The 144,179-nt window shown below is 40.0% G+C and overlaps 3 protein-coding genes across 9 annotated transcripts in view; 1 reads left to right on the top strand and 2 right to left on the bottom strand.

The window, feature by feature from the left end:
* Positions 1-2,994, bottom strand: part of MERTK (MER proto-oncogene, tyrosine kinase) — a 106,580-nt gene extending 103,586 nt beyond the window's left edge. Inside the window, exon 1 of the mRNA XM_032410468.1 lies at positions 2,799-2,994. Coding sequence (XP_032266359.1) covers positions 2,799-2,859 — 61 coding nt within the window. The 5' untranslated portion in view covers positions 2,860-2,994. The remainder of the gene's footprint in view (positions 1-2,798) is intronic.
* A 20,025-nt stretch (positions 2,995-23,019) lies between these two features.
* Positions 23,020-118,543, top strand: ANAPC1 (anaphase promoting complex subunit 1). Of its 7 annotated transcripts, none has more exons than XR_004300280.1 (48): positions 23,020-25,230; positions 26,454-26,615; positions 28,433-28,484; positions 28,716-28,816; positions 29,446-29,528; positions 30,623-30,696; positions 32,398-32,543; positions 32,766-32,986; positions 33,696-33,905; positions 36,420-36,515; positions 38,168-38,258; positions 38,350-38,415; positions 42,478-42,612; positions 45,291-45,431; positions 46,193-46,253; positions 48,192-48,379; positions 53,520-53,594; positions 55,566-55,834; positions 57,068-57,159; positions 58,086-58,234; positions 61,149-61,227; positions 61,657-61,693; positions 61,786-61,856; positions 64,173-64,351; positions 66,855-67,069; positions 69,390-69,508; positions 74,109-74,380; positions 76,482-76,716; positions 79,046-79,137; positions 80,892-81,026; positions 81,202-81,284; positions 82,199-82,277; positions 82,973-83,047; positions 87,020-87,096; positions 87,624-87,714; positions 87,804-87,857; positions 88,706-88,899; positions 93,146-93,232; positions 95,723-95,840; positions 96,753-96,830; positions 97,195-97,262; positions 98,699-98,837; positions 100,734-100,820; positions 102,040-102,135; positions 104,242-104,440; positions 110,356-110,490; positions 112,571-114,498; positions 116,636-117,216. XR_004300280.1 is itself a non-coding variant. In XM_032410464.1 (48 exons), the coding sequence occupies exons 2-48, from the start codon at positions 25,018-25,020 to the stop codon at positions 112,684-112,686; spliced, it is 5,835 nt and encodes a 1,944-aa protein (XP_032266355.1). In that variant the 5' UTR covers positions 23,020-23,270; positions 24,994-25,017; the 3' UTR covers positions 112,687-118,542. The 7 variants fall into 7 exon arrangements, 6 of the variants coding, with proteins under 6 accessions (XP_032266355.1, XP_032266356.1, XP_032266353.1 ...); XM_032410464.1 differs by having other exon boundaries at positions 23,020-23,270; positions 24,994-25,230; positions 112,571-118,542; XM_032410465.1 differs by having other exon boundaries at positions 23,020-23,694; positions 24,994-25,230; positions 112,571-118,542.
* On the bottom strand, positions 108,144-108,680 carry LOC116636073 (protein S100-A10-like). The gene has a single exon (XM_032410467.1). It carries the CDS (start codon positions 108,632-108,634, stop codon positions 108,335-108,337), a length of 300 nt encoding a protein of 99 aa, XP_032266358.1. The 5' UTR covers positions 108,635-108,680; the 3' UTR covers positions 108,144-108,334.
* Positions 118,544-144,179: the final 25,636 nt, after the last annotated feature.

The raw sequence follows: 144,179 nt of genomic DNA, 5'->3' as shown, positions 1-144,179 counted from the left end.
CAAGTTCTCTCGGGGAAAATATTTACAATATATTGTAACATGCGTTCTGGCATTCCATAAGCTTGGGAGGGAAACACTAACATTGAAGGGTTTTAAAAGCCCAATTTGGGGGCGCCTGGGTGGCTCAGTTGTTAAGTGTCTGCCTTCGGCTCAGGTCATGATCCCAGGGTCCTGGGAAGGAGCCCCGCATCGGGCTCTCTGCTGGGCAGGAAGCCTACTTCTCCCTCTCCCACTCCCTCTGCTTGTGTTCCCTCTCTCGCTGTGTCTCTCTCTGTCAAATAAATAAAATCTTAAAAAAAAAAAAAAAGCCCAATTTGTTCTAAGGATCGAGTTCGGCTACACATACTGTTTCATGATGGACTAAGTCCTTCACTTTTATATTTCTCCTCCTCTGTCCTCTCCCTGGCCCTCTAGAGAGCCACCCTTTGCCTGGTTTCACTGCTCACTGGCTCCCCCATCCAGAGACTGAGCAGAAAAGGACAGACTGTAAAGTCTGATGACATTGGTTCAGCAGTTTCAGTTCTGTGTGTGTGTGTGTTTCTTTGTGGGATGGTGTTTGTGTGTATGCATCTGTGTGTGTGTGTTTGGGGTTCTGGGTTAAAGTGAGATGTAAATTTTAATTAGGTTTATCCATTCCTCTCCATTGTATACAAACACATCCCTCACGTTGACCCTCTTTCTCTCTCCCTCTCTCTCTAAAATCTTAAAACCGGACAAAGGGTCTAATTTCCATTTTTAGTCTCTACCCATAACATTCTTACTTCTGTTCTAATTCTGCCAGTGAGAATCCCATCCTTTAAGCTTTCACAAGGTAAGATGTAACACTGTCAGACATCTCACTGGCGAATTCAAGATAAAAGGCAAAAGGTAAGGTGCCTGGGTGGCTCATTCGATTAAGGGTCGGACTCTTGATTTTGGCTCAGGTCATGATCTCAGGGTCATGAGATGGGGCCCCGCATTGGGGTGGGCATGGAGCCTACTTAAGATTCTCTCTCTTGGGGCACCTGAGTGGCTCAGTCAGTTAAGTGTCTGCCTTCAGGTCAGGCCATGATCCTGGGAGTCCCAGGATCAAGCCCCCATCAGGCTCTTCGCTCAGTGGTGAGTATGCTTCTCCCTCTGCCTCTCTCACTCTTTCTCTCAAATAAATAAATAAAATCTTAAAAAAAAATTCTCTCCCCTCCCTCTGCCCCACCCCCCAGCTCTCTCTCTCTTTTTCTTGAAAAAAAAAAGGCAAAACGTCGAAGAAAAAGTGGAGAAATTTTTCATTCTTCCTGCTGGGTGGGTTTTAGCGAACTTTTATGATTATCTGACTAAAGCTAATTGCTACAAAAGGTTTTTGATAATGGTTTTTTAAAAATTTAGAGAAACACACCATTTTTAAATATCTTATAAGCACCAAAACAATCGTTTCGGTTGCTTTTCTCCTAATTTTCACCACATTCACTACCTCCAAGACTATTTATGGTCAGTCCTCAGTAGTAGCAAAATAGAATGGGTTTGCAGCAGATTATGAAAAAACGGGATCTGGCAGAAATGCTGAAGAATTTTTTAGGGTTTGGTGGGGGTGGAGAATGGAACTGTCAGTTCTTTGATTGGTTTTGGCTTTTGATGTTTGCTTCAAATTGCTATGTGGCCCCAAATTATAAATTGCTATGTAATTTAATGTGTAACAAGAGGGTTCACTGCTTAAGAATTTTTTGAGCAACTGAGCTTTCAAAGGAAAACCTCAAAGGAAAACATTTTAAGTAAATTGCTTAACTATAAATTGAACTTTCCAGGTATTCTTAAAAAATATCTTTGACTGTAATTAGGTAAAAGCTATTCAGCCATGTTCACCGTCAAGAGACAAAAACCACATGCTGAATGGAAATAGAAAACTTTTAACTAAGAAAAAATGCCAGGGATGTGTTTATTCAAAATACCCCCCCTCCATTTCTTTTTCTTTTTGGCAAAGCCTGGTTAAGTTTCTCCCAGCTTCCTCAAGAAATGCATCAGCGATCAAACTTAAAACTTGTTAAGCCTCCGAACAGGCTGTTGACGCAGAATGGAACCCGCCTTACCTTGCCTCCACTTATCAATCTAGAACCTTATATTGGAATGTGACCGAATCGGGACAAACCTAGATGCTGTCCAAGCACATTAGATTCTGTTCAGCAATAACAGGGGTTAAAAGAATGCTTCCCCTGTGTCCAGGGTCCCCACACTCACAGGGTGTCCGTGCAAAGAGGTACTAACATTACCTATAAGAGTCCAGTGGGAGCAGACTGGACGGCTGTCCCTCCCTGGCGGACTCCCGTCCTTGGTCGATCGCAGCACCAGGAATGTGACCCCAACTCCCCAGCCTGTTCGTCTCCCGGCACCGGTCCCTCGGGAGATGGGGCCCGCGGCTCCCAGAACTACTTGCCAGAGCCGGGGTCCAACCACGCAACGATGTCTAGAGGGAGGTTTTCAGCGCATTCCGGACCAGACCTGCGACCTACATTCCTCTGGAGCGAAAACTTCGGAACCTGCAGCGGGCCGGGCGGAGCTCGATTTCCTCCTCTGAGGTAAGGGGGAGCCCTCGGTGCCCACCCCTACCCGACTCCACCGGGACGCGCATCCACGACCCATACTGGGTGCTCTGTCAGTGGACTGGTGGGGGCCCCTGCGCTCCACTTGCTGGCATGCCTGGGGCGTGCGGAGGTGTTTGCAAACTTGCCCAGCAGCCAGGCGCGCCCCCGTTGGCGCGCCGCCTCCCGCGAACTCCGAGGCGCGAGCCCCCGGCCCCCAGCGCCTGGCCCTGGGCCCCGCGCCCTCACCTCCGCTCCAGAACGCTGGGAGGAAGAACCACAGCAGTAGCCGCAGCAGGGCCCGCCCCATCCCGGGGCCGCGCGTCTGGAAATTTTCTCCCGATCGACGGACAGACGGACGTCCCAAACCTGGCCAGTCCTGGGTCAAGCGCGCTAGCAAAGCTGCCTAGTGCCGGCGGCCGGGCAGCTAGCGCCGAAGTGCCGGGCCGACTCGGGGGCAGGAGGCGCCTAGGGCCGAAAGGGGCGGGTCGGGGGCCGAGTCCGAGCTGACCCGAGCCAGTTGGGGTGGGGAGGGGGCGGGAAGGAGGGCGGAGAGGCGCGCAGCTAAGGGGAAGGAACCCGGGCTGGACAGCAGGGGCGGGGAGGGGCGGGCCATGGGCTGAGCTTGGGCGGCCCGGGATGGGGGCGGGGGGGTGGAGAGAAAGGGAGGGGACTGAAAAAGAGGGGAGGGGCGGGCGGAGGTGAGGAGGAGAAAGAGCCTTGGCCTCTGGGCGGGCCCGGAGTCCAACACGTGTAGGAGAGAGAGAGAGAGAGAGAGAGAGAGAGAAATGTAGGAGGGGAGTGGAGGGCTCCCGAGGCCTCAGCCAGACCCAAGAGGAGGGTCCAGCACCTTGCGGCCGCGGCAGTCCAGACGTGCAAGACACAGAAAACCCTGGCGACAACGTTCCCAGAGGCGAAGGCCACTGTCGCACCGCTTCCCACTGAGGGCCCCCTGGGTACCTGGCCAAAGGTGTGAGACCCGGCCCTGGCGTCGAGGAGCGCACTGCCTCCGGGATGAACCCTTTACTGCGCCCCCGTGAGGAGTCAAAGAGAGATGAGGCTCAGGGAGGGAGGTGAACATCAAGGAAAAAGTGCACAGCAGGAGTGGAAAAGCAGCTGGAAGCTATAAAGTGTGGAGGGGCCAAAGGGGCAGCAGCAGAGAAAGCTCATTATAAAAGAAATCAAGCCACTTTTACTAATAATTGCAACAGGAGCTTACACTTGTATGTTTTCTTAAAGGAATCATTTTTAGGATTATTTTATCTTTAAAGATTTACTTATTTATTTGAGAGAGGGGGAGGGGCAGCAGGAGAGGGAGGAGAGAATCTTTTTTTTTTAAAGATTTTATTTATTTATTTGAGAGAGAGAGAGCATGAGAGGGAGGAGAGTCAGAGGGAGAAGCAGACTCCCTGCCGAACACGGAGCCTGATGCGGGACTCGATCCCGGGACTCCAGGATCATGACCTGAGCCAAAGGCAGTCGCTTAACCAACTGAGCCACCCAGGCGCCCGGGAGGAGAGAATCTTAAGCAGACTGCGTGCTGAGCCCCCCAGCCTGATGGCTCGATCCCATGGCCCTGAGATCACGATCTGAGCTGAAACCAAGAATGGGAGGCTTAACTGACTGTGCCACCCTGGTGCCCCAAGATTATTTTAATGTGATTCTTTTTGACAACATGAGCCAGATCATTGTCATTTCTCTGCTCAAAACTCTACAGTGTTTCCTTTTTTTTTTATTTAAAGATTTTTTTTTATTCATTTGACAGAGAGAGACACAGCGAGAGAGGGAACACAAGCAGGGGGAGTGGGAGAGGGAGAAACAGGCTTCCCGCGGAGCAAGGAGCCTGATGCGGGGCTTGATCCCATGACCCTGGGATCACTACCGAAGGCAGATGCTCAAGTACTGAGCTACCTAGGCGCCCCAGTGTTTCCGTTCTTGCTGCATAAAGGCCAAAGGCCTACAAAGTCCTATGGGACCTGGGCCCCTATCCTCTCTGACCTCATCTCCTTGCTCCATTTCCATTTATGCTGGTTTCCTGTCAGTCATTGAACCTTAGGCTGGCTGGCCTCTTTGGGTAGATTTGGTTATAAAGAGACAACCAACCCAAATGGATTTAGACAGGTTATTATTTATACTGACAGCAAAAGCAAAATCAGCATGGTGTCGGCTCCTTGTGTCCCCAGCCCCAGAGGAGGACGCCAGATCAGAGGGGCCAGATGTACACACTTGAGCAGTGGGGTACTCTGCTGCTGAGCAGCCAACGCTCATCTATTGCCAAGCATTTTTATGGACTTACACTGGAGCCTGCAGTTGTACCTTCAGGGGAGGGGGAGGCATGGAGCGAAGGAGATGGAAAGTCCTGTGCTCAACTAGAACTATGGAGAAGGAAGAAAAACGGGCTTGCTGCAATCGCCCGCAAGATAGGGATGGGAAACTGCTCACCAGGCTTACCTTCTCTTGTTCTGGGAGGAATCATACAGCAATCTGTCAAGACTTGGGTAAGACTACAATCAAGCCCTGCCTACATGCCTACATGGAGATGTGCAAGGTCACCAGGGCATCTCAGCAGGGTCGTTCTAGAATTTTCTTGCTGTGGCTCATATATACTAGACACTCTGCCACTGCAGGGTATTACACCAACTGTTTGCTTGGAATGCTCTTCCCCCAGACTCACACCCTCTTGGTTAACTCTACTCCTTCAAGTTTGCTCAAACCTCTCTTTCTTGATGAGGCCTACCTTGCATAAAACAGTTCAGTTCCAATGATCTATTTCTATGTGACATATCACCCCAAACGTAGTGGAGATAAAACAACAACCATTATATTAGAGTCATGGATTCTGTGGGTCAGAGATTTGGACAGAATGCAGGGGAGACAGTTTATCTTTGCTCTCCCATCTCTGCTGGGATCTTAGCCTCAAATGGCTGGGGACTAGAATCATCTAGAACAGGGGTCAGCAAACTACAGCCTGCCAACCTATCACCTGTTTTTGCAAATAAGGGTTATTGGAATAGAGCCATTTGTGGTGCTTTTGTGCTATGACAGCAGAGTTGAGTAGCTGTGACAGAGATCATATGACCTTGTGATCTGGCCCTTTAAGAAAAACTTGGCCAGGGGCGCCTGCGTGGCTCAGTCGTTAAGCGTCTGCCTTCGGCTCAGGTCATGGTCCCAGGGTCCTGGGATTGCCCCACATCGGGCTCCCTGCTCCGCGGGAAGCCTGCTTCTCCCTCCCCCACCCCCCCCTGCTTGTGTTCCCTCTCTCGCTGTGTCTCTTTCTGTCAAATAAATAAATAAAATCTTTAAAAAAAAGAAAAAGAAAAAGAAAAACTTGGCCAACCTCTGATCTAAAGGCTTGTGCTGGGATTTGCACTGGGATGACCTGAAGACTAGGGCTGCAGACCAGAGCACTTAATGAGGCTTCTCCATGGTGGCCTCAGTGCAGTTGGAAGTCTTGCATGGTGGTTTGGGCCTCCAAGAGCAGGCATTCATTCTGGTGAACAAGGCAGAAGTTGTAGGGCCTTTTAAGACCTATAGCCTCAGAGGTCACCTAGCTCTACTTCACCAGACTCTCTTGGTGTAAGTAGTTACAACCCCACTCTTACAGGGACGAGCCATAGACCCCCACCTTCACCTCTCGATGATGGAAGTGTCAAAGAATTTGCAGCTATGTTTTATTACTTCCACAAATAGGAAAACATAGCTAAAATGTGGGATATCAGCTCTACTGTATTAATTTCACACATATCATGCATCTAAATGACATTGGAATTTATTTTTTTTATATATTTGGGTTTTTTAACTTAAATTCAATTAGTTAACATAGAGTATATTATTAGTTTCAGAGGTGGAGTTCAGTGATTCATCAGTATTATATAACACCCAGTGCTCATTACATCACATGCCCTCCTTAATGTCCATCACCCAGTTACCCCATCCCCCTACCCGGCTTCCCTCCAGCAACCCTCAGTTTGTTTCCTATGTTTAAGAGTCTTTTATGGGGGTGCCTGAGTGGCTCAGTCAGTTAAACATCTTCCTTTGGCTCAGGTCATGATCCCAGTGTCCTGGGATCGAGCCCCACCTTGGGCTCCCTGCTCAGCGGGGAGCCTGCTTCTCCCTCTCCCTCTGCCTGCCACTCCCCCTGCTTGTGCTCTCTCTCTCTCTCTCTGTCAAATAAATAAATAAAATCTTAAAAAAAAAAATAGAGAGTCTCTTTTGGTTTGTCTCCCTCCCTGATTTCATCTTGTTATATTTTTCCCTCTCTTCCCCTGTTTTGTTTCTTAAATTCCACATATGAGTGAGATCATATAATTGTCTTTCCCTGATTGACTTATTTCACTTAGCATGATACCCTCTAGTTCCATCCATGTCATTGCAAATGGCAAGATTTCATTTTTTTTTTTTAAAGATTTTATTTATTTGACAGACAGACACAGCGAGAGAGGGAACACAAGCAGGGGGAGTGGGAGAGGGAGAAGCAGGCTTCCCACTGAGCAGGGAGCCCGACGTGGGGCTCGACCCCAGGACCCTGGGATCATGACCTGAGCCGAAGGCAGACGCTTAACGACTGAGCCACCCAGGCGCCCCAAGATTTCATTTCTTTTGATGGCTGAGTAGTATTCCATTGTATATATACCACATCTTATTTATCCATTCATCTGTCCATGGACATATGGGCTCTTTCCATAGTTTGGCTATTGTGGACATTGCTGCTATAAACATTGGGGTGCAGGTGCCCCTTTAAATCAATATGTTTGTATCCTTTGGATAACTACCTAGTAGTGCAATTGCTGGGTCGTAGGGTAGCTCTATGTTCAACTTTTTGAGGAACCTCCATACTGTTTTCCAGAGTGGCTGCACCAGCTTGCATTCCCACCAACAGTGTAAGAAGGTTCCCCTTTCTCCGTATCCTCACCAACATCTGTTGTTTCCTGACTTGTTGATTTTAGCCATTCTGACTGGTGTGAGGTGGTATCTCATTGTGGTTTTGATTTGTATTTCCCTGATGCCGAGTGATGTTGAGCATTTTTTCATGTGTCTGTCGGCCATTTGGATGTCTTCTTTGCAGAAATGTCTGTTCATGTCTTCTGCCCATTTCTTGATTGGATTATTTGTTCTTTGGGTGTTGAGTCTGATAAGTTCTTTATAGATTTTGGATACTAGCTCTTTATCTGATAAGACATTGGCAAATATCTTCTCCCATTCTGTAGGTTGTCTGTTGGTTTTGTCGACTGTTTCCTTTGCTGTGCAAAAGCTTTTTATCTTGATGAAGTCCAAATAGTTCATTTTTGCCCTTGCTTCCCATGCCTTTGGAGATGTTTCTAGGAAGAAGTTGCTGCAGCCGAGGTCACAGAGGTGGCTGCCTGTGTTCTCATCTAGGATTTTGATGGATTCCTGACTCACATTTAGGTCTTTCATCCACTTTGAGTCTATTTTTGTGTATGATATAAGAAAATGGTAACCAGTTTCATTCTTTTGCATGTGGCTATCCAATTTTCCCAACACCATTTGTTGAAGAGACTGCCTTTTTTTCCATTGGATATTCTTTCTTGCTTTGTTGAAGATTAGTTGACCATAGATTTGAGGGTCCATTTCTGGGTTCTCTGTTCTGTTCCATTGATCTGTGTGTCTGTTTTTGTGCCGGTACCATACTGTCTTGATGATTACAGCTTTGTAATAGAGCTTGAAGTCTGGAATTGTGATGCCACCAGCTTTGGTTTTCTTTTTCGACATTCCTTTGGCTATTCAGGGTCTTTTCTGGTTCCATACAAATTTTAGGATTATTTGTTCCAGCTCTGTGAAAAAAGTTGATGGTATTTTGATAGGGATTGCTTTGAATGTGTAGATTGCTCTAGGTAGCATCGACATTTAACAATATTTGTTCTTCGATTCCAGGAGCATGGAACATTTTTCCATTTCTTTGTGTCTTCCTCAATTTCTTTCATGAGTATTCTATGGCTTTTCTGGGTACAGAGCCTTTGCCTCTTTGTTTAGGTTTATTCCTAGGTATCTTGTGGGTTTTGGTGCAATTGTAAATGGGATTGATTCCTTAATTTCTCTTTCCTCTGTCTCATTGTTAGTGTATAGAAATGCAACTAATTTCTTTGCATTGGTTTTATATCCTGCCACATTGCTGAATTCCTGTATGAGTTCTAGCAATTATGCGGTGGAGTCTTACGGGTTTTCCACATAAAGTATCATGCCATCTGTGAAGAGTGAGAGTTTGACTTCTTCTTTGCCAATTTGAATGTCTTTTATTTCTTTCTTTTGTCCAGTTGCTGAGGCTAGGACTTCTAGTACTATGTAGGCCACCTAATATAGTATTTACACACCTGGCGTGGCCTTAGGATACTCTGAATGAGGGTGTGCTGAGAAATGGCTTCAGCCCTCTTTCAGTGCCAGAGAGCCATTCATTCATTCACCATTCCACAGACATTGACTGAGCATGTGCTCAATTCCAAGTATAATATCAACACCTGGGACATATGCACAGCACCTCCCTCAGGAAGCCTGTCCCATGGACCCTCATGCTAGTCATAGCCTGGACTCACTCACTCAGCAGCCATTCACGGTCTTTCAGTCATGGCACCCTGGATTTCCTTAGCAAAACCATGGCTCCCACACTCACATTCCCTCCTGTCTCTGAGCCCTGAGGTGGGGTTCTCCTTCCTGCCTTAAGACCATTCCCTGTCCCTCCTCTCTAAAGTCTGTGGCTTTGATCGTTATGTTACCAGCCCTGCTTGCTGCAGTTATCTACAGACCCCTGGGGCTCTCTCTCTCATTCTTTGAGGATTTCAGTACTTGGACCACAGTCATTCCTTCACAGTACCCTTATAGTAATTCTTGGTGGTTTCAATACCATATAATGACATTCCAACACTACATATTCTAAGCTCCTTGACTTCTCGTCCTCCATTCAGTGTGCTGAGCAACATGTTGTATATGTAAGTGCTAAGTTCTTGAAATTTGCTGGGGAACTGGATGGTGCCAATAAAAGAGTCAACTCAGAATGCCCCATATCTTTTTTTTTTTTTAGAGAGAGAGAGTGAGAGCACAAGTGCCCAGGAGTAGTGGGGGGAGGGGCAGAGGGAGAGAGACAATCTCAAGTAGACTCCATGCTGAGCACGGCACACAATGTGGGGCTTGATCTCATGACCATGAGATCAGGACCTGAGTTGAAAGCAAGGGTCGGATGCTTAACTGACTAAGCCACCCAGGCGACCCAATGCCCCATATCTTAAGGAAAGCACCAGCATCAGGGCACCTCGGTGGCTCAGTCGATTAAGCATCTGCCTTTGGCTCAGGTCATGATCCCGGGGTCCTGGGATCGAGTCTTGTATCAGGCTCCCTGCTCAGTGGAGAGCCCGCTTCCCTCTCCCTCTGCTGCTCCCCCTGCTTGTGCTCTCTCTGTCAAATAAATAAATAAAATCTTTTAAAAAAAGAAAGAAAGAAAGAAAAGAAAGAAAGCACAGCATCTTGTAGTTTCTTGGGCAACAAAGATGTTGCATGGAAGGGTCTCCATTCAGTGAGCTGAACAACATACCGGGAGTACAATGCATAGCTCTTAGGGGACTATGTTATAGGGAAGGTAATCCACTAGGAATCTAACACAAGTGTGCCATTGCACTTGTATAACTGCTAAGTGGCAGTTACACAGAAACCCATTGCTAAAGAAGACTCACCAGATCCAAATCCTACAGTTTGTTACAAAAAGAGAATATGGATAGAAACAACAATAAAATAAGAATATGCATCATAGTTAAAGGTTATTTCATGGTAAGGGGGCCAGAGTGGTCAGGTACAGGATCCTCTGTCCTCCCTTCTGTAAGGCATGTGGCCAGATGCACTTTCTCTTTTGGATCAGGAACCACCTGGAACACCTTGGAAACAGGGAGCCCCAAATAGAGGCTCAGCTGGGAATTCTTATATTTTTGCTGGTTATCTAGACATATTTCCAAGGCATAACCAGCTTCAACAGCAGAGCCCTTTGGGTGTCTCGCTGAGACCAGGTGCAAATCATCTGTCTCACTGTTTTCAATAAACAAGGCTGAGAAGCTGGTACAAATCTCCTTGAACCTCTACAAACCCATGATTACAAAGCAACATTATTAATCAGTATGCTTCATGCCCTGACCAGGAATCAGTGCCATGCAGGAACTTTAGCAAAATAGGTCAAGCTAATTCCAGGCCCTCATGGTACAATAGCTTTTGTAGTCGTTGCAAAATGAAATGGTACAAGTAAAAGTTTACATTCAGCACAGTGATTATTATAGTGAAATAAAGGCATTTCCTTTCGTGGTTTTGGGAACTCTTTTGCGAGAAAATCCATTCACTAGACTGAAAAACTTACTGAAAGTAAAATTGTCTAGCTCAGAAAAGGGATAGTACTATTTAAAGATGCCCCTCAGTGTATTGAACAATTGTATAAAACAATTGTTGGGCTTTCATAGTTTGTTGCGGAAGTGATGTTGTGCATGTCAGAGGATCCATTGGGTGTCCTGGAAAGAGTGGAAGTACAAGTATTCACGTGTTCCAATTTGTTATAAAAATGAGATGTGTATGTTTTCACCATGGTGAGAAAAAGTGGAAGTACTTTTGTCTGGCATTTGTAATTTGTTATGGGGCCGAGAGAATTCTGGAATGACACTTCATTCAGCCAGCAGGCTGAATTACATAGTAGAAAGCCAAGTGCCCAGTTCTTGAATTTTTTTGGGTATGATAATGGGGCATTTAAGATACCTCATTCTACGTGCTGAACAACAGATTGGAAATTGTCCAGCTCGTGTATCTGCACGTGTTTGCATGGCTGTGGTGGGGGTGGGGAGGGCAAATTCGGATTGTGTGTTTAAAAGGCTCAAATCACAGTCAGCAACATACAGGAAGTACAAGTATTGGAGTCAACAACAGTCAACAACATATGGGAAGTACAAGTATTGGAGCATATAAATGACTGCATTTGGAGGGGTAAATGACAAACTGGAAGGACCAGTGTCCAACTTGCAGCTTTTGGAAACCTGAGATGGTATTGATAAGATATTCCTTCACCATGCTGAACAACATCTGGGATGTGCAAATATCTAGATGTTAGGATTCACCAAGGCACTGAGATGGTGCTTAGCAGAGTCTCAGATCAGCATAAAACCATTCTGGATGTACAAGTGTCCAACACTTGAAGACTGGGGGACATTGAGATGGTGGATGTAGGGGATTATTCAGCATGCTACAGAACATAGCAGAAGCACAGAAATTTAGATTTTGTAGTTTAATGGGAAACTGAACTGATGCTTGTAAGCAACTCCATTTAGCTTCTTGAACAAAAATACTAGTAGCCGAAGTGTTTTGCCTTTGTAGTTGTAGGGGAATTGAGATAGTTCATGTAAAAGACTCCATTTTGCTTGCCAAAACCATTCTTTAAATAAGAAGTTTCTAAGTCTTTTAGTTTGTTGGCGGAATGGGGACAGTAAGGATATGAGATTGCATTTGCTGAACCACATACTGAAATTACAGGGGTCTTGTTTTGGTGGTTTCTCAGGAAAGGCTGCTGTCTGGTGATCTGCCAGGTAGCAGACAATAGAAAATCTGATTGGTAATAGTTTTTGATTGTCTGTTTGGAGACTTGTATTTCTGTCATCTCCTTGCATTCTCTGTGCTCTTTGATGTGTTTGCTTGCCACTAAGAGTGCAAAGATTGTGTGTATGTGCACGCGTGTGTGTGCTGGAGCTGCTGAACTGGTGTTTTTATTTTTATTTTATTTTTTTTTAAAGATTTTATTTATTTATTTGACAGAGAGAGAGACAGCGAGAGCAGGAACACAAGCAGGGGGAGTAGGAGAGGGAGAAGCAGGCCTCCTGCCGAACAGGGAGCCCAATGTGGGACTCGATCCCAGGACCCTGGGATCATGACCTGAGCCGAAGGCAGACGCTTAACGACTGAGCCACCCAGGCGCCCTGGACTGGTGTTTTTAAATTTAATATTTCCTTTTGACCCTTGGTTGATGTTGTAAAACCTAAGCTTGTAGTTCTTTTTGTGTGGGTGAACATTTTAAAAGGGAGTACAAAAGGGGCACCTCGGTGGTTCAGTCAGTTAAACGTCCGACTCTTGGTTTTGGCTCAGGTCGTGGACTCAAACCCTATGTTGGGCTCCATGCTCAGCGTGGAGTCTGTTTGAGGTTCTCTCTCCCTCTCCCTCTGCCCCTGCTGATCCTTCTCTCTTTCTCTCTCTCTGAAATAAGTAAATGAATCTTTAAAAGGTAGTACAAGAGAGAAAAAAGACTTCCTCACAAAAGATAATCATCTTTTACAAAGGCTTCTTTGTCAACAACCCTTTCTGTATCTCTTTCTTTCAATTTGAGGGGAAAGCTCCATGTGCAACAATAAAGGGTTATTAAATCTTAAAAGCTACACCCCTTACTTCAGCCACAATCTGCCCAGACAAGCTTTACAGCTAAGGACATGTAACAAAATAGTTAGAGTTAATCCAGCTATTAACTCCTCTTTAGGGTCCCCTCTTGCCTGAGAACCTTGCCAGGTCTTCTGGAAGGAACATCAAAAGAACCACAGTCGAGGACTGTCCCATAGATACAGAATAGACTGACATTGACAACATAAACTGCTGTCAACCTGTACTAAAGGACTGGGGTAGGATTTGCAGAGTCTTTAGTCTAGAAGCAGACAAATGCTGCAAAACCTACTTTAGATTTAATTATGGGTAATATTCTACTTTTAGTGAGCATATCGAAAATCTTTTTCCTTCATCTCTAACCATCAATTTTACTGCCATACTTGTTCAAACTGGAATGAGACGTCCTTTAAATAGTATCTTGTACTAACTGACCCCTTGGAATTTAGAATAAGCAATCCCATAGAGTATAAAGTAGGTTATAAGCTAACAATGAAAACATATAATAAAGATTATGTTATGATTAAAGATATATCTTGGTTAGTCTTATCTACAAAACTGCTCAGAATAATGGTAACATTGGTTAAATATTAAAAGTGTGTTTACCCAGTTCTCTTCTTTCATAACTATAATTTTTTTCCCCATAGCTTCAATAAGAATCTGTCTTCTTTTTTACCAGGTTATAATTGGATAAATCAATTTGCAACCATGATCATGATGAAGATGTCATTTAAGTATGATAAGAGCTTTATCAAAGAACAAGGTGGTATGTTTCTTTCTTTTTTTTTTTTTTTTGAGTTTTGAGACTTCTTTATATATTCTGGTTAAAAACTATCTGTCAATAATGTGACTTACAAAATTATTTTCCAATCTATGGCTTGGCTTTTCTTTATCTTAACAATGTCTTCAGCAGAGCAAAAAGTGTTAATTTTGATGAGGTTTAGTTCACTATTTTTTTTTCTTTTTTGGATTGTGCTTTTGGTGTCTTATCTAAGAACTTTTAAAAAAAAACAGCTTTATATTTCAAAACACAGATATATTTCACATAGCATAACATTCTCCCTTTTAAACTACATAATTCAGCAGTTCTTAGTATATTTACAGACTTGTGCAACCATCACTGTTTTAGAGCATTTCATCACTCCAAAAAGAAACCCCATACCTATTAGCAGTCATTTTCTGCATCCCCATCCCCACCCTCTGTCCCAACCTCCAGCCCCTGGCAACCACTAATTTACTTCTGTCTCTGTAGCTCTGCCTATTCCAGGCCTTTTGTATAAATGGAATTATACAATATGTGGCCATTAGTGACTGGATTCTTTTATTAAGCATCATATTTTCAAGATTCATTCATGTTGTAGCATGTATCAATACTTCATTCCCTTTTGTAGCTGAATAATATTCCATTGCATGCATATGCCACATTTTGTTTGTCCAGTCATCAGCTGATGGCCATTTGGGTTACTTCCACTTCCCGGCTATCAGGAATAATGCTGTTACGGACATTCATGTAGAAGTGTTTGTGTGAGCATATGTTTCCAGTTCTCTTGGGTATATACCTGGGAGAATTGCTGGGTCATATGGTAACTCTAGGTTTAAATTTTTTGAAGATCTGTCAAACTGTCTTACCAAGTGGCTGCACCATTTTGCATTCCCATCAGTAATGTAGGAGGGTTCCAATATTTCCACATTCTTTTCAACATTTGTTATTGTACAATTTTGGGTTACAGCCATCCTACTGGGTGTGAAGTGGTAACTCACTGTGGTTTTGATTTGCATTTCCTTGATGACTAATGATATTGATCATCTTTTCATGTCCATTTTTTGGGTCCATTTGTTTATCTTCTTTGGAGAAATGTCTATTCAAATCCTTTGCCCATTTTTAAATTGGGTTGTCTTTTTATGTTGAGTTATAAGAGTTCTTTCCATATTCTAGATAATAAATGCTGATGTATGACTTGCAAACATTTCCTCCCATTCTGTGGCTTGTCTTTATACTTTCTTGATAGTATCCTTTGATACAAAAAATCATAAAAATTTTTATGAAGTCAAACTTATTAATTTTTTTTCATTCCTTGAGCTTTTGGTGCCATATCTAAGAAATCATTGTCTAATCCAAGGTCACAAAAATATACACCTATGTTGTGTTCTTCTGAGTGTCTTATAGTTTTACTCTTACATTTAAGTTTTTGATCCATTTTGAAAAACTAGTATAAAGTACAAATCAAGTTTCTCTCTCTCTCTCTCTCTTTTTTTTTTTAAAGATTTTTTATTTATTTATTTGAGAGAGAGAGAATGAGAGAGAGCAAGCACATGAGAGGGGGGAGGGTCAGAGGGAGAAGCAGACTCCCTGCCGAGCAGGGAGCCCGATGCGGGACTCGATCCAGGGACTCCAGGATCATGACCTGAGCCGAAGGCAGTCGCTTAACCAACTGAGCCACCCAGGCGCCCTCTCTCTCTCTTTTTTTTTTTTGTATATGGATATCTAATTCTTCCGGCACTAATTGGCAAAAAGACTATCTTTCCTCCATTGAATTGTTTTGCAACTTCGTAAAAAAAAAAAAAAAAAATCAATTGGCTCCACTCCTTAAATGAAGACTGCACATATTGTCTTCCTTCCAAAGAGTACAATATGGAAAGGGGAACAGTAATTTTAAAGTATATAAAGTAATAAGTTACAAATAGTACTTTGGCCAGGGGGCCACAGTTAAAATCAACACTAAGTCATGTGGTTGGTGTACATATGATGGGATGATATGGCACTTTATCTCTATAATCTTCCTTCCCCCAATCCATATCCCCAGTCTAATCAGAAGAAATACATCAGACAAATTCCAGTTGAAGAATATTATACAAGATACCTGACCAGCATTCCTCAGAACTGTCAAGGTTGTTATAAACAAGAGCAGGCTAAGGAAACACAGCGACTTAAATGTAATGTTGTATCCTGAATGGGATTCTGGAACAGAAAACGGACTTTAGGTAATAACTAATGAAATCTGAATAAAGCATGGTTTTAAATTAATAATGTATTGATATTGGTTCATTAATTTTCATAAATGTACCCACCTTACATTTAATAAATGTAAAATATTAATCATAGAGGAAACTGAGTGTGGAATCTATGGGAAATCTCTGAACTATCTTTGTAATTTTTCTGATAAACTGTTTGAACAAATAAAATTGATTTAAAAATATCAATTGCCTCGATTTGTGTGTATCTGTTTCTCAACTCTACCTGTCCCATGGATCTGTGTACCTAAATTTTCCCGTATAACCCACTCTCTTTTTTTCAGCTTTATTGAGAGGCATAGTTGACAACTACAATTGTAATATATTTAAAGTGTATGACATGATGATTTGATATATATATTGTGAGAGGATTCTCTCCACCAAGTTAATTAACACATCTATCACCTCACTGATTTCCTTTTTTTTTTTTTTAAGTGCTCTCTCCACTACTGTCCTTTTGACCAATGTAAGTCATATGGCCAAGGCCATTGTCAGAGTAGAAAGGGACTACAAAGTTACATGGCAAAGCTTATGGATATAGGGAGGCCATTAATTAGGGCCCTTAATGCAGTCAGTCTACCCATTGAATTAAAAGACACAGAATCTAATTGAATCTGAAGCCATTCTGACTCCTAACACTTTGTGTAGAAGATCTGTTTTATTTCTTCAAAAATGTATCTAAAATTCAGAGATAAGAGTTGGTGTACATCTTTTCTCATTCACCGTTGGGCACTTGGTGGGTCCTTTCAATAAGTAAATCATGTCTTATAGTTCTGGACAATTTTGCTGGTTTTATTGATTCTGTGCCCTCTCTTTTTTCTATTCTCTCTTTTTGGAACTCCTGTTTGAGTTTTGATTTCTTGGACCATTCTTCTTATTTTCTTATATTTTTTTACCTATTTTCCATTTCTCTGACTTTTTGTCCTACTTTCTGGGAGATCTTCATTTTGTAACTGTTCTAGTGAATATTTTTCTTTCTATATTTTTAACTTCTTAGAATTCTTTTTTGCTCTGATTATTCCTTTTTATGGTATACGTTTCCTAGTTCACATTGCAATATCATTAAACTTCTCTTATCTATTTGAAAACCTTACTTTTCTTCCTGAGAAGCTGTCTTCTCTATGTTTATTCTCCCTTTACTCCAAGTTGCTTTTATTGTTTTTTGTTGTTGTTGTTCTAAAGATTTTATTTATTTATTAGAGAGAAAGGATTAGAGAGATCACAAGCAGGGGAGAAGGGTAGAGGGAGAAGCAGACTCCCCACTCAGCAGGGAGCCTGACACGGGGCTCCATCCCAGGACTCCGGGATCATGACCTGAGCTGAAGGCAGATGCTTAACCGATTGAGCCGCCCAGGTGCCCCATTGTTTTTGTTTTTAATGTTAGAAGCTGTATTCATTTTTTAGGGCTGCTGTAACAAATTACCATAAACTGAGTGGCTTAAAACAACAGAAATTTATTCTCTCACAGTTCAGGAGGTCAGAAGTCCAAAATCAAAATGTCGACATGGTTGGTTCCTTCTGGAGATTCTGAAGGAGAAGCTATCCCATGTTTCTCTCCCAGCTTCTGGTGGTTGCCAGGAATCCTTGGTGTTTCTTGGCTTTTGGCAGCATGACTCCAACCTCTTCCTCCTTCACATGGCCATCTTCCTTCTGTATGAGTCTATGTCTTTGTGTCCAAAGTTTCTTTTTCTTGTAAGGATCCTAGTCACTGGATTAGGTTTAACTGTAGTCTGGCATAAACTCACTTTAACTTGACTATATTAGCAAAGACCCTATTTCCAAATAAGGTCACATTCTGAGGTTCCAGGTGGAATTTGTAGGGGAGGGTGGCTGTAGAAGCCACTAGTCAACATAGTACAGAAGTTTCCTTACATGTGTGTTAATTCTTCATTGTCTCTCTGTTCCAGATGTCTACTGCTGTGTAAAAAGTGACCCCAAATTTAGTGGTATAAAACAACAAACATGTTATTTTAATATTCTACAGAAATTGTGAGATAATAATAAATGTGGATTGCCACTAGGTTTGTGGTAATGTTACACAGCAAGAAATGACTAATACATAACCATTGTGAAATTAGATTCTGTGTCTTTTAATTTAATTGTATGGAAGAAACTTTGATATTGGAGAGAGTTATACTTCGTCATGCTGGGAGACAGTTCTGCTTGCCTTTCAAGGGGGCAGTCTGCCCTTGTTCCTTTGGTAGGAAACCTTAGAAGATAGAAATAGTGTCTGTCTCTGGAGTAAAGGGCAGGTTTGTTTATAGCCTTTGAAGACAGAGATTGTGTCTCCTTTTGAGCAAAGGGCAGACGTTCTTACTGCTCATTACTAAAGGTTTTTCTAACCTCACTGTTCCTTTCCTGTGATGTAACCCAATGTGTATGCAGATGTCATGTGGCCTTCTTCACATCACTCTGTGGGAACTGGGGCTCAGGGTACTGGTACAATAACGCTGCTACTGCTGTAAGTAATACATTATCCTTCATCTCTGACCCAGGGGTTTTCTGGCTTCTACTGGCATTCATGGACCTGTGGCAGGCAGATACAGTAAAATTTCAAACCCCTCAGAGTTCTTGAAAAGCTATAGAGAATGATGTACAGCACATTTTACCTGTGGGAATTGGAAAGCATTTTTTTTTTTTTTTGCAGAGGCGGAAATGTAAAGACTATACAAAAATTACCTCCGAACCTATTAACGAGGCAAGTGAGAATTCAAGCTGCGTAGTTCTTCTTTCTCAGCATGTGGTGTTACTGCTTCTCAACCAACCTCAACTACTCACCCTTACTTGGTAAAGTCTCTATACCTGGGATTGGTTAGGCATGAATGATGGCTAAGAATACCTTGATCGTGGAGGGATTTTAGAAGGCACTACCTTAATTGTTGCTTGTTACGTTACGGGAACTGTCATCCCATCCACAGAATGACTGCTTGCTGCCATTTGTACCTAAGGTCCCCATTCTGTACCATACAATAACATATTCACTGTACTATGAAGTAGTCCATTACCGTCACCATTTCAAGTCTTGTGGCCTACTAATTTAGCAATTATAGTAATAGCAAAGAGAACCAGAGGCCTAAAATAGTAAAGGATTGCTGGTTAAAATCAGAATTGGGGAGCAAGAACTTGATATAAAATGTACTAACCAAACTAACCTGAGTTGCCTTTGAAAAAAAAAAGATGGTTGAACACAATCTTTTATTTAGTTTCCATATGCCACCTACTCTCAATTTAATCTCTAATTATAGTTTTCTAAGATTGTTGTGTTTTTCTTGGGGGAAATGAGTTATTATTTGAAAAGGTAGCATTTAAATTGTGTAATCAAAAAATTGTAAATCTTGTGTTTGATAAAGAAAAATTTTAGATCAGAAATATGAACTCTGTCTTTAAGATGGGACAAGCTTTGATTAAATGAATAAAACCCCTAATTTCCTAGGTTTTTAGGCTTCCTGTTTGCTCAGTGCAATTCGAAAATTGTTCCAGATCTTGCAACTGTTTTTTGCAAATACATTGTGAGACATAAAGTTGGACCAGCGGGGCTAGTCATATGTTTGAAATGGAGAAGGCATTGTGTTTTATATGCTGTGGGGTTCACTTCCCTGAACTGTCCCAATACCCAAGGTCCAAGAAGGTAAGGGTTTGCTCAGCTGTGTATAAAGCCTGCCTTTTGTCATTTCAAATATGACCAGTAGTCTCAAAACTGAATACATTCAGAAAACATTATGTGATAGCTCATTAATTGTACCTCTTGTTATTCACTTACCATGTAAATGAACTGGTAACTGTCCCTGACTTTTTGGGTCCTTTTTCTTCAACCCTATAAAAATCAAGTATGATTTCAGGCATTTGAGAAGCAGCTTGTTTTCCCTGTCTCTCCTCTGCAGTAGTTAAAATACAGAAAACTTGGCTTTAACCAAAGTTCTTTTGTAGTTTCTGAGACTATGAAGTTGTCAAGTACTGGAGGTGGGATGGGGTCAGCTGTGGGCCCAGTGCAGGCCTGGTAGAGACTCAGATATAGAGCTCTGGGTAGGCCCAGAGAGGAAAGGGAGAGGGGAGGGAGCAGCAAGGGCTCAGAAGAGAGGAAGAACCTGGCATACATTTCACTCTCAGCTAAAATGGGTAGTCTAAGGCCTTATACTTATTAGATATTAGAGACAGTAGTGGGCTGCTTCTGAGAAGGCCCCCAATGCTCCCTGCTTCTTTATATAATCCTCTCTCACCCCTGAATGTGACTTCCTTCTAACCCCCAAAGGTGGTGAGATGCCACTTTTGTGGGTAGACTATCTAAGATTGTGACTGACTTCCTGCGAGTAAACGCTATTGCCTTCTCGGCTTGCATGCTTTGATGATATTGGGGAACCCCATGTGGCAAGGAACCATGGGTGGCCTCTAGTGCTGAGGACAGCCTCTTGCTGACAGCCAGTAAAATGCTGAAGCCTTAGTCCTATAACCACAAGAAATTGAATTCTGAGTGAGCCTGAGAACGGAACTTTCCCCAACAGAGCCTTGGATGAGACCATACTCCAAATAACGCCTTTATTGCAGCCTTGTGAGACCCTAAGCAGAAGACCCAGCTAGGCCGGTCCTCCTGACCCACAAAAATTGTGACATAATAAATATATGTTATTCTAACCCACACATTTTGTGGTAATATTGTGATGTAGCAATAGCTACTAAGGCAGAGACTTGTATATTTTGTCACAAATAGATTAAAAGTGACAAATAGGGATTTTATTCAAGTTTTTTGGCACACCAATTATATATGGAGAATTTTGCTAATTACTGGATAAGTACACCAACAGAAGAGGTCTACTTTATAATACTGGATATATGTGTATCTGTAGCCAAAATGCAATCTCAGGAGGCCTACAGGTAATCCATGCTTGCTTGGAGGACATGGCAGAAACGCAGTGAGTCGGTTGCCTGTAGGAGTCTATACCAGGGCTTCTGTGTTCTGAGCCAAGGGAGGCCTCAAATGCTAGCAGAAGAGAACGGGAGGATGATGGAGAGAACAGGAGATGCCTGTTCTCTGAAACCCTTGGATTTGTGGTCTGGACCCCCCTGAGCAGAGGTTAGTGGCAGAAGCTAGAAGATTTGCTTTCTTAAGAGACTTTGTCAGACCATGAAAGCAAGCAGTGCTGTTATTGACACTGGAGTGCTGCAGGGGGAGAGAATGATGTGTTTGGCCACTCTGCAGGGAACACAGCCCTGCTCTGGTACCTGAGGCCGGATGGTCTTTGGGAGTATTGGAGGGGCAATGTCAACATCGCCCTTGGTGTCCTCACAGAGGACATCGTGGGCTGAGGCCGCAGAGGAGCATCTTGAGAGAATTTTTGAGTAGCAGGGGAACACTCAGGATGGAGAGCTGAGTTGAATCCTTTCAGTGACTCTGCTTTACAGATTGAGTAACTAGCAGCATAAGAAACTCTTTATGGGTTGTGCTGCCTGTGTTCCTTAAAAGACAGAGCTGGAGGCAAGTGTGATGAGTGCTGATGTCTAAGCTGGAGACAGGGAAGGAAAGGGGAAAGGAAGCAGGAAGGATGAGAAGTACTGTACTGGTGCTGCTTCACACAGGCTGCCAAAACATCACGAGTCTGCTTGACAGCTGGCCCACTCAGCCACGCACATCTCCTGACAGGTGGTATAGAGAAACCATGCCTTTCAATAGTCCACCTGGGGCAGAAGAAAAGGGAATTTCTTTGTCTGGCTCCTTCTGGCCTTGTTCCTACCGGTCAATTTGCGTTGATCAAAATTTGTTCCCTGTATCAGGCCATGGAAGTCGGGATAGTTTGGTTTCAGGCAAATGACTATAGTGAAAGGCAGGTCCCCACAAACTTCTTAACGAGTCTCTGGCTTAGTCCATTTGGGCTGCCATAACAAAAATACCATAAACTGCCTGGCTTAAAAACAACAAACATTTATTTCTCACAGTTCTGGAGTCTGGGATGTCCAAGATCAGGGTGCTGGCAGATTGAGTGTCTGGTGACACCTGCTGTCTGCTTCATTGATAGCTGTCTTTTGCTGTGTTCTCACTTGGTGGCAGGGGCAGGGAGTTCTGTGGGGTCTCTTTTAGAAGTAGACTAATCCCATTCATGAAGGCTCCACCCTTATGATCTAAGCACCTCCTAAAGGTCCCATTTCCTAATACCATCCTGTGGGGTATTGGGTTTCCACATATGAGTTTTGGCGGGACACAAACATTCAGTCCTCAGCAGCCTCTTTCCTGTTGGAGTGAAGAATTCTGAGAAGAGGCATTTGAGCTAAACCCTGAAGCTGACATTCCAAATAAAAGGAAGAGAATGAACCAAGATACCAGGGCGACGAAGCGCAAAACGTGTTAGGGGAATCCCAGTGGACATAAAGTTTCAGCCAACTTTACATTTCTGGATAAAAGAACTTGAACTTTATTTTTTAGGCAATAGGACGCTTATCAATACTTTTAACCTAGAGATACCATGCAATGGGAGATTAGAGCTCCCTCCTAGAAAACTAGAAAGTTTTCTAGTTTCTTGTGGTATTGTACAGTTGAATCCACAGACACAGAAGGAGGGATAAAGCTGGGTTCTTAACCTGGGTCTATGAATCTTAGGGGAAGTGTCTGTAAAGCTCATAACTTGCACGCTACGTTTTTGTGGGGGCCTCCGTAACTTTCATCAACTTTTCAAAGGGCCCGGAACCCAAAAAGTTAAAGTGCCCTGCCAAAGAGAGAAAATCAGCACGTCCCTTTCTGTCCCAAGCCTGGAAGTACATACCTCCCGTTTGGGGGTCAGGAGAATGGAGTGAAACTAGCCCGAATATCTCCTAATTCAGAGTTAAGAGGCAGTTCAAGTTGTAATGACATGACCGGAGAAGATCTGGACGCCAGGGGGTAGCCATCACGGGACACACTGCAGCAGAGGCAGGCCGGCTTTGGAGTTCCGCGCTGCACTAAGAGAGGTTGACGTGCTCTGCAAATCCTGCCCCGCGCTTTCTTCCCGCAGCTGCGCAGGCGCTAGGACCGAGGTAGTGCCGCGCGCCTCCCGCGACGCCCCACCCTGCCCCGCCCCTGCGCGAGGCAGGACGGGAAAGCCAAGATGGACGCGTTCATTTGAACATCTCGCCTGAGTGGCTTCCCAGTACTCCTGCCAGTCGATCGCAGTCCAGCCAACAGCTGCTGCCCATTCTTCCTCCGGAATAGGGGAGGGAGAGGGAATGAGAAGCTGCAGCGGCAGAGGAGTCACCCTGACCGACCCCACCGCTGCCCTCGGGCCCCCTCGGCCCCACGCCTCCGGGGAGCAGCCGGGGCTCGCCGCGCCTGACGCGTCCCGAGTTACACAGGTGCGGGCCCGGGCCCGCAGCGTCCGGTGGTTCGCCGCATGTCCTGTGACCTTCGCACCCGCTCCGAGTTGACTTGCGTTCGGTGACCGGAGGGCTGGGAGCCCAGGGGTAGGCCCTGAGCGCGCGTTTGCGCCAAGTGGCCCCCGGCCTGCGGACTGGGCTTTCCGGGGTGCACCTCCCCGCGCCGCTCCTCGCCGACTTCCTTCCTGAGCTAGACGCGGTGTCCCGTGTGGGCTTCAGCTTCTATATCGGCCCCTTGTTTCTCGCACAGGATTTTTTGAGGCCCAGGCGCTTAGCTTGTTGGTTTCACCTAACCCTAAAGAGGCTGAGGAAACTCTTGCCTTTTTGCGGAGACTCTACGCAAGATGCCTTTCCTGTGCATTTGGGTCTCTTCTTAAAGCAATTTTGTGGTTAACTTGGCAGGGTAGTTTTTCTTTATCGTAAACAATGCCGATAACTTGATTTATAGCTTATCAATGTGATATAGTACTTTTATATGTAGCTTTTTATGTTGTCCTAATAAACACATAGAAATTTGGGGTACTGTAAAACTATTAAATATGTTTTAATCGTACACAAAGATACTGCACTGTTAAAATAATTATGTAATAATGTAATTTTCTCAAAGTTTTAATAGAATAACATTTCGAAATTGCACAACTGAAGTTGGATAAAGTCGCAAGTTTAATGCTGGCTATCCTGTTGACTAGGAAATAGGAAGACCAGCAGAGTTTTGTTGTTTTCTTGTAAGTTTTATAAGGCACGTTATTAGTTATGTCCTAAGTTCAACTGTTCTCAATTCTGAATTTTAGCAGGAGGGAATAAGTGCCACCATTGTGACATACAGTTGTCTCAGGAATAATGTTAATTCACAGCAAAATAGCTTTGCAACTCTGGTTGTTGCATAGGAACTACAGAGGCTTTGAGATAGTGCAGCAAGGAAAATTACTGATGCCAAAAAAACGTCAAATGAGAAATCTAAATCAAATTTAATTAAACTTTTAATTGTGAGTGCTTTTCGGATACTAAAGGTTGTCTGTAGTGCTGACATCAAATGTTTGTTTTGGTTTCTGTGTTCGAGGATTGCAGTTTAAATGTGATGTCACAAAACCTATTTCTAATGTAGATGTCTCAGAGACAGAACCGGCATCCACTTTACCACATTGCAGAGTATCAGAATTTTATTAGCTGTCAATTACTGTATATAGAAATGTTTTGGAGGTAGGTATTTTTCCACCCACAGCTCTTCTATATCTAATGAACCGTACTGTAATAGATTGTGTTAATTAAAAGCTAGCACTCTTAAATTTGCTACAAGCATGGCTTTCCATGGCCAGAGTTATTCATGCCTTGGTTCTGGTTTGACCAAAAATTGGAATTGGTTGTAGTTGTATGTTTAAATGAATTGGGGTGTCAAAACTGCTGATGACACTTGATAGTTTATTAGGTCTTTTGTGGACTGGTCAACTAAAAGCAGTACTTCAACTACTGATGAGTTAGTAATATTTTTTTTGTTACATTCCAGTATGCCAGTGATCCTTTAGGGTATGCTTTTCATGGAACTGGAATGCCCTTTGATATTATGATTACTTGTATACCTACAATATGATAGGATTTATTTGACACTCATCTAAGGATTAATGACTCTTCTGTAAACTTTTATGACATTTTTATTCTGGTTTTGACTTTAGAAGCTGACCAGAATGTGTTTGAATTCATGCAGAAATAATGTTGATATTTGGAACCCATGTCGAACTTCTATGAAGAAAGGGCAACGATGATTGCAGCCGGGGATTTGCAGGAATTTGTTCCTTTTGGTCGAGACCACTGCAAGCACCACCCTAATGCTTTGAACCTTCAACTTCGCCAGCTGCAGCCAGCCTCTGAGTTATGGTCTTCTGATGGTGCTGCTGGCTTGGTGGGATCCCTTCAGGAGGTTACAATCCACGAGAAACAGAAGGTTCCATTAAGTTTCCCATTACATTTTTGAAATATAGAGTGATGTGATCTATTTATAATTTAAGACTACTCAGATGCAACAGAAAGGAATATGATGCAACTTGTAGAGATTCAGATTTGGTAATTTCAATCAAGGCTAAAATAATGACATTATTGTATTATAGTGTCATAACTGTTTGTTTAGACATGTGTAACTCATGGTGTCATAATGATTGTGAAGTTCAGTAGTATGATTATGGTCTATTTTAAACCTCCTCTTCACTTAGTATGTAGAGACCATATTTCATGTTATTTGATGAGTAGATGGTAGAGTTAGAAATGGTCCCTACTGCAAAAGACCTGCATGTTTCTAGAGGAGAAAAGAAATGCTACACAAGTAAATAGAGTAGTAATTCTTAAATAGGGGAATGAGATGCAAGTATGTATCAGAAAATCAGTCTTTCCTGCCTTATTCCTTTTTCCTATCCCTTTGTGATACCAAAATCTCAGAGAGGGGAGGTTTATGTAGTTAGAAATCTATAACCTTTCTGGCCCCTGCATGGCTCAGTTGGTTAAGTGACTGCCTTCGGCTCAGGTCATGATCCTGCAGTCCCAGGATTGAGTCCCAGGATCGAGTCCCAAATCGGGCTCCTTGCTCAGCAGGGAATCTGCTTCTCCCTCAGACCCTCCCCCCTCTCGTGCTCTCTCTCTCATTCTCTCTCTCTCAAATAAATAAATAAAATCTTAAAAAAAACCTAAGAAATCTAAACCTTTCTTGTTCCCATTCATTACTTGTTTCCCTGTTGTAAAACAGGGAAATCTGCATTATACATAAACTCTGCCAGTGATTCCCATGTGTACCTCACTACTCCCTTTCCATCACCCCCACATATGCTTAATATACCTTTTTAGTGTCCCAAGTATGTTGGTTTCGTTCTATAGATAGGTATAATTTTTGTTTATATTTTTGGCAGAATAATGTATTATAATATAAGGCAGTTGATATATAGAGAATTTTTGAGTAAATTCTTGTACATGAAATCCTGTAAGATTTATAATACACACCCAGTCTGTTAATCAGTGGCACCAGAGATTCTTAGAGTTGGGTTTGGAGTGAATCTTACTCCATAGGCAGAGCAAGAGTAGGAGACTTGTATCTGGATGACCATTTGATTTAATTAATCTTGCTCCATACTATTGAAAAAGGGAGTGCTTTAACCTGTCTTACATTTATTAATTTTTAAGGAAAGCTGGCAGTTAAGGAAAGGCGTCAGTGAAATTGGAGAAGAAGTGGATTATGATGAGGAACTCTATGTGGCTGGAAATATGGTGATCTGGAGCAAAGGAAGTAAAAGCCAGGCATTGGCTGTTTATAAAGCGTTTACAGTTGACAGTCCTGTTCAACAGGTGAGTTGATTTGAATTTTAGCATTTAGTTGACTAACACTTTTTTAAAAAAAGCTTTTGTCTTAGAATTTAACAGAAATGATAAAAACATAGCTTAACCATCACAGCAGCTGGACGTATATTTTAAAATGTAGTGAAGATAATGGTAGGAAAATAAAAATGTCATTTGTTTTCTATATCCTCACTTTTTTTATACTGTCCTTTTGTCAGTTAAATGATGATCTTTAAACATTGTCCTTGATTAATTTGATTTATTGTCAATAAAAATTTGTAAGACATTAAGGGTACAAAAATATTTTAACACATGATGATTTTAATTGCAGAGTATTGAATAAAAAAAATTGGGCTCAGAGTAATACTTGGAAAGGAAAAACATCTACTTTACTATCATTGTAGTTGGCTATTAAACCTAACTCTGTTCTGAAATTGGTAATTAAAGGGAAAGAATTAAGCATTTACCCTGCCTTTTTGGAAGACATGAAGGAAAACCCTTATTTGTAAAAATGCTGATGAATAAATAAGAAGGGAATGGTAGGATTAGAAAACCACCATTTTTAAATTTCCAGTGTAAACTCATTGAGACAATGATTGTAAATGGACACTTAACATTGTTGGGTAAAAGGATGCGACCATGGCCCCAAGGTGTCACCCTGTGGCTTACTTGTTAACATGAAGGAACAAATATATCGCTACTTTGGAGATATCTGTTGCTCTCCACCTCAACCAAATTGATTGAGTTTATTGTCACTGGTAGTGGGGCAAAGGAGTAATACGCACCTGTGGTTGTAATGCAGCATGAAATACATGATGTCATCTACTAAGTTTTCTTCCCAGAAATACTTAACTTGAATATTTAGATCTAACTTTTAATTTTAGGAAATATGGGGACAAGAGGATCAATTTTTAAAATATCAGGAATTGAGGAGTGGGTTGGAGATATAAATGAAACAAGAATGGCCAAAGCTTGGTAATTATTGAAGCTGGCGGATGGGAATTCATTCCTATTCTGTTTACTTAATACATATTTGAAACTTCCCATAATAAAAAGTTTAAAGAAAAAACACTAAGAAAACAGTTGGGACAGTCTACATTCTGGTCTCTTTAAAAAGTCAGGGAGAAAAAAAAAGGGAGAAAGAAAAGGTGGGGACTGCTCTAGATTAAAAAAGAGTAAAGGGACATCAAATGCAATAGTTTTTGAGACTTGTTAAATGAACTTTGATTGAATCCTGGTTCTAGAATATCAGCTAAAAAAGACATTTTTTGGGAAAATTTGCAAAAGTTGCAAATGGACTGGATATAAGGTGATGTTAATTTTTCTAAAGATTTTTTCTAAAATGAGTCTAGGAGAGTCTGAGAATGATAAGATTATTGGGTAAGTCTGGAGATTATGAAATAGCTTGGCGATTTTGAACTCTTCTAACTCTTTGGCTTTCTAAAACTTACTTGCATGGGGCGCCTGGGTGGCTCCTGGGATCGAGCCCCACATCCCCACATCGGGCTCCCTGCTCGACAGGAAGCCTGCTTCTCCCTCCCCCTTTGCTGCTTCCCCTGCTTGTGTTCCCTCTCTCCCTGTCTCTCTATCAAATAAATAAAATCTTTAAAATAAAACTTATTTGCAAACATAGTTTGTCTTTCCTTATAATATTTATCATTAATCTGATTTTGTTTTATTCATTTTTGTTCCCATGGTATGTGTATTGAGCTCATAAGGAGGGACAGGTATTATGTAGGTGTCATTGTTACTAGTCAGATGCCATCAGTGAATAGGTTATTATTTAGATACAGTTTTCTCAGGTAAGCGTTTTGTTTTGATTTTAGGCACTGTGGTGTGACTTCATCATATCACAGGATAAGTCTGAGAAGGCCTACAGTAAGTTTCTTTTTGAAATTTTATTTCATCTTACTCCAGATTTTTATCTCCTTGTTTTTTTTGTTGTTGTTCAAAATAAGTAGCCACTAGTAATAGTGATTTAGCCTAAGCATTTTTTTTATGGTACATTAAGGAATTTGTGCTGTTGGGAATTGCAGTTTGTGATTGTTGAGATTTTTTTTTTTTTTTTTGAAAAAAATGCATAAATCTTGTTGTACCCTTTCTTTTCAGGTAGTGAAGAAGTAGAAAAATGCATATGTATATTGCAAAGCTCATGTATTAACATGCATAGCATAGAAGGAAAGGATTACATAGCTTCTTTACCTTTTCAGGTAAATTGAGTATTTCACTGTTTTTGTGTTTTGTTGTAGAATATTCTTGAACTAATTGGTTGCAGAAGTATTGCTGTTACGCTTTGTAGTAATCAAGAATGTCATTTTTATTCAAATAACTTTATATTTGAATAAAAATAAATTTAAAATAAAATTTGAATAAAATATACATTAAAATAAAACAAAATTTATTCAAATTTTAACAGTTTTAATCTTTACCATTTTTCCATCCTTTGTATAAAAAATAAATTATTTAATGAAATGAATTATGGAGTTTTTTCCTGAGAGATTTTTTCAGTTATAAAAAGAAATCATTTTGGAATATTAAAGCACATGAAAAAGATTAGTGTTTTTCCTGTTTCTCATCATCTTTTTTATACCTAGTGCTATTGTTAAAATTTCATCACATTGTCATTTTGGTACTGTTATTAGCCAGTGGCAGGAATTTCTGATTGAACTCTTTCTTAGATTTGATTTTGTCTTGGACTTTAAAAAAATACTGCTAACGATCACATTGTTTTGTAAAGCTTTAAGTCGGAAGAAAATCTAATGTTTTATGGTTTCCTAAGCACATGCTGTAAAGAGTAGTTTCTTTTACTTCTGTTTTTTCCTGTCCTTTTACCTGATAGGTTGCTAATGTTTGGCCCACCAAATATGGATTGTTGTTTGAACGAAGCAGTTCTACACATGAGGTACCTTCAGGTCCACCCAGGTATTCATTTTACTAGGTTCAGTTTATTATTATTTGGGCTTTTTTGGTGTTGGTTTTGAGGTAAAGATGTTTACCTAAAAGTTTGGGATGATGATCATTTCCATGCTAACAGCACAGATAAATGCCATTTTCTCTCATCTCAGTATTGTACACTTATGAGGTCTACTTCTGACTTGACAATTATCTACTGCTTCCCTCCTCTCCTCCATAGTAAAATTAAATGAACACATACTTACGGATATAAAGACTGTTCTTAGAGCTGTCATTGTTTCATTGTGTTACTTTGGGCAAGTCATTAGAGCTTTCTTGGCTTTAGTTTCCTTATCTGTTATAGAAGTACTATCATTTATCTTTTAGGATTTATGCAAAGATTAAATGAGCTGATGTATGCAATCTTTGACATAGGACTTAGTACATGTTAGATGCACAATAAATGATAGGTGCTTATTGGTAGCATGTTTACCTTGTGTCCCTAATAAATTGTGAGCTCATCGAAGGGCAGGAACATATAGTACCTGTCATAGTCTGGTGCAAGTAGTAGACACTGTTTTTAAAAAATTGCTTATAGATTTAATCTTTCTGTGTTTAGATAGAAGTCCTGTTTTTTTCTCCTTTTTTAATCACTCCTTAAAAAAATGCAGCCTTTTTATTTACTTGAAATTTTTCTTCCCTTTTTTTTTGACACTTTTTTGTAAATGGATGTAGGACACTAAATTTCTTTCTTAGCTGCTAAAGACACACTGCCACTAAGAGAGGTTTAAAAAAAAACAAAAACTGCCTTATGCTTATTACTCCATTGGCTCTGTAATGTGATGATTGCTATTTGTAGAGATTCCCTGGGCTGTATTGATTTTCCTGTGTGTGTGTGCATGCATAGAATTACCATGCACAAGAAGAGATATTTCCAGGAATGAAATAGAAGATACTGTGAAAAATAGTATGTAAAAAGTTTAGAGGCTTGCTTTATGAGATGGTAGATTTCTAGTTGCTTGTATAATGTGAAAAAGATATTTCTTTGCAAAGAAAGTGCAAAATTTACACATAAATGGAATCATTTTGTGTTGGTGATTGGCTGATTATTTGTTTATTACTAGAGAACCTTTACCCACTATGTTCAGCATGCTGCATCCACTAGATGAAATAACCCCACTTGTTTGTAAATCTGGAAGTAAGTGTATTTTTATAAATTCTTTCATATAAGCTCTTTTTTTAAGTTTGGGGGATAGGAGGAAATGAAGGAGCTTTGTGAAAATTGGGCTTGTTTTATAGAAATAATGTAGTTTAAACATTTTTATTATGAAAATTTATATTAAAGCAAGAACTTCTTGAATACCATGGTATTAACTGTTTTCATAGTTATTCTTTTATTAAAAATAGGGCCTATAATCAATCAGGAACATTGATATATTCACTAACCTATCTGTAGATGACTCTACAGATGACTACTCCTCAGTAATAAGTAAATGAACAATACTTAGATGAACTAAAATTGTTGTTTGTTGTTGTTGAAGAAAAGTGTAGGTTCTTAGGCCTGTACTGTGTAAATTTTAATAATTCATTTTCTTGTTTATAATAAAATAATTTGCTGAGATGCAGAACTTTAATATTTCCTATAGGTATTTCTAGATACTGATCTTAAAAATTTAAATGTGGCCAAACATGATAGGTGATTATAAATAATGAGGACTTGAAAACTGAAAAAAAAAATGTTTATATTTTTTGACCAATTTTACTTGTAGGACTTTATCCCAAGCACATATTCTGAAATTCCACTGAGGTTTTAATCTTCTGTATCGGGGCTTGGCAAACTACAGCCCATGGGCTAAATCCAGCCAACAGCTTGTTTTTGTATGGCTTATGAGCTAAGAATGGTTTTTATCTTTTTAAAGGGTTGTAGAAAAAAACATTATATGACAGTCATTATGTGGTCCACAAAGCCTAAGCTATTTATTCTCTGGCCTTTTACAGGAAAGTTTATTGATAATTCTGTATTATATTGGTAACAATTACAGACAACCTAAATAAACATGTTAGAGTCTATGACTGAATGGTGTGAAGCATTATTGATCACGTTTTTGAATACTATTTAATGACCTTAGGAATTGCTTATTCATAATGTTAAGTAGAATATAAAACTGAATACAGTGATTCTAATTTTGTAAAGGCATAAAAAGTGTATGTATACGTGTAGGAAAAAAACACTAGAAGGAATACTCCCTAATACATTAATTGTGGATATTTTGAGATGGTGGAATTATGAGTGATTTTTATTCATTTCTTTAGAAAATACCTTTTATTTTTGTAAGATAATTATTTAAAATTAAAAAAATATTTTAACTGAGAGGGAAGCATTTGGGAAGCTGTCAGATAAGGTTATAGAAATCAGTTCATGGTGCTATAGGAGTAAAAGCTAAACTGATTAGGAAGAACTTATTTTGCATGTATACTCAGTAAATAGTGTACTGTTCAACTCTGTTTGAATAGTTATTATAGAGGACAGATTTCATACAGAAGAAAAACAGTCAAGAGGTCAAACTTGGCAGAATAGTCGATTGCAGTTTATAGATCAGTCAGTTGTTGAGTAGTCACAGACCTCCCTGTGGCCGATGGAACAGTGAGTCAGCACACATCTTCAACATGTAATTGCATGTATGTGAAATGGAAACTGGTAATATATTCTTATCTTTATGTATTTTGAGGAAGTTGATGCCCAAAGTAAACTTAAAAATTCAGGGTAATTATATATTAGTGGATTTTGTGTCTTAATTGGCTGTGTTTCTCTTTAGGAATTATAGAAAGTCATTTCTTTAAAGAACTGTCTTGTGAAGTTCATTGTTCAATACCTGATCGTTACTATTTTATCTTTAAGGTCTTTTTGGTTCATCAAGGGTGCAATATGTTGTAGATCATGCAATGAAAATTGTTTTTCTCAACACTGACCCCTCCATTATAATGACCTATGACACCGTTCAATGTTTGCATTCTGTGTGGGCTCTCCGGAGAGTCAAAACAGAGGTAAGGATAAAGGCAAGTCACTTCTTAGTATGAAAGGATAGTTAACACTGAAAGCTTTCACATGTATTTGGAAGAATCATTTGTGAAATGCATTGAGCTTCTTAGGAAAAAAGAAATATTGTGTCTTTAATAACTGGCTTCTACCCTGAATTCTCACCCGGAAATTACCCTTTTAATCTAATTATTGCCTTTTTTTCCCCCTTCTCATCATTTTGACTTAAGGAAGAGAATGTTGTCTTAAAGTTCTCTGAACAGGGGGGAACCCCACAGAATGTGGCCAGTAGTAGCTCCCTCACAGCACACCTCAGAAGCCTCTCCAAAGGAGATTCCCCCGTGGCTTCACCTTTCCAGAATTACTCCTCCATTCACAGTCAGAGTCGCTCGACCTCCTCACCCAGTCTACACTCTCGTTCACCTTCTATTTCCAACATGGCAGCTCTAAGGTGGGAATTAAGTGTGGAAGTGTTTCCTTATTTTAAACAAGATATCCCAAGAAAGAGATACCTTCTTTTCAAACTTTCGCTCTATGTTTTGAAGGATTTAAAATCTCTGTTGACAGCTCTTGGGTATTTTTTTAGGGAAAACAGTGATTATCCCAGTTGTATTACTAAGTAAAGTTTTTTTAAATGAGTCCTATTTAGAAGCTGCCTCTGCTTGTCATAAGATTGGTTGCCTCATTTCCATCACTAAGTGGCAGCAATTTGATGAATATTAATTTCAAAAATATTTTGGTTTTTCTTTTCTTCCTTTCTTTTTTTTGGCCTTTGCATTAGCTTTTTCATTTTTATTAGTATCTGTCTGGTAATATGGGAACATAGTTTTGTTGGTATGTATATATCTGAATATATAGGAATGTAGTTTGGACCTTTTTGAATAATAAAAACAATTCATGTTCTGAGGCAGAAAATGAACTAATTTTCAGTTTTAAAATTAAAGGATGAATTCTAACAAGAATTGTAAATCTTTAGAATGTAATAAAACACATTAATGTGAACGATTTAAGTAGTTATTCCCTTTTTAAAAAATGTATTTTTGATTGGGATTATACCATGAATGCACTTGGTACATAGAGTTTTAGAAAGTATGATTGGAAAGCATGTTCCGTCAGCCTGCCTTGTTAATTGTGATGCCTTCTCTCTGTTTATTTTGCAGTCGTGCTCATTCTCCCGCCTTAGGAGTGCACTCTTTCTCAGGGGTGCAGAGGTTTAACCTTTCAAGCCATAATCAGTCTCCAAAGAGACACAGTATTTCTCATTCTCCAAATAGTAATTCTAATGGCTCCTTCCTTGCACCAGAAACAGAGCCAATTGTTCCTGAACTTTGTATTGACCATTTATGGACAGAAACGATTACTAATATAAGGTTTGGGATATATATTTTTATATTCAAAGAAAAATGTTGGTAAAAGTTTTAGAAAATACTTGGTGTTTTGCTTAGAGTTTCCTTTTAATCTTTTAATATAATCAGTTTATAAAAATACAGAGATAAATATTAAAGCTACCTGAGTTTCAATAGAGGATATTAATGATATTAAAGTGATTATAAAAGTATTCTTTTATCATTTCCTATTTCTTCTTTAGTAGTAAGAATCTCTCAGATTTGAGGTGTTTGATGTTTTAGGGAGAAACAACTAGATCAAGAAACTTGGGGTTTTATAGCATTTTTTTAAAGTTTTATCTTTACGTTAGTTGAGTGTCAGCTGTTGTTTTTGGGAAATGCAACTCAGACCTCTGTTCTGTGTGGCCTTTCTCCTTTTATGTTCTCTTTGATCATTCAGCCAGTTCCAGTGCGTGTGCTAGTGGCTGTGGGTTACAGGCACATTGGTCACTGTCCCTATCCTCAAAAAGAGACAGCTGAAGATGGTGACACAGAGGCACTGCCTACTCTGCTGGTAGGGCTTTGGAAAGATGAATAGGTATTTGCTGGGTAGGAAAGGAAAGAAGGGCACAGTAGGCAGGATGATCAGAAGTTCAGAAGTATGAGTGTGTGATATGTACAAATACTCTCACTTTGCTTATGTTGGAAGGAACGGCAAGGATTAAGAAAGGGGAGGCTTGAGAGAGAGATTGCCCTTTAGGGCTGTGCTATTTGATGAGGGCTGTTAAGGTGCTTTATATGTGGGTCATAAACTTAGGGGAAAGAGCAGAGCAATAAATGTGGGAGTTGTTGGCTTGTAAGTGGTGATTGAGGCAAGGGAGGTGGATTGGAAGTTAAGGAGTGTGTAGACGTTGGGTTCCTGGAGGGCCTGTGGATGAGCTTGCAGTTGCAGAGGTTCTAGTAACATAGCATCATGCAGTAATCATGTGCATGTTAGTTTATAAGGACTTTTCCTAAGGAGAGGGTTTTACATTCATTAGATTCTCATAGGGGGTCTGAGACCTCCAAATAATTGATCTGGCGGTGTAGAGTCGAAGAGAGCTAGGGACTGAAGTCTTAGAAACTTAAGCTTTTGGGGATAAAAAGAGAAAAGAGACAAAGCTGCTATAGGGAGACAGAGCAGGAGAGCTCAGGTGTGAGAAGCAGCAGAAGTATCATGGGACATTGGAAAAGAGAGCATTTCAAAAAGAAAGCTGCCAGTGTTGCCAGGTGCCAGTGAGGTGTGGCACTAAGCAATGAGCTCAGAAAGGAGGTACCCGGATGGCAGTGAGTTCACTGGTGACCTTGGCCAGAGCACTTGGAGAGGGGCTGTGGAGTGGAATGGGGTGGAAGACGTGAATGGGGACTGAGGAAGCGAACGTTGACATGTGGATTATTTTATGGATTGCCTTTGAATGGGGATGAGGATGCAAAATTAGAGGGAGTCTCAGGGTCAAGGGAGAGTTTTGTTACTGTTGAATTATATTAGAGAAAATTAGTCTTCGTGACTAGATACCTCAGTGCGTATCTCTAAAATGTAAGGACATCTTACCTAACCACAAGGCCATTTTTACACCCAGCCAATTAACAGTAAGTCCTTTATATCGTTTATTATTCAGTCCATCTTCATATTTGAAGATTTTTATCTTAATATGAGAGAGTAGGCTGCAAGGACTATACTCAGTGTAGGGAAAGCATCGAAAATACAGGAGAGAGGAAATGACGGAGAGAACGAGGAACCAGAAAGGAGCACAAGTGGAGAGATTAGCCTTCAGGAGAAAGACAAAAGACAGTGATGGTTATTAGATACGTAGGGCAGGAGGTTGGGCTCAAGCCTTATAGCTGTATTTTCTCTGTGACGCAGAAGGCAAATAAATACATGTTCTTAGGGGCTAGGGGATAGGTATAGTTGGAGGAAAGTAAAGCTGTGAATACAGTGTTGAAGTAGCTTCTCTGTTTTTGTTCCTCATAAATAAAATAAGAATTTCCTACATTTAAAAATCATTTGTCTTTAAATATGTCTTGGTAAATTGACTATATTACAGTTTCTCATATTATAGAATTATGGTCTTCTGTACCACTCCAGAAAGAAATCTTTGGAAATTAGAGATGGTTTCAGAAAGAGGGATGAAGTAGAGCCTAATCTGCGAGAGAGAGGATGGATAGGAGAGGTCATGTTATAAGAGGTCTGACCCCTTACATCCTTTAAGGAGTAGGAATTCAAGTTTGCAGCTTTAGCAGTACATAACTTTACTAATATGGAATTAAAAAGGTCATTGATAATGATTAAATTTATTATAATTTATCCCCTAAAAAGCTGTGGAATGGACTCAGAATCAAAGAACTGAAAGGAATCTCAGAGATCATGAAGTTCCAATCTTAGAAGTGTTGTGAGGTCTTCAGTGTTAATGCTTGGCCCAAGTAGTTTTAAGATTTCTTGCAGGATATTTTCATTAAGAGTTATCGTGGCAGATTTTGGAACTAATGCTGACAGTTATTTTATTAATGTATCTGCTACAGAGAGAAAAATTCACAGACCTCAAAAGTGTTTATTACATCTGACCTATGTGGGCAGAAGTTCTTGTGCTTTTTGGTGGAGTCTGAGCTCCAGTTGCGGTAAGTGTGCATACTTCCCTTTGATTCTGTGTCAACAAACGTAGGGCTACTTTTTCTTTTTTTCTTTTTTTGACTTAAGTAGCTTTATTGAAATAATTTACATGCCAAAAAATTGACATGTTTTAAGTGTACAATTATTTTTAGTAAAATTACAGAGTTAATGCCACCATCACTACAATCTGGTTTTATAACATTTCTGTCCCCCTGAAAAGATCCCTGTGTTTGATTGGCAGTCAGTCTCTCTTCTGATTCCCAACCTCAGGTAACCACTCTGTATATAGGCTTTCTGCCTAGGAGATTTGCCTTTTCCAGAGATGTTATAGAATCATACAAAATGTAGGTTTTGTGTGGCTAGCTTCTTTCACTTAGCATAATGTTTTTTAGGATCCACCATGTTGTAACATGTATGAGTGCTTTATTCCTCTTGCAGTGTAGTAGCCCATTATGTAGATACACCACATTATGTTTATCCATTCATCTGTTGATGGACATTTGGTTTCCACTTTTTGACCATAGTGAGTGAGTTATGGCCCTATGAACATTGGAGCAGAAGTCTTTGTGTGGACATACATGATTTCTTTTTTCTTTTCTTTTTCTTTTTTTTAAAGATTTTATTTATTTATTTGACAGAGAGAGAGACAGCGAGAGAGGGAACACAAGCAGGGGGAGTGGGAGAGGGAGAAGCAGGCTTCCCGCAGGGCAGGGAGCCCGATGCGGGGCTCGATCCCAGGACCCTGGGATCATGACCTGAGCCGAAGGCAGACACTTAACGACTGAGCCATCCAGGCGCCCCTGATTTCTTTTTTCTTGAGGAGATATCTAAGAGTGTAAAGGTTAATTGTTGGGTTGAACAGTATATTCATGTTTAAGTTTTTAAGAAGTTGCCAAACTGTTTTCCAAATAGGCTACATCCTTTTATATTCCCACTGGCAATCTATGAGGGTTCCAGTTTCTTTATCGTGTTGTCTGTCTCTTTGTAGCCATTCTAGTGGGTGTGAAGTGTTTTTAATTTGCATTTCCATAATGACTTATGATGTTGAGCATCTTCCCATGTTCTTACTGGCCAGTCATTTATCTTTTTAGGTAAAAATGTGTATTCAGATCTTTTGTCCACTTCTTTACCTTTTTATTTTGAAATAATTATAAAACACAGGCAGTTGCAAAATAGTAGGGGGATGGTCCTGTGTACCCTGCACTCTATCTCCCAGAGGTAACATCTTATATAATTATAGTACATTATCAAAACAAGAAAATTGACACCAGTACAATCCACACACCTTATTCAGATTTCATCAGTTTTACACGTCCTCATTTGTGTGTGTTTATATGATTCCATGAAGTTTTCTCATGTGTAGATTTGTGCAAACACCACAGTCAAGATATAGAACTTCTTATTACCTCAAAGATGTCCCTCATGGCTACTCCTTTATAGTCCCATACACTAAACCCACCCACCCCCATCCCTAACCCCTAGCGACCACTAATCTGTTCTCCATTTTTATAATTTTGTCATTTGAAAATGTTACAAAATGGAATCATACAATATGTAATCTTTCAAAATTGGCTTTTCCCCGTCAGCATAATACCTCTGAGATCACTATAAGTTGTTGGACATATCAGTAGTTTGTTTCTCTTTTTATTTTAATATTTAGCTGTGTAAAGTTTCAAGAGAGTAATGATAAAACTCAGCTCATCTTTGGCTCCATCACCAACATACACGCAAAGGATGCAGCGCCAGTGGAGGTAAATGCAGGCACATTTCTTGAGAAGTTGAAAATCATTATGTTTTATAATTTGCACAGATTGGCAAATAAAATTTTTGTCTTTCTCTCAGAAGATAGATACCATGCTGGTCCTTGAAGGCAGTGGAAACCTGGTGCTGTACACAGGAGTGGTTCGGGTAAGTAGTAAGTAGCATTTCATCCTTTTGTAGGACCACCTCCTTGATATTATTATTATTTTTAAACATTCTTTTTTTAAAGATTTTATTTACTTATTTGACAGAGCGTGAACACAAGCAGGGGAAGTGGCAGGCAGGGGGAGAGGCAGAAGCAGGCTCCCTACTAAGCAGAGAGCCAAACTCAGGGCTTGATGTCAGGACGCTGGGAGCATGATCTGAGCAGAAGGCAGACACTTAACCGAGCCACCCAGGCGCCCCTGATTTTTTTTTTTTTAATATGTAGTCTAATATTTAATATTAGTGACCCCCTGGCTGTAGGATTTGGCAGAAGATTTTTCTAAGAGTTGAAAATGAAGTCTCCAGTTTAGCTTGGTCCCAATTTGGAGGCCTAGGACTCACTGCCATGAGATGGATTGGTGCTATCTGGCACAGATGGGGAATCATTAATGAATATAGGTAGATTATTAAAAAAAAAAAGTTAACCTGAAGTTTTATAAAGAATGTAGTTTTGAAATTGATGTATGGGTACTTTGTTAAGTCTCAAAGTTTTTGTAAAGTTTCATTAAATGTGTAATATGTTGACCATATAATTTTTTTTTTTTAACAGTTTTGGAATTTACATACAGAATTATGTAAATTTAAAAAGTTTAAATTGTGAAATTTAAATACATAAACACAATTCAAAGACTAATGAAGTGACCTTTCCTATGACCACTGCCAGGTTAAGAACTAGAACACTGGCAGTATCTTTATAGTCTGTAGGGTGCTGTTTCCTTACTGCATCCTCATCTCCCTGTCTCCCCCTGGATAGACACTGTCCTGGCTTTTTGCAGTAAATCTTGTTTTTATTACAAGCTTTTTTGCAATTATGTACATGTCACTAAGGAGTAAATTGTTTAGTTTTCCTTAAATTTGAATTTTTATATAAAGGAAATCATACCATATGGTCTTCTCTGGACTTCATTATTTTGCTCAACATTATTACTATTTTTAGATTTATCTATGTCCATGTGTAGCTGTTGTTTATTCATTCACTGTTCTATAGTAGTCTGTTGTATGGTTATACCAAAACTTTTACCATTTTATCATCACTGGGGATGTTTATGTTGCTTCTACTGTTTCCTCTGGTAATGCTTTAAAAAATTCTTAAACACGTCTCTTAACCTTCAGAGTATATGCATATTCAACTTGGTCATGGCCGGGGAGTGGGGGTGCCAAATTGTCTTCTAAGGTGTAGGTTGTACCAGTTTACAACATCTCCCCTTACTTCTTGCCTTCAACAGTGTATGAGAGTTCCGAATGCTGCTTTATGTAAAATTCTTATGAATCCATAGTACTATTCGTTTTTTCTTCTCCCCCCATCCCCCCAAATTGGTGCCTTGTTAAAGCCAGGTGAGAATGGAAGTCTAGGCTCCCCATGTGGCCTTTGCTGACAGGACTGAGAGGTGGGACACAGTTTTTCCCATGGTGTTTGTCTGGAGTATATCGCTTATTGTCTAAAAGTTTTCGATCTTGTTAAGCTATTCCTTTCCTGATTTTTTTGGCCAAGGAGAGAGGTATTTCTGGGGCCTGTTTTTTTTGTCTGCTCTCTTAATGAGATTGTGGTCTCCCCCAACTTCTTTGCTACCCAGACGCCAGCCTGAGAACTGAATGGTGGTAGAGATCATTGTTTAGTTCTCAGATCTTTAACTGTGTCATTGTTGGTCAGTTTCACACATAGTTCACTCAGAGGCCTGGCCAGGATTTCATACACATATTTAAGAAGTCCTTTTCTTACTTCCTTTCCATTCTTCCTCTAACTCCCTAGGTGGGACAGAGAGGGGTTACTGCCTTGTTATTGCAGGGTGGAGATGGAACACAGCACTCCCTCCACTCATAATTTCTGTGGAGGACAGAAGGGAAGAGGTATGCTGCCTTATTACTGTAGAGTAAGGATGAAAGCCAGTGTTCCTCCCCCTTCATAGCTTTTGCTCACCATGGGGAGGTGCAGAGGGGCTGCCTCTTGGCAATGAAAGCAGCAACGCTCTGTTCATAGTCTCTGCACCTGCAGTGCCTGATGAAGAGGGGAGGAGATACCACCTAGTTACCACAGTGCGAAATAGGCCTGGCCCACAGTCCCTATGCTCGGGGAGGGATGCCACCTACTCCTCGTAGAGGGAATGATAGAACTCTGCCCATAGTCTCCAGGCCACAGCTCCTGATACGGAGGAAACTGAAGGCCATGGCTTTTTTCCTAGTGTTTCCTGGAGTGGGGCAGGTATGGTGAAGATGTCTCTGTCTTGCTTGGTCCCTCTTTTCCTGACACTTTGTCTAAAAAGAGCAAGGTTTCTCTTGGTTTGCACCTTGTGGCCATTTCTGGGTTGCAGGCCCCTTGAGAGCTCAAGAACTGGTTATGGAAAGAGTGAAAGAAACAAAAACGCCTAGGGAATTCATCATATGTAGGGTGCTGTTTCCTTACTGCATCCTGGTTCTCACGTCTCTAGCCAGTGTCTTCTTTTCCTCACCTTTCAGAGTCTTCCACTGCATTATAAATTTTGTGCAGATTCCATTGTAAATAGTGGGAAGAATAGCACAAAATGTGCTTACTCCATATTTTCATTAACTGGAGGTCTCTCGTAGCTTATTTTATTTCATTTTTTTTTTTTTAAAGATTTATTTATTTGAGAGAGAATGAGAGACAGAGAGCATGAGAGGGAGGAGGGTCAGAGGGAGAAGCAGACTCCCTGCTGAGCAGGGAGCCCGATGCGGGACTCGATCCCGGGACTCCAGGATCATGACCTGAGCCGAAGGCAGTCGCTTAACCAACTGAGCCACCCAGGCGCCCTTTATTTCATTTTTTAAAAGGTTTTATTTATTTGAGAGAGAGCATGAGCAGGGGAAGGAGCAGAGGCAGAGGGAGAAGCAGACTCCCCACTGAGCAGGGAGCCCCATGTGGTGATGTGGGGCTTGACGCAGGGCTCGATCCCAGGACCCTGAGATCATGACCTAAGCCAAAGGCAGACATTTGACTGACTGAGCCACCCAGGCGCCCTCTTGTAGCTTTTTAAAAACTATATATACTGGTTTTCGCCCTCATTTTGTTTTCTAATCCTGAGGATTTTATTTGGGTAACTTTGTAATTTTATTAGCTTTGGGTAGTATATGGACATAAATGTGGGTTTTGTTAGAATTTCACTTGCGTTCTGAATATTTCCTTTGAGTCTTATCAGAGTTTTCGGCCTATGTGGATCTGAACTTCTCTTGTGTTTTTCCTGAGAACCCCATGGATAGCCAAAATAAGGGGTGGCTAGCATGGATTATCCACTCACTCTTTTAATGAAGAATATGTATAAAGTGTTTTGAGGAGGGCGCCTGGGTGGCTCAGATGGTTAAGCGTCTGCCTTCGGCTCAGGTCATGATCCCAGGGTCCTGGGATCGAGTCCCGCATCGGGCTCTCTGCTCCTTGGGAGCCTGCTTCTCCCTCTGCATCTCTCTCTCTCTGTCTCTCATGAATAAATAAATAAAATCTTTAAAAAAAAAAAAAAAAAAAAAAGTGTTTTGAGGAAGTATTTGAGGGAAGAAGGCAGATTATGAGCTTAAGAGCCCAGTTTGGATTACATTGGATTTAATTTCTGGAGCGTCAGTCAGCTTCATTTTTTTAGCGCCTCGGAAGTAATTGATGTTTCTTCTCTCTGCCCGGAGATTTTGTTGACAAGATTGCTGCTTACAGTTTCTGCAAGCTTAGTGTCCCTGCTGTCTCTACCACCAATACAGTAGGAAAATGCGTAGTATATGGGATGTTGTGTTATGTTATGACTGTATTAACATTCACCCACTTTCCTGCCCAAAATAAGTGCTCCGTAATGAAGAGAAGGAATCAGACCAAGAGAAATTATACCAAGATATTTGTAGTTGGATGGTGGAATTACTGAAATTTTATTTCTTTTCATTTTTTAGATGTGTTCGGTGTGTGTAAAATGGGGAATATCGAAAGAAATTTATGCTTACATGCCATAACGTTATATTTAAGGATATGACACATTAAAGCCAGTATTTTTCCCCACATCTTTTTATTGCTTAAAGGTGGGAAAGGTTTTTATTCCTGGACTGCCAGCCCCCTCCCTGACAATGTCTGCCACGATGCCTCGGCCCAGCACTCCACTTGACAGTGTTGGTACTCCTAAGCCTCTTAGTAAACTACTTGGATCCTTGGATGAGGTGAGTAATGAATTAGGTGTTGTCAAAAATTAGAGACTCTTAATCATAGGAAACAAACTGAGGTTTGCTGGAGGAGGGGAGCGGGGTGGGGGGATGGGGTAACTGGGTCACGGGCATTAAGGAGGGCACATGATGTAATACGCACTGGGTGTTATTTAAGACTGATGATCACTGAGCTCTACTTCTGAAACTAATATTGCACCATATGTTAATTAATTGGATTTAAATTAAAAAATAAAAGTATAAAATATTTAAATAAAATTAAAAAAATAAATAGTGTTTTAAAGAAGTTTGGTTCAAATATTAGTTCTTCCCATGGTTAACTTTTTTGTTTTAAAAATGACAGAATTGGAAGTTTAGCTAATATTTGGTAGAATATACATATTTTCAAACACAAATGATTCAGTAAACATATTGACCTCCCTTGTGATGTGTAAGGTACTACAGAGATGAGAATGAGACATTCTTTTTAATCTAGGAACCTCATAATTGATTTGGGTGGAACAGATGTACTATCTGCATGAGAAATTATAATTTGAGGTAGGCTATTAAGACTTACGAATGAGGAACAGAGAGTACCACAGCAGATTCGCTGATAGGAGGATACATCCTGATGGGTTGATGTGGCAGAACCAGAGGCTCATATCTGAGGGGCATGTCTGACTTGGTTTGGACCTTGAGGATAAGTAGGATATCTGTAGATGGAAAGGGGCATTTGGGGCAAAGAGGAATCACATGGGAAATGGGTGTGGAGGCAGGTAAGTGCAGAACATTTCTTATGCATATTCATATTTCCATCGTGTAGCATATAAGACTCAAGTCTGTGGAATAAATGAATGCTTATAAAAGTACAAGTTGCCTGTTGGGTGGGGCAGGGCAGGGAATGGGTAATAATAACTTGTTTTTGAGTGTTTTCTATGTGCTAGGCACTGTTCTAAGTGTTTTATATGTATTAACTCATTTAATTCCTTAGAATGGCTTTGTTGGGAAGGTACTGCTCCCCATTTTACAAATGGGTAATAGAGGTATAAGGAGGTTACTTGTCTAAAGTCATGTAGCTAGTAAGTGTTAGAGCTGGGATTTACACTCTTACTAACATGTTCTTAAAAGCAGAAAGGATGAAAAGGTTTTTATTCTGAATGCTATCACCAGAACATTACAGGCTTTTGAGGATGGAGTTACGAATGTTAGGCTCTGTGTTTTAGATGTTTATCTTGGGACTTAGACCAAAGAGATTCCAAGTGTTGTTTTTTGTGTTAATTCAAGAGGTGCGAAGAGAATCCGAGTTACGGCAGCATATTGGAGAGGAGGGCAGTGACATGAGAGGTCTGGAGAAGTGGAAATGGCAGAGTCTGTCAGCTGACTGGTTTTGTGCTATGTTGGGGAACAAGGCTCAGAGTTCTCTGAGCAAGCTAGGTGGACACCCATGCTTACCAAGTTAGGAAGCCTGGAGAAAGGGGGTCTGTATTTGAGAGACATTTGGGTGCAGATGTTTAGGGAAAGTTGAAAGTGAAGGTTGGTGTAAGCAATTAATTGTATTGGTTAATGTCTAGGCCTTGGTTTTATTTTTTAAATATGTGCAGCATTGAGTTCTTTCCCTCAAAGCAGGACATTTGCAGAACTTTCAAAAGGGAGCTGGAGAAGTGTCAGTTTTGTGTGATTTGGAAGAATTTTTGTCTTTTATAATGTAAAATGGTTCCTAACTTTCTTAGAATTCCATTAACCCAGGAATGATTCGTGTCTTTGTGGTAGCCATGGGGTCACAAGATCATTGTATTACACATTGGCCAATGGCTTTCCACGTCTCTGGTTGATTGTGCAACTAGACATAGATTCAGGACCAGTGGAGCTCAGTTTTTGTGGCAGCTGTAGGAGTAGAAGCTTGAATATAGTAAATAATCTTATACTTGATGGGCTGTCAGTGTTGACAAGCTATTCACTTAGAGATGTCCTATAATTTGAATTATGGGAATATAAAAAGGGTCAGTGGTTAGGACTGGATCTAAAGCTGGAGCATCTGCATGTAATTAGTAACTAAGATCATTTAAGTTTTTTGTTTGCATAATTGCAATTGAGCAAGTAAATGTTCTCATATTTTCAGAACAAACATTTGGCTGTAGGGGAGATACCACTATGTACCTGTCTTGTTTCTTTGCTTTCTCATTGCTCTCCTTTCCCTCTCGGGTCTTAGATCCTCAAGTCATCTCTGCCTGGGCTGCCTCAAGTTATAGTTTATGTGTCTAGCTCTTTAAGATTGCCAGAAGTGTTGCTATCTCTTCTTCCTCTTAGCATTGGCCTTCCTTGCATACTCAGTGTATCCATACTCCCTACTTAATCCCCACCAAATATTGCACATGCCAAGACCAGGAAAAGTGGTGTAAGAATTTTGGGCCACCTCCCTGTGACTCCCTTCTTTCTCTCCTAGATCTTGGCCTCTCAGGTCTAGGTTGTCTCCATAGCTCTCCAGTGCTATTGATCAGATGTTTTACTGTTTTACTGACCTTTTCTAGTTGCTTTGGGTGAGGATCTTGGTCTGCTGTAAGGTACTTCATCATACCCAGAGCAGAATGATTTTAAGTCATTACGTACAGTTGTTAGACCATGTACAAATAGAGATTTTTTTATCCTTAATTCCTCAAAAAATATTTCATATGTGTTGTATTTATGACTTTTTATAGGTGGTTCTATTCTCCCCAGTTCCAGAACTGAGGGATTCTTCAAAACTTCATGATTCTCTCTATAATGAGGATTGTACTTTCCAGCAGCTTGGGACTTACATTCATTCTATAAGAGATCCTGTCCGTAACAGAGTAACTCTGGTAGGTATATTTATTTTTAGAAGATTAGGTAGCTCTCTAAGAAATATGACTGTTATTTCAAATTTGTCAGAATGCAGGATTTTGTCTGAATCATGAAAACAAATATTTTTTATGATTTTTAAAATCTCTTGCAATGTGTCATTTTTTGTACTATTTTACTTTAAAGTAATTCTGCTTAACTTTTCTACAGTTGCTTTATTATTTAAAAATTATGGAAAACAAATCTTGTTTAAATAGTTGAATTTTATATTGATAGGATTTTTGTCTTTTCATTAAAAGTTAATCTTTTTTAGTGATGGTGACTCTTATGTATAAAAATTAAACATTTCATTAAAACAACTTTTAGAAATGGTTTTTATTTATTTTTAAAGATTTTATTTATTTATTTATTTAAGAGCGAGAGGGAGCAGGAGCAGGGGGAAAGGCAGAGGGAGAGGGAGAAGCAGACGCCCCACTGAGCTGGGAGCCTGACGCAGGGCTCTATGTCAGACCCTGAGATCATGACCTGAGCCGAAGGCAGATGCTCAACCGGCTGAGCCACCTGGGTGCCCCTGGAAATGTTTTTTAAATAAGCACATTTACAGTTTCTGAAATTTGGAAGTATTCAGTTCCGTTTGAAAAATATTTATTTTTTATTTATTTTATTGAATTTTAATTTGACAGGCAGTCTTATAAAGCATAGCCATTTTTAAGACATTCAAAGACTTAGAATGCACAAATTCTATTTACGTGCTCCTGTTTGTTTCTGTTCTTTCCCCTAGGAATTGAGTAATGGCTCCATGGTTAGGATCACTATTCCTGAAATTGCCACCTCTGAATTAGGTATGATTGAGGTCAGACCTCACTTCCATGTATTCTCAGTTTGATAAGATTTGTAGTATTTGCTGATTTGCAAAAGTAATTGGGATTTTTAAAAATTTGCTTTTTTGAAGCCGTGGGATTGAGGTTTTTACTTTGCAGAGAAGCTGTGAAGAGCTGGGGAGCACTTTTCAGTGTCTACTCCATGTGTGCTCTAAGGCTAGGGGTATATTTGAAGGATGTGCTAGTTCTGTTTCTCTGAGATTTCTTATGTTGAAGAAGGCCATGCAGTGAGTGGACATGCCTCTTGCCAGAAAATCTGAGAAACAAGGAAGGCTAAGCAACTAAAACAGTTTTTGGCATATGTGATGGCTTTTAATCATATAATAAATATCTCAGTTGTTATGTAAATTGAGAAATTAACATAATTGCCTAAATTGAATAAAACTTAATGTTATAGTCAAAATACAGTCAGGTGTATTTTAATAAAATTCGAGTCTGCTTAAGTTATTATTGAAACACAACTTGGAAAATACTAGGAGAATATTTCTGAATAGAGAACAGTAAAACTTTAGAATTGAAAGGATTTGTCAACAATTGTAAGTTAAGGATGTATAAGAAAATTCACAACATCTATTAGTTTCAAAATCTCAGTGGCAAAGCAAAATATTGGCAGATTGTGTGATTTCTGGAATTTGGTAAGTAGGGTAGAATGACTTTTTAATTTTAGGAAATTTCTTTCATTGGTTTGGTAAAATGATACAATGAGTAGGTATAGAGATACCTTGCTTTTCTAAGAGGTATTTAGCCAATAATTTCAAGGCCATGTACCTTAGAAGTATAACCTAAACAAAATATATAAAAACAAATAATGGACTAAATAAAATAAATGAAAGGGGAGTAAAATCTTACTCTCTCATAGCCAGATAGAAGTCACATAAGTTTCTGTACTTCACTTGGAAGTTTCTGTACTTTACTTATAAACATCCCTCAGCCCCTCAGGCGGTATCTGGTTTACACTTATTTTGGATTCAACCACGACAAACTGGTTATTTGGTTTTCTAACATTTATTCTATTTGCCTCTAATCTTTGCTGTATGTGTACACACATAGCCAATTGATGAGAAAGGATATGCTGCTGAGGATGGGCCTGGTAACAGTGGCAGTGGGAAGGGAAAAGGGGAATCCTCTAAAGAGAAGATGTGAGAATACAAAAACGTTGCAGTTTGGGGCCATTTAACTAAGAAAAGCAGACCCAGGGCTCTTCCGTGCAGCGGCATGACAGTGTGGCACTGTGACTGATATTTCTACAACGGCATTGAGTCACTAAGGAAGGTATAAATTACGTAGTATTGGCTGATCCGTTACGTAAAACATTTATAAAGTGAATGGTGTCAGAAATAATTAAAAGTTACAAAGTTTTGGTTAACAGGGATGTTAACTCATTGAGAACATCTTTTAATGATAGTTAAGCATTGCTATTTGAGGTTGCGTATATTGAGTATTGCATATTTTACTGAAGTATTTCAGCAGTATTTTATATAAACTTATTCATGTAGAAATTACATGTTTTTGATAGAATGACCTTTAATTTATTGTCCAAACTAGAGTATTTTTGAGAACAAAATGGGGAGCTATTAGTCATTGCTGGGGCAGTGGGTATAAATCAGTTCTGTCTCAGGTAAGCTGGACTGTTGGTTGTCTTATTTCTGACCCAAAATCAGTGGGTTGAAAGCTGCCCTAAGACCTCTTGCAATCCCTGTTGAATTCAGTAGTTGGTTTAAGTTTTAAGTGATCGGCGGGGAATGTTTGCGTCCCGCTGGCTCTGTAATGACGGTTCTCTTTTCAGAGTAATTGGCCTTTACACAGAAGTAGTTAAAAAAAAAAAAAAAACTTTCTTATTAAAAGGGGAAAAGAAATACATATGGGAAGCATACTAAAATTAATCTTTGCTTTTAATAGTGCAAACATGTTTGCAAGCAATTAAGTTTATCCTGCCAAAGGAAATAGCTGTTCAGATGCTTGTCAAGTGGTACAGTGTCCACAGTGCTCCGGGAGGACCCAGTTATCATTCCGAGTGGAATTTATTTGTGACTTGTCTCATGAACATGATGGGTTATAACACAGACCGCTTAGCATGGACCAGAAATGTAAGTACATATAATTGTTTTTTTTTTTTTTTTCTGAGTTATTCTGTTGTTACCAATATAATGTTTGCATAATTGGTAATATAGTATTTAGAGTACGTAACAGATCAATTTACTAATAGGTAGACCTTAATCAACAAAATGGAATAATACTAAGGCTTATTGTACTATCTATCTATTTGGTAAATCACATGTCATTTAATATTTAATGATAATCTTTTACTGGTAATTATAATATTGAGTTTTATAACATGGGAAAGCATGTTTGACTATAATTTCTCATTTCATCTTTGTAAAATGACTGCAAGTTATGCTAGGATTAGTAGTAACATCTTGGTTTTTTTATTAATGAAGAAACTGAATCACAGAGAGAACACAGACTGGTGATTTGCTCAAAACAGGGCCTAGACTGTGTCTTCTGAATGATGGCTTAGTGTTCTTCTCTGTAGTCCATGCTGTTTTCATACACAAATTGCTTAGTCTTTGGGGAGGAATGTTTGATTTGAGGGCAATTTCAAGGGCTTTAGCCTAAGTATCGACTCTGTTAATGATGTGAAGCTGTATCCCTCTCTCTCCACCCCAGAAGCTTTCTTACAGGCCTTTAACAGGTTATTTACAAAACCAGCAGAGTAGTGTCTTCAGTATTGGTGATTCCTTTTGGCTCTAGAGATAACTCCCAGGACAACCTTGCCTGGGTCACTCTAAAGAAATCATTCTAGAACACACTTACCTTTGTCTGGGTAGCTCAGCTGTACATTTTAGTCTTATAATAGTAAATCCATTTAAAAAATCATTTTTTTCTTCATTATGAACGTACATTCTTACTGAGGGAAATCTGGAAAATGGAAGAATTAAGAAGAAAATAATACTGCTCAGATAACCACTCTGAATATCTTTGTATTGCCTTTTAGATAAACACGATATAAATGAAAAGTTCCAATATCATTAAAAATTCCTGGGGTGCGTGGGTGGCTCAGTTGTTGGGCATCTGTCTTCGGCTCAGGTCATGATCCCAAGGTCCTGGGATCGAGCCCCGCACCGGGGTCCCTGCTCAGTGAGCCTGCTTGTCCCTCTCCCTCTGCCTGCTGCTTCCCCTGCTTGTGCTCTCTCTCTGTCAAATAAATAAGTAAATAAATAAATAAATAAAACCTTAAAAAAAAAAATTCTTAGGCAAAACCCCCCATTTTATCATCTTCATAATAGGCTACCATGTGGTTTTATCATAATTAACCAACAACTAATAATAGAACATTGTTAAATCAGTTTCTTTTCTCATTAGGAATAATTTGCAAACACAGATCTTTACAGCTGTAGTCATTTCCTAAGAACTTAACCTTAGAAGAGCTATTACTAAGTCAAATAATTTTCAAAAAGGGTTGCCCAGTTGACATTCTCACTAGCTTCATTTAGAAGTGCCCATTTCAGCATAGTGATGATTTGTGGTGTGGTGAACCTTTGCCAACTTAGTGAGACATTTTCTCTTATTCCTGTCTAAGTAAACGGTAATGGGTTTTTCAGATTCTCATTGGTTATTTATTTATTTATGGAGGCTCCATGCCCAATGTAGGACCCTGAGATCAGGAGTTGGATGCTCCACCGACTGAGCCAGCCAGGAGTCCCTCTCATTGGTCATTTATAGTTGTTATTTTTTGACTCACATTTCATGTCCTTGACTATGTTTCATTTTCTTCTCTGCCCAACAGCCGAAGTAATCCTGTCTGACAAAGTCAGGTCATGTCACTCTGCTTAGAATCCTCCAGTACCTTCCCTTCCTACTCAGAGTAAAAGCCAGAAGCCTGCAAGGTGCCATGTGACCCATCCCTCTCTTACCTCTCTCATCTTGTCTCCTCATCCCTGCCTTGCTCACACTGTCCCCACCACACAGGCTTCCATTACTCTTCTTGGAACGTACCATGCGTGTTCCTGCCTCAGGGTCTTTGCACTTGCTGTTAACTCTAGAGAAAAAGCCTTCCCCCAGATAAGACAAGCCTAGATCTTTTTCACGTGGCACCTCAGTGCATCCTGCTCTGTCCATGTGGAATTGTTACCCCTCTCCATACTTTTTATCCCCTTTACCTGTTTTATTTTTCCCTTAGAACTAATTAAATATGCTGTATATTTTTACTTATTTATATTGCTTGTGTGTCTCTCTTCCTTCTAGAATGTGAATTTGTGTAAGCAGGGATTTTTGTTTAGTTTTGTTCACTATCTCTAGGACCTATAATAGTGTGGCATAGATGGGTGCTCAGTGAATTTGTGGAATTAATGCTCTTTTACGTCTGAATGAGATACTATATTTAAGAATTTGTGTTTGTTTTATCATATGAAAGAATTTCCCTCTGAAATTTCCTTGAGAAAAACCTTCCTGGGAAAATAGGGACAATTCTCTTATTTTAAATAGTTGCATGAAAACTACTTTATTCCACATTTTCCCATTCTTCATTAAATATGAAGAAATTGAGCCTTACTAGAAACTAAGGATTTCTGCAATGCTTCAGCTTTGTGTAGTTGTTGTGTGTTACTGTGCTGTGGAACTTGTTGATGAATACAGGCTGTTGTGCTCCATTCTCTAGCAGAGAACCAGGTACCCCTCAGGTTTCCGTGTTAGGGGGAAGACTGAGCACCTACCATTTTTTCTTTCATAAAGAAGGGCGGGGCTCTCTGACTTATTTATTGGATAATAGTCCTAAAAGGGAATAAGGAAATCAGTTCTGAGGCTGAGTTGCTTTCACATTTATTTATAATAGGACTGCATAATTAAACCCTTGCTATTCTTTTGTCCTTACATCAAAGCTCAGGATGAAATGGTCCTCAATGGCAAATGGCTTTAATTTTGCTTTGTTCAGATATATCCTTTTTTGTTTTCATTTAAATAATGGGGTGGAGAGTAGGGAGTACAGAATTTTTGCCAATGACTAGTTACATGATTTTTGGCATTTCTTTGGGCCTTCCTTAATTTACTGATGTGTTGAATGAGAGCACTGGACCATATGATGTTTCCTTCTGGTTCTCACATTCTATGAATGGTTGCATCTGGGGTTAACTTTTTGTGTCCTTCAGGATGGTCATATTTTCATTAGTTAGAAGTTGAACCTCTGCTGAAGGCCAGGCATGATGCCAGGCTTTTCAGATATTCATTAGGCAAGATAGTTCCTCTCATGGAATCGACAGTCTCAGGAGAAGGCAGGTAAGTATTTTACGTCAGTTTATGATAAAGGTCAGGGATCTACAGAAGCGTATAACAGGGTTGGGTAACCTGCAGAATATTAAAATAACGAAAATAAAATAGATCCATATATGCCACAAAGAGGTATCTGTATCAGATAATTTCTGTTGTCGTTTTTCATAATTCTAGGTCTTATAAATGTGATAACTATAGCAAGGACATTCTTTGTGATTGTGGTATTTAGAATATGTGAGAGAGAGAGAGAATGTGTGTATGTAGGTGTGCACATATGTGCTAAGTTTTGGTTGAAGGTTTAGGTAAGATAGCTAACAGAAATGCATCTGTTGCTTTGATTTTATTCTTGTCATTTTGTTTTTTGATAGTATTGTGTGTGAGTTGGACTGTTTTCTTTGAATGCTTTACGAGAAAACCTTTTCTCATGATCAGTTTTAAAAATTACTCAGTTTTATTGGGTGTTATGCACAAACAATGAATCATGGAACACTATATCTAAAACTAATGATGTAATGTTTGGGGATTAACATAACAATAAAAAATTAAAAAATAAAAAATAAAAACAAATCAACAACAAAAAAAATTACTCAGTTTTAAAAGCTACTTTATTCCATTTTATATTTAATATTTAAATGTCATATTTATTAAATATTGAAATATTGTAATATAAATATTCAGCTTTAAAAATTACTTTATTGCTGTCTATCTTTAGTTTTTATATAGAAATCAACTTTCATATGAGTGATACTGATTGACAAATATATAAGTTTTTATAATAAAGCATCGGAAAATAGCCATTGCCATTTATGGGCTTATGGTTGATGAATTGGTAGTTCAGTGCCAATGTGGAAGTAGCAGAGGTGGCAAAGGTGATGCCGGGGGAACTGAGTAAGAGTGAACTTTGAGAAAAGTGCTTTTATGTAACTGTATTAGTTAGGATAGGCTGTATATAACAAAATCCTCAAAAGATGTAATAGCTCACACAATAAAAATGTAAGTCTTGCTCCTAGAACAGTACTTAGCAGGTGAACAGGCTCCACAGTTACTAGGGACCCAGGCTGATGGAGCATCTGCCATCTTCAACATGAGGCTTCAAAGATTGCCCTGGGGTTGACTCTATCAGTCAGATACAAGGGAGAAGTGCCTGGAGGAGCATACACAGGAGTTTTTCATGAACAGGGCCTGGAAGTGATAACATCCACTTTCTTTCTTTCTTTCCTTTTTTTTTTTTTTAAGATTTTATTTATTTATTTGCCAGAGAGAGAGAGAGAGCACAAGAAGGGGGAGCGGCAGGCAGAGGGAGAGGGAGAAGCAGACTCTTCGCTGAGCAAGGAGCCCAACACGGGACTTGATCCCAGGACCCTCGGATCATGACCTGAGCTGAAGGCAGACGCTTAACCGACTGAGCCACCCAGTCATCCCTAACACCCACTTTCATTCATTGTCACACTGTCACAGGGCCATACCTAACTCTGAGGGAGGCAGGGATATGTAGCCTGGCTGTGGGTCCAGGAGAAAGAGGAGAACTCTTTGAAGAGTAGCTACCTGTCTCTGCCATAGAATTGTTAGCCTGTCCTCTATAGACAGACTCTAAACAAATGTCTGCTTGGTTCTGACATTTGGCTAACATTGGGTTATACTTAGCATATTTAGGATATGGCTAAAGGTCCTTGTTCTACTAAAGCAGTGGTGATCTGTGTCATCACAGAAGTCGGGGAGGAAAGGAAACCACCATTGCAGTGCGTGTGGGCCGAGGCACTGTACTAGATGCCTTCCATCTATGACTTCATTTCTTCTTCACAGTAAGCTGAGAGGAAAAGTATTCATACCATGTTTTTCCAGATGAAAAAATGAGTTTTGGTGACTTTCCTTAGTTTCCATAATTGGTGAAACTGATATCTGAATTCTTTGAGTTGATCAGTTAATTTATATGATTTTATCTTTTTTGGGGTTGTCTTTCAGTTTGACTTTGAAGGATCACTTTCCCCAGTCATTGCACCCAAAAAAGCAAGGCCTTCTGAGACAGGATCTGATGATGTAAGCATTCTTACTTCTTGCTACTAAAAAGTAATTTGTGGGTACTTGTACTAGAATCTACAGACGTGGTACTCTTGTTGATTTGTGTATATTTCTGACACCTTTTGCTTCATTTTAATACTGAATAGCAGTTATCTTGAAGGTTGGATATGTTAGGTTTTCTGTGGTTATTCATATACTTTTGTCTTTAATGATCATCTAAAAATTACTGAACATAGATAATACACATGATTTGAGTTTGGATTTGTAGATATTTTACTGCTAATTAATCCTCTGATTTAGGTCCTCAATCATACTTGATTCCATGGGTATATTCTTAAGTGATTAAGAAAATTTTTTTAAATTGAGGTATAATTTACATAAACGAAATGCTTAGATCTGAAGTTTACAGTTTGATAAACTTTGACAAATAAACACTCATGTAACCCATAACCCCTCTCAAAACACAAAACCTTTCCGTTATTCCATAAAGTTTTCATGTGCCATTTTTAATCATTCCCTTCCTTCCCTTCCTCTATTCTTGAAGCAACCACTGATTTGAATTCTATCACTATAAGTTAATTTTGCCTGTTCTAGAACTTGATATAAATGAAATAATGTGGTACATAATCTTTGGTATAAAGGTTTCTTTCATTAAGTGTGATGTTTTTGAGATTCATCCCAGGTGTTGCAGATATCAGCAGTTTGTGCCTTTTATTGCTGAGTAGTGTGAATATACCATAGTTTGTTTATACATTCTTCTGCTGATGGATACCTAGGCTATTTCCATTATTTGGCTATTATGAATAAGGCTGCCATCAGTATTCAGTGACAAGTATTTGTGGACATGTATTTTCATTTCTTCTGGGTAAATACCTAGCAGTGAAATTGATGGATCATTGCTGGTTCTCAAACTCATTATACTACATTAAAATCTGACCAGTGATAAATGAGAGTTCCTCTTGTTCTTCATCTTGGCCAGCATTTGCTGTTGTCAGTCTTTTTCATTTTAACTATTTGAGTGTGTAAAGTAGTTTCTCTTAGGTTTTAATTTGCCTTTTCCTCATGACTAATGACGTTAAACACTTTTTTATGTGCGTATTAGCTACTTACATATCTTTTCGTCAAGTTTCTGCTCCAGCTTTTTACAGTTTTTTAATTGGATTTTTAAAAATATTTATTGAGCTGTAGAAGTTTTTTGTATATTCTGGATATGAGTTCTTTGTTGTGTATGTTTTGGGAATATTTTCTCTCGGTATATGATGATGAACAGATTTTTAAAAATTTTAGTTACTCATCTTACCAATTTTTTACTTTTATGGTTTGTTCTTTCTGTATCTGGTCCAAGAATGTTTAAGTTAGAATAACACACTGTATTAAACCTTACAAAAACATCAGTAAATTCCAGGACCTGAAAATAGCATAAATCATATTCTCTCAACACAGTACAATAAATCAAAGTAAAAACAAAAACAGACTCAGTACTTGGAAAATGGACTACAATCAGTGTGAATACAAAATTCAGTTGGTTATTAGGTTGTAATTGCTAGCTCCAGCATCCTATAAACATAGATGAATATACTAACCAGATACAAGTAGACTTCTCCCCTTACCAAAACACAGATCAGTGTAGTGGTCACTAAACTTGCCTATCTACACTCCCACCTTTTATTCTTTACTTTTGGCTTCATAAGAAATCACCTAAGATAATCTTAATTTTCTTTCTCAATCTCTATAAATAGTGGGATTCTTCTCTCAGTCTATTTCCTAATAGGGCATGACTAAAATTTTTCAGATGGGTTTTGAAAAGTGGTTTGTCTTAATGTCTATTGCTGGCATCTGGAAATTGCTTAGCTATTTTGATGTGGGTCTAATTTTTAAGCATTGTGATTTTTTTCCAACTTAATGTGAAAATAGAACTTGAATTGTTTTAATGATAACATTACAAGGAGGCATTATTTAAAAAAATAATATCTTCTTTATTTTTCTCAGGACTGGGAGTATTTACTAAATTCAGACTACCACCAGAATGTTGAGTCTCATCTTTTGAATAGATCTTTATGTTTAAGTCCTTTGGAAGTTTCACAGATGAAGGATGAGGATTTTTCACAGAATCTCATTCTGGATTCTTCTACACTTCTGTTTACTCATATACCTGCAATTTTTTTTGTTCTTCACCTTGTGTATGAGGAGCTTAAGTTGAATACTCTAATGGGAGAAGGAATTCGTTCACTTGTTGGCCTTCTTGTTCAGTTGGCAAGGTAAATATCGTTTGTAGATTAGAAACTACCAAGAGGTCCTTAGATGACTTGATCTCAGCCCTAAATATCATATAGGAACCTTGCAAATAAATTTCTGAAATCTACCTTTTCAGAAAACCAGAGCATTTTCTATAAACCACAGAGTGTGTGAAGGTATTGGCTATGTAAAGGAGTTGTGGGCTGTTATGGGGTTCTTAGTCTTTATGCTAAGATTAGTGGGACATCATAAAAGTGTCTTAAACAATGGAGGTGACCTGTTCAGCTCTTCATTTTGACAAGCTGACTTGGCTACACTATGGTGGGCATTGTAAAACACCTGCTGTTTTACAGTAATACCTAAATTCAAGTAGGAGGTATAGTTAACACAATCATAGTTTACATATATGAATTGTAGGTATTACGATCCCTGTTTTAATGATGATGAAACTTGTCTAAATTTGTTCCTAAGAACATGAATATTGTTTGCTAGTTGAGGGTTCTTTTTGCTGTGTTTTTGTTGTCTCAGTCTGTGGTTATCCCTGTCTTTGAGGCTCTTGTAGTGTATCCACAATAAGATTGTGTTCGTCACTGAATTGTGAAGGTCATATTTAGGTGCTATTTCAGCCTTTGTGACCCTTGGTAATAAAGTTGAATTTGAATTGAAATGTCAAACTCTTGAGTTAAGATTATAGCACATTTTCTAATTTCTGTGCTCTTCCTTGAGACTCTGAAATTCTTTTCTGAAAAGTGGCAGTTTTAATTGATAGTCAGTTTCTCTTATGATGAATCATTACTAGCATGAAAATTCTTTTGTAATGAAATGACTTCCAAACTCTAATCATGGCTTTCTGAAATAAGTAACATTTTTATAATGTTTTATATTTTTAAAGCTAATTTTTACATAATATATCTTATTTAATCTTCAAAAGTGAGTGAAGGAGGATTTATCTACTTTCTGGAAGAAAATACTGAGGCTAATAGAGATAACTTGCTGAAGACAACAGAACTAACAAATAATAAAGGAGAAACTAGTTTAACCTCCATAAAATTTATCTAGCAAAAAGTTTGGGCTGCGTTTGTTATATTGGGCACTTCAAGGTCCAGAAATAGAATAAAAGGACTCTAGATTTGATTATCTTCTTTGTCATAAGTTTTTTAAATTGAAAAGTTGAACTGATGAATCCTAACTCTGTGGGGGAAAATGCTCTAATACCTTTCTTGTGATTTCTTTTTTATATGCTCTTATTGTTTTAGGGATTTAAAATTGGAGCCTTATGTAGATCATTACTATAGAGATTACCCAACACTTGTCAGAACCACTGGACAAGTGTGCACAATTGATCAAGGTAAGTGTTTGTGCCATTAAAGATTATCTAAATGGTGAGTAACGTTTTCTCGTATCTTTCTTGATGAATAGCACTGTATTTCTTACCTTACTCTCTAAGTCAGAGGTGGTATTTTTCCATCAGGTAGATTTCAGTTTGTAGTGTTTGACCTCTGACTTACAGTAAGAGATAACATTAACTTCTCCTTCGGTGTGTGGGAGAAGTTTTATCCATCCCCAAGTGCTAAGGATGCTTTGCCCTAGACCTGTCTAATCAGTAGCCAGTAACCATATGTTATTTAAATTAATTTATACTGAAAATTTAGTTCCTTAGTTGCATTAGCCCCATTTCACGTACTCAGTAGCCACATAGGATAGTGGCTGCCATATTGGATAGTACAGGTATCGGACATTTCCGTCACCATTCTATTGCCTTAGACCTTGAACTACAGCGACTCAAGATCGGGGCCCAATTGTTAGAGTGGAATCCTAGGTTTCTCTTGTTTTCTCACCTTTAGGATTAGGGTACAAAATTCTGATTAGATTCTTCATATGCCTTGAGTGTAAGAATTTGCTAAATTTCCATCCAGAATGGGATAAGATAGTAGTCATTTACATTCTACATATTATAATATAAGTCAGTCATTTTCTGTGACAGAAAACATGGAGTATTTTGGAGAAAAATGTTATTCTGATTGTTTCCAAATGGCAGATACTGATTATTTTCCCTTTAGAATAAAATTGTATTGTGGGGCACCTGGGTGGCTTAGTTGGTTGAGCATCTGACTCTTGATCTCAGCTCAGGTCCTCTTCTCACGGTTGTGAGTTCAAGCCCCATGTTGGGCTCCGCACTGGTCACGGAACCTACTTTAAAAAAAAAAAACAGAATAAAATGGTATTATCTTAATGTATTCTTGTGTCTTTATAAATGTTTATCTAATTCTAAAGGTCAAACAGGATTTATGCATCATCCATCATTTTTTACTTCTGAGCCACCAAGTATTTATCAGTGGGTGAGTTCTTGTTTGAAGGGTGAAGGAATGCTGCCCTATCCTTACCTTCCTGGAATCTGTGAAAGAAGCAGACTTGTAGTCTTGGTATGTATTACCTATCTTGTTTATCTTTTTCTTTTTAAACTTAATTTTTAAAATTACACAAAAAAACTAACTTTTTTTCATTTTGTGTACATTTCTGTGAATTTCAGCAAATGTATAGGTTCATGTAATTACCACCATAATTAGGCCACGGAACAGTTCCAACACCCCCAAAACTTCCCACAAGCTTTTGCAATTCATCCAAGTTCTTGCTTGTGTCAGCAGTTTGTTGCATTTAATTGCTGAGCGCTAGTCCTTTGTGGGATGTTTCACAGTGGTTACCCATTCACCCGTTGAAGATATTTGGGTTGGTCCCAGTTTTTTAGCAGTTATGACTACAGCTCCTATGAACATTCATGCCTAGGTTTTTGTGTAAATGTAAATTTTCATTTCTCAGGGATAGATACCCAGAGGTGGGATTGATGGTTATAAAAGTAAGTATTTTTCAAAGCAGCCATACCATTTTACATTCTCACCATCAGTTGTGAGAGTTCCAATTTTTCTACATCCTTGTCAGTTTTGGTATGGTCATGATTTCTAATTTTTGCTATTTTTGATAGATGTGTACTAGTATCTCATTGTGGTTTTAATTTGCATTTCCTTAATGGCTGATAATATTTTTAGAGTTCTAGATAGGAGGTTTTGTCAGCTATGTGGATTGTAAATATTTTCTTCTGGTTTGTAGCTGTCATGTCTCATCATTCTCTTAATGTTTCTTTTAGCAGAGCAAAAATGTTTAATTTTATTGAAGCCAGTTTATCCAGTTTTTCTTTTATGGATAGTGCTTTTGGTGTCTAAGAATTCATTGTTTAACTTCAGGTCACAATTACTGTCTCATGTGTTTTTTTGCAGAAGTTTTATAGTTTTATGCTTTATACTTAGATCTATAATCCATTCTGATAATGTTTTTTTCTTTTTAATAAGATGTGAGGTTTAGGTTAAGGTTCTTACTCCATTTGGATGTCCAATTCTTTTAACACCATTTGTTGAGAAGACTCTCCTTTCTCTATTGCTTTTGCACTTTTGTCAAAAGTTAATTTGCCACAATTTTGTCGATTTATTTCTGGGCTTTCTTTTGTTGTCCATTGATCTGTGTTGCTGTCCCCATTGTGTTGATTACTGTAGCTGTATAGTGAGTCTTAAAAATTGGTTAGTGTGATGACTCCTTTTGTTACTCTTCTTTTTCAAAATTGTTTTAGCTATTTTGTTCCTTTGCCTTTTCATTTAAATTTTACAATCAGCATGTGTATAGCTACAAAAAAAATTCTACTTGAATTTTTTTCTCCAAAGAAACGCATCTTTACTTACTTTAAAAAATTAGTTTACTTTGAATAGTTAATACATGTGCAAGATCAGACCTTCAAATCGAACCGAAGGAATTTAGTAAAGGTGAGTTCCTTCATGCTCCTGTTCCTTGGTCCCTTCTCCCTGGGGCAGCCGGCCTACAGGTCCTTTGTGTACCTTTCCAGAGATGGGGCCTTCCTAGGCTTATAGGAGAACCCCGTGCTTTTGTCTCCTCCACAGATATCACTGGACTGTAAATGTCTTTGTACCCCACATGTCTTTTCCTTATTCTGCATTCTGCTTTACTTCATGTTGAAAGAGGCTTCAGAGTCCCCTGTGGCCCTGAAACAGACATGTAAAATAGTGATTCTTCTTTTTTAAAAAAATGATGGTAAAATCTACATAACATGATGTTTTATTATTTTAAATATTTTTAAGTGTACAGTTAATTCAGTGGCATTAAATACATTTACAGAATGTTAAGAACAGGTTAATCCCAGAACTTTTGCATCCCTTGATACCTGTGTCAAAACATTTTAAGTAAAACCACCAAATATATTGGTCCTGTCCAGCTCTGCTGAATGGGGGGTTGACTTGGTGTAATCTCTAGCCACAAAGAGGAGCCAGAGAAATATGACTATACCAAGTTGGTCAGCCTCCAACTTAAATTATGTTAGTCAGCTTACAGATATTCATATTATGACTTTTTTTTTGTTAGATATGATGTCAGTTAGGTTTAGGAATATGTCACTTGCAATGCTGGTATTGGTTTAGAATATAGGATTTTTTAAAATTTTTTTTTAAAGATTTTATTTATTTGACAGAGAGAGACACAGTGAGAGAGGGAACACAAGCAGGGGGAGTGGGAGAGGGAGAAGCAGGCTTCCCGCGGAGCAGGGAGCCCGATGTGGGGCTCGATCCCAGGACCCTGGGATCATGACCTGAGCCGAAGGCAGACGCTTAACGACTGAGCCACCCAGGCGCCCTTAGAATATAGGATTTTTAAGATTCTCCAGCATTGTAGTAACATTTTAATAGAATTGTGCTACTTTCAGAAAAAAAAAAAAAGCTACTTGCAGGTGCAGCTCTTGGTGGTAGTAGCAAGTAGCAAATATTCAAATGAGAACTTTGAAGGCCAAAGTGGAGAAGGGTGTGGGTTAGGGTTCACCTAACAGAAACAATCCAGGTGTCCATTAGTTTATGAATAGAGAAAGTTTGGTAAATCTGCATAATGGAATACTACTCAACAATAAAAAGAAACAAACCACTGATGCATGCAGTAATGTGAATGAATCTCAGAGGCATGCTAAGTTAAAGAAGTAGGACACAGAAGATTACATATTCTAAGATTCCATTTATGCGACATTATAGAATAGGCAAAACTATAGGGAAAGAAAACAGGTGAGTTGTTTCCGGTGCTGGGTGTAGCAGGAGTGGATTGACTATAGAGGGTATGAGGGAGCTTTTTGGGGTGATGGAAGTGTTCTATATCATGACTGGAGTGGTGGTTATATTATTGTATAATGTTTGTCAGTACTCAGAGCTGTACACCTAAAATGGATGAATTTTCCTATAATTCCTGTAATTACACCTTGTTTGTTTAAAAAATAATGTTAATTTTCTCCTTATGCAGAGTATTGCACTCTATATACTTGGTAATGAGAGCTCTGTTTCTGAGGACTCCTCACAGTATTTATCCAGAATAATTATAGGTAAGTCAGTGTAATGTTAGGCTTCCCAAAATGAATTATTTTTTTCCAAAACAAATTTTTATAAATGTTGATATCAGAGTTGAAATTAAAAAATGAAAAATTTCCTAAGTGTTTGCTTTAGAGGGCATGTTTTGCCTCATTTTAGAGGTGACCTCTTATACTGGTCTAGCCTGCAGTCCACAGCTGATTTTCAGAGACCAGGAGTACTTCAAATTTAACAAATTTTTTGTTTTTTCAGTGTACATAAAAAGGACTATTTTGGCCTCAGGAAAATTATTACACTTCCCAGTCTGCCAAAGGACTGCTTATTTTGTTATTTTTTAGGAGTTATTTGTTAGTGAATTTTTATTTCCAAATGTCTTCTACATGTTACATGTTTTCTTTATGAGGATAACTATCAAAATAAAATTTCATTTTGTTGCCTTTTAGCCCCCCAAAAGTCACAAGCAGAACAAGAAGAAAACAGGTGACTTTTATTCAGATTGTGCTTATATATTAAAAATATAAAGCACTATTGTGTTTTACTGTTGAATAACTTCATGTTTCATTCCCTTACAGGTTTAGTTTCAAGCATTCTACATCAGTTTCTAGTCTAGCTGAACAATTAGTTGTCTGGATGACTAATGTAGGTAAGGTAGTCCTTGTTACTTTTTACATGTCTTTGAGATGCTGGTGAGAACCGCCTGCTTTCCACAGAAACCTCCTTCCTCAGTAGGCCTTGTTTCCTCCCAGTGAGCTAGAACTGGGTGGCAGGACAGGGGCTCTCACTCTGTGAAAGGGTCCTGCAGGACCAAGATTGTGGCCCATCAAGCCACACTTCCTTTCCCTGACCTTGTCACAACTTCCATATCATAATCCTGCTATACCAGCTTTTTATCTCTCAGTGGGTAAGAAATGTTTATTTGCCCTTCTAGGCCAGTCAGAGCTGTGGCTCTGTAGTCATTACACGTTCAGACTTGAAGACATTGTAATACTCACATATCAGAAGGGAGTATTTCTGGCAAAATCTAAACATAATTATACAGACATTTCAGGGTATGCTTTTGAAGAATATAGGCTAGTGACTTAGGCTCCAAGATGAGGATACAATTAGGAGGAGGGAAAGGGAGGAGAGGAGTTCCCTATTCCCTTTTCCCAAAGCCAGTGCTCTTAGGCTTTAAACCGAGGAAAATACTAAAGACATTTTTTTGCATTTAAAATGAAGAACTAAAAAAAACTTTAAATTATGGACATGAAGGTATAAAAATATGGCAGTGTTACAGAACAGTATGTTATAAAGTAATGGTGTAATGAATATTACAGGATGTCTGAATTCTTAAAGAGTATTTTAAATGACTTAGCTTTTTGCTGTTTTTTTAATATGCTCCCTTAAAAATTACAGTAGTTGTCCTATGGAATTACAATTGTCCTATGCCGAAAAATATTAGATGAGTTAGGTCTGTTTGTATATTATATATTATAATATTTAATAAAAGTGTTATTCTCATAAGGAAACATTTTTACCTCAATAATTAATCAACTTTAAATATTAATAAATAATATATAATAGTATAAAATCTAGCCTGGTGATGGGTATTAAAGAGGGTGCGTTCTGCATGGAACACTGGGTGTTATACGCAAACAATGAATCATGGAACACTACATCAAAAACTAATGATGTAATGTATGGTGATTAACATAACATAATAAAAAAATTTAGAAAATCATTACAAGAAAAATAAGTTTTACCTGAGGATTTGAAAAATTTTAAATATGAAGTGTGGTAAAATATAAAAGAATGTATAAAATGTGTAGAGAATAATAATAAGGTGAACATTGTTGTGTACTGGTCACCTACCATTAGAAATAGAACATTGCTAGTATATTAGAAGGCCCTGCATCTCTGCTCCATGTGATAATCTTCCTCTCACACACCTTCTTACTACCTGTAATCACGGCCTTACCTAAATTTTGTATTACCTCATTTTCTTCGTAGTTTTACCATCTTTATATATTGCTTGGTGTTGTATGTCTTTGAACTTCATGTAAACGGATATAGATATAAATTATTTTTTTCCGCTCACTTCATCCATGTTGACTCGTGTAGTAGTAGGTCATTCATTTTCACTGCTACATACTCCATTGTTTGACTATAGCACCATTTATTTATCCATTCTATTGATGATAGCATTTGGGCTGTTTCCTCCCTTCCCTGTTTTTGTCATAGTGATTAGTGTTGCTACTGAATATTTTAATAGTTGTGTGCTGGTGCACTTGTGTACAAGTTTCTGTATGGCTATTAATGGACCATAGAGGTGGACCTATCTGTACCTGCCTTGTGTTTTCCAAAGCGATTGTACCACCACCAGCTGTGGGTGGGAAATACTGTTGATTTACTTTAATATGTGTCTATCAAGTGAGTAAAATTATAATTTTAATAATTTTAAATTGAACTTTCCTGATCACTTTTCATATGTTTATAGCCTATATTTTTCCTCTTTGGGAAATGTCTTTTTGTCTTTCCTATCTTTCCTATTAGGTTGTTTCTCTTTTCCTTAAGGTTTTTAGTTCTTTTATTTTATTATTATTATTTTAAAGATTTTATTTATTTATTTGACAGAGAGAGTGAGTGAGAGAGCACAAGCAGGGGGAGGGGCAGAGGGAGAGGGAGAGGCAGACTCCTCACTGAGCAGGGAGCCTGATGCAGGGCTCAATCCCAGGACCCCAGGATCATGACCTGAGCTGAAGGCAGACGCTTAACTGACTGAGGCACCCAGGTGCCCCGTTTTTAATTCTTTAAAGGACCTTTTATACTAATCCTAGATGTCAAGACACTAGTCTGATAGTAAGATGAAAAAAATTGATTTCTCTTTTGTCAGGAGAGATGTTGATTAACTTGAGTCAGAGGATAATTGGGACAGTGGCAGGTCTAAATGAAAAAATTTCTCCCTTCCTTTCATCACAAGGTTTCACTTTAAGAGACTTGGAAACTCTTCCCTTTGGAATTGCTCTTCCCATCAGAGATGCAATTTACCACTGTCGTGAGCAGCCTGCTTCAGACTGGCCAGAAGCTGTCTGTCTCCTGATCGGACGTCAGGATCTTTCCAAGCAGGCCTGTGAAGGAAACTTACCCAAAGGGAAATCTGTGAGTATCAACATAGAAAGTTCAAAGTTCAGATTTAGTTTCAAAATCAAAGTAGTAATATTCTTCATTTTTTTCTTAAGTCTTTTTACAAGTGTATATATCAGTTTGTCTTTTATATTGTATGCCATATGGGGTTTATAATTGGGCAGATCTTCTTATTTATAAATTGAACATGGGAACAGGAGATTTTGTGAAGGCTCCTCTTGCCTAGACCTTTCTTTCCTTTAAGTCAGGAAAAGTGCTGAGTCAGTAGATCCACTACCATGACTCTTTCTCTGCTTGTACCATATTGGTAATTAACTACTTTGTGACTATTAGGTAGAAAAAGGGGGAACACATGTATCCTTACTTTGAATATGTAACTGTTTTCTCTTTCATACTTTTTTGATGTGTTGAATTTCTTGAATTTAACCTTTTAAACAGGTGTAAATATATCTGTTTAATCACATAAAACTGAAGCTCCAGGAAAGGGTTTTTTGGGAGCTGGGATGGGGGACACTAAAGTTCTTTAGAAGATGTCTTAGGTTATTCCTCCTGAAATTCTATCCTTTGTCAGTCTTCCTCTGCTTTTATAAAGAATGGGTTCTGAGAAGCCTACAAATAAAAAATGAAATACATCATTACTCTCTAATTATCTCTCTTTTAAAATCAGCCTCTTTTAAAACTTAAAAGTGGAATTTCAACTACTTTTTCTAGAACTCTGTTTAACTTAAAAAAATATAAATGGTAGCACTGCATTACCCTAAGGATCATAGAGGATTCAGGGATGGTTTTCCCACTCTTGGTGGCTCTTTTACTTTGGTGTTTTTTTTTTTTTTTTAGAGCGAGTAGGAGGGGGCAGGGGGAGAGAGAATCCTAAGCAGGCTCCACCTAGCATGAAGCCCGACACGGGGCTCAGTCTCACGACACTGAGATCATGACCTGAGCTGAAATCAAGAGTTGGATGCCCAACCAACTGAGCCACCCAGGCACCCCGTTTGTACTTTGTTTATATCCCCAAGAGAACAGCACAAATTTGCCTCATCTTTTGAACCAACACATATTAATCAAAATACTGTAACTATTTATAATCCATATTACATCTTAGGCTATTAATGTTTCTTCAGAGCTTCAGAGTCTGTATCAAAATTTTATTCCTAACATTAGAGTTGCCTACTGGATCTATGAGAGAAGCAGTTTCCATGGGATCCCATCTCCGGCAGGCTTGGCCCAGCACATCTCTCTTTTAATCTGCACTCATATAATAGCTCTTAGTTGAATTAGTGTTTGTCCTACTTTAAACAGAAAACCTTTTGTGTTTTTTTTTTTTTTGCTAATAATAGGATTATCCTTTCCTTTATCAAGATAAGTTTTAGCATTTCGACCTCATTTGTTACTATGAGTGAGAGCAGTTTAACATCATTAGCACTAAAACCAAATGGTATTGATAATCTTTGATCTATTTAGATGTCATTTTAAGTAATTCTATCTAAATTCAGTTTGATCAGTTATTTGAGGTTACATTTTATATTATTTGAGGCTACCTTTTATGACTCATCGAAATTCAGTTTATGAACTATTTGGATCTATACTTTATAGCTAACTCACCCAGTAGAATAGTTTCTCTTAATGTTAGATATTCCTTAGGAACCGTAATGAATATTTATGAACTAAGTAAGAGGGATTAGTTAGTCACATCTGCTATAATTTTTTTAGGCTAACGTTGCTTCCCTGTTAAATGTTGCAAAACTTCAGCATTTTAACTAGGAATTAATCTTTTGTTAAAGGAGTATAAAGTTCTTGAGAGAAAATGAGAAGATTTTATGCTATTCACATCTAGGTTGCAGTGTGATTGAATTATTTGGATGGGGAGGGCTCATATGAAAACACATGCTGAGCTTCTGAGGACAGAATGATAATCAGGGGATTAACCCTCTTCATTTGTTTTGCTGTAGCTACTTTCTGATAAAGGAATTTTTATTTAAGACATCCTTATTAAAAAAAAAAAGTGAAAATCAATAATGATCCATTTAAAGTACTAAAGTAAGAAAATTTTGTTCAGCTTCCTCCAGCCCTTGGCTTATATCCTCCCAGGTTGTTTTCTTCTGCTTATATTAATCAAAGATAATATTTATGTTTGTGTGGGTTCTTTAGTAATAGTGAGTGGGTTTCATATTCTGCTTGCAGTAATTCGTTTCCTTTTTAAGATATTTAGGATGTAGTTAGATTTTTAGAAGTTATTTAGAATGTTCAGTGGATCAGCTTCCTGACTATTTCCTAAATTTAATGTTTTTCCCTTGGCTCAATAAAGAATTTTCCCAAGTGAGCAATATAATTGTACTTTTAAAAAAGACTTCTGGATTAGAGTCCCAGTATACACTGGGAACCCAAACCAGCCTTGCTTTGGAATACGTATTTTCTCTGTACAGTAGAGTCACGGCACATCATCCTGTATATCCTTGTGTTCAGTAAGTGCATGGTGTTTGGTTTTTAAATTATTATTACAACCAAGTCTGTTACTCAGGTGCTCTCATCAGATGTTCCTTCAGGAACAGAAACAGAGGAGGAAGATGATGGCATGAATGACATGAATCAGGAGGTTATGTCGTTAATATGGAGTGAAGATTTAAGAGTGCAGGACGTGCGAAGGCTTCTTCAAAGTGCACATCCCGTCCGTGTCAATGTAGTACAGTACCCAGAACTCAGTGACCACGAGTTCATTGAGGAAAAAGAAAACAGGTAAAGGAGGCATGTTGTTATCTGTTGTCAGTGTTTTTTAACACAAAAAACCCTAAAAAGATACTTCAGAGTTAAAAGTACCATGTGTTGTAAGTTTTTATCCATCCTCGGTAAACCATACATTTTTTCAAAATATTTTGGCATTTGATAACACAAGAGTGTCTGATGACATAAGTGATCCTCCTCCTCTTGAAATGCAGCTCTGTTATTTAGAAAAGGTGACTCTTAAGACCATTTTGCTTAGTTACCGTAAGAATTTACAAACAAAGCAAAACTCAACTCATTCTTCCGTATCTTGATGAGGAAAAAAATATGTGTGTGTGTGTATATGTGTGTGTGTGTGTGTGTGTATGTATATATGCTTTTAGTGTAGCTTAAACTTAAAACTTAAAACCAGTATTTTTTTTTCTGATATGATAGGTAATACTGTATAAATCTCTACTGCCAATCTCTAACATATGTTATATCCCTTGGTAATTGTAATACTCAGTAGTAACCATCCTGTGACATTCCAGAGTTGTTGCCTTGGGACAGTTCAACTTATATTTGAAAATTCTCTCCTGTCCTATTACCTGCCATGTCTCTGTCGCCTGTCATTTTCCACCATTATTTTCTGGTTCTCGCATTGCTTACACTGGTCCTGCTTTACGGGGAAGGATCATCCATACCTAGCTGCAGGGTGCTGAAGATCTGAGTTAGTCTTAATCTGCGTCTCACTGTTTCCTCTCCCATGTATACCTAGGAATTAGTCACCTGTAACTGAGGAGTCTGAGGGACAGAGAAGTTGTATGGAAACATAGTGGTTAGTGTGGGCTCTGGATGTGCTGGGTGTCTTTGGATGAATTACTTAACTTCTTGCTGCCTCAGTTGTCTCAACTATAAGAATAGGCATAATTGTAGCATTCATACCTCACAGGGTTGCTGTGTGTGTAGAATGAGTTATATCTATATAGTCTTAGAACACTGCCCAGTATGTAGTAAAGCTCAGTGCAGTTAGCCATGATTATTAACTGAGTTCAATGATACATGAAGCTAGTTGTTGTTTTTTTTTTTAACCTTTATAATCAGTGACATCTCAGGTAGAAGGGATTACAGTATTTTGTTTTCATTATTACAGTTTTGTGGGTTTAAGGTTTCTGCTAAAAAGTTCTATGGGATATGGCCTTGAGTTTTTTGGATTCTAAATTAACATGGGGCACTGTTCCTAAAGAATCTTGGGACAGCAGATTTTTCTTACCAAAAAAACTAGAAAAGCAGCTGTATATATGTACAGTTAGGGAGAGAACATGTTTATGAATAGCTTTGTCTGCAGAGAAAATGTTAGCCTCTGATGGGGTATTTCTGTATCTTAACAACACAGATATCTTAACAAGAGATAGAACTTTTGTTAAGCGTTTCCTGGTTATAAATACCCCTACTTCCACAATTCCTGTTTGATTTTGCTTTAAGGGGCTACGTGGAATGTGATTTAACATAGAAACAAGTTAAGTGTGGTGTATTAGTTTCAAAGTACAGCCCATTGAAGCCATTTTAACTCTGAATATAACTTATTGTGCTATAAATCCTATAAGTCTTAGCCATTATGTAAGTGAAACTAATTCTTTTTTCCCTGGAGACACCGTGAAATCCACTGACCTCTAATATAGGGATTTGCTTTCCTTTCTGTGTACGGGCTACAGAAGTGGCACTTTTTTTTTTTTTTAATTTTATTTATTTATTAGAGAGCATGAGAGAGACCATAAGCAGGGGGGAGGGGTAGAGGGAGAAGCAGACTCCCCGCGGAGCAGGGAGCCCAGTGCAGGACTCGATCCTAGGACCCCAGGATCATGACCTGAGCTGAAAACAGATGCTTAGCTGACTGAGCCACCCAGGTGCCTGCAGAGGTGGCGCTTCTGAGGCTATGTTGGCAAAAAGGGTGGCAGGAGGATCCCAGATGTACTGAAGGCAGCTAGACTGAAAATAACAAAATGAGGAAACCCAAAACATACCTTTGAGCAGGTTAGCATCAGAATGGCATTTTGGGTTTCTCTTTTTGGTTGCTGAGGGAGGGTTGGCTTGGTTTATAGACCAGCTGGTTTTCACTCAAAGCAAATATGAAACAAAAGAAATGTATCTCTCCCGTAAAGTTTCTAAGGGGAACAAGAATATTAAAATGAGAATAACCATGTTTGGATGATTCATCCACATCTTTGTATGGATTTACTCTGATGTGATTTCTTCTTACATAGTAGTTCTTTTGGAATGCTTAACTACAGATTACATTCCGGTTTTTTTTTTTGCTTCAGAATTTTTCACATGTTGGTTTTGATTTTAATTACAGATTGCTCCAGTTGTGTCAGCGAACTATGGCCCTTCCAGTAGGACGAGGAATGTTTACCTTATTTTCATACCATCCTGTTCCAACGGAACCACTGCCTATTCCCAAATTGAATTTGACTGGTATGTTAAATTCTGGGCTCAGTGAGAAAGGAAAATGATTAAGTCTGTTTTTAGTGGAGTTACTGAATTATTTTGTTAAAACCAAAGAAATGCTCTTTCTATCCCCACTAATTTCAAATATCAACCACTCTAGTGGTTGTCAGAGCTCAAATAGCAAATCAAACTAAACATTGTGGGAAGTAGCATGCAGCTCATTACTAAATTTTGCTTTTAATGAGACTGTTTCATGATATAAAAAGGCACTTGGGAAAGTTTAGAAAGATATTATTGATGATGGTGAGATTACTGAACTTTAAATAATCTTAAAGTATAGTATGTAAGAACATTGTATCTTAATGTGTCTTGTTATATCTTATTACGAATATATGATCCTTGTACAAGAACACAAAAATATACTAACCAAAAAGAAAAAATGCTCACGTATAGTATAGTAGTCCCACTTGTTAGAATGTTAACATTTTGGTATATATGGTTCCCAATTTTATTTTTCTAGTTCATAATTTTATATATTTTTGATTATCAGAAAATTTAACTCTGTTTTAGAAATTGTTTTCAAATGTACTATAGCGTGAGCATCCTTTCATATCTAGCATACATAGGTATACAGTTGTATTATGTGAATATATTATGTAGGTAGGTATTGAATACAGATATTTTTAGTCAACAACTTCATTTTTATTTGCTCCAGAGTATTTTATTGATGGAATATAGTTTATGTCAACAACCTGATTTTGTTGGAAATTATCATTTTTTTACTATTATAAACATGCTGTCAGGGTATAGTCATTTATTTATGTTAATTGCTTTAGAAGTAGAACTCCCAGGACAGCAAGATTTTAAGGCTTTGATGTTAACGTATTGTCAAATTACCTTTCTGATTGGTTGTGTGAGTTTTTACTTCTGCAAGATGTAAGTGTGTTCATTTCCTAATGTTATTTTTTTTTTTTTTTAAAGATTTTATTTATTTATTTGAGAGAGAGAGAGCACATGAGAGGGGGGAGGGTCAGAGGGAGAAGCAGACTCCCTGCCGAGCAGGGAGCCCGATGCGGGACTCGATCCCGGGACTCCAGGATCATGACCTGAGCCGAAGGCAGTCGCTTAAACAACTGAGCCACCCAGGCGCCCTCCTAATGTTATTGATTACAATGGGTTTTATAGTGCATATTCACCTAATGCTGGTAAGAATATGTTCTAAAGGTGACAGTTGTGTACAGTTGAAATTATCATTGAAAATTCCTGAAGTATAGTATGTGTGGTTTTATGAGACTTGTACGAAATGTGTTTATCATACACACAGTAATGTATAGTATAATAATATATACCAATATAATTCTGCAGTGTTTTAAGTTGCATAATTTAAAAAAATCCAGGGTCCCATTCAAATATGTGGAGAGCTTATATGTTTAGTAACATATGGAAAGATGAGATCAGCTGAATGAACCTATTTTCATCTCAATATTATACCTATTCTGGAGCCCTAATCTTATTTAGAGACATAGCAAGCAGAGTTACCTTCAATATTTGAATTGTTCTCTCTCTTAGCGATGGAGCAGTATGGCAAAATCTGAATAATTACTGAATCTTCATGGAGAGCGGGGTATATAGGTGTTCATTATGTTAGTCTTTCAACTGTTTAAAGTTTTCATATAAAGAATTTGAGTTAAAAAGAAAAGAATCTCATGTAAAACTGGGAAATGTTAAAATGTATTAAATCTGGGCAGTGATGCTTGGGTGGGTGTTAAAAAAATAAATACATGAGTCATCTTTTTTTTTCTGAATACATTTAGTTAAATTTGCATATTCAGAATGTGTTTCTGACATTAGTCCAAACTTTTATTCTTTTAGCGATACTGGTAAGCTCCCCCACCCCCAAATTATTATCTTGTTTTAATAATTAATTTAGGAAAAGATACTTTCTTAAAATACCTCCTTAATTCACACTAATACTTTCTTAAAATAGCTCCTTAACTCACACTGGTATCAATACATTTGTATGTTGTTATTCTTATTGAAGAAAATTTGCTTTACCCTTTGCCTGTCATTTTCTCTTGTGTGTAAATACTCTGTCTTATGCATATGATGAATTGTTTTAGAGAGTTCATTTTTTTTTTTTTCATTATTAATCTCTCTGCCTTTTGAGAAGGTAAAAGTATACCTCATGAACTTGTCACCCAGCGTGGCATTGTCATACACCATTATTTGAGTTAGCTCTTAGGAACACAAGGCAAATGGTAAAAACAAATATGTTTTACTTTGTGTGTTTGTGTATACACACTCCAATTAAGACATTGTGCATCTATCTGAAATTTATTTTACATTTAACTTCAGAACTCCTTTAAAACCATATTTTCAAACTTGTAGTGAACTATATAATTTTATGCAATATTTAGAATAGTTATTTTAAATATTCATCCATGACCTGACCTAATTAATACAGAACATTAAAGATATAAAAAGAATTCAGTATTTGCATGTACACGGTGGAGATCCAAAAGAGAACCAAAAGACTCAAGGAAAGGAATTCAAAGAGAGCATAGCATCATGAACATTTAATTTACAGTACTCTTACATAAGTTGACCATAAAATTTAATTTAGCAGATACTCTTTATGGTTCACTGGGTAACTCAGGTCTATAAAATGATACTTTTTATAGTACTACCTGAATGCAATTTGGCGTTTTTAACAATGGCATATAAGTGGATACTTATATAGAGAGATAAACAGGTATAGTAAGAAAGCAAATTTATAAAGGTCCTTGTCTCTTTTTACAAGGTATTTAATGTTCAGAGAAAAATATAGGCTGGCATATTTGAAATTAACATCAGTGTCATCAATCACAGGTTGAAATTTATTATTCATATAGCTTAACTGTGATGTTAGTATTCATTTTATTTTTTAATAAGCTTACTTCTGTTTGACAGATTTTGAAGTAGTGGGTATCCTAATCAGATCTGTATAAAGTTAAATTGGTATCCATTATCATAGCCCCATGTATTTTAGCAAAAAAGATAATGAATTATTTTATTCTTAAAAATTTTTTTATTAAAAAATTTTACTTGAGTATAGTTGACATACAATGGTAGATTAATTTCAGGTATACAGCATAGTGATTCAGTAACTCTGTATGTTATGCTCACCACTCTGTATGTTAGCTACCATCTGTTCCCATGCAATGTTTTTACAATACCATTGACTATATTCCCAATGCTGTATCTTTTATTTCCATGACTTATTTGTCCCATAACAGGAAGCCTATATCTCCTACTCTCCTTCACTCATTTTGCCTATTGCCCTACTCTCCTCTCTGGTGATCATCAGTTTATTCCTTGTATTTATAGGCTTGATTCTGCTCTTTGTTTACTCATTTCTTTTGTTTTTTAGATTCCACATATAAGTGAGATCATATGGTATTTTTCTTTCTCCATCTAAGTTATTTCACTTAGCATAATACCCTCTAGGTTCATCCATGTTGCAAATGGCAAGATCTCATCATTTTTAATGGCTGAGTAATATTCCTGTGTGTGTGTGTGTGTGTGTGTGTGTGTGTGTGTGTGTACACACACACTACATCTTCTTTATTCATTTATCTATTGATGGATGTTTGGGCTGCTTTCATATCTTGGCTATTGTAAATAATGCTACAGTAAGCATAGAGTGAATGTATCTTTTCAAATTAATGCTTTTGTTTTGGGGGGTAAATACCCAGTAGTGGAATTATTGGATCAAATGATATTCCTGTTTTTAAATTTTTGAGGAACCTCAAAATACTGTTTTCTGCAGTGGCTGTACCAGTTTACATTCTCACCAACAGTGCGTGATGGTTCCTTTTTTTCCACATCCTCACTAATGTTAGTTAATTTTTGTCTTTTTGATTCTAGCCATTCTGACAGGTGTAAGGTGATATTTCATTGTGGTTTTGATTTGCATTTCCCTGATGATGAGTGATGTTGAGCATCCTCTCATATCTGTTAGCCATCCGTATGTCTTCTTTGGAAAAATGTCTATTCAGGTCCTCTGCCCATTTTTCATTAGATTTTTTCTTTTTGTTGTTGAATCATATAAGTTCTTTACATATTTTGGATATTAACCCCTTATCGGATATATGATTTTCAAATATCTTCTCCCATTCAATAGGTTTCCTTTTTGTTTTGTTGATAGTTTCCTTTGTTGTGCAAAAGCATTTTATTTTGATGTAGTCCCAATAGTTTTTGCTTTTGTTTCCCTTGCTTTAGGAGACATATCTAGAAAAATGTTGCTTTGGCCTCTGTCAAAGAAACTACTGCCTATGTTCTCTTCTAGGAGGTTTTTGGTTTCAGTTCTCACATGGAAGTGTTTAATCCATTTGGAATTTACTTTTGTATATGGTGTAAGAAAGTGGTCCAGTTTCAGATAATGAACTGTTTTAAATACGGTTTTTTCACCTTGCATCAAATTTGATGCACAAGTTAAAGTACTCATAATAACCTAATGTCATTCCAGATATTACGGGGTTAAGGGTTTCGAATGTAGAAAAGGTAATCACTGTTCGCAAAAATCTAAGTTGAGCAATTTTGGATTTATGAATTATTCTCTCAATTTTAAATTTGTTTGCCTGAATAGGACGGGCTCCTCCTCGGAACACAACAGTAGACCTTAACAGTGGAAATATTGATGTGCCTCCCAACATGACAAGCTGGGCCAGCTTCCACAATGGTGTGGCTGCTGGCCTGAAGATAGCTCCTGCCTCCCAGATTGACTCAGCTTGGATTGTTTACAATAAGCCCAAGCATGCCGAGTTAGCCAATGAATATGCTGGCTTTCTCATGGCCCTGGGTCTGAATGGGCACCTTACCAAGCTGGCTACTCTCAATATCCATGACTACTTGACCAAGGTGAGACTCCCAGCTCCTTGTAGTGTGCCTCATCCAGGCCACTGCAGTAGCTCCTAATTGTTCTACTTGCTTTCCTTCTTCATTCTTGTACCTCTCAATCCATTGTTCCCATAGCAGGCAGAGTCATCTTTCTAAAGTGTAAATTAGCATATATCACTTCCCTGGTCAAAACTGTTTAAAGATCTTTCATTGCTCTTGATATACATTCTGGGAGCCTGTGTGATCCCACTCACTTGTCCAACCTTACTTTGTACCACTCATCCCCTTGCTCTCTATACTCCAACCATAGGGGCTGGCCATTTTAGCTCCTTGGTAAACCAAGTTCTTCACTTCAGAGTTTGGCAAACTAAACTCTTTCTCTTGGCATAAACTCTTCCACTTACATGCCATAAAAATTCACCTACTTAAAGTATACAATGCAGTGGTTTTTAGTATGTTCAAAGAGTTGTGCATCCATTCCTGCTATTACTTTTGGAACATTTTCATCAGTCTATAAAGGACCCTCATAGCAGTAGCAGTCACCTTCCAGGCCCTGGCTACCATGGATATACTTTCTGTCTCTGGATTTGCTGATTCTGGTTCCTTCATATAAATGGAATCCTACAGTAGGTGGTCTTTTATGGCTGGCTTCTTTCTCTTACAGTGTTTTCACGGTTTGTTCATATTGTATCATGTATCAGCACTTCGTGCTTTTTTTATTGCTGAATAGATACTCCATTGTGTGGATAGACTGTGTTTACCCATTCATCAGTTGGTGGATAGTTGGGTTATTTCTACTTTTTAACTGTTCTGAATACTGCTGCTATCAACATGTACATGGTTTTGTGTGGACGTATGTTCTCATTTCTCTTGGGTATATTCCTAGGAGTACTATTGCTGGGTCATATGGTAACTCTTTGTTTAAATTTCTGAGGAACTATCAAACTGTTTCCAGAGTAGCTGTAACGTTTTTACAGTCCCACCAGGAATAAATAAGGATTCTAGTTTCTCCACATTTTTGCCAACATTTGTCTGTCTTTTTAATTATAGACATCCTAATAGGTGTGAAGTAATAGCTCATTGTTTTGGTTTGCATTTCCCTGATGGCTAATGATGTTGAGCATCTTTCATGTGCTCATAGGCCATTTGTAAGTCTTCTTTGGAGAAATGTCTATCCTATGTTTATTTTAAAATTGGGTTATCTTACTAAATTGTATTCTTTGTGTATTCTGGGTACTAAGTCCATTAACAGATAAATGATTTGCAAAAATTTCTCCCATTCTTTGTGTTGTCTTTCACTTTCTGATGGTATCTTTGAAGCACAAGAGTTTTTAATTTTAATGAAGTCCAGTTCATCTATTTTTTTCTTTAATTGCTGTGCTTTGGTGTCATATCTCATTGCCTAACCCATGGTCCTAACCCATTTACACCTATGTTTTCTTCCAGGAGGTTTATAGTTTTAGCACTTATGTTTAGTTCTGTGGTCCACTTAGAGTTAATTTCTGTGAATGATATAAGGAAGCTGTCCAGCTTTATTCTTTTGTGTGTGGTCTATAAGTATCACAGCACCATTTTCTGAAAAGACTACTTGGTTCCCATCGAACTGTCTTGGCACTCTGTGGTCACTTGACCATTACTGTGAGGGGTTATTTCTGGATCACATCAGAACCATTTACATGTTGTTCTCTCACTTGACCTCATTTTCTCTTACTTTCTAAAGCTGAGTGCCTCCCCTTTCTTCCACTTTCCTGGTTAATTTGTATTAATCCTTCAGGTCCTGTTGTAAGTTTTACTTCTTTAGAGATTCCTAATAATTCTTCAGCTCCTCCTAATTGAAATTAGGCTCTTAAAAAATAATACTTCATATTACTTTGTGCTTTTTCAATATGCTGCTTTTCAATAATATATTTATTTGTATATTTTTACCTCAACACTTTTTTTCCTCTGTTAGGGCGCTTGCATCGTGAGAGTAAGGACTGTTGTCTCTTTAGTTGCTGTTGCATTCTTGGTGCTTCTCACTGTGCCTGTCAATAAAAGTACTTACTGAAGGTACTGGCAGGCAGTACTTTATTTAAGACTGCACAGGTAGTGACTTATATTTCATTTTACTTTCTACCTTTAGGGTCATGAAATGACAAGCATTGGACTGCTCCTTGGTGTTTCTGCTGCTAAACTAGGCACCATGGATATGTCAATTACTCGGCTTCTTAGCATTCACATTCCTGCCCTCTTACCCCCAACGTCCACAGAGCTTGATGTTCCTCACAATGTCCAAGTGGCTGCAGTGGTTGGCATCGGCCTCGTATATCAAGGGACGGCTCACAGGCATACTGCGGAAGTCCTGTTGGCTGAAATAGGTATGGCATTAATAGTGCTATGTCTTCATAAGCATACATTGCCCACTCCACAGGAACCAAAGTAAAAACAATAGTAAAATCACAAAAATTAAGGAAAAATAGTAGCTTTTGTTAGAATGTTCTGATGCTAATTAAAAAAAATAGTATAAGCAATATTTTCCAAGACTGATATTAGTGTGCAGGTTATTAATCTGCATGTTTATTTGGCCAGCCCATTGTTGAGCTCCAGAGATCCTATTTAATGCAGTAACCTGTGGTTTTAATCACAAGTGAGAGTGCTGTTTATCCGCTTTGTCTTTACTAGGCAGTATCTAGCAGTGATCTGCACTTGAAATGCAAGGTTGATTACTTTGATCCCTAGAAACAGTGTTCATTCTGTTAGACAATTATTACTTTCAAGAGAATGGAAGTGATTGACCCTTGCTTTTCCTCCTTTACGTGCTGGTGGGTATGTTGGTAATGAAATGCATTTTCTCTGTTTTTAATTGAGTCTAAACCTTTTGGAAATGTGTCTTATGTATTGTTATCTTTTTCTGACAAATGGAAATGCTATTGGCATTATTAATATGTTCACTAATTTAGACACATAATTCCATGTCTTGTTCTATCCTATTTCAGGATATATTGTTGAAGATATGTTTTTCTCTGGAATGATTCTGTTAGTTAGCTGTTGCCACAGTAATGCTATCTAACAACCACAAAATTGGCCCGGCATCTCTGCTTTAGGTCGTAGGTCTGCAGATATGCTGCTCTGGCTCTTGTTCCAGATGATTTATTCTGAGGCCCAGGCTAGAGGATGTGCTTGTTTTATGGTGGTAACAGAAGGTCAAGAGGGAGAACCAAATAATGCAAGCACATTTCAGGCCTTTGCTTACATTATGCCAGTTAAGATCCCCGGTCAAAGCTAGTCACATGTTCAAGTCCGCCATAGGGCTCTGTCAAGGGTATGGATGTATATATATGAGCACTGTAGGGCAGTGAAAAATTGACACCAACAATTTAATCTACTACAATGATGAAATAAATTATTCACAAAACTGAAATTTTTCTGTTACCAAAATATGTAATAGTATAAGTTGGTCTGAGAAACATTTATTCAGAAGATACTCAAGAGTGGCTTTTAAAGCTTGTTCATCTGCAAGGTGATTTATAGCACACCTCTTTCATGTTGTATAGAGAGGATTTCATCTAGATTCATATGCATATGCTCTTTTATATCATTATAGTCAGAATGTACATACTATTTTTATATTGCCCTTTCCATATATCATTGTCATAAGTGTTTTTTAAAATTAATTTCATATTGTGTCGTATCTCATCGAAATGGTGTTCTGTAAATTGCCTGTTTTCTAATTTTCAGGACTTTTTTAGTTTGTTTCTAAATCTTTGCTATTATATATAAATATTACTTTTGTGTAATATTGGTTACTTCTGTATAATATTTCTTTTTCCTTTTTTTTTTTTTTTAATTTTTTCCTGTGTGTAAAATCCCAGGAGTGTGAAATTTGTTTTGGACAGAGGGGTCTTTATGTGTATTTGCTGCCCTAGAGGTAGAATTAGAATCAGGGGGTGCTTTTTAAAAGTATGAGTTAAGTGTCTGAAAACATAATATTTAGCTTAAAAACTTAGAGTCCTTCCTGTCCATTATTAGTATTTGAACAGTGGATTGGAAATAGCAAAACAAAAAACAAAATGCAAGAGATTAAAAATTAAAACATTTTTGAGTGCCCTTCCTTTAAAAAATTTTTCTATTTCTTGATAATTTTTTTCCCTAGAATATCAGTTTTACTTTAAGAATGGGGAACATGTGAACACATCCTTTTTATACTAAACCACTTAAAATGTTTAAAAATAAAACAGATTTTTATATTTTAAGACAATCAAGAAATATCTTACATGTAAAAATATATACTTCTATGAGATCCCACAGACTCCCTGGTGTATCAGTTGACTTTTCCTTTCATTGAGACAACTTTTAGAAATACTGTATTAAATCATTATCTCCTATTTTCAGTTTTTCTCATGTGTATACTTGAAGTGGTCAAATAGTTTTGTTTTGTTTTTTTTTTTCTTAATAAAACCCCAGGTTCCATTGTGTCTAAAAGTCAATCCTTTCAAATTGGCACATTAAAGGAACCATTTTGGGCTTTGCTTTGTAATAAACCAACAGTTGTGCATACCATTTGTGATAATGTCATATCTTTCTGAGTGGGGTTGTATTGACTCCATGATTCTTATGCAACTTACTAGAAAGCTAATTCTAAAATTTATGATAGAATTTTAAGAGGCCAGTAGGCCAGCTTGAACTGTGTTATTTTCTATTTTATAGGACGGCCCCCTGGTCCTGAAATGGAATACTGCACTGACAGGGAGTCTTACTCTTTAGCTGCCGGCTTGGCTCTGGGCATGGTTTGCTTGGGGGTAAGCATTCTCTGTGCCTTCAGATGCTTCAGTTATGACATCTGCATGTTGAGACAAATGATCTTGACACTTAACTCTGAATACCACTCTGCCTTACTGTGACTTAACCTGATTCTCAGCTTTTTTTTCTTTCTGGATATTTTTCAAAAAGTGCTAGATTTGGAAATGGAGAGAATTTGTAGTGAAGAGTAGGGCTTAAAAGTTTTTATCCCCCTGGCTTAGATGTAAATGTTCAGGGAATGAAATATCTTGAAGAATTAAAGATGTAAGATGAAGTGATAGCCCCCTCAGACAGAAAAAAGAAAGTTGTGTATGATGGGGAGCTTTAAGTGTCCATAGTAGTTGTTAGAGATAAACCATGACCTTCTTTTGGCATCTTGGTATTCACTGGGATCTCAGAATGTTGTCACAGTAGTATTTGCTTTGTAACAGAATACAGTATCACTTTGTTCCATCTTTAATCACATCCATGAGACATAGTGTAGAATTATCAGAAACATTTGATCAAATGACTGAGTTACCTGGAATGTGGGTTCCTTAAGAACCACCAATACAGTGTTATACTGAAACTAAATTATAAAAAGAAAGTTCACTGTCTGTTAGGTTTTTGATTCTTCACACTTGACACATGAACTAAAGAAGCAGATGGTACAATGGAAAAGCAGCATACTGGGAATTGGGGCATTGATTTGGTTCTGACCAGTGAGTCATGTCCTTTAACTACAGTATTGTCTAGTGGCTAAGCAACTCCATGGATTGTTTTATATCCTTGTTTATATCCAACCCTGCCAATTACTAGCTTTGTAACCTTGGGCTTTGTGTGTGCCTCACTTTCCTTATCTGTAAAATAGTAGCTATTTGGTAGAATTGTCATATTAGGTAAATTAATCCATGTTAAACACACAGAATAGTACCTGAAACAGTAAGTGTTCAATAAGTTCATATTATACTTATTGTTGCTAAAATAGTTCATAGATACAATAATGAAAGGACTCAGATGTTTGTAGTTCAAGTTTCATTTATATACCTAATATTTTCTTTTATTGTTAGTAATTGTATTTTGAAGCCTTTATTTTATGAAATGAAAGTATTAACTTGAACATATAAGTATTGTAATTCTTTTTTTTTTTTTTTTTAAGATTTTATTTATTTATTTGAGAGAGAATGAGAGAGAGAGAGAGAGCACATGAGAGCGGGGAGGGTCAGAGGGAGAAGCAGACTCCCCGCTGAGCAGGGAGCCCGATGCGGGACTCGATCCCGGGACTCCAGGATCATGACCTGAGCCGAAGGCAGTCGCTTAACCAACTGAGCCACCCAGGCGCCCCTCTTTTTTTTTTTTTTAAAGATTTATTTCTTATTTTAGAGGGAGAGAAAGCGTGTGCGCTAGTGTGCTCAGGGGGAGGGACAGAGGTAGAGGGAGAGAGAGAATCTCCAGCATACTCCCTGCTGAGCATGAGCCCAATGTGGGGCTAGATCTCACAACCCTGAGATCATGACCTGAGCCGAAATCAAGAGTTGGACGCTCAATCTACTGAGCCACCCAGGTGCCCCTAAGTATTGTAATTCTTAATGTGAATAATTATTAGTTATTTAGAATAATATAATAATATAATAGTTATTTTAATTTAATTTTAATTTAAAAAACCCAAAATACCTTGCTTGAAGTTAGTTCATTCTTTTATTTGTCATGGGTATGTGTTATGAATCTTAATCCATAAGATTTCCTTTCATATGTTTGTTATTTCATTTTCCAGCATGGCAGTAATTTGATAGGTATGTCTGATCTCAATGTGCCTGAGCAGCTTTATCAGTACATGGTTGGAGGTCATAGGCGCTTTCAAGCAGGAATGCATAGGGAGAAGCATAAATCTCCAAGTTATCAAATCAAAGTAAGTCCAAAATAAAGCAACAGATCAAAATTCTGGAAGCTAAGAGTTAATTTGAAAATAGTAATTTTCTTACCAACATTTGTAATCTGTTAATTTTAAGCATAGGCTAGTATTCAGAAGAATTTGTAATAATTCAGAATTTTTTTTACATAAATAAACTTTTTTTTTTTGATAGGAAGGAGATACCATAAATGTGGATGTAACTTGTCCAGGTGCCACTCTAGCTTTGGCTATGATCTACTTAAAAACCAATAACAGGTATCACATCCCCCCTCTTCACCCCTTGCCATGATAGTGTGACTTCCTTTCTGACCTCAGTAGTAAAACTAAATTATCTTAATGTGTTTATTTTCCTTGTACTGGATTAACCTGATTTTTATTCTCTCCAGTACTCACGTTATACAGATTTTTATCTAGAAACAATATATTTTGCTGTTTTAATCTTTGACAATATAATTGCCAATCTTTATTTTTGTTTTATAGTTGATGTCACTGACAATCAGAAAATGCCCAAATTCCTTTTCATGAATTATGCATGTTATTTGAGGATTGGTTAAGTCAGAATCACGTAACATTATTCTATTCTTGGTTGCCATTTATAAAAATGATTTCTGCTTAGTTCAGGAACTTGCCTAATAATCATACCAGCTTCCTTCCCAACTCCCAGTAATTAGTGCTGGACACTTAAAAGTAGACTTTTGGCATTTATTCTTTTACATTTTACATAGAAGAATAAGTTGGGTAGGAGACATTAAACTATGTTTTAAATTTTAAGTCTTTTAAGTTAAAAAATATTTTAAGATTCAAGAATTTTTTCAGTATTGTGAATTTCCCTTGTTAGAAAAAGTGAATGTATGTAAAATTAACAAAATGGTTAAAAACAGGTATTTTTCATCTATTTTGATGAATATGTATGTTAGTGCTTTCTTGGTAATGGAGATGTTTCAGTGAACAAAACAAAACTTAAAAATATCTGTTTTCATAAAGCATATGTTGTCATAGGACGGACATTAATACATGACAAATACTGTATTAGAGGGTATAAAGTACTATGGAAAGCAAATAGGGTAGTGTATGGAGTGGGGAGAAGTGTTTTGAAACCTGTCTTGGGATTCCTGATTTTTTTGTTCTCTAGTTGAACAATAATGCCTACTGATATCCTCCACCAACAGATCTATTGCAGATTGGCTTCGTGCTCCTGACACCATGTATTTGCTAGACTTTGTGAAGCCAGAATTTCTCTTGCTTAGGGTATGGTACTTTGTAATTTTTTCTTTCTGCTAACATTAGGAGTCTGTCTGTGTTTCTCAAGTTTAGCTTGTGAATATAAATGTTTCTATAGGGGAGCCTTTTACTATTAATCCATCATCTAGATGTAATTGATAGTATTCTTTTGAAATTTCCCAAATGTACCTTGTAGGAATGCCAGGAAACACAACCATGTTGCTATATAATGCTAGGAGTTGACATTTCAACTTCTTACATTATTCAACAAGCAGTAAGTGGCTAGGGCTGCTTTATTTTACATTCTTTCATTATTAAGGATGCAGCATTACTATTAAGGGTATTATTAATGACTAACTATTTGACATAATTGCCTATATTTTCCCTTTATTCTTTAATGTTTAAACTTGTAAGTTTTTAGCATATGAAAGCTTTTAAGTTATATAGACAGTGCTAAGATTCTTTGTGATTTTTCTTTTATGAAGCAAGTGTTTAAAAGTCCTTTAAACTTTAATAACAATTAATTGTAGGGTTTTTTTGTGTGTTAAAATCTAAACTTCAATTTATTTTAATGAGTTTAGCTTAGGTTGATATTATGTACTGTATTTTTCAAAATTGCCATCAGTTGGGAACTGATTTTTACATTATTTAATATGATCATTGTTATAAAATCTATGAACTTTGCCTACTCTAATTGATTTTTTCTCTGTTACATTTTTAAGACACTTGCTCGATGCCTGATTCTGTGGGATGATATTTTACCAAATTCCAAGTGGGTTGATAGCAACGTTCCTCAAGTGAGTATATATAATAAACATTGTTGTATCTTTAATGGCATAAATTACAGTTTCTTGTGGGATTTTACAAAACCCTGTAAAATACTTTTTTTAATAAAGGCAATATTGATAATTATAGTATTCTTGAAAACATGGGAACTTCAAGATTGTGTGCTGACCACAGACCACAGTCTTCTCTTTTGGCCCCAGATCCTGAGAAATTGTAGTATTAAAAATTAAATATACCGGGCGCCTGGGTGGCTCAGTTGGTTAAGCGACTGCCTTCGGCTCAGGTCATGATCCTGGAGTGCCAGGATCGAGTCCTGCAATCGGGTTCCCTGCTCAGCAGGGAGTCTGCTTCTCTCTCTGACCCTCCTCCCTCTCATGCTCTCTCTCTATCATTCTCTCTCTCTCAATAAATAAATAAAAATCTTTAAAAAAAAAAAATTAAATATACCAAAGTACCCTAAAAAAGTATTTTTGATGTTTTTATCCTAATTAAGCTGCCCTTTATGGCACAGACTAGGACCTGCCCTCAGGCCAGAAGCCATGAAAAAGGAAACTTACGCACTAGTTTTCCTGTCTTCTAAGTGTCACCTCTCCTCTAGAAACTGCTTGCTTTTGTTTAATCTCTAGTGCCTTTAGGTCAAGGATTGGGGAACTATGATCCACCTGTTTTTATAAGTAAAGTTTTACCAGAACACAGCCATGTCATTCATTTACTTATTACGTATAGCTGCTTTTGTGTTACAACAGCAGAAATCGGGAGTTGCTTTAGATACTATATGGTCTACAACCCAGAAATGTTTACTCTTTGGCCCTTTAAGGAAAAGTTTGCTGACCCCTGCCATGATAATTAATTTTTATATTTTGCCCAGAGTGTATACTTGTTTTCTGCAAGAGAGTCAGTCTGATAGTTTATTCATCCATTACCTGAACTCCTAGATATATTTGTGTTTGTTTGATTCTTCCAGTTTGTTAACCATTAATGTGAAACAGGTGAGGAAGAGTTGTTTTAATTGACTCTGCCATTTGTCACCAGAATTTTATCTCCTAGTACATCTGGATGTCAGAGATGTCAGTTCTTTCTGAAAATGCCCTTTAAAATCTATATTGTAGTATAAAATTACACTTTTTCCCCCCATTCCTTCATTCAGTACATACTTGTTGATCTTCTGTAAATGACCTCTGTAAATGCTAAACTCTAGGCTACATTTAACATGCATCTGAAATGTGGACTGTCCTCAAGAAACTCTAGTACATTTACTAAGTTTAGTTTACAAAGTTAAGCATGTACACAAATGACTGTATTCTAGAACAGAAAGGGAAGATCCATGTCAGAGATCTCTTTTTAACTTTTGTGGACATGTGGTCCTTGGACTTTTAATTTATAGTTTCTTTCTGGTATTTCTTTTACTTCAGACTTAATATTTTTAAATTTGGCCTTGTTTATATCAGGGATCCCCAAATACATATAACAAGTTCACAGTTCTGTTCATTGATACTTCCTATCACTCTCCACTTCTCCTAGTTTTCACCCACTCATCTCATTGATTCTGTAGCAAGGCCCGTTGTAGGGTACAACCTAGTGTTAAAAGAGGTATTAAAAAGGTCACTTTGTAAACTGCTTTTTTGTTTGTTTGGACTTAAGGCACATCTAAAATAACAACAACTAACGTCTTCATAGCACTTTTTCCTTCATTACAAGTGTTACTATACAACGTTGTGTTATGCTCTTAGGCAGTGCTGTACTGTGACTTGTTCAAGTATTGCCCTCAGTGCATGGGTGGGAACAATGTGCTATTGTTTGTTACCAGTGTGTCTGTGCATCCATTAGACTGAACGCCTCAAAGTCAGCTACTGTGTCTTTTCCATCTTTCCTTCCTAGCAGCTAGCACTTAGTAGCGAGAGGTACTGTTACACTGTTACAGTGTACTCTTAATTGAAAGAAGGCAGACTGGGGGTCCAGAGTCACCCAGCTATTAAAAGCTAGGGTAAAACTAAAACTAGCTAGTAGGACTTCAGATCTTAAGAGTTATGCATTGTACCCGTACAAGACAGAGGAGTTTGGTGGTCTTTCTTTGTTCATTTCCTGGATGTTTTACCTTGCCCTTAAAGGATTACATTTCTCCCTTTGATTACTCCTTATATTTTTGATTTTTTTTTTTTTAAACTTTAGGAGACCATAGGAAAGATGACAAGGACCAGATTGAGGAGGAGTTCTCCCTCTCCTCCCCCAATTATTTACAACCCAGGTTCTTAGTGGTGCTTTTTAATGGTTTATGATCAAGTATAGTGTTATAGTACACAGATTAATGATGATGGTGATGATAGCAGCTAACACTTAAGACTTACTATGTAGCAGGCATTAATTTTAAGAGCCTTGAGTAGATTGAGTCTTCTAATTCTCACGGGAACCAAGAAGGTAGGCATTTACTGTGCTCATTTTACAGACGAGACACAGAGCAGTCAAGAAAATTACTCGTTGTCACAGAGCCAGTGTGGGCCCTGCTGAACCTAGGCCTTAAGCTCCAGTTTTGAAGACAAAAGGAGCTTATAAATGCCTGCTGTCAAAATAGAAATATTCCATTCCTATATAATGTTATAATAAACACTTTATATAAATGTTATAATTAGGTTATCTATGTATATATAAATTACTCACTTTGGAATTATATCAGTTTTTCAGAATGTCACTCAATTTCTGAGTAAATAACATTCAAAATTAAAAATAAAGTCTGTAGAGGAAGGAAGAAGGATGGAAGTAGTTATCAGCCTATATTACACAGCCAGCATAATTGCTTACCTCATTGAGATTATCAAAGAGAAAAGGTATTTCAAGTTTTTTGATTTGGTGATATTCAGTACATAAGAAGATTGGGTCATAAGTGAGTTTAGAATATTTATTGGTTTATTATAGAAAGCATCCTGAAATATTACTCTTCTAAAGAGTCTTCTAAAAGTTTATAAGAAGAATTTTTAAAATTTAATTTAAAGTTACTTAATTAAATGATTTAATTGGGTAATTTAAATCAAATTTAATTTTGATAAAGTTTTATTTACTACTTACACTATAAGGAAAGGGATGTGTTTCTAAACAGTAGTTATAGATTAACATATTGATGGTTTATTTATTTTTTTTAATATTTTATTTATTTATTTGACAGAGACAGTGAGAGAGGGAACACAAGCAGGGGGAGTGGGAGAGGGAGAAGCAGGCTTCCTGCTGAGCAGAGAGCCCGACGTGGGGCTCGATCCCAGGACCCTGGGATCGTGACCTGAGCCGAAGGCAGACTAACTGAGCCACCCAGGCACCCCTAACATATTGATGGTTTAGTTTAGCTTGGGTAACTAATCTAGTGACTAACCCTACTCTGGTAGGCGTAAGGCTAAAAATATCTCGTGAATAAGAAGTATCTCATGAATAAGAACTCTGATTAGAGTTCTTTCCGGTTGCTTTTTTCCCTCTCCCTACTGCTTTCCCATATTCTTGCTCCAGCCCTATTCTATAGTCATCTTTGCATTTCAGTTCACTGGTATGAAATAATATCACCCTGTTACTGACTCAGAATACACTTCAGTCCTCCAGTTCATACACATTCAGTCCTATTCAGTCATTGTTGGGTCTGTCTTAGATTTGAAATTGGATTGCATTCAATGTGATTAAAATATATGTCTTTGAATAAAATGGCTTATTATATATAATTATGGCCACGAAAAGCAGTATGTTCTTTTTCTTTTCTTTTTTTTTTTTGGTGAAGGGTCCTGGGGGGAGGGCAGAGGGAGAGGGAGAGAATCTGAAGCAGGCTTCATGCCCAGTGCAGAGCCCTGTGCAGGGCTTGATATCACAACCCTGAGCTCATGACCTGAGCCGAAATCAAGAGTCGGATGAACCACCCAGGCGCCCCAAAAGCAGTATGTTATTTTTCAAATCATTTAATATTTGTAACTTGAATATTAATGTCCAGGTATTCTTGCTTTCTCTCTTGACAGATTATAAGAGAAAATAGTATCTCTCTCAGTGAAATTGAATTGCCTTGCTCAGAGGATTTGAATTTGGAAACTTTGTCGTAAGTCAGGAAATATGTAAATCAAATGAGCTAACGTAGCATCTCTCATGGATAAATAGAAATATACTATGTAGGAAAAGTGCTGTCCTTGATTTGAGTAATTCTGAATCCCCCATGTTTCTAACTGTTGCTTATCAGATGCTCACAGAGTTGATTTTTTCGTTGTTTTTTGTTTAGGTCTCTGAAGTGTAGAGCTCTTGCCCTCAAAAAACAGTGTCAGAGATTTAACTTGTACATATTCCTCTTTTATCCTTTTCATTAAAAAAATTTGGCAGTTATTTTAAAAAGTTATCTTCTTGCTGTGTGTGAAACATGCAGTCAAGAGGCACACTGTATCAGTAAGGGCTACATGGTCCTTCTGCTGAAGAAATCTGCTGATGGAATAGAGGCACAGTTGAGCATTCCCAGAAGAATATAAACTAGTTTTGAGAACAGGAATATTTATTATTTTTACCCCCAGAAAATAGTAATAATGAATTTTAAAGCAAAATAATGGCAGTTTTAAATTTCTTGTAATCTGTTTTCAGGCAAGCACATGTCTACATAATTGCAGGAGCCTGTTTGTCTCTGGGTTTTCGATTTGCTGGCTCAGAAAACTTATCAGCGTTTAATTGTTTGGTAAGAAGGATCTTAGTTTACTCTGTTCTCTTTTTTAAAGTGTTGATATGCTTCTTTTAACCTCAGACTTTTTTCTTTTGTTTTTCCAGCATAAATTTGCAAAAGATTTTATGACTTATTTGTCTGCACCTAATGCTTCTGTAGTAAGTCTTTTTATGATTATTCTCCTTGGGAATAAAATTGAACTTAAAGAAAATTCACTGATAATTCAGTTACTTATGTGTTGTTAAGTATCTCTACAGTTTGTTTGAATTTAGAATGGGAGATTTGAAGTTTTGGCTCATCTTTGTTTTTGTGTTCTGAGGTATTAATTAGGTGGAAGTATGCTGACCCTTGAAGGATGTACAGGTCTCTAATTCTTGAGATAGCAAAAACCATATCCTTCATGGATTGTCATACCCTATGCCATTCTGTCTCAGGACTGATTATTAGTAACTGCTTTTTTTAAAAAAAAATTAGCGCTTAGTAAAAATGCAATTCCTTTTGAGGCATTGCTGCTCTAATGACGGGAGATTGTAAGATTTTATTTCGTGATAAAACTACACAGATCTGTGCGACATTATGTATAATATGAGAAAACTGGAAAATCAAGAAGTCTGAAAGTAGGTTACATTTGATTATTGGGTATCTGGACATTGTTATACAATGGAGCTATCAAACTTGTGTAAGAATTTTTATGAGTAAAGATTGTTTATATATAATAGATTTAAAAAGTTAAAAATATCATGTATAATAATATCTCAATTTCATTTGAAAAAAAATTCATAAGATACAGGAAAAGATTTAGGGAAAGGCCAAAATATTTATGGCAGTTCTCTTTGGGTGTTAGTATTCCAAGGAATTGTTATTTCCTTTTGATATTTATTTTCTGAATTTTCTACATAACTTAAATATCATAATCAGAGAAAATTTTTGTTTTTACAGATTTTTTAAAGTTGTATTTATAGTCTAATACTGCAGTTGTAGTATGTTGTCTTTTTTGCATTTCCAGACAGGTCCTTACAACCTAGAAACCTGCCTGAGTGTGGTGCTGCTCTCTCTTGCCATGGTAATGGCTGGCTCGGGGAACCTAAAGGTTTTGCAGCTTTGTCGCTTCTTACACATGAAAACAGGTGGTGAAATGAACTATGGTTTCCACTTAGCCCATCACATGGCCCTTGGACTTCTCTTTCTGGGAGGAGGAAGGTAAATGAATATATATTTTCTGTTTAATGAAACGATCTCATGAACAAGATCTATAAGTGATTTATTTTGGTTTTGAAGATACTTGAAAATTTTTGATCCTGCCTATCTTTTAGCATATTGGGGAGCATTGTTACACTTTAAAAGGGCTTTTTTTTTTTAAGTTTAGCCATCAGTTTATGCCTTACTTAGTAGAGTTACCATCCTCGCTGTATATTTGCAGAAGAGTCGGTACTCAGTTCTTCAGTGCATCACCTCTTGTTCCCCACTGTTTAATGACTTTGACCTTCTACTGAACTACTCTCTCATAAAGGTTATGAACAGTATTGGTCATCAAGTCCTGAGAGTTTCTTAGTTTTCCCCTTCTTTGCTCTCTTTCCAGCATCTGTCATTCCTGACCACCTCATCTTACTTATAAGACTTCCCTGTAGACTACCATGTAGATAAGAACTCAGAATACCTGTCTCTAGCCCTGCTATGCCTCTCCTGTTAACTATTACTTCACTTCTACCCAAAGATAATCACTATTTAGTCTCCTAACACCTTGGACTGGCTTTGCCTGTTTTTGAAATTCAAATGGAATCATACACTGTGTATTATTTCATACTTAGAGTTGACCCTTGACCAGCATGGTTTGAACTGTGTAGGTCCACATACACACTGTTGTTTTGGTCAAACACAGTACAGTCCTGTAAATATATTTTGTCTTCCTTAATTTTCCTAATATTTTCTTTTCTGTAGCTTACTTTATTGTAAGAGTACACCATATAGTACATATAACATACAAAATATGTGTTTATCTACTGTTTATGTTACCGGTAAGGCTTCCAGTCAACAGTAGGCTATTAGTTAAGCTTTGGGGAAGTCATAAGTTATTCATAGACTTTTGACTGTGCAGGGTGATTGGTACCTCTAACCCTGACATTGTTCAGGGGTCAACTGTACTTCTTTAGCTCAACATTATTTGAGATGCATCTGTGTTGCATGTAGCAATGATCTATTCCTGTTTCTTGCTGTTGAATTCCATTGTATGATTATACCACAGTTATCGATCTACTCTGCTCGTGATGGGTGTGTTGTTTCTAGTTTGGGGCTGTTATGAATATTCTTGTACATGTCTTTGATTTTGTTGTATATAGATCTATGTGTGGATCTGTGAGTGTGTATGTATGCTTAACTTCTGTAGATAATACCGTCGGTGCTCCAAATATACCCATCAGTGTTGTATGCCGTTCCAGTTGCTCCCCCATCCTTCTCAACACTTGTTTTATTGTTAGTCTTTTTAATTTTGCCATCTGGTAGTAGTTGTGGTTTTAGTTTCCATTTCTCTGAATAATGATATTTAGCACCTTTTATATCCTTAATGCCTAACTGGGAATCTCCTTTTGTGATGTCTAAGTCTCCTGCTACCCATTTTCATATTGGCTTATTTATGTAAAAATTTTATTTGTGGTAATATATGCATAACATAAAATTTATCTTCTTAATCATCTCTGAATGTGCAGTTCAGTAGTAGTAAGTGTATTCACCAATCGCCAGAACTTTTTCACCTTGCAGAATTGAAGTTCTGTCCCCTTTAAACAACAGCTCCTTCTTGCCCCCTTCCCCCAGCCCCTGACAGTATCTGTTCTACTCTCTGTTTCTGTTCGTCTGACTGTTCTGTATTGGTTTATCATTATGATCCTGAACCCTTTGTCACTCTTATGTGTTGTACTTACCTTGTCCTGCTGTGTGGTTCACCTTTTAACTCTCTTAATGGTGTCTTTTGATGAACAAAGTTATGAACATTTTTCTTTTATGGTTTGTACGTTTTGTCCTTCTGATGTAATATTTCCTTACCCCCCTCCCCCAAATGAAGATACTCTCTTTATTTTTTACAAGTTTTTTAGCTTTTCCATTCACATTTGGATATAAAATCTACCTGTACCTGATTTTTCTGTATGATTTTTTGATAATTGATGCCCCACTATTATTGAAAAGTTTATCTTTTCTCCACTGTTCTGCAATACCATTTTTAGTATAAATTAAGTGTCCATATACGTACATTTATTTCTGGGCCATTCTGTTCAGCTGGTCTAGTTTTCTATACTTGCACAGTACCACAGCCTTAATAATTGTAGCTTTATAATAAGTCTTGATGTTAGGAAGAATAAATCTTCCAAACTGGGATTTCTTCTTCAAAAGTGTGTTTTTCTGTTCTTGGCTCCTTGAATTTTTGTGTAAAAATTGGAATTTGTGTATGATTTTCCACACTAAATGACCTGATAAAATACTGATCAGAATTGCATTGAGTCTATATATTGGTTTGGGAGGAATTGAAATCTGTTATAATATTGAGTCTGTCAATCTGTGAATATGGTGTATTGTTTCATTTATTTAGCTTTAGTTTATGTGACCTTGGTCAATTGATAGAATTTCTACAAGTCATATAGTTTTATTTTCCTCTCTTCTGTAAGACTGAATTAAATATTGGAGCTCACCTTTCTAGAAGTATAAAAAGTAAGGATTATCAGAAAGGTGTGCTTTCTCTTTTAACAGGTTTTGTACAATTGTTCTTTCTTTCATTCAGTATTTTATTTATTTTGATAGAGAGACAGTGAGAGAGGGAACACAAGCAGGGGGAGTGGGAGAGGGAGAAGCAGGCTTCCCGCAGAGCAGGGAGCCTGATGCGGGGCTTGATCCCAGGACCCTGGGATCATGACCTGAGCCGAAGGTAGACGCTTAATGACTGAGCCACCCAGGTGCCCCAAATTGTTCTTTCTTTAATTGTTTAGAATTAAGAATGGTTAAGGAAATCTTAATATGAAAATTCTTCTTATTTATGATTTTTGAAAACTTATTTTCCTTTCCAAATAAACCCCTGCATCTCTCTTGTTCTCGTACTCTTTTTTTTAAAATTTCAATTCCAGTATACTCAATCTTATTCAATCTTATTTTTCATTGTTTTACACTGTGACCATATTTCCTCTGCTTTCATATTGAGTAGATTTTCTCCTACTCTGCTCTGCTTTTCTAATGATTCCTGGTCTTTAAATGGTTATGTGTACTCTGTGACAACATTTAAATTTCTCATTGCATAACCATATCCTATGTTTAATCTCAAAATTTCTAACAATATCTAACGTTTATCTTTGGATTTTGGTTTTGTTGAAATGGTAAAGAGACAATGGCCTATTTTATGCACATGTGAAAATAGATGTATTTCCTTACATAAATTTTGAAATCTCTTCTTCCTAATTCCTTAAGTATGTGTATATATGATAAATGCTAAGTTCTTACTTGATACCTTAATTATTAAAATAGATAAAGACTTGGGGATGTGTATGTGTGTGTGTGCATGTGAATGTATATAATAAAGTATATATCTATATTGGTTATCTGCAACAGTGGTTTTATGTGATGTCTGGTACTATTTTTATTTCAAAATATTTGTAAGAAAAACGTTAGAACTTTAGAGTAATCTGCTTGTTTGCCAACAGTAAAATAATATAAGGAAAATCTCAAAAGATTTTATTAAGAGTATCGAGCCCCGCATCGGGCTCCCTGCTCGGCGGGGAGTCTGCTTCTCCCTCCCCCACTCCCCCTGTTTGTGTTCCCTCTCTCACTGTGTCTCTCTCTGTCAAATAAATAAATAAAATCTTAAAAAAAAAAAGTATGTGGCCTCTATAAAAATAAGTTTATCACATTGATAAGAAAAAAAGCTATTTGTACTTGGAGGAATAGTTGTTTATACATTCATTGTAACTTTTTATGATAACTTATACCTTTTTCACTTAGTCCATCATTTTAAGGAAATGCTCAGGCTTTACAGAAACAAAAAGGTTTGAGATACACCCAGTTACAAACCCTGTATTTTTAGAAGTGAGGGTTGTTATTGTCTAAGGAGGTATGTATAGAACTGGAGAAGTGGTGTCCTTCATACATGACTTTGTCAATATCTGTAATCTCTAGGATTGCATTCATGGTCCTCACTACTGTGATATTTTCGGTTAAAAAACCATGTTTATTAATTCAGGTTTTGGAAGTTAGTACCTGTGAGATGTTGCTTCTGCTTTCATTAGTAGATGATCTTGAAATGGCTTAAAGACTCACTGAAAAGTGACACGTTGATAACGTTGACACACGTGTATCTATCAAGGCATTTCATCAGTGGGCCCTTGCCACAGTTCTCCAGTTTCCTGATTCTCAAGAAGGCCTTGGAAGTTTGCATAGTATAATAACGTCTTTACCTCCTGCATTTGTTTCACAGGTACTCTTTGAGTACGTCAAATTCTTCAATTGCAGCTCTCCTCTGTGCCCTTTACCCGCACTTCCCGGCTCACAGCACTGACAACCGGTGAGTCTAGTGATTCTGTCTTCAACATGATCTTTCGTAAGGTCTCCAGGGGGTAATTTGATGATGATTTGGTTCCATGGATTCATTTCCAAATTAGTTTATTCTCTTTTTGGACTAAGTTATCTTCCTGACTAAATCTTTTAAAATGTCTCTCTAAGTATTAGACCAAAAGAGAACTTTGGACATCTGATGAACTGAAGGATCAGTCTTCCACCATTTTTTAATCAGTAGAACTGCTGTGAACCCAGAAGTGGGCCAAACAGGGTTATCTTTAGGGAAAAATTCATCAAACAAAAGATAGTAGCCAACAGAAGCAAGATGATATGTTTTATACTATAATTGTTTAATTCTAAGAGAGAAATTGATCTGATTTAGTGGCAGTGTCTATATGAATTCCCTTTTTCCCTCTTTTACATAAATGCTGAGAAGTTTTGTATAAATGAAATAGAAGGGACACGAAAAGCAAAATGCAGCCAAGAATCAGAGACAACTTAGAAGTGGCAGTGAGCCGTGGAACCTCAAACACATAGGAAAGGTGTGATTGTATAGAAGCTCTGCATTTGAGAACACAAACAGCCATCAGCACTGCCAGTAGTTTCAGGCAGAGCTGATTCCTGCTGCATGTGGAGGAGGGGGAGAAAATAGCTCCTTATGTTCCCGTGACATCCGAGGTGACCAGGGTGTTCAACTCATCTCTCAAGAGAAGCATCAAGAGATGGAGCAGTAACAGAGTAACTAAGCTGTCACGCTCTAGTGTAATGTAGTTTAAAATAGTAATAATAAACGAAAGTTAGCTCTTTATAAAAGTGGCCTGATTTGACATCCAAATTCTGATGATAGATGGAGCACAAGCATATTCTTCTTAAATTAATGCAACTCTTACAAGTGGTTTCTTGCTTGTCAGTTTAGGAAAGACATTTTGAGTTGTTAAAGTCAGTAATTAGTGGTTAGGGTACAACAAAGAGCCACACTTTCATATTGCTGGGAGGATCATTTGATTTAGCTATTTTAAATGCACTAATTTGGTGAGCACCAAGAGCCTTTATGTAACTGATAAATATCTTTTTTTTTCTGGCCTTGATTGCTTTTAATTTTTTTTTTTAAACAGGAACAGATCTACACCTTTATTTATTTATTTATTTATTTATTTTTCAGTAAGGTTAAATCCTTGAGGGGTACAACATCACACAGATTCTGTGGCCAGTGGCTTTAGCAGGAAGGTTGCTTTGGAATTTGGCATGAACCATGCCACTGTTTCCATGAGCATCAGTTACTTTTTCTCAGATTACTCTGGTTTTGTTCAGTTTGCCACCAGGAGTCACTGTGTCATTCTTTGCTTTGTACATCTAAGCATATCTCTTGCCTAGATAGAATTCGGTTTCATTTCAAGCATAAACACTTTCAGTTTTAAGGAGAGCTGTGTGCTCCTTTGGTTCTGGAGACCCTGCTTATAGCCAGCAAAAATGGCCTTGGAACACAGCCTTCTAGACACATTTGTCATTTTAGGAGTCCTCTTCTCAGTAGGCCCCACTTACTTGCACCCAGAGTTCAGCAGCAGGAGCCCCCCTCTGCTTTTAATTCTTTTTTTTTTTTTTTTTTTTTTTTGAGAGAGAGAGAATGAGAGACAGAGGGCATGAGAGGGAGGAGGGTCAGAGGGAGAAGCAGACTCCCTGCTGAGCAGGGAGCCCAATGTGGGACTCGATCCCGGGACTCTAGGATCATGACCTGAGCCGAAGGCAGTCGCTTAACCAACTGAGCCACCCAGGCGCCCTCTGCTTTTAATTCTAATTAATTTATAGGAAAGGGTAGGTTTGGGTGGGAAGAGGGAGGCTATTGCTGTAACTAAACTTTAAAAAGAAAAATTTGAAGTCTCATTTTATCCTTTTATGGCATCTTAAAATGTAAAAACTTTTTGTGTCTAAATGCTAAAATATAAATTTTAAAGTTAAAAAAAATTTTTTTTTTTTTTTTGAAAACCCAGAAAAGCACACACACGGAAAGAAAAACTTCATAATCTCCCCCATTAGTTTTCGGTGTCCTAGATCCCAGGTGTGTGTGTGTATTTGTGTACAGGGATGCATATGTAGAAGAGCTTTCCTTCTCCCTACCAACCCTTAAGTCAGAAAAACAAAGAATAGAAATAAGTCCCTTGGAAGGTAAAAAGGTGCCTGTGTGGGGCATTAAAGGATTATTTGAGAACTGATTTTATAAGTGTTGAATTTATCAGTAAATATTTTCATGTTAAGATAATTTTTACCTCATCTATAAAACCTCTTAACTGTGAAAATGCAAGTAAAGAATTCTTGAGTCATGGATCATGTGTCTATAATTTTTTGAAGAGAATCTCTCCATCAGTTTTTAGTTGAATCTCATCATCTTCCTTCAGGATTGCTGTCATGGGAAGATAGCAACACCAGCTTCTGTCATGGTTGTGGAGCTCACGCCGTTGGCACCTGCTTGTTACCTCCTCTCTGTGTTTTCTGTGAACAGGTATCATCTCCAGGCTCTGCGGCACCTGTATGTGCTGGCTGCAGAACCAAGGCTTCTAGTGCCTGTGGATGTGGACACAAACATGCCCTGCTATGCCCTTTTAGAAGTTACCTATAAGGTAATTCTTTCCTCCCCTCATTTGTTTGTAATTTTGTTACCACTCATACATCTTTGCAGGTCAAAATATTTAAAAAATGTCCTTTAAAAGATGACAGAGTGAATTAATCTCTTATAAAAATTGAAGCTTCTAAAGTTCTTGTACATCCTGCCAGGCCATTTGGGCTCATTTGTAGTTTATGAGGGTAATATTGTAGAAGTCATGAGCTGCTCTTTTGTCCCTAGAGCCTATAGTTTGAAAATGTCCTTGTTCACTAAAGTGTTCTAAAGAATGAGTTGAGTTAGAACTATTCCTAGATTTGTGTGCAGAGTGCTTTAAGATCATGTATTTGATGAGAGATCCTTGATTTAGATGTACAGATTATAAGTCATGTATCCTTCCTTCATTCAGAATATTATTAAGTACCTTCTGTGCGTCAAAACTATGCAAAGGCTCTGGGGTATAAAAATTACATCGTTGTATTCCTTAAGGACTCCTGTCCATTGGGTAGCCAGCCATGGGTGCAGTCAGAATAGAGTGTGGGGGTATGTGTAGAATGCAGGGGAACTGAGGAGAAACGCCCCCTCCAGCTGTTGAGGGTTGGGGAAGTTGTCATGGTAGACACAATGTTTGGGCTGATATTTGCCAGCTGAGCAGAGGCACATTCCCAGAAGACAATATGTGCAAAAACCTAGAGGCCTCAGAAGTACAGATATGTATTGCTAGCGTGTGAGGTGGTATAAGAGGATGCAGGCCCTGCAAAGGATTGTAGACTTTGCTCTTAAGACTTGATACCAGAGAGCATTTAATGCCATTTGACCATCTGTGTAGAAACTGTGGGGAGAGAGAAGAAGTACAGAGTGGAGATGTTTCTTCTTTGTAACTTCCCCTAACTACATAGTGAATTGTGGCTGTTCTTTTACATTTGTAAAGGGTACTCAGTGGTATGAACAAACCAAAGAAGAATTGATGGCTCCTACCCTTCTTCCAGAACTCCACCTGTTAAAGCAGGTAAGTGGGATGTGATTTAGGGAGATCTGTGCAAGAGGTTAATTCAGCCAGGATAGTATAGCATCAAAGGTAGCCAAGTAAAAGCCTATGCTTTCTCAGTGTTCTGTAGGAAATAGGAAAGCAGCCCCAGGAGGAATTGTCATGGGGAACAGAGAAGGTCTGTACTTGCTGATCTTTACTGAGAGGTTAGATGGCTGTAGAACTTGATTCACGTACATTTTTATGTAGAAATGAAGCTTGTTAACCTTTCAGTGTTTCTTTCCAGCCTATTTATTTTTATTTCCTCTGAGAAACGTGGGTTTCATTTTGTCAAACTAGCACTTTTTTAGCATTCAGTCGACTGTGTTCACATTTATCTTGGCAGATTAAAGTAAAAGGCCCACGATACTGGGAACTGCTCATAGATTTAAGCAAGGGAACACAACACTTGAAGTAAGTATACTGAATTTCTTAGATGTATCTGTGAAGTGAATAGAAGTATATGGGAAGGTAGAAATTGCGGATTATTATCTAGAATGTTTCCTTGTCATCCTTTGATCTCATACAGGACAGTAGAGTATATATTGAATAAAGTGGTCTGTAACTTTGAAACGGAGTTTGTATTAGAAAATGAGTTTTATTTATTTATTTTTTTAATATTTTATTTATTTATTTGACATGGGGTGGGAGTGGGGAGAGAACAAGCACAAGCAGGGGGAGCGGCAGGCAGAAGGAGAAGCAGGCTCCCCGCTGAGGAAGGAGCCTGATATGGGGCTCGATCACAGGACCCTGGGATCACTACTCGAGCCGAAGGCAGATGCTTAACTAACTGAGCCACCCAGGTGCCTGAGTTTTAGTTTAGAAGACAAACCCTAATAGTTATATTTATTCATTGAAAAACTTGTAGTGACCTAAGTTGGTACAGTAATGGAATTATCTGTTGGAGCAGTAATGAAAATCAGTGTAAGAAAGTAAGGCTGGGGGGAGCCTGGGTGGCTCAGTTGGTTAAGTGTCTGCCTTCAGCTCAGGTCATGATCTCAGGGTCCTGGGGTCAGGCTCCGCGTTGGGCTCCCTGCTCAGCGGGAAGCCTGCTTCTCTCTCTCTCTCTCCCTCTGCCTGCTGCTTCCCCTGCTTGTGCTGTGTGTGTGTGTGTGTGTGTGTGTGTGTGTCAAATAAATGAACAAAATCTTTAAAAAAAAAGGGGGGGAATAAGGCTGGCGTGTATGTCCGTCTACAAAGGGAACTTTATAACAAATGATGTTTGTCAGACCACATCTTTGTATCTTTTTATCATTGTTTTGTCAAATTGTTCTCATAAAATTAAGATTATGATAGATTGCTTTTGGGTGGAAATAGTCATATATAAGTAATTCATGAACAGAGTCTTAATTTTATACCTTAAGTAGTGTGTAAATTAAGTCTTTAAATTTCTAGAAAGTTTAACAAGCACATAAGAATTTTTATAGTTTGGTCCCAATTTATATTTCCCTTAAACTATCTATATGATAGCTGTTTTCTATATTGTTATTTGCAGCATTATTTTTTTTCTGCTGCAAACCAATCAATAGATATTTAGTACCTCCAGTGGATAGAGGATAAAAGGAATATGAAAAAGTGTTAGATAAAAGCCTTTGAAGCACACACTTGAACAGGCAGAGCACCTTTTTACTTAACTAAGTTCTGTGAACCTAGACACCAAAGAAAAGTAGAACTTTATTTTGGCTTTCTCATAGGGACTGATTTAATTTTAGACACAGTAAATAATCATATACCCTACTGGAAAATGATAAAGACTTCATCTCATGTGAACAAGGTGTTGGGAGACACTGTTTCCAGCCGAGAACTACAAATAACACCTCACATAAAATTCATTCTTGTTTTTTTTTCAGATCAATCCTTTCTAAGGATGGAGTTCTGTATGTTAAGCTCAGAGCAGGTCAGCTCTCCTATAAGGAAGATCCAATGGGGTGGCAAAGTTTGTTGGCCCAGACTGTGGCCAACAGGAACTCTGAAGCTCGGGCTTTCAAGGTAGTATTGATTGGTTAAAAACTGAAGGATGAGATGGAATAATTACAAATCCCACTAGCCCATCCAAAGCATGTACTTCTGTGATAATATTTATGGTACCATTTAGGTGAATCTGCTCTCTCATCACTGCAAATTATAAAGACTGCATAACCTTGGATCTGTTTCTTGTTTTATGTAGCAACTATAATAAAATACGGGCCATCTGCCAGAACTCTAAGGATGACTTACATTTAGCAGTAGGGACAATATATCTTAACATTGTAAAAACATTTAGTTTAATAATTTTACTTATTAATCTTCAAATCTGTTAAGATTTGCTTAATTCATGGCAGAAATAGAAGAAGATTTTTACAAGGTAGCACTAATTAGTTTCTTTTTTAAACCCCCCATTTGTTGGTTAAATCTTGGTGAGGATAAAATGATGACAGATTTATTTTATCAGTTTATTATCCTCATGGTACTTGACTGCTAAATCAAGAGTATTTTGAATGAAAAAGTACTTAAAATAAGAGTGTAATGAAACAATCTCATTTCTATCGCGGTCAGTACATATTTTACTCTACACTTTAGAACTCCAAATAAGTTTCCCACACTAGAAATATGTTCCATAAACTAACATTAAAATTTCTCAGTTTAAGTACAGTTTTCAGGAATTCCATGTGCAACTGTGCTTCTGCTGAAGATACATCGAGTGGCAGTGTAAAGTGGTCAGGACCTCTAGAGGGTGGTGGTGGAGGCAAAAATGTGGCCAGTGGACTGGCTAAGTGGTGGCCAGCGGACTGAATTAGCACCTTTTGTTTTTCCACATAAGGAGATAGCATTTATTTTAATTTAACTCACATTTCATTTTAGACCAATTACTTATGACTGAGCCTTTATATTACTTCCCAGGGTTTAAATAGATGTAGTTGACATCAGTGAATTTTGTTTGGCAGTATTTGATAGGATGTCTGTGAAATAGTTTTGAAGGACTTTTGGATACGGTTTAACTTAAGCACCATTGCTTGTATAAATTAGAGCCCATCTCAAAGACCCTAATCTAATTTGTAAAGAAAATAGAGTTTATACTTGATTTTGAATTGGGACATTACATAAAGATTAAGACATCTCAGTTTCCTGCTTCAAGGGAATTCAGAAGTAAAATATAAACCTCAATGGAAAATGGTAATACTTCTGTATTCCATATATTCCATGTTTCATTTTCTCGAACCTTGAGTGTTAATCTTTTTTTTCCCCAATTTTTTTTATTGCGGTAAAATACACACAAAATTTGCTCTTGTAACCCTTTTTAAGTGTATGGTTCAGTGACATTAAGTCCATTTATATTGTGCAATCATCACCACCATCCATCTGTAGGACTCTTTGATCTTATAAAACTGAACCTCTGTACCCATTCAACAGCAACTCCTGTCCCTACTTCTTCACAGCCCCAGGTGCCCACCATTCTGCTTTCTGTTTCTGAATTTGATTATTCTAGGATCCTCATATAAGTGGAATCATACAGTATTTACCTTTTAGTGAGTGGCTTATTTGAATGGTAGTCTTTTTTTCTTACCTTTTCAGTAGCAGTTCTAGTTTCTTAATTGTTTTTGAGTTAGTTAATGAGGGAGAGGTGAAAGCCTTTGGGGGCAAGTTGTGTAAGCAAGACCTATTTATTATTGGCCTTTTGATAAATCAGTAGCTCATGTTTGGCTTGTGCTAAAAAGCGTCCTGTAACTTCTCAGCAGAACAGGTTGGTGAAGCTCTAGCAAGTTTGTACAGCCTTGGGCTTTATGGGAACATTGTGTGAAAACAGTGAGGTAGAGTTCTTAAAACTGCATATACTACAATTTGAGCAGTAAGGAAAATAACTTCTAATATCTCACTTATATTTGTTGCTGTTGTTTATTTTTTTAGCCAGAAACAATTTCAGCATTCACTTCTGATCCAGCACTTCTGTCATTTGCTGAATATTTCTGCAAACCAACTGTGAATATGGGTCAGGTATGTATCATATATTTTGCTCAGCTGCCAGACTACAATTTGTTCTTACATTTATCTGTGGACACCACCAAAAAAACCCTGTAATATCCATACCTATCTTTGAGGTTGATGACATGCCTTGGGTACATTGGATGATTTTTGCTTGGCAAATGCAGATTTTTCATAGTCTAAAACTATTAAATTCAGTAACTCCCTACCTTGATAGAAGAAACAACTTAAAATTTCTAAGATCTTAATTTCAGTAGGTGATATTTTCTTATGTGCATTCTTGTACTGATTGATATTTTCAGTGTTTACGATCTCTTATTTTTACATAATTTTATTATTTGTTTTCTGTGCATTTTATAACTTTTTTTCTATTGGTCATAAAACTGTTGTTCTCTTCAGGATTCAAAGGGTGCCCAGCAGATCTTTTATTTAATCCAAAGCTTGGATGTAGGAATTTGGTATCTGGGATTGATGGCCTGTTGCCTATAAGTGTGTGTAGCTCCAGGAAAATTTTTCAAGCTCTCCAAAAGGCATTTTCCTTGTTTCTAGAAGTAGGATTATGATAGAACCTACCTTATGTTGTTGTTTTGAGGGTTAAGTGAGACAATTGTAACCCCTTTAACTTACTGAATCTTGACTATTTTTTAGACATTTTGCTCAGTATTTTATTTAATTTTCTTATTGGATTCCGCTGAGGGTAGGTACTTTATCATTCCAGGTTTACAGGTGAGGAAACTGCCACTCAGATATCACATGCCTAAGATCACACAGCTAGTAAGGGCTGGGCATGCATTCAGGGCCGCAGGTCTCTGATGAAGTCCGTGCCTGCCCTTAAGCCTAGCTGGATTTGGTTGTGCTGTCTCCTCCATACCTGTTCTGCTCAGTGTTTGTACTGCATCTTTGTAGATGCTGGGTTTTCTTTCTGGATCTTGCTCTTGCCAGCCTAACCCAAGGCACATCTCTGTGGTGTCCTGTCTGCTCATTTTACCCCAGCTGATCCTTCCTCTCCTCACAGCACTTATATCCATAACTGTCCCTTGGGACTTAATTTTATTATATTTTATTGATGTTTAGTGTTACATTCACTGTGATTTCATAAAGAGATGTCTATTTTACCTTATATATTATTGACTGTAGAGCTTAAGAATGGGCCATAGTAGTTGCTATACAATGTGGAATTGATTTTGGAATATACACTGATGTGCTACAAAAAGTTTCTAATTTTCCACAGAAACAGGAAATTCTGGATCTGTTTTCTTCAGTACTGTATGAATGTGTTACTCAGGAGACCCCAGAGATGTTGCCTGCGTACATAGCAATGGATCAGGTATGGTTCAAAAAACAGTCCAATTCTGATGACATTTCTACTGTATTTTAAATAACATACTGAACAGTGAGGTAAGGTCCCCTGTGTGTCCATATTTTTGGTTTCTCATTTGCTTTTAGAAATTCAGAAAAGGAAACCTTATAAAACTTGAAAGCTCTATATGTAACAAAAAAGCTTAGAACTTATAATGACAGGAATGCCCCCTGGTGGGCTTTCTTACTCTAGGGTTCCCATTCTCCCCTTTTTTTCTCTTTCCTTGACTAGCAGAGGAAGAGCACGTTCCCTCCCTTTCTCCCCTAGCATCCTCCAGTGGTCTCTTGCCTCCGTCCTGACAAAGCCTCTTCATGGAGAAGATATGCGAATGAGCAGTGAGTGAACAAACAGTGCCCTAGTGATGGCAGTAATGTGAAATTATGCCTGTGATTAAGCTTGCAAGAGGTTATAATATTAGTATATAGTGATTTAGGAAGCTGGAGTTCATTTTTTTTATTATTATGTTTTATCATTTATTATTATGTTCAGTTAGCCACTGTAGTACATCATTAGTTTTTGATGTAGTGTTCAGTGATTCATTAGTTGCGTATAACACCCAGTGCTCATCACAACATGTGCCCTCATTAATACCCATCACCGGGCTATCCCGTCGCCCCACCTCCTTCCCCTCTGAGTTCATTTTTAAATTTCTCTTGTGTTATTGCTGTTTTAAAAGAACCTAAAAGTGGTAATGCAGAAAATGATGCTTAACTGCTTCCCTAAAGGATCAGACCAATTTATTCACTTTAGGTTATTAGTAATACATACGACTTTTTTTTTTTAATTAACATATAATGTATTATTTGTTTCAGGGGTACAGGTCTGTGATTCATCAGTCTTACACAATTCACAGCGCTTACCATAGCACATACCCTCTTCAGTGTCCATCACCCGGCCTTGTTTCCTGAGATTAAGAGTTTCTTATGGATTGTCTCCCTCTCTGGTTTCATCTTGTTTCAGAGAAAGACAATTATCATATGCTTTCACTGATACGAGAAATTTGAGAAACAAAATATGACTTTTTAGTAGTATCATACCTTTCAGACCCAAAATTGCAGTTAAGCTAAGCCGGTAGTTTTCTAACTTGGCTTAAATTTATATGAGGAATCTTAAAAATACAGATCTTCAAATCCCATTCTGTATCATCTCCTGAATCAGAATTTCTGGGATGAGTTCCAGGTCTGTGGTTTTAAACAATTCTTTAAGTGAGTGTGACATGATGAATTCACAGATAAGCATGTGGGATTCAGTGTCTAAAGCCAAAGGAAGTAATTCCTAATGGCAAAATAATCTCTATTGAAAAGTAGGAAAATGACATTTAGGCAGGGGAGAATTCCTCAAAACCTGAAAATCACATTTTGTTAAGTAATATTCTTATTAAAAGGCAAGTTCTAATATAACCAGATAGGCCCAGAATGGCATTATTGTCTGATATCCATCCACATTTTTTAATTGGAAAGTGTGATTATGTGATGTCCACACTGGCATTGCTTCTCACAGGGCCTCTCCAGATAGCAGCCAAGTAATGAGTTGTTTTTCTTTTGTTGGCTCAAAGTGTTCCCTTTTTATGCTCTGAACCTTTATCCCTTCACTGTTATGGGCAGGTGTCTACAAAAGGACATCGCTGCTGGTTGCAGCCATGGTGACTTTGCAGATGGGTCCCAAGAGCAGTATTATCAGTAATACTGTTTTGCCTTCTGACCCCTGGGATCCCTGGCCATGTCATTGTACTCCACTTGGGTTTCCCAGAGGTGACTGGCAGTAGACCTAGTGGGTCTTCATTTTTCAGAGTCATTGAGCCAAGAATGAGCTCATTTGCGTTTGTTGCTTTTATCCAAAAGCTGTTTATGTGGGGACCATATTGAAGAGAGTGGACATGTATCTGCACCTAGTGGAGGGTTCCTCTGTGGGGCTGACTACATCAAAACATGGAATGGATTCCCCTCTGCTCTTTATTGATATATGAGCCATATTTTAAAAATCCTCTATTATACAACTCTGAGGAAGAGACCATTAGAGCAATTTCACTCTTCCTTTCATTAAGTGGACTGCTGTTCCTTTTGTCTCTTCAAGGCTATGAGAAGACTAGGAAGAAGAGAAATGTCTGAGACATCTGAACTTTGGCAGATAAAGTTGGTGTTAGAGTTTTTCAGCTCCAGGAGCCACCAGGAGCGGCTGCAGAACCACCCTAAGCGTGGGCTCTTTATGAACTCTGAGTTCCTCCCTGTTGTAAAATGCACTATTGATAATACTCTGGACCAGTGGCTACAAGGTAATAATAGCATTGTGCCCAGTGCTTTTTTATTTTTTTATTTCTTTAAATTCTTTCTTTAAATTCAGTTTAGTTAACATATAGTGTATTATTAGTCTGAGGGGTAGAATTTAGTGATTCATCAGTTATATATAACACCCAGTGCTCATAACATCAAGTGCCCTCCTTGATGCCCATCACCCAGTTACCCCATCCTCCAACCCACTTCCCCTCCAGCAACCCTCAGTATGTTTCCTAGAGTTAAGCATCTCTTATGGTTGTCTCCCTCTCTATTTTCATCTTATTTTATTTTTCCTTTCCTTCCCCTGAGGTCAACGGCTGTTTTCTTCCCAGTTTTTGTACCTCTGCCCTGTGTACACTGAAAACTTGATGTGTGCTTAGGGTGAATGTTTATTTTACCAGCTCTGTGAGTCAGTCAGTGGGAACCTGGGACATCATGTGACTATGGCTTGGAAGTACAGACTTGTGATTGCAGGGGAATTGTGAAGTTACTCCTAATAGTGTAGAAGTAATTGTGCCTCACATGAAGCAAATGATTTTGATTTTTGGAAACCTGTCTGATGTTTGATGTATGTCTGAAATGGAGTTTTAGTGAACTTCTTGCTCCTTTTGTTTTCTTCAGTTCATTCAAACATACCTGAAAGCAACCTGTTTGGGGTAAATACTAACCCTAGGAATAGCAGTAGTAATAATTCTTGATGTTTTAAAGCTGTTAGTAATCAGTAGAACCTGCATTTGAATATGATTAAGGTAAAAACTATCTACTGTAATATTAGGGAATAAATTTCTGAAAAAAAAAATTAAACCGGATTGTGAGAGGTATACATGGAAAACAGCAATTTCAAACTTCTAGTGTTTGATTAACACTGTTCTATCATTTTCTCTTAGAATTCGAAAGATTATGTAGTTTTAAAATGTTTTTAAAAATTTCAATTTTGTTCTCATTTTTTGGGAAAAATACAAGTTATTACATAAATTTTGATATTTTGTTTATATTCAGTTCAGCATTTGATCGCCTATGGCAGACCTTTGCTGTTGATAAGAAGTATGTCCTTAAACCTTTGTAGAGTCTCTGATTGCACATTTCATATCAGTAATGAAACTTTGGCAATGACTACAGCAGTCTCTATAATAGTGCCCTGAATTACTTTTTTTCTTATTGCTCTTTAGGGCATTTGATAGTTTACAACATTGTTCTCTACCAAATTTGACTTGCTGCTGTGATTGCCAAAAATATGCATTTATTTTTTAGTGAAGAACCATCACTTTTAAATTGAGGTAAAATTGATTCCAAGTTTGCATTGGTTTTAATATAATGCATTATATTAGTTTCATGTGTATATCATCATAATTTGATATTTGTATATACAGCAAAGTGATCACCATAGTAAGTCTAGTTACAGTTACCATCCATCACCATACATTTGACTCCCTTCACCCTTTTTATCTACCTCTAGCCCCCTTCCCCTGTGATAACCACCACTCTGTTCTTTGTATCTATGAGTTTTGTATTTTAGGTTCCACATATACACGAAATCATACGGTATTTGTCTTTCTCTATCTGACTTATCTCACTTAGCATAGTACCCTCAAGGCCCATCCACGTTATTGCAAATGGCAAGATTTCATTCGTTTATATGGCACAGTATTCCATTGTGTATATATACCATATCTTTATCCATTCATCCATTGATGAACACTTAAGTTGTTCCATATTTTGGCTGTGGTAAATAATGCTGCAACTAACTGAATATCTTTTTGGTTTAGTGTTTTTGTTTTCTTTGGATAAATACCCAGCAGTGAAATTGCTGGATTATATGGTAGATCGATTTTTAATTTTTTGAGGAACCTCTGTACTGTTTTTCCTAGCATGTGCACCAGTTTGCATTCCCAACAGCAGTGCAAGATAGTTCCCTTTTCTCCACATTCTCTCCAATACTTGTTATTTCCTGCCTTTTTGATAATAGCCATTCTAACAAGTGTGAGGTGATATCTCATTGTGGTTTTGATTTGCATTTCTCTGATAATTGGTGATAATGAACATCTTTCATGAGTTTGTTGGACATCTTTATGCTTTCCTTGAAAAAAATGTCTATTTGGATTCCCTGAACATTTTTTTTTTAAAGATTTTTTAATTTAATTATTTGACAGAGAGAGCACAAGCAGGGGGAGCAACAGGCAGAGGGAGAAGCAGACTCCCTGTAGAGCAGGGAGCCCGATACGGGGCTCGATCCCAGGACCCAGAGATCATGACCTGAGCTGAAGGCAGACGCTTAACTGATTGAGCCACCCAGGTTCCCCTCCCTGCACATTTTTAAAAAAGATTTATTTATTTTAGAGAGAGAGAGCATGCGAGTAGGGGGAGGGGCAGAGGGAGAGAGAGAGACTCTTAAGCAGACTCCCTGCTGAGTGTGGAACCCCACATGGGGCTCGATCTCCTGACCCTGAGGTCACGACCTGAGCCAAAATCAGGAGTTGGATGCTTAACCAGCTGAGCTACCCAGGCACTCCTCCCTGCACATTTTTTAATTGGATCTTTATTTCTGTTGAGTTTGAGTTTTTTATATATTTTGGGTATTAACCTCTTATTGAATATATGATTTGCAGATTTTTTTTTAATTTAGTAGGTTGCTTTTTCATTTTGTTGATTGTTTCCTTTGCTGTGCAGAAGCTTTTTACGTAGTCCAACTTGTTTAATTTTGCTTTTGTTGCCTTTGTTTTGGGAGTCAATTCCAAAAATTCAACACCAAAGAATGATGTCAAGGATCTTTACTTGCCTTTGTTTTTTTCTCGGGGTTTTATGGTTTCAGGTCTCACAGGTCGTTAATCCATTTTGAGTTATTTTTGTATATAGTGTAAGATGGTCCAGTTTCATTCTTCATGTGGCTGTCCAATTTTCCCATCCCCATTTATTGAAGAGACTATCCTTTCCCCATTGTATATTCTTGACTCCTTTGTTCTAAATTAATTGACCTTACATGTGTGTGTTAGTTTCTGGGCTCTCTGTTCTGTTCCATTGATGTATGAGCATTTATGCTGATACCAACTATTTGGCTAGGACTTGCACTACTATGTTGAATTAAAGTGGCAAGAGTGGGCATCCTTGTCTTGTTCTTTGTCTTAGAAGAAAAGCTGTTAGCTATTCATAGTTGAGTATTATGTTAACTGTGGCTTTGTCCTATGTGGCCTTTATTATGTTATGTTGAGGTACATTTCTTCTATACCCACTTTGTTGAGTGTTTTTTATCATAGATGGATGTTGAATTTTTTTAAATGCTTTTTCTGTATCTATTAAGATGATCATGTTATTTTTAGCCTTTTTTCTATTTGAAGTAGTTTATTGATTATCATTAGATGTAATGTTTAAAATGTTTTAAGGATGAACGGTTTTAAAGTAACATAGAAAAATCAAAATAAATGAGACTATTCTACATTTGGAATAGGGAAATAATGATTTCCTCTTAGTTTATTAATAATTGCTTAATTATCCTTTGTTTTGTTATTGTGCTGTATCACTTTGATTTGTAGATGTTAAACCATCTTTGCATTCCTGGAATAAATCCCACTTGGTTGTGGTGTGTGTGATCTTTTTTAAAATATTGTGTTTTGTTGTTATTGTTGCTGTTTTGAGGAACTAAAAAAGAATTTATTTATTGAGGGCAAGAGGATGCAAGCAATATAAAAATCAAAAGTTTATCTAGCTTTCACTGTCTTTTCTTTCTCTGCTTGTCAAATGTTGGATTTTACTTGTACATTTTCTGAGGATCCTGATCTGTTCAGTCAATCCTTTATACAGGCAGAATCTGTGGGGCAGATTCCTTAAGAGACCCTTAAGAGTCCTTAAGAGACCCTTTGGGAGAACTCTCATCAGGCAGGAATGTTGCTCAATGCCTCCTACTTCTTTCTCTTCTGCTTCATGTATACTACAAAATACTCATTACATGCGATGGTGAGCCCAGCAATTAGTGAAAAGAAGCTCTGGAAGTCCACTTTCCCATCTCGGCACTGGTCCAGGTCCAGGTTCTTCATTATTTTGTTCACAGCCAGAGAGTCTTTTTGATTTTCCAGATATCCAGGGAACTGCTTTTCCATGAGTACTCTCAGGTCCTCCTTTGGTAAATAGCCTTTATCCCCAGCAAACTTGTGGAACATGAACATCATGGTTTCCATGGCATGTTCCATTTGAGATAGCATTTTGGTGAGGTCTTTTGAAACCTTGGCCAGAGGTACAGTGGGGACCCCTTTTGATATATTGTTGAATTCAGTTTGCTAATATTTTGTTGTTTGTAATTTTCTTTTTTTGTAGTGTCCTTGTCTGGTTTTGGTGGTAGGTTAATGCTTGTAAAATGAGTTTGAAAGCATTCTCTTCTCCAGTTTTTGGGAAGAATTTGAGAAAGATAGATGTTGAATTTTCTTTGAATGTTTGGTAGAATTCACCAGTGAAGCCATCTGGTCCTGGACTTTGCTTATTGGGAGGTTTTAGATTACCAATTCAGTCTCTTTACTAGTAATCAGTCTATTCAGATTTTCTATTTCTTTATGTTTCAGTCTTAGAAGACGTATGTTTCTAGGACTTTAACTTTATCCATTTCTTCTAGGTGGTCTCATTTGTTGGTGTGTAGTTGTTCATAGTAGTCTCTTATGATTGTATTTTTTTGGTATGTTATAATTTCTCTTCTCCCTTCTCTTATGGGGCTGTTAAATATGCTGCTTTCCCTCCCTAGAACTTTTTCTTTCATTCTCTGTCTACTCAACTTATATTCATTCTTACAGCCTCAAATTAAGTGCCCCTTTCTCATAGGCCTTCTAAGACCACACTACTTCAGGCAACTTCCCTGCCATTTTATTTCTTTCTGCCTCCCTCCCTCCCTGTCTTTTCCCCTTCCCCTCCCCCCTCCTCTCCCTCAACTTTTCTTTATGTATCAAAATGCCTTTGTCTACAAGTAATAGAGGGCCTAACTCAACCTGGCTTAAACAATAGGGACACATATAAGCTTACATTATTGGAATAGGTAAGGTGGTCTAAGGGTCATCTTATTTTAGTGTCTTCAGCTCTATTTCTCTGAGGTTCCATTATTTATACTCTGTGCCATGGCTTTATCCTTAGAATGCTTTTTCTCATGGTAATAAAATGGCTGTTCCTTGCCTCAAGCTCAGCGTTTTGCAGAGGAAGAATAGAGTTGCTTCTAGGAGTGTTGCCATAATAGTGAGGAAATTTCTTTCTCAGACGCCTCTAGCAAAGAGACATCTCCTCATGTCTCTGGCTTGAATTGGAACACATGCACATTCCTCAGTCAGTCCCTGTGGCAGAGAATGTCTCTTACTGAATAGCTTAGGTCTGCCAGTTTCTGAACCAATCACTGTGTTGAGAATGGGATTGCCTTGATTGTCCTGGAACAGTGGTTCTCAAAGTGCGCTCTCTGGGGCAGCAGTAGCATCACCTGAGAACTTGTTAGAGATGTAATTTTTCTGACCCCATCCAAAAAACTCTGGGGATGGGGCCCACTCATCTGTTTTAATTAGCTCTCTTAGGTGATTCTGATGCGCCCTAAAGTTTGAGAAAGTCTGGCTAATAGTAATCAGGATCCAGTTCTGGAGCTGAAGTCAGTCCCCTCAAATGTTATATACTGCAGGGAAGAAGGGTCGTAAAATGGGTGTTTGGAGAGACAACCTCAGTGACCACTACCCCTTTATAGCACTCATCACAATTTCTAATTATGCATTTGTTTGTGTCGTTGTTTGTGTAATGTCTCTGTCCCTTACAACACTTCATACTCTGTGGTGACAGGCACTCTGTCTGGCTTACCACTGTAGCCCTAATGCCCAGCATATTACCTGTCCGGTGTATGGTAAGTACTTAATGAGTTCTGGATAAGAAAATAAATTGCTTCAGTTCCATTTGTGTTCTCTCACAGCTGGGGGTGATATGTGTGTGCACGCCTACCTCAGTGGGCAGCCCTTTGAGGAATCTCAGCTGAGCATGCTGGCTTGTTTCCTCGTCTACCACTCAGTACCAGCTCCATGGCACCTGCCGTCTATAGGACTAGAAGGTAATTGCAGATCTAAATCCTCTTCAGTACCTTTATTATTGACTCCCTTATTTTTTAAGTTTCTTGGTTGGAGGCATTTCTGGTGAGTTATTTTCTCTAGTTAGGTTTTGGTCTTCATTCATGTTTGGGTGTTATTGTTGAGAACTTTTTCTAAAAAGACGATCTGAACTTTATACATGCATAAACTTTTATTTACATTCAGAAAAGGATGGGTTCTTCTTCAGAGAGCCCCAAACACCAGTATATACTAATAAATAAATTAAATGGTTATGTTATTTTTCTTTCTTAATTTTTATTAAAGTTATTTTTATTTTTATTTTCTGGGGTTTTAGTTTGGATGTTTCTTTTTAATCACATAATCTTAATTTCTAATATTATAAAGCTTTAAAATGGCCAGGTACCTGATTTTATATGAATTTGAAAGTTTTTGTAATACAGAGTTTAAAGTATTAGCGCCTCACTATATTTTTCAGAATATGTAATCAGATATGGAGTTTGCCCAGTAACCTGAATCATAAAATATAATTAATTCGGAGCACCTTTATTATCACTTTCAAATTTCTGCTTATTGAGGATTCAAAAATTGTTTTTAAGAAGAGCAAAGATTGCTCCATTTAATCATTTAAAATTTAATAACATTACTAGTTTATTGCTGTTTTGACCTCAGATAAAAATGCACTATCTAGAGACTTCTAGTTATAGCCATGATGGAATTGCTTATATTGGACTGACTCTCCCACAAAAACAAATATAAAAGTTTGACAAACTACATAAAACAGCTATTTAAAGGAATTGGTAGCAACCATGCTGGCCAGACTTGATTGAGGGGCCACAATCCCCATGAGAAGGGAAGCATAATGAGGAAACTCCATATTTACTCTGGCTTTCTCCCAAAGGCATTTGTCAGTTCATAGCACAAGAAGTAGAGTCCCAGCAAAAGGCAGCGGTGCTGCTGGGCAGAGTAGCCAGAGGTTGGGTTAACAATTGCCTGAGAATCTAGAACTTGAGTTAAATCCCTGGTAGGAGGGAATAATAAGAATAATAACTCAAAAACCTGGACGTACTCTTTCCTTGAGACACATACCAAATCTTACACATGCACAGGAAATCTAACAGAAGAAATCTAGCAGAAGCCAGGAGACTAAAAATGTGAGCAAAGATTTCAGCAGTAACATAGGGCCAGGGAGACAAAGGGTAGCGTTCCAGGGCTGTCAAGGTGTGAAGTGGCTCTGATAAGCATCCCAGCCATTCTGATGAAACCACAGCAGGACCAAGCCTAGGAGTAAAGGTAAAAAGTGAAATATCCAGCACCCAACAAGGTAAAATTCACAATATCTGGTATACAAAGAAACAGGAAAATAAGACCTATAATGAGATGAAAAATAATTACAACGGACCTGGAATTGACACAGATGTTTGAATTAGCAGATGAGGACATTAAGACAGTTAAAAGAGGGAGTAGTTTACAATTGTATGTGTTGGGATGGAGGCAAAAAGGAAGATGATGCTTAATAGGATTTTCAGGTTATACACTTCCTACTTCTTTAGAGCAGTGGTTCTTTACCTTGACTGTGTTATCAGAATCACCTGAGCAGCCTTCAGACCTCCAGATGTCCAGGCTGTACTCCACATAATTATGTTGGAATCTCTTTGGGACCACGGTTGAGAACCTTTGCTTCTTAGAGGTTGAGGCATTAGATTAATTTCTGTGTTACTCATTTTAAGCCTGTGTTCTGTTTTTAGATACATACTGGAGTATATAGATTATGGTAGTTGAAAGCAGATAGGCACATTTATTAATTATATTTAAGTAATATATAATTAAATATTAATAGTTTCAGATGTGTTTACAGGTCACTGAAGTACAAAATGGATACATTTACATTTTTATATCAAATTATTTTTTACAGTGCATTTGGGAAATGAATAATTTAAATATTATCTTTGGGGAATTGTTTTCAAAGGGAAGAATGTCAGCTTTAAATGTAATTGTGTGTCTGAAGCTTCCTTGAAAGGGGTGTACAGCTGAATTTATTTAGAAGTGTGACTACCCCCCCCCCCCCCATTTCCATTTCTTTAGGGAGCACAAGCTTTGCTGAACTCCTCTTCAAATTTAAACAGCTGAAAATGCCAGTGCGAGCTTTGCTAAGATTGGCTCCTTTGCTTCTTGGAAGTCCACAGCCAATGGTTATGTGATCAGCTCTGGTGGTAAACCTACCCTGAAACGTGACTTCTGCACAAAAACATGACCCAACAACAAAGCTAAAGAAACATTTCTAAGTTTTATAATATAACTAGGGGGAAATGAGCTGCACAAACCTCAATGTATTTTAAAATCCAAGTGTTTTAAATATTCCAGAGGCTCTGTTGCTGTCAGCATTAACATTATATGATATATAGAAGTGAGTTAAAATTTACTTTTGTAAATAAAGTTTTTTGGTTTGTTTTCAAAACTCTTTTTTTAGTATATGTGCTGCCGAAGCGAGCACTGTTTTCAAAACTCTTGATGATTATTTTAGTTTGGGATTTCAGAGACTAGAATAGTGGGGGCTGGGGTGGATATTCATTTTTAATCTTTCAACTATGGTGATTCAGATGAAATGACTATGTTCAGATCTGCAAGGTTTTTAAAGAAGCTCTGTCATCAAGTTTTACTTTCTGCAGCAAGAAAATGGCTTTTAGCATCTCCTCTAAGATGTCAGTTTTCCTGCCTAAAATTAGTGTGTACTTTCTGTGACAGTGCCAGGCATCCTCATAGTATGAGCAGTCACCTTCAACAGGAGGACAGTCACACCGTAATGAAGAATTGCTCAACGTGAAGCCTGCTCTAAGTAGAGAAATACGCAATTTCCACTATAGAGAGGTCTTCAAAAGTTGCATTTAAAAATAAATGATGGTCCATTTCCACCCAAGATTTACAGAATGTACATCTGTATCAGGAGTTTGTAGACTAAATAATGATGAGAGAGATTCACATAGAGGCGCCTCCAGCTTCAGGTTTCCCGTATGGGAAGAAGACGACTCCCTGCTGTCCAGATCCTGACATGAGCCCTGTGCTTCCTGAATGGCCAGTGGGACCCTAAACTGCTAGAAACGGCAAGATTCATTCCGTGATTTCACATGTCCACATCCTGAATTTTGCTGTTTAGCTTGAAATGTAAAAATCAAAGCAAATAGAAATGTTTCCATTGAGATTTTGGCAAAAACCCATGTGACATTTGCTTCGGAGGGGAAGGGGAGCGGGGAGGAGGGCATGCCTCTAGAGGCATTTCTAGACTCCGTATTCCATCTGCATGCTTGCCCCAGGGACTTGCTCCTGCATATACAGCAAAGGCAAGATGTGGGTGCCTGGGAGGGCAAAATGTGCTTCCCTTTCACACTTAGCTAGTTTTTCTTATCATTAAAACTAAAAGAAAAAAATTAAAACAGATTACAAAAATTCCATTTGAATCAAGATTTAAAGAACTCAGTATCTGGGCAACTTGCTATCTTCAGTCTCAGCTGTTTATAATTTGTATTCTTTTCTCTGAAGGAGAACTTAAGAGACCATTACTTGCACACTATGTATTCTCATATATGAGGGAGAAGAGTCATTAGAATGTTGTCAACAAAAGCAAAAATCAGGCTTTCTAAGAGAAAGAGCAGATAAAAGATTGCAGATGGTCTGGAAATAGCATTGTCTTTATAGTTTGGACCTAATGGTTAGGTGACAGGGAGCAAAAGGTATTCTGGGCAGTCTTTTGAATAGACATGATAGGATCATCAAACAAATGAATTCTAGCTATTTATGGGTTTTCAAAAAATTTGGAGAGTAGCTCTCACCATCCAGAATATTTCAGCCTCCTCAAAGTTAAGGGAAGATCTGGAGAAGTGCATCCGGTTCCTAAGGGTTTTGGCCCAAAATTGGCTGTCACTTCCAGTTACAGCCTGTTGGCAGGAAGTCAAACTGATCCACCTCGTGTGACTACTCTTCCATGTGTCCATGAAGGGGAGGAGAACCGGACGCTGGTGAGTACTAGTTACTTTATGTCTGTCACAGTATGGTTCCTAACCTACTCATAATTCCCCACGTTCATCTTTTCTACTTGCATGGCTATAAATGCTTCCATGGATGGACATAATTAAATAGTAGTTACACACATGCATACTCAGAGAGATTATTGTCTCCCTGAGGGGAGGGGGGCTGATATCTGTGCCCCTCCCTTGAGTAAGATGTCCTGTGAAGAGGTGAAGGCCTGAAATTGTGGGCAGCTCTGAGGCATGGACGCCAGACCCTAGCAGGAGTGACCATTGAGTTAAGCCCTACAGAGCTTCTCTCAGTGCTGCCTGATCTTGAGTAAGGCCACTTTTTTTACCCTTTGTCTAGAAACCAGCTGACTTCATAGCTTATGGTGATCCCAGCTCAGAGATCTTCTGACAGCCCAGAGGAAGCAAGGAGGAGGGGACCTCTCATCGCTCAGCTTGATGATCAGTGTAGAGACCCACTTTGGTGGGAGGCCAGTGTGCCTGTTGGGCACAGGCCAGAGTTTGGAAGCCAGGATTCTGAGTAGAAGCCAGAGCATGTGGAGCCAAGGCAGGAATTGCCAGAGGAATAGATTTGTGTGTCAGCTGTGTGTGTGACATGGATTCTGAGGAGAACCATGTCAAAGCCCAATCTGAGGACAGGAGTAGACCAAAGTCAGGAGAGGATGCTGGGAGCTGAGTGAAGCTGGAAGGCCATGGACCAATTTGAGATCCAAACCAGGAAGACTTAGTTGGCAGCACACAGACTAATACGCCTCTTGTATATAGGGTTGGGGGCTCGTCTTCTGGGTTCCTCCATCCTCATACCACGTTTTGTAGAAAATGCCTAGTTGTATGAAGATCTCTCCAATTCAGCTATGGGGAAGGGGACAGGATTTGGTCACCTCTGTACCCCCAGTGTCTGCAGTGTTTAGCCAGCAGTGGAAGGAAGCAGAGGGGAGGTTGGGGGGGCAGCTCCTAAGAGGGTGTACCCAGGCTGGAGGCCTCTGTTAGCACTTAGCAGCCACCCTGCAGATACCCATGTGGTTTACAAAGGTTCCCAGGTGACTGGCTTTTCCTGCTTCCCAGGGCCAGCCAGGTTTCCCCCACTCTGAAATACATTACTTGCTTCTCATAGTCATAAGTGTGGGAAAGTCTTTATTGCTAAATTGAAAGAAAAGCCCCTAAAACCATATCCTTAATTCTTGCCTGTGGCTAAGGATGGACTTGCCTGTTGGCCATCCTCTTGCTTTGCTCCATGTTCTGTCTTTGAATGAAAGGGAGGCCAGGATGGGGAGTAAGGGTCACCCAGATGGCAGGACCTTCCGTCTTCAAGCCGCTGCATAAAAGATCAGTACTGGACGATCTCTCTGCCCCTCTTTCTACAGCTGAGCCCCCTGAGGCTCAGGAAGGGAGGTGGCTGGCCCAAGGCTGCTCTGCTCCCATCACAACCCCTATAACAAGCCTGGGCTTTCAGACCATACTGCTTCTAACCCCCGAATCTGGCTCATTATTGCCTCTCTTAGTGCAGTAGATCTAAGAGGCAGATCAGCATAAATTAGAAGGACGTTGCTCCAGTTTGTGGACCCTTCCCTTCTCTGTGCATCTTTAGAAAAACAAAGACCTTTGTGTAATTTCTTGGAATTAGATTGAGTTAGTCTGTGTGCTGCTTTCTTGGTCATATAACAACCATCTTAACTTAAAATGTCTCTTTTAGCTGAAAATATTTCTTCCTATTCCGTGGTACATTATAAAATGAAATAGGAAATTTAGAAAAAAATTTGTACTAGATTCAATAAAATCAGTGAAAATCTATAAATAACTGCATGTTCATAATTTCCACTGCTTTTACTCCAGTACTTAGGTGTGAAATCTGTTGCCTTGTCTCTGTAGTTAATGGATCCATCTCTGGTCTTAGATTCAGGTATGCTGCCTTGGGGAGCTGTAGTCCATGGGCTTCCAGAACCCAGATGTACTAAATCATGATCTGGGTAATCATGTCACTGGGGGGATTTATCACAGGGACCGTGTTTGGAAGCTAGTTAGTGCCACTCATGTTCTTTCATTTGTCTTGAGTTCATCATATTTGTGCCTATTTTTCATTTAATCAGGGCTTTTGTTTGCTTACTGTGTACCATTCCAGAGATTAAGAAGATAGTCTCATCAACTGGAAATGTGGGTAAATGTACACGGCTCTTCAAGAATCGAAGAATCATTAGCAAATCCGTTGTAATTAGCATCCCTAGCTGCAGTCTCTCTGCCTGGTAAGATCTAGATGAGATGAGCACCAACCCCCACTTGATGAAATTTCTGCAAAACCCCAGAGGGTGGTGTGGGTGCTGTCTTGTGTCATCTTGCTCCAGACTCCCTCTCTGCTTCTCTAGTTAATTTTTGTTCGGCTCATCTCACTGTGCCCTCTGCCTGGGCCAGATGTCAACTCAGTATCTTCAGCACCTCCTCCTCTCTTTGCTTAGCTTTTTCCCATGTGGGGCCAGGTAAGATTGTGCCACTGGGAGGAGCCAGTGAGAGATGCCCAGGGGAGGCCTGGAGGTGGAAGAGGCAGCCAGGCCATTGCTCTCCTTCACTGGTCACGGGCTGGCAGGAGGGCAGATGGTGCACATCTGGCTGCAGGAAGCTACCACCAGCTCTGACAGATCCAGCCCTGGATTCTGTAGTGTTGCAGGGGCTTCTCAGTCCTCTGCTCCCTAAACATTTCTGTCTACTTTGCTTCATCAACACCCTTTCTACTTGGGTTCCTGAGCAAACCCTGTGCTGTTAAGTGGGACACGACACAAGTGTGAACTCAGCCCCATCCCCAAGTCCTGTAAAAACCACTCACCACCACTTGGTCTCCCCTGATTTTGCTCATAGAATTTCCGGCCCTTGGCTATCTCTTGAGCTCCCAGTGCTGTTCACTTTCCTTTTCCATGATCAAACCCTCAGGTGTGCTCTGACACTCCAAGATTTTGTGACAGTCCTGTAATCCATGCGCCAACTCATCTGGATGGTACCAACCTCAGGCCACAGTGGCAGTGACCCCCCCCGAGTGGCCTTGGGTTTCTCCCTAACACACTGAGAGGACTCACTGACTAAAGGAAGAATGCACGGTCTTTATTGCTAAGTAACTGGAACGATGTGGGTTGACTGTGTATTATGCCAAACTTCTTGGGACTGAGTCACTAGATGCCTGAGTGAGGAGAGAAACAACGTCGTAGCCTAACTGTTTCTACCTTGGCCTTCTGGGGCTGCAAGGACTAGGTGTCACAGCCAGTGAGTACTGTGATTATTTGCAACTGGAAAGTTCCAGAGGACTCAGGAAGAAAATGTTAAGCCCTCATGGGATAGACAGGGTGTATTGCTTCTTGAAAGGAGTCAACCTTTTACAAGACTGGATATTCTGTCCATGCTTGACTGTGAGGTTCCTGGGAACCTTGGAGTTACAAGCAGTTTTGTGGCAAATCAGGCATTTCCATGGGAAAAAAGTGGTGAAGACCTAGACAGTTCTGTCTGGTAACTGCAGTTATTGTCCAGTAATTAGATTTCCTATCTAGAATAGCTGTACATATCTATATATCAATATATCTCTATATCCATCCATCCATCCATCCATCCATCCGTCGAGAGTGCTGTAAAATCTATGAGCGTCACTGAGCAAATCGAGCTGCAGTGGACCAGCCCAGGCCTGTGGAATTGCCTGTAACACTGGGCACCTACCCCCAGATCCTGCCCCTCAACCCCATCCCAGGTGTCCTTCCTAGTCTCTGAAGGGTTTTGCATCTGAATGTTCCTTACCTTGGTATCAAGATCACAATCCCTACTCTCATTTGAGGGCATTTGCATGGTGTACCCCGAGCCCTCACTTTACTGTTAGCACCTCTGAATGATTTAAGGATAATCTCACACAGAGCTGGGTTTTGCTTTGCCAATCAATCTGAAAATCTTTTAGTAGTGAGTTCAGATTTATTAATGCAAATAATATGACTGATCTCAGTTGAATCTCATTTTTTATATGAATCTCTGTTTTTATTGTGGCGATAATTCTGTTTCTATATTGTATTTCTACTCTATTTCTTATATTTGCCATGTATTTGATGTTTTCTTTGCTCTCTTAAAATTTATCATATTCATTTATTTGGCATTCAGGATGGCTTGTGTTCTTGTGCATACATTTAACACTTAATATCCTCATAGGACTCTTCTAGTCCCTCTTTTTTTTAATTTAACCTCAGCTTCCACTGCCTTGTTTCTGGCCTAGATGGCACTCTGGGACCTCCCCACCTGTCCCCTAGCCATCCATTCATGACCTCCTCCCTTCTTCTCTCCCTTCTCCTCTCATTTTGAAAGTTGGGTTATTTCTATGATGTCAGAGCCTATCCTGGCATAGGATTCCCCCCTCTTGTTCCCACTCTTGTTTCAGCCTTAGATCCACACATCAGTGAGCTCCGTGCCTCCCGCCAGTCTGCTTCATTCAGTTCTAGTGGAGTGTCAGGAAAGGCTCCAAGGACAACTGTCCCCAAGATGCTGATTGCCTAGAATGGGCTGGCCACATCTGTGTCCTCTCTCATGTGTTTCTCCCCTTCCTGTCTCCTCCTCTTTTCCTCATCATCTTCTAGCTGTTTCTTTGGCCTCTTCCTTCAAGTTCCTCCTCCTCAGTGATCCAGGCCTCTTCCCAGACTTTCCGTCCCCTCTCCCTCTGCCTTCACAGAGGCTCCTGCTCTGGTCTCTTGGCTCCTTTGGTCCCCCCTCCATGTTACTACTACACTGTTCCAGGTTACTCAGGGGTTAGGACCTTTGCTGGCTGACACCCACTGGAAGGTTGGGGAGCCATTGTGCTATTCAGGCTGCCATGGTCCTGGCTGTCCCTGCACCCTCCTTCCTGCAGGTCTGAGAAAAACTGGAGGCCCAGTGCTGTCCCTCTGTAGCTCCCGGAGCCTGCGAAGGAGGCAGCAGCTTGGTGTCGGGGCAGGGAGAGGCAGGGGATGGGCGGGGGCTACAAGAAAAGAAAGCGAAATCAGAGCAGAAGGCAAACTCCCAAGTGAGGAAGTTCTCAGTGCCTCACCACGGGTGCGTGTTGGAAAGGAGCCTGGGCAAAATCAGCTGCCACCCTCATTGCTTGTATAAGTGGCCAGATCCAAGAGCGGCCCCTGTAGCCACTATTCATCTCTGTTTTTATTGTGGCGATAATGCAGTTTTCTTTGGAATTTGAGATTCTGGCATATATAGTAGTTGTTGGTCCTCAAATAAGAAGCCTGTGGATGAATTAAACTTTATCCCAAACTTGGTTTATCACAGAGCACACTTGACCTTCTTTTTCCTAGGGTCAGAATAGGCTCCGTCACACCCTGCAAAGAGGCAGTTCACAAGGGTGGCTCAGTTCACAAGATTATTCTGGTATAGCTGTCTCCCCAGGCAAAGGGTTTCTTCTGCGTTTCACCAAAGATCTCCCCCAACTTCAACAAGTAAACCCAAATATAGCAACCAAATTTAAACGAAAAAAAACATATTCGAAAGAGTGTGATGCTGGTCAAGCGTTTGTTTTCTGTAAGTGTGTCATCTGTTACGTGATTTTTCACAGTTCTCCAGGTGTTTGTTGCCCTTTTTTCTCCAGCAATCTGATTTTTGCAGAGCCTGGGAGCCCTAGGAGCTCCTTCTGTCTGTGACAAGACGAGACTGACACATCCTAGGGACCCAGCTACTAAGCTTGCTTCGTGTAGGAGCAAATCACATACCACTTTTGATGACATGTTGGAATTAATCTCTCCTCCCAAGAGCCACCAGGCTAACAGCCCCCTTTCCAGAAAAGGTGACTTCGGTGTCTTTCATTTATTTGCTTAAAATTTTCAACTCAGATCAAAACCCTACAGAGGTTTTCATTACTTAAATCAGCATTTCCAAGAGTTTTCGTAAAAAAAAATTTTGACATGCAAATTGGGGATCTGGTATTACATTCATGATTCCACAGTCAAATTCATTTGGAGAGTTTTGATATAAACACAGGTAATTACTTTCTTTATCACGGGAGTTCTCAGAGCCCTTACTATGCTAGTATGCACGGAGGGATGCTGTACTGCTTCCCCTTCATGCCCACCAGCCCAGGAGGTGACTGCAGGGGCACAGAGGGTGGGGATGTCTGACCCTGCAGAGCCCGAGAGCACCTGCACTCACCTGGACCACCTGCATCCCCCGCTCTGTTACCTGGGGACCTAGGGGGCACACTGGCGCACCCGACTCCAGACCCAGTGATGTGGGTTCTGGGCCTGGATCTGAAAGGGAAACAGCAACGTAAGCGCCTGGAGGAAGGGCCCAGCCCTACCACTCGGGTGCTCCCTCTGGTCCTCGTCCCCAACAGACCTCCTCACACAACTCCGGGGTGACCCAGGCTCGGTGCCCCATTGCATGGAAGAACTCCACCTTCAACTTCAGGAACTCCTTGTAGAGGTCTGGCCAGTGCTCCCTGCCCAGCAGGAACTGGAAGATGCTCCGTTTGGACGTGGGGTTGTCCTCCTCCATGTCGGAGGCGATGTAGCTGCCGTGGGAAAAGAGGGGAAGCTTGCAGAGGTCACACTGGAGGACCTAGTGCCCAGGGCAGTCTATCCAGGAAGGAGGGTCGGGGAAGCCCTATCTGCAGGGAGCCTGGCTCCAGAGAGATAGCAGGACTGTCCTCAGGACCAAGCCTGTGGGGCCCACGCTGTGCTTGGCCCAGGCCAAGGTTCTGGCTGCTCGCCATTTCCCTGGGGCTTCCTCCCTCCGGTCACTCAGTTTCTGAGCAGCAAGTGATGTTTCTTGGCTACTTTCATGATCTTAGGAACTTACTCATTGCCTTCCCCTACCCCATGACCGTGTGACCCCTGAAGGCCTTGTCTGCTCTGTGGCCAAGAGGAACCACTTGAGACCGTCCAGCTCATAGGCATGGCCAAGCCATCCTGATGGGGTGGTGAGGCTGTGGGATGGGGCGGTTTGGGCAGAATTGAGAGCATTCCCCGAGGAGACACTCACAGGGCCAGGAAGAAGTGGATCCTGTTGTACAGGTGTCCAGGCAGCCCGACACGGCCGAAGTACTCCACCACCATGGAAAGCAGGTACTGTGTGGGCACGGAAGGCAGGTGAGGGGTCAGTAGAGGGGGTGAGAGTGTCCCGCACGGGCCATGGGTCCTGCCCCATCCAACGGCCATGGTGGGAACCCCTCAGGGTAGGCTGTGCTGAGGCCCTTTGACAAGTGGAGAGGAACGGATGGGAGGCCAGGAGAAGATGCCCATGGGCAGGGCAGGCCACGGGCGGTGTGTCTTCTGACACTGAGAGCAGGTCTCTCCAGGGCTTCTCCCGCCTGGCCAGAAATCTGGTTCTCTGTTCCTGCCCCCATGGGGTGGTGACTCTGTGGACCCCTCAGGCCCTCATCATTTTGGTGCTGCAGATACCTTATCAGATACTTTGAGGAAAATGTCAGCTTCCAAGAAGCTCTGGATCACGGGATCCTCTGCAAAGGAAGGGAGAAGTGAGGAGGGCCTTGGAGCAGGCCTTCTGGGGGCTGTGGGACACTCCAGAGAGAAGGAGGAAAACCAGAGCCTCCCTCAAGTTCCTTTGTTTCCTGGAAGTGGAGGCAGTGTCCCTTCTGCCAGGAGGGTTGTGAGTCTTAATATTTGTGACAATGGCCACTCCTTCCAGGGAGGCCTATGTCGTGAGTTTCATCTGTGGGGCTTGGATTTCGCTATTGTAAACTTCCACGTGATGGGCAGGGATTTGTTGATCACAGAGATGTGACCTGGCTCTCAATGCTTAACACATTTGCCTCAAGCCAGAGCTTGGATGTGGCCATGGGTCTCTATGACACCACATTTGTCCTTGTCACTTTATCATGCTGGGGCCGGACAAAGCTTCCTGCCGCCTCCCGTTAACTGAGCGCCCTGAGCCTGTGGTGGTCAGTTTGCAGCCCCTGGGGGTGCTGGGAGTACTGCCCTCTTTCTCCTGGATCCCCTCGCTTCCTGCAGATAATGACCTGTGCCCCCCCACCCCCAATCCCAACTCTGGGATTAGAGTTGTCCCCTGGAGGTACCATTTTCCAGGGAAGACCTGAGAATGTGGGTGCTGTCTTTCCCTCCTTGACTGGGACAATGACACTTGCACAACAGGGAGGATGGAGGAGTCAAGGGTTATTTCATTCTCCTTGACCCTTCTCCAGTCAGTCTGGCTCTCTGCAATAGAACTCTGTGATGATGAAAGTGTTCTAGATGTGCACTGTTCACTATGGGAGCCATTAGCCATGTGTGGCTACTGCGCACTTGAAATGTGGCTCATGAGACTGAGAAACTGAATTTTTAAATTTAATTTTAAATGAGTTAAATCAGGTTTTAATAGCTACATGTGGCTAATGAATGCTGTATTGGACAATGTGATCACAGTGTTGTCTCCAGAACTATCACACTTAATCCTGCCTCTGGTCCTGATGGCCCCTTCTCAGACAGAGTCCCTGGAGTATCCCATCTCATAGAGCTCCCCTCTTCTGCTTCATGTTCCATCTCCAGGCATCATTGCCTTTGAACAACATTACTTCTCTGCATTTGTCACTGGCTGAGAACAGCTTATTTCTATATGGGTTTGTTTTTTGTCTCCTCCCACCTTGAACGTACAGACAGCAAGATCTAGGTTGTCTTTTCATCACTAATCTCTAAAATCTTAATTGGAGGGAATACATGAATGTATCCCAGTGGGCAGAGGATGCACCCCTTGGTTGGTTCTGAAATGTCTTGACTGTTGAGCACTCTGCACTGTAGCCTCCTCCCTCTCCCTCTAAGAACTTGCCTCAGAGAGGAAAAACTTGCCAGCCCCCCAGCAGAAGCAGGGTCGCTCTGTGTCCGTGCCCCCCTGGACCCTTTATAGCTTAGAGCCTGGGGGGTGGTTTGAGCATGATCCCAGAGCCACTGCCTCCAACATGATCCCCACTCAGCAGGACCCTGAACGCTCCATCCGCTCAGAGCACACACCCAGAAGTCGGTAGAATGCTTCTTGGTCTTCAGGACGGTAACTGGGTCTTCTCCTCTTGTTCATCCTGAGTTTTGTTCCCTCAACATGATTGACTGTCCATATGTTCCTCTTCTGTCCCCTCTTCTTCCACGACCTCAGCTCAGAGATAGCTTCTGAGGTGGTAGAGTTGGAGGCTGGGATGCTGCTCTCCTGGGCAGCTGCAGAAACAAAAGATTCTGAGTCAGCGTGGATGTGACCCACCTGAGAAGTGGAGTCCTTGCCATGCAGCTCACTCTGAACACTGGGCCTGGACTCAGCCTTGTGAAGACAAGATGGTAAGTGGTCACTCAACAGTAGTTGACACTTCATGCAGGGAAGCTGAGGCACATGCGAGGACACATACCTGCCTTGACATCCATCGATCTCCTCCTCTTCCGGCCTCTCATTCTCCTGGCTCTCTGCTCAGGGACAGCCTCTGAAGAGGCAGAACTGGAAGCCAGAGGGCTCCTATTCCATGGAGCTGTAGGGAGAGAGGAAGGACCCTGTGTCATCATGGCGGGAGGACCCACCTGGGAAATGCTAGGCTCTTCCTTTCCCACTTACGTTGAGAATTTTGCATGTGACATCTGGAGGGATAAGAGAATGACCATCACCCCTTTGCACTTGTCTATAAAGGAGGGTAGGAATTATTTCCCTTTCTTTGCCAGGCAAAGGCTGCTCTCCTGTGCCTTTTTCCATGGATTGTTCTGCCTGGAGGATACCTCTATAGAGACAGATGTAAAATTCTCTAGTCATAGATGTCTTTAATAGCCATAAAAGTGCACAGGATAGTGACCTCCCTGTCTCACCCTGAAAGCCCTTTCCCCTGCCCATGCAGACCCAAACACATGAGAGCTGAGAGGAGGAAGGAGAAGTAATGTTGGAGCCATGGTGTTCTGTCAACTTCAATCATTCAGAGACCATGGGTAGAAGCCAGACGATCACACACACCTGCCTTCCCTTCCATGCACACCCTTTTCTTCTGACTCTTCTTTGCTGGGTCCTGTTGGCTTGGAACAGTCTCTGAGGCAGCTAATGTGGAGCCCAGAGGGATCCTGTCTTGTCTTCTCTGTGTACAAAAAGAATGGAAGGGACTCAACCTGATTCTGACCAGGCCATTTCTATTTGCTTAACCTGCTCCTTGTGAAACCTAATAATAATTAAAATGGCAATAATAGCTAACAGTTATTGGTTGCCTATTGAACTTCCAGTATTGATCAATGCATAAAGAATGACCTCATTCAATCCTTATAATGATCTGTGAACTAAGATGTATGACTTACATGATTTACAGGTGAGGAAATGGTGACTTAACTTGCATAGGATTTGTTCCTTGACCAAGGCTAGAACACTTCGGATTTGGGATTAGGACTCGTGTCTGACCAGTGCTCAAGGGGAGAATGGCCAGGCGCAACAAGAGTTGTGCCTCAGTCACCCTTCTATGAAGGCCAAGCTGGGTGGCCTGACATACTCAGTCTAGGACAGGAACGAGTGACACTTACCCAGAGTGGACTATCTGGCTCTCTCGGGATCTAGGCCCCTCACATTTACCCAGAGCACAGCCTCAGAACAGTGTGAGAAGAACACTGACCGTAGCCAGGTCTTTGGAATCAAATGGCTCCCAAGATTCTGGAGCCCTTGACATGAGTCACTGATGACATCACATCATTCCACCAGGAACTGCTCTTTGGTCTATAAAAGGCCTCGAGGAAAAGATGATGAGCCTCAAGGGGAGGGCAGTTAGTGTCCCAGCCTGAATACTGGACTCACCTCCTTTTATATCAACATTATCTCCACTTTGAAACTCATCCTGTGTTTAATCAAATCAATTAATGATGAAAGAATACATCCACATATCAAAGACACAAACTTAAAAGCCGACTAATTCCTCATCCATAATAAAAGTAACTCATGTAGTTTATTTTTACTATCTTCTTACTTCTGTTTAGCTATGATCATATTAAGATTAAAAATTTTTCACTTTTATATTTTGAGATAATTGTAGGATTATATGCAGTTGTAAGAAATAAAACAGAGATCCTATGTAAATTTCACCAATTTTCCCCCAGTAGTACAAACTCACATAATTAAAGCACAATATCACAATGGGAAATTGACATTGGTACAATCCAATGACTTTATTCAGATATCACTAGTTTTACACACACGCTTATGTGTGTCTTTAGTTCTATGCAGGTTTTTCACATGTGTACACCCATGTGACCACCATCAAGAGACACAACAGTCAAGATTTAGAGCAATTCCATTACAAGGATCCCTCATGCTAGTCTTTTAGAGTATCCCCCCACCCCCCAACCCCTGGTAACAAGTAATTTTGTCTCCATCTCTATAATTTTGTTATTTCAAATTTATTATATAAATGGAAGCAGATAGTGTATAATCTTATGCAATTGGCTTTTTTCACTTAGCATAATTCCCTTAAGAACTGTTCAGTTGGTTGCATAAATCAAGAGTTCATTCCTTTTTATTGCTTTGTAGTACTCCATGGCCACGTGGCAAAGGGTATGTTTCGCTTTGTGAGCATTTGCTATTTTCTTCTGAAGCGGTCCTATCATTTTGCCTCTCCACCGGCAACATCTGAGTGACCCAGTTTCTCCACGCCATTGCCAGCATTTGGTGTTATCACTAGCTTTTATTTCGACCCTATCTCATCATGGTTTGAATTGGCATTTCCCTTATAGATTAAAATGTTGAACGTCTTTCCACGTGTGTCCGCCATCCATATATCCATTTTGGTGAAATGTCTGTTCACGTCTTTTCTAACTGAATTGTTCCCTTCTTTACTGTGTGTTTCCACAGCTTTTTATATATTCTAGATACAAGTCCTTTGTAAGACACGTGGTTTGCAAATATTTTCTAACAGTCTGTAGTTTGTCTTTTCACCCTTTTAACCGGGTCTTGATGCCACGGCTGCTCGTCCTCCCAGTGAGGGTCTCTCTCCTCAGTGTTGCTTCAGCTCCTTCATCTTGTTAGTGAGATAAGTTGAATCCTACTAGAATTTCAAGCACTGCTGTGACCAGAGCTCGCAGACCAGTACCAAATTCTTCTGAATTCTTTTACTTAATGCAGTGCTGTTGAGACCAAGCCACACTCAATATCTCAACGCAGACTTGCTTTGAATGACGATTCCCCTGTGCTTCCAGCTTAAACAGCCATGACAGCCTTCTGTAGGAACCGCCCGTCGGGGGCTGAGTGGAGAAGCTCACTTCACCAAGGGGAGATGGTGCCTCCAAGTCCAAGGCCGGCCAGCAAGTGCATCGCAAACCTCAGCCTTTGTCAGGCTGCAAGTCCCAGGACAGTTCCATCTTTCCAGCGTGGGGAAATACACTCCGCCTGCCACGAGGCCATGACAAGGACGTGGATGTGTGACTCCAGGGGCGGGGAGGAACGGGACCACCATCGGTCTATCACACACATTAAGAACAACCATGTGTTAGGGGGCTCGAGAGCTCCCCTGACTGGGGAGTGTCTCCTCCGTGGTTGACAGGCAGAGAGCCTACAGCTCCGATTCTCCAATGTCAAGAATCATTGCTCTGCCCTTCTGCTACCGCACGAGTGAAGTAACAGGGACTGAATTTACCCTCCCCGCCGAGATAACTAGAGGACAAAATATATGAAAAAACCAAGTTGGTTTTTAAGACACTGGACGTGAGGCAGGGCAGAGGAATGGTCCCTGAGGAAAGGGAGACAGATGAGGTGCAGCCTGTGATTGCCTCAGATTATTATTGCTCAGGGAGCTTCCAGACATGGGGCTGTTCATGTGCAGTCCCTTTGCAGAAAAGGTTTTCTTGGTGAGCAGCAACATTTTTTCTGATTTTTCTAACACCAAGCGTTGTTTTCATCCATCGTCCAAAAGGAGACAGGGATGACTGTTCACTTGGTCACTCGCTGTGTTTTCCAGCTTTGGTTAAGGCCATTTGAAGGCCTGACCGTGAAGGACCTCCTGTGTAGCTTCCTTCTTTCATCACACTGAGGTTTGCTTGCAAAGTCTCAAATCTTGGAGAGCTTTCTGGTCGCTCTTACTAAATTTTGTGCCCAACCCTGTTGATGGATTCATAGCAAATCCTGTTGATGGAATGTTCTGGCTGCTCCCGGACTCTTCTGTTCTTAGGCTTCGCCAGCATACTGCATGGTCCAACATTAAATGAGCTCTGTCTCTGCTCAAGCATCACTTTCTCGACAGCCACCCTTGATCTCTCTGTGTGAAATTTTTTTTTTCAAGATTATTTATTTGACAGAGAGAGAGAAAGAGAGGGAACACAAGCAGGCAGAGAGAGAGGGAGAAGCAGGCTTCCCACCGAGCAGGGAGCCCGATGTGGGGCTCAATCCAGGACCCTGGAATCATGACCTGAGCCGAAGGCAGACACTTAACGACTGAGCCACCCAGGCGCCCCTCTCTGTGTGAAATTTAATCATAACTCCCTCCCTGTCTCAATTGGCACTCCTCATTCTCCTCTCTTCTTTCCTTCTTCGTCGCACTTACCATATTTTACTATTCTGTATAAGTTCTGATTAGAGCTTCTGATCTGTCTACCTCTCCTAGAATATAACCTCCTCAACGGCAAGCATCTTTGTCTCTTGTGTTTCACTGAAGTATCTTAATTGCCTAGAACAGTACCTGGCACATAGTAGGTGCCAAGTAAATGAGTGAATGAATTCTCAGGCTACTACACTAGATAAAGCCACCAGAAAAAATTAACTGTTCAGTTTCTTCAGAAAGTGGTAATCTTGGGTAGGAATAATTCTGTATGAAACCACAGAGAAGTATAGATGAGGGTTTTAGAACTATTTTAATTGATACTAAAAAACTGAGTGTGAGGAGCTCCCAAAACATATAATCTGATTTTCTCTTAAAATCTGGGCTCCAGGGGCACCTGGGTGGCTCAGTTGGTAAAGCATCTGCCTTCAGCTCAGGTCATGATCCTGGGGTCCTGGGATCGAGCTCCCCACCCCCATCAATCGGGCCCCCTGCTCAGTGGGGAGCTTGCTTCTCCCTCTCCTCCCTGCTCTGTGCTCTCTCGCTATCTCTGTCACTATCTCTGTCTCTGTCTCTCTCAAACAAATAAAATCTTTAAAAAAAAAATCTGGGTTCCATTTGCTGGTGTTATGTGAGCTCTTTCTGCAGGCTGACTGCACATCAGGCTCCCTGCCTCAGTTGAGTGGATCACATGACAAGGAGGCAATACCACCCTACCTTGTATGAAACTAGAGGCTGCATTCCTTCTTTGGAGTAAGACATGCTCTTCAAAATGCCAGTGGGCAGCAGTGGGATCATAATGCATTTTCTTTCTTTTTTTCAGGACAGCCTAGGACACGTTGTAGGATGGTTATCTGGGACCATATAGGAAGGAGGGAGCAGAGTGAGGGTTGGGGTCAGGGAGGAGAGAGTTTCTAGAATCCTATTCCTAAAGGATGGGTCTTCTGCTGTTTCTAGAAAGTTTGTTGTGACAATGAGTTCTTTTTCTAAATGTTAGGTGTGGCTCTATATAGGATACTACTAATTTTTTTTTTTAAATGAACACGTTAGGACACACACTTTCATGGATGTCATCTTGTTTGAAGTGGTCACTCTTGGAGATTTTACATACATGTTCCTATTAGTGCTCCAAATTCTTTGTGAATGAGCTTCAGAACATGACTATCCTCTGTGGTGGCAAGTTTCCATTATTTAAAATTAGTTCTTTGGCATCAAGAGCGTCCCTACCCTAAGCTAGGTGATGAAGTCGTTTCCACCAGCTGCTCTGCTGGGACCCAGAAGGTGGTCAATTCGTATTTGTTGAAATGAACCAAGAAATGAGGCAGTGGCTGCAAAGCTGGGGATATTAATTTGCTCGGGGAACTTTTAAATAGGATCTTCCAAATTGTTAAGACAACACTTGGATATCTTTATGTTGGTGTGTTTGCTTTGGAAAACAGACCAAAAAGGGACTATTATGTTATAGTTTCACTTCCCAACAGGTACCCTGACCTTTCCCTCTGTGTGTTCAAAGGGTATTTAACCCAGTGATTGAACCTCTTGGTTTCCTCATCTCTAAAATAAGAGAACATACCTCATAACAACTGTTACGAGGGTCAAAGGATCAAAACCTATTTGTCAAATGTTACCTGGCAAATGCTATAGTTGCAAGCCATAGTGAGGTGTCTGACCCTCATCTTCAAGTCTGAACACATATGTAGAATAATTCCGTGATGTTAGGTCCCCTTGTCCTGAAGTGCCCTCTCGTGGGAGCAAGAGACTCATTGGGCTGTTGCCTTAGATAATAGCTCAGGTGATCGGAGCCCTTTGTGAGGGAGAACAGATCTGGAGCTACGTTCCAGGGTTGGGCAGTTGATTGGTGGCATTTCCTAGTCACGTCCAGCCTGGCAGGGTGGGTGGGGCAGTGCTTCTGGTCAGTTCATTGGTAGGTGACAAAGCCCGGTCCACCCCTTCGGCGTTTGCTATGTGATCCCCACAGTGGCCAGTAGGTGGCGCAAGTTGCACACCACTGCCACCGACGCCGGCTATGCTCTTTTCAGCAAGGGAAAGGTCTATTTCTAATCCAGCCTGGGCTTTATGGCAATGCTTAATCACATGGAAAGGAACATGCAATAACTACTGGTATTTCTGTAAACACACATGCTAAGTGCAGCTGCCAGTTGGGGATGAGGACAGAAGGAACACTCAGAGGTCTCCTGAGGACAGTCTATAAAAGGAAAACCCTGTGGGTTTTTAATTCAAGAGCCTCCCAGTTAACCTTTGTGACTCATAGAAAGGAACATTTAGAACCCGGAAGGACAGTGATAACACATTTTGTGGACTGTAACCTGGTCCTCTGTCTACCGTGCCCCCTCCCCTTTTCCCCAAATGGCCAGTTTCAGAAGGAAAGACCAGTCCCCTGGCACAGGGCAAGGCATGTCCACCTCCCAGCCCCCATCAGGGCCCGGCTGAAGGGCAGAGCCAGCACCTTCTGAACTGACCGTGACTTATTTTTCTCTTCTTTGGTACTGGCAAATTGCCTGTGCCTTGCACTCCTCCTTTCTCTGTCCTTTCCTCCTTTCTCATCCTACCATTAATAAAATTGGCATTGGATTATGAAGCTGAGGAAGAGACACATCACAACAAAACAAAAAGTGAAATCTGGTCAGTGATGGGGCAATAAGGACTGGGTGCTCTTGATTTTAATGTGTGAACACTTAAAACATTGTAATTAAGTGCACATAGCATAAAATTAGCCATCCTAACCATTTTTACGTGTCCTTAACACATTCATGTGGTGCAACTGTCACCCCCATCCACCTCCTAAGTTCTCCTGTTGTAAAACTGAAACACTGTCCCCATGAAACACCAACTCCCCATTGCCCCCTCCCCACAACCCCTGGCAACCGCCATTCATCTTTCTATCTTTATGGGTGTGACTATTCTAAGCACCCCATCTAAGTGGAATCCTACAGTCCTTGTACTTTTGTGACTGGTTTATCTCACTGAGCAGAACGTCCTCAAGGTTCATCCATGGAGCACGCACCAGACTTTCCTTCCTTTTTAAGGCCAAATGATATTCCATGACGTGTACACACCAGATTTTGTTTATTGTTCATCCATCCATTGACGCTTGGGTTGCTTGCGTGTTTTAGTTATCGTGAATAATGCGGCTATTAACGTGGGTATACAAAGATTGCTTTGAGACCTGCTTTCTGTTCTTTTGGGTAGGTCCCCAGAAGTGGAACGGCCGGATCATGTGGTAGTTCGATTTTCAAGTGTCTGAGGACCTGCTCTATTGCTTTCCATAGAAGCTTTTACATTCCCACAGCAGGGCTCACGGGTTCTAATTTCTCCACATCCTTGTCAGCACTTGTTTCTGTTTTGTTTTGTTTTTAGATAGTAGCCATCTTAATGGGTATGAGATGGTGTGTGGACACTAAGTTTGTTTTCTCTAGGACTTTCTCTTGAGTGAACTAAGCAACCTGATATCTTCTTATGACAGTGGTCTTATGATAAAAAGGATGTCTTCCTCACCCCACCTTCTCCTCAGAACCTCTGCCCGCGGAGCCCTCCATATGTGGGTAGATCTAGGGCCAGCCCCTCTACCCCGGGGACCCACTTGAGAGCAGCTTCATTTGGACCAGTTGTAGGTCACCAGAATGTCCTGAAGTGTTACCAGGTCACAGCTTGAGATCCTCTGAGGATGGGAGCAGGGCTGGCTGATTTGTTAACTGCACTGTGTTGCTCGCCTGCTCCACAGGGGGAAGGTCCCAGGAGTCTTTCCCTCAGCAAGCCTCTCCCTGGAAAGAGCCTGGGGAGGCTGGGAAGCTTGAAGTCCTCAGCCTGCCTTTGAAATATCTCATGGCATCTCCAGGGACGTGGCATGGGCACATTTACCCAAGGGGGGCAGGAGTCGCCGGGAGTGTCTGCCCACCTAGCCTTCAGTTGCCCCAAACATTCTCTTGGGGTCAACTGCTATATATCATTGTGGGGCAGCCACTTAATTATAGATTCATTTCATTTAAAAAACTTTCCAAAAACAAAGTGAAATTTTTTGCTCATCTTGTGAGAGATACATTCTGTGGCAGATACCAGTCAGTCAAGGGCAGTCTGCCCCCACAGAGCTGAGACTCGGGAGGGGTGCCAGCCGCGACTCAGGGTGAATGACCAAGTGCTGGGGTATGTGGGGGTGCCAGTACGATGGCCTCAGGTAGGCCTGTGCCTGAGTCCCAAATTGGCACTTAATTTGTTCTGTGTCCTTGACAAAAACGAGCTTAATGATAGCTACTGTTGGAGTTGCAGGAGGTTTAAAATGAGCTAATGATGCACTCACTTAGAAGCTTCTGGAATAGGGAAGTGCTGTCAGTGTTCTCCCTCTTTTTCCTCTTGTGCTCAGCACAAGATGAGAGTGTTGTTGAGCCCAAGTTCAGGCAGAGAGAGGAGGAAGATCAGGGAGTAAAAGCAGGAGTCTTTTGGTGGACAGCTGCCCCGGCAGACAGACGGACAGATGGATGTGCTCCCTGCAGTGGGAGAGAAAGGTGGAGGGGATGGAGCTCCAGCTCGGGGATCCCTGGCCCACTGTGGCCAGGGATGAGGTCCCCACACAGTAGCCACCACTTTCTGGTTAAGCTGGGGTTTGATCTTCGGAAGGGCTCAGCTTTCCAAGTGAGGGCTCTGCCTAGGTTTCTGCTTTATTGCTGCAGCCAGGGGCCCGGCTGCCCAGAGGCCACTACAACTTACGGAAGTGGAGGAGGATTCTGGTTTTATTGTTTTAAAAAAAATCACATCATTCACTGAGCATTGAGCTTATGTTTTGAGATGTTTGTTGGCTGGTAATTAAAGGGCTATTCATGGGTAAGGGCTTTTTATTAAATGGAAAGTAATAACTTCCGTGAGGTGGCTCCAGGAGTCATCTTGGTTAACAGTTTATAGTTTGCCTTTCGCTGATTTCATCTCATTCTTTCCTTTGACATGCCCATGTGGCAGTGGGGTCCCCCTTCTATAGACGGGGAAATGGAGGCTGAGACTGAGGGCCCCTGCAGGCTGTGAGTGGGCCCCTGGGGCATCTTGAGGGCGTGCTCATCTTGGTCATGGCTTCCCCAGTCCCCTTCCGTTGATCTCTGTCTTTAGCTGTGGTTCTGGGACACACTTGCTGGCATTTGAGAAACTCCCTACTTATGTCTGGGGTGTGGACAGAGGGAGAAGGCTGATTGAATGCAAATCCTGCATGGCCACTCATGAGCTACGCAACCCTTAAAGTTTCACTCATAGTTGATATCTTTCCCCTTATCAGGGCTCTTTGGTTAACCAACCAGGGGCAGGATATAACCAGCCCTTTCTTCTCCTGGTGAGTCTAAAGAACACAGAGAATGGTGAGGGCACAGCTGTTGGGAGGAAGGGGGGGCAGAGAGTGGGGCCAGCTCATTTGACAAGGAGCCCTGGGAAATGGGACCGTTGGATGTTCTTTGCTGAGTCAGAGCATTAACTGGCTTTCTCTATTTTTTGCAGATTCCCTGGAATTTGGTTGCAAAGGGCCCAGCACCTTCCTGTGCCTTTTGAAATCTGGAATGTGGGCAGCATTCAGGAGAGACTGAGGTCCACGGCTGGGGGCGCCCCCATAGTCCTTCCATGCCTGGCGGCTGCGACCTTTAATTTGGGGACTATTGTTATTATTAGGTATTATTCAGGGTTTTGGTTTCAATAGAATCTGTGATGATTTCATTGTTATTTCACAGAAATTGGTACCAATGGTCGGCATGTAATGTGGTAGCGTTGGTTCTCTTGCTTTTGCCCAACCCCTTTCCAGAAGAGCAAGGCAGTGGGAAAGGCAGTGTGGTTAGTTTGCTGACCTGCAAACACCAACCGTGGGTGCCTCATACTCTTGCTCAAGAATTTGCCCAGGCTCGGGGCATTTGTAAGTTTGCAAAAATAATATAGTTGGTCTTTATCATTTGCCACCTAAATATGAAGAGGCTTCATGGTTTTTTTTTCCCTAGTGAGAAAGAAAGAATTCTGCTTTTCTGGAATCTGGCCAGAATCACAGGGGTGACCTGTTTTAGTACTTACATTTGCTGTGTTCCTGACCCTCTGACTTTTACAGACTTATCTTATTCCTTTGAATTACAGATGCTCATGGCACATACTCCTTGGGATCCTTCACATTGTTTCTGGTGAATTTCTAAAGGTCACACCAGCCTTTCTCTCATGGTCCAGGAACTCACAGGGTCGATCCTTGAGGCCAATGTTCCTCTCTGGGCATTTGGAGCACCAGCCCTGACTTTGCCTGTTCTCCAGATGGTGCTGCATGACAGCCCCCCTCCTCTGTGAGGACCCCTCTTTTGTGAGGTGATGGCATGCAACATCTCTGCAGTAGAATGCTCTATGTCTGCTTCTCCTGGGATATTTGGTGGCCAGGCTGTGGACCCCATTCTGGCTTTCTGAAGGTGTGTCCTGGTCCTGACATAGACCACCCTGTTTTAGAAGGGACAGGACTCCAAGGATCCCTCCCAGCCTCTTGTTTCCCATAACCACAGCTTTCTGTAGGAACAGAGGCTCAGACGGCAAGTAAGGTAAAGAAGGACAGGAACAGAATCTGTAGACAGATTGTTTTGGAGTAGGTAGGTGGGATCTTTTAAAAATATTGAGATATAATTTACATGATACAACCAATCTATTTTGGTTAGTTAACCTATTGCACCCTTAATGAATTTTGATGATTATACAGTCATGTAACCACTGCCACAATTGAGATACGGAACATTCTAGCACCCGGAGACGTTCCTTTGAACTTCTTTGGAATAACCCCCTCCCTTTGGCCCCAGCAACCAGTGACCTGTTTTCTATCACTATAATTTTGCCTTTTCTAGAATTTAATATGAATGCAACCAAACAGTATGTAGTGTGTGTATCTGGCTTCTTTCACTCCGCATAATCAATTTGAGACGTGTCCATGTCCCCGTGTGTACCAGTGGTCAGTTCCTTTCTACTGTGGAGTGGTTTTGCTTTGCATGGATGCACCACATTTAACTTCCCATTCACTGGCTGATGGGCATTCATTCGAGTTGTGTCTGGGTTTTGGTGATTAAGAAGAAAGCTGCTATGAGCATTATGTATAGGTCTTTGTGTGGATATCTGTTTTCATTTCTTTTGGGTAAATACCCAGGAACTGGTTTGCTGGGTCGTCGGATGGATGCATGATTTATAAGATACTGCCTAACTGTTTTCCAAGGTGGCCATACCAGTCTGTTTCCAAAAGGGGCACTTTTAGCCCAAGACACATGACTGCCCTTCCTGATGTCCATGGGTATCTTTCTGTGCAATGATTTTCAAGAAGTTTGTTGGACATGTAATGAGGGTACATGGCTTTTAGGCAAAAAACTATTGCATATCTGTGGATGAGATGAGCCCGGTTTTGAACTCTAGGTGCTGTAGAAAGGTTTGCATTGTCCTCCTGAGGAAAACAGGTACACCCTGACATGGCACAGGTGGGAGGCACGTCTCCCCTGTGTCCTTCTACCTCTCATATGTCAGTTTTGCATTTGGGCCTCAAGTGGCAGTTCCAAGTTCATCCTGAGTTGAGATAATGCCTGGAGGCCAGAAGGAAACTATCTGGGGCTGTCAAATCTGGTGGGAAGTGATTAATCACGGAGACTTTTCTGGCATGCTGAACTGACCTTTCTCCCACGTGCAGCAGGGGCAGGCAGGGTCAAGTTTAAATCCAAGATGACAAGTGTCTGTATTAAGGAAGGTTGCTGCTGCATGTTTGGCTTGGGGTCAATGGCTCTGTGTCTCACACCTGGTGAAAACTGACTCCCAGTCGAAGAAAGAGTTATGGGGGCTGAAGCACGTGTTGACTCAGCTTTGGGCTGGAGCTCCCTGCTAGGTTTCCTGACCTACATGCCCTTTGCATGTGTTGGGGGGCATCCTGGTTTCTGGAGGCAGCCGAGTGCCCGTGTTTTACCTTGAAAGCCTCTTGCTCACCTTCTGAGTGCGAAATGGTTGCTTCTTTTGGAGTCCTTCGCCATCTCCCCGGGAGTGGGTTTTGTCAGTCTGAGCTTACAGGCATCTGCTGCTGTCTGTGGGCCCCATAGTTGTTCCAGGTCATTTGTGGTACTTAGACAGTGTTGTTTATTTATTAGCAGGTAAAATTTGGCCTCTGAAAACAAGGCACACTCTCTCGCGTTGTCTGAGGCTGTGGTTACTGTGGAACTCCTAGTTTGTTTATGGTTCAGTGGTGTGAGTCCAGGCATCAGTTGGGGGACACACGTGGAGGTTAAGGCCCAGGGTCGGACTTGGGTGAGGTTCACTCCATCTAAAGCCTTGGTTAAGGAGGGTGTGTGTTTCTATTTTCTCATCAAGAGCAGTGACTACACACTAGAAAACGTCCCGCCATGAACTTCTGGACTATAGCTTGTCCTCTCCAAAGGTAAGGGGTCCTGTTCCAATGTTGGAAGACCCCGGGAGGACCCCCTGCCCCCCGCCAGCCTGGGCGGCAGTGTGAGGCCATCCCCGTCGCACAACCCTCGCTTCATGTCGTCTAGCACCGCGTCTTTCCTGGGGTCTGCTTCTCCCTGTGGCTGGTCTCAGCAACAAAGGTCCCCACCTGCCTCCCTGTGTGCTCTGGTGTTCCCTCGCCTCCCTTAAGACCAGGCTTTCAAAATCTCTCTGAAAGAGAGCAGCAGACAATATTACCTAATTTGTCTCTAATCCAATAGTCCTAGGATAATCCTGGAGGGGAAAGTGGTCTGCTGAGCACACCCTGGCTTACTCAATAAAAAACACATTGAGAAACAGTGGTATTTTTCTGTTTTAAAATAGGTAGGTTTGGAAGGAGCTGGGAAACTGTGGCATGGAGTTACAAAATGACTGTAATTGTGGGAGAGGTATTTTCTTTCAATTTTGAAACACATTAAACAGGATATACAACTTAGAAATAACTTACAGTTGGAGGGAGGCTCTTTCATCCACGGGGGGACACTTCTCCTGGTTGGAGAGGGTGGTCACAGGGGCTATGGGAAGGGGCCCCAGGGGACCCCCGTCCTGTTCTCTTCTAGCTTCAATGTGACCAAACAGAGCAGAAAGTCATAGTGTCAGAGGAAAAAGCCCCTGTTTTTTTCTCTCACAGGAAGCAGGAAGATGCTCGGCTGAGCACCAATTATCAGAAGGAGAAAACTCACCCTGTTGGCACAGACGAAAGGCTGCCGTGGGCCTTGCTGGGAGCCCCCGAGCGTACCAGTCACATTGGGCGCCACGATGGTGGCACTTCTCTTTGCCCACATAGCTCTCATCGGCATGATGAACGTATGTCTGCTGAATGCCTCTCTATGCTGGGTAGTCTGCCAAGTATTGGGAAGCCAGGACACAGACATGGAGGTGTCATTCTCACCAGGAGAGAGAAAGCACGTTGGTGCAGGACCACAGTGATTGGTGCTGGGGTAATGGTAAAGGTCAGGAGCCTAGGCCTGACCAGGGGAGGGGATGTCACGGGGGGCTCCTTGGGGCAGGGCTTACAGTAGCACTTGTGGGGAGGATGGGGGGTCAGATGGTCTCGGATGGCATAGTAGGAATGAGTCAGAGAGAAGGGAGGGGCCAGGGAGACCTTCCTACAAAGGCCAATGGTGTGGACACAGGTGCGCAGGAAGTGGGCATGCTGTGTGAGCGGGTGAAGCAGGCTTGGGTGAAGGAGGGGCCGGCAGCGGGCTTGGGATGCAGGACCAGACTCTGTGCCCTGAGGACATTGGCCCAAAGTGTTCGGATGATGGGCATCTTGGATGGTTCTGGTGGGTGACCGCATGATGCCTTGTTTCAGAAAGACATGCTAGGGGGCCCCAGGCTCATTTTCAGGACCTTTCCCTCTTTCTCTCCTCACTCTCTGAGTAGCTGGGTCTGGCTTTGGATTCCTTCAAAATGCATCGGTCTTCATGTATCTGCCACCACACATCTATGTTCTATCAACCATCTGCTGTCAGACACACGCACTACTACGTGTAGTGCACGTGGCTGTGCACGTGCTGGCACGCAGACACGTCACATACCCATGACACTCTCCCCATTCCTCAGTGTAAGTCTCGGGTCTCGATTCTCCCTGAATGGCACATGCTTGCAGCCAACCGCTCACTTCCTGTCTCCACCTAGATCTCTCTTAGGAGTCTTGAACTTGACATAGCCTGAACCGAACCCTTTATCCATGCTCCCTCCCCAGCCTGTCCTTTCTCCAAACCCCCCCCCCCCCCCCCCCCCCCCCCCCCCACGTCCCCCCCCTTCTCTTTTGAAAACCCTGGAGTCGTCTTTGACTTCTTTTTTTCTCTCACACCTGATGCTTCATCCATCAGGGATCCTGTCAGTTCTTCCTCTGAAATACATCCAGAATCCATGGACTTCTCCCCATGCCAGCACTCATAGCTGCCATGATGCCCCATCTGACACTGAGGGTGCTGCCCCACTAGAGTCCTTTCTCCGCTTGCCCTGCTGCAGCCTGGAAACACAAGTCAGATCATCCCACTCTTCTGCTCAGTACCATTTCCCTCAGAATAACATTCCAAGTCTTTTTCTTGGCCCACAAAGCTCTCCATGGTCTGTGGTACCTCTGTATCTTTACCTCTGACTCAATTCACTCTACTTCATTTTCTCCTCTTTATCAGACACCTTGAAGTCCTTTAATATGTAAACATGCAGCTGCCCCAGGATCTTTGCACTATCTGCTTTCTCGTCCTGGAAAATTTTCCTTCTGATATGTGCATGGCTGGCTCTTCCTTTCCCTTCAGGTCCCTTATTATAGAGGCTTTCCTGGGCCACTCTATAAAACAGCAGCTTCCCCTCCATCAGTCTTTTTTTTTTTTTTTTAATAAATAAGAAATAAGCCTCATATTGTGTGGTCTTTATTAAAATACCAAAACACAGGAAAACTTTTAACGAAACATTTCTATTCTGGGGACTTGCCCAAGCTTTAAAAATACTTTTTCTAGTTCACTTGAGTTTATAGAAGGATTTCATCTGTTTTTGTAGATTCACGGCTTGTGATGAGGATGTTAAGAGGTCAGGTGTAAGTCAAGAAATTTCATGAGCATTTGCAATAAAATAACCATCCATCATCCTTTTATCCCTTAATCAGCCCTGCTTTCGGTTTTACTTATCACCACTTGGCATTAATTTTGTTAATTGTCTCCTTGCTGTTAAGGAACTACACAAGTGCAAAGAACTTTGTCTTATTTTCTGATTATCAGCAGAACCTAGAACAGTTTTAGCATTTGTTCTGTAATCTGTTCGTAAGTATTTGCTGAATGAATTGAATGAACTCATCTTCTAGCAGGTTTGGAGGGGCTGGCTTGCGAAGACATTGGATACTATGGTGGTGATCTAGGCATGGTGTGATTAAAGCCTAGATGAGAGGGCGGCCTCAGGGATGTGAAGGAAGGAATGAATGAGGGAAGAGTCTTTAGACTAGATATTGCAGAAGAGGGATGCTCGCTTGGCCATGCTTTGGATGACTCTTTATAAGGGCTTTGTTTCAGACTCAAGACATGAATTAACCTTAGGTATTTAGATGCCTCCTGGTGTCTGGCCCACCCCTCTGCCAGTCCCTTGTTCCATGATCCTGGGCCCTGCCCCAGTTCCTCAGCTCGCACCCCATAACCTTAACCCAAGTAGCTAGGCCTGAGGTTGTAGACCAACATTTAAAGGAAGAGGTAAAATGTCTCTTCTAAGCTAAGTAGAAAAGATCAAAATAAGTTGATCTGTGATGTGAGAAAATGTAAGGATATATAAAGGTACTAGGTGGTACCTGGGTGCTTAAATTTCTTTAAATTTTGTAGATGGCCATTTGAAATTAGTAATTTAATATTATGCTTTGTTTTTAGCATGCAGCTCATTTTCATAGAGGAGCTGATAATTATGGCTTTGGCCATGAGGCTGTAACTCAGCCCTCATCACTGACTTGCTGGAAGCTGCCCAAACGGCCAGCAAGGGGCCTAGAAGGTATAAAGAAAAATTATCCCAAACTTGGAATTGAGGAAAAGGGATGCCTCCATATCCTTTTAATGTCATACCTGAGCATTGTCTAATAGGTCCACTGAAGTGTCATTACATCTCTAGGGGGATGTATCTTTGTTTCATGTACTATCTACTAGCTGTTAGGACTCAGACTCCGTGAAGTTACATGTTAACTTACAGAGAGGGTAAGTCGCATGTACCTTTTGCCTAGTAAAAATGCAAACCATTTCTATCTGGTTGAAAAGATACCCACAGATGTTACGGTTTTATTGTATTATAGTTTTATATGTAACTAGTTTTATAGGTAACTTAGTGCAATGAACTGTTTTTGTCTCCCCCCACCCCCAATTCATGTTGAAAGCCTAATTCCAAGGTGATGGTATTAGGAGGTGGGGCCCTTGGGAAAGGGGACTAGGTCATGAGTGGGATTAGTGCCTTTTTTTTTTTAAGATTTTATTTATTTATTTGAGAGAGAGAGAAAGAGAGAGGGAGAGTACGAACAGGGGGGAGGGGCAGAGGGAGAAGCAGGCTCCCCACTGAGCAGGGGGCCTGACACGGGACTCGATCTCAGGACCCTGGGATCATGACCTGAGCCGAAGGCAGACGCTTAACCGACTGAGTCGCCCAGGCGCCCCGAGGGGGGGTTAGTGCTTCTATAAAAGAGAGCCCAGAGAGCCCCCCTGCCCCCTTTGCCATGAGAGGACACAGCAAGAAGATGCCCGTCTACGAACCTGGGAGTGGGGCCTCACCAGACGCCTCACCTGCCGGCGCCTTGGTCTTGGACTTTTCAGCCTCCCCCACTGTGAAAAATGAGTTTTTGTGACTTATAGGCTACTCAGTCTATGGGATTCTGTTCCAGCAGCCCAAATGGACTAACATATTATTTATTCCAGCGTTCTCCCCCTGACTGGCTGTCCATCTCTGTTTCTCTAATGCTGAGAACCAGCTTTCCCAACCTCTTGGCTCCCTCGCTGATGAGCTGAATAAATGTGCTTCGTATATATTTGACAGTATGAGGTCACGTTTCATCATTTTGAAAATAATGCTTTGACAGAGGAGATAAAATGTCTCACGTGCTAGCTGTGTAAACCCAAACCTACAAAATGATGTCAATGTCTCAGAATACATATATAAAGGACTTAAGCTATTTTCCCCCATCTTATTTCTATTTAAAAAAAATTTTTTTTAAGTAGGCTACATGCTGGGCATGGAGCCCTCATGGGGCTTGAACTTGACCCTGAGATCAAGACCTGAGCTGAGATCAAGAGTCAGCCACTTAACCGATTAAGCCACCCAGGTGCCCCCATCTTATTTCTATTTTTGAGTGTTTATTTCTCATGGAGCACTGGTCCAAAGGTGGGGACAGAATATTACTCTGTTAGTTCAAGCTAGACCTGCCATTTTACTCTGCTCATTCACTTTCTACTTTCTTTTTAATCAATTGTCTTTAAAAACATAAAGCACATGATCCAGCAACAAGTCCTGGCCAAGTCTATAATTAAGATTGGGGGTGGGAGGTGGGGGGGGGGAGTCTCAGCAAAGTGCCTTCTCCACCATCGTCTGAGGGGCTCTAAACTAGATCTTGCAGTTTGTTGTGAAGCAGGGGGTTGGGCAGGGAGTTAGACGTATGGTCTTGCATCTTATATGTGTTAGGAGACAGAGCTGCTGTGTGGTGTGGTGCAGAGGCTGGGTGGACCCTCTATTGCGCACGGCCTTGCCTTGCTCTGGGATTGGTGTCCCCTGGAGGCGCCCCAGTCCTGCCCCGGCTCTAGCTGTGTGTGTGATTCACTGAAGTTGCCAATAACTACTTATCCCCGTGGGGCTTAATAATCCCCCAATGGCCAGTATGGAAAGCTCACCTCCCTACCCACCCCCTGGAGGTGTGGAAATAAATGAGAGAAAGAAAACCCCTCCAAAAGAAAAAGTGTTATCTGAGAGTTGGAAATATGGGTAAAAAATGACTCCTTGTCCTTTGAATGTCACCCCAGAAAACACTGCTTTGTGCAGGATCGTTATTCCGGATGGGAGAAATTGTGGGTGCTTCATTCATGGGGTCCATGTCACTTAAGACCATCCTTTTATCTTTGAGGCGGGTGGGAGTGGAGAGGGGGCCCAGGGGCTACAGTATTCCAGAAATGGCCTCATTTTGCATTTCCTCAGGTCCACAGTTGAGACAGCTTTCTGTTCTAAGAACCTTTGAAAGTGGTTCTGTTTTTCTAAGACCGTTAACCAAAAATTTTTAAAAAAAAATCCCCAGTAAGAAAACTCAACTGAAGGTGTCGGGCTATTCTCTAGGTCAGTGAGCCTAAGCTTCTGTGGCTCCAGAGTGAGCAGCCACGCCCAAAGGTGGAGGTTGGTGGGGCAGTTGGTGCTCCAAATGGAACTCGTTTTGGAAGGAATGGATGGATTTTCCTGGTGGGGAAGGCCTGCGGCTGCGTGCTGACAGAGCTGGACCAGGGGGTGGGTTGGGGTTGCTCTGTGAGTCTGCAGACAGATTCTAATCTAAGAGCTGGTCTCCCCTGAAATTAGGGGGAATCATGGACCATGCTGCAATGTGTAGAAGCCTTCTTTTTCTCGGGATTGCGACTCGTAAAGGTATTCGTCTCCTCAGTCTCATTTAAAATGCTTATGTTTACAAGGTTCCTTTACTAGGAGCGATATCCATGGATGTTTTATTTCTAACCTGTTGTTTACCTCAAGGAAAAATGGGCTTGCTTTACCTTATTGACTCAGCTTGATGGAAAATATTACCCTGGTGGAGATGGAGATGGGGCCGCCATTTTGAAATAACTACATGGGTTCACCTGTTCAGGTAGGATGCAGATTCTCCTCTTAAGAACAAATAGATTTTGGAAATTTACACATGGTGTGATACATTGCAATGGGACTGGTTTCTCTCCTCTTCTCCACTCTTTACTAGGGCTTATATGTATGTATCCATAACACACACACACACGCACACACACGCACATGCATGTACGCGCACACGCATGCATATATGAGGCTTTTTTTAAATACAACTCAACACTACAAAGAGGCCCCTTTAGCCTAAGAGCACACAGGAACTCTGCTATGGTGAGTTCAATTTTGGCAGTCTAATTGTCTTGTGGTTACTCTACCCTGAGGCCAGACCACAGTGAGGGCCTCCCCATCCCCACCCAACCACACCAAAGTGGGGGAAGGGGCCATGGAGAACACAAGAAGAACTTTCTCCATCACCCGTGAGAGGGTGACCACAGGAGCCTCGCTTGAAGGTCTTGGGATGGGGGTGACTGTTTCCCAGCTCCTGTCCCTGTGGATTCTGTGAAGGTTGGAATATATGGCCTGGTATAAAGTAAATGACGGTCTTACTCATCCATCCAACTCTGACTGTGTCTGACCAGGTATCAGTAAACCGTTGGAAACGGACTGTTACTCACCCTCACCTACTGTTGAAGGCAGGGTGCTTGGTGACATTGCTAGCCAGCTGGATACATTTCTACCAAATAGCACTGTGGACAGGGAACATTTCTTTGACCCTACTCTAGCACATTTGTCCTCCCCCACCTAGTTTTCTGTCTGCCACCATCTACCATCCATCTAGCAATCGATTAAATTAAATATTTTACAAGTGAGTCCCATGAGACTTTGTTTTGGAAACTGTGGATTCAGTGAATAAGGCGGGTGCCTGTGTTTTGGTAGTCTTTCTCCTTATTCAGAAGGGATGAAATCATACAATGATGGGAGCTAGCAGGACTTGTAGTTTCTACAGTTGAAGTGGTGGATTTTAGGGAGGCCTTACAGCCATGTGGCTGAGCGCCCGCATGGACCTCAGACAGACGTGGGCTGGAACGGTGGCCGTGCCTGGGGCCCTCGGTTGCTTTCTATGGAAATTGGAAATGACGGTGTCTGTTCCACAGGGCTGTTGTAAGGATCATGTGGAGAGCACCGAGCGTTGTGTGTGGCTCCTGGGAAGGGAGTTCTAGTAACTGAGGGTCATTGTTGTCATGGCTGTTGGGGAATGCACCATAGCAGAGAGGCTGAGATGGCACAGCATGCCCGTGGTGGGGACCTGGATGGAGCCTTCATGGAGAAGAGAATGTTCCCCATCCCGGCTTCTGCACAAGAGCGGGAGTGAGCCCCCCAACTGGCTAAACCAGGAAGATTGTGGGGCTGGGGCCCCCTGGCCGCCTGGGGCTCTCTGGAATTTCTGCCTCCTTGTTCCAGATCGGTTATCTACCCC

Source organism: Phoca vitulina, unplaced genomic scaffold, assembly GCF_004348235.1.
Source record: "Phoca vitulina isolate PV1807 unplaced genomic scaffold, GSC_HSeal_1.0 scaffold12, whole genome shotgun sequence".
Lineage (NCBI taxonomy): Eukaryota > Metazoa > Chordata > Mammalia > Carnivora > Phocidae > Phoca > Phoca vitulina.
The sequence above is the reverse complement of the archived record's forward strand: the minus strand, read 5'-3'. Positions and strand labels throughout refer to the sequence as shown.

What these genes read in the sequence shown, in the direction of transcription:
- ANAPC1 (XM_032410464.1), top strand. Translation starts at nt 25,018, where the DNA reads ATGTCGAACTTCTATGAAGAAAGGGCAACGATGATTGCAGCCGGGGAT. An exon ending in TCCAACATGGCAGCTCTAAG is followed by an intron (nt 32,987 to 33,695) that starts GTGGGAATTAAG and finishes TTTATTTTGCAG; the next exon opens with TCGTGCTCATTCTCCCGCCT. An exon ending in GCAGAACAAGAAGAAAACAG is followed by an intron (nt 61,694 to 61,785) that starts GTGACTTTTATT and finishes ATTCCCTTACAG; the next exon opens with GTTTAGTTTCAAGCATTCTA.
- LOC116636073 (XM_032410467.1), bottom strand. Translation starts at nt 108,634, where the DNA reads ATGCTATCTCAAATGGAACATGCCATGGAAACCATGATGTTCATGTTC.